General features: G+C 43.2%; 4 protein-coding genes across 11 annotated transcripts; 2 read left to right on the forward strand and 2 right to left on the reverse strand.

Moving 5' to 3' along the window:
* Window positions 1–8,189: 8,189 nt before the first annotated feature.
* On the reverse strand, window positions 8,190–50,298 carry LOC115135202 (glutamate dehydrogenase 1, mitochondrial). 3 transcript variants are annotated; one of them, XM_029669637.2, is made up of 13 exons: window positions 49,720–50,296; window positions 36,699–36,779; window positions 36,527–36,582; window positions 24,015–24,078; window positions 23,091–23,185; window positions 21,214–21,393; window positions 19,375–19,512; window positions 18,987–19,124; window positions 18,697–18,777; window positions 17,989–18,112; window positions 11,089–11,180; window positions 10,386–10,448; window positions 8,190–9,601 (listed from the first exon to the last, which is right to left on the reverse strand). In XM_029669637.2, the coding sequence occupies exons 1-13, from the start codon at window positions 50,237–50,239 to the stop codon at window positions 9,482–9,484; spliced, it is 1,752 nt and encodes a 583-aa protein (XP_029525497.2). In that variant the 5' UTR covers window positions 50,240–50,296; the 3' UTR covers window positions 8,190–9,481. The 3 variants fall into 3 exon arrangements, 2 of the variants coding, with proteins under 2 accessions (XP_029525497.2, XP_064879319.1); XM_065023247.1 differs by lacking the exon at window positions 49,720–50,296 and adding an exon at window positions 46,836–46,914; XR_010464832.1 differs by lacking the exons at window positions 8,190–9,601; window positions 10,386–10,448 and adding an exon at window positions 14,773–14,893 and having other exon boundaries at window positions 11,090–11,180; window positions 49,720–50,298.
* Window positions 50,005–59,297, forward strand: shld2 (shieldin complex subunit 2). Of its 2 annotated transcripts, none has more exons than XM_065023245.1 (10): window positions 50,005–50,093; window positions 53,346–53,448; window positions 53,863–55,192; window positions 55,442–55,549; window positions 56,290–56,484; window positions 56,741–56,887; window positions 57,038–57,244; window positions 58,121–58,358; window positions 58,691–58,806; window positions 58,914–59,297. In XM_065023245.1, exons 3-10 carry the CDS (start codon window positions 53,953–53,955, stop codon window positions 59,087–59,089), a joined length of 2,427 nt encoding a protein of 808 aa, XP_064879317.1. In that variant the 5' UTR covers window positions 50,005–50,093; window positions 53,346–53,448; window positions 53,863–53,952; the 3' UTR covers window positions 59,090–59,297. The 2 variants fall into 2 exon arrangements, with proteins under 2 accessions (XP_064879317.1, XP_064879318.1); XM_065023246.1 differs by having other exon boundaries at window positions 58,691–58,802; window positions 58,914–59,029.
* Window positions 59,298–59,529: 232 nt separating this feature from the next.
* On the forward strand, window positions 59,530–72,763 carry nfkb2 (nuclear factor of kappa light polypeptide gene enhancer in B-cells 2 (p49/p100)). 3 transcript variants are annotated; one of them, XM_065023241.1, is made up of 24 exons: window positions 59,530–59,783; window positions 60,715–60,784; window positions 63,600–63,642; window positions 63,748–63,823; window positions 64,173–64,213; window positions 64,652–64,750; window positions 65,121–65,275; window positions 65,458–65,570; window positions 65,763–65,921; window positions 66,128–66,232; window positions 66,324–66,406; window positions 66,585–66,723; window positions 66,876–66,992; window positions 67,103–67,306; window positions 67,414–67,555; window positions 67,660–67,774; window positions 67,971–68,178; window positions 70,214–70,383; window positions 70,509–70,611; window positions 70,921–71,132; window positions 71,277–71,358; window positions 71,447–71,613; window positions 71,764–71,875; window positions 72,073–72,763. In XM_065023241.1, exons 2-24 carry the CDS (start codon window positions 60,768–60,770, stop codon window positions 72,135–72,137), a joined length of 2,727 nt encoding a protein of 908 aa, XP_064879313.1. In that variant the 5' UTR covers window positions 59,530–59,783; window positions 60,715–60,767; the 3' UTR covers window positions 72,138–72,763. The 3 variants fall into 3 exon arrangements, with proteins under 3 accessions (XP_064879313.1, XP_064879314.1, XP_064879315.1); XM_065023242.1 differs by having other exon boundaries at window positions 71,450–71,613; XM_065023243.1 differs by lacking the exons at window positions 59,530–59,783; window positions 60,715–60,784 and adding an exon at window positions 63,311–63,510.
* A 5-nt stretch (window positions 72,764–72,768) lies between these two features.
* On the reverse strand, window positions 72,769–116,889 carry LOC115135201 (uncharacterized). Of its 3 annotated transcripts, none has more exons than XM_029669632.2 (17): window positions 116,704–116,889; window positions 103,342–105,880; window positions 103,134–103,245; window positions 100,074–100,611; window positions 99,399–99,857; window positions 90,809–91,000; window positions 86,477–86,557; window positions 86,252–86,364; window positions 85,966–86,024; window positions 85,634–85,723; window positions 79,990–80,033; window positions 77,365–77,543; window positions 77,108–77,178; window positions 76,858–77,015; window positions 76,209–76,353; window positions 75,731–75,874; window positions 72,769–75,417 (listed from the first exon to the last, which is right to left on the reverse strand). In XM_029669632.2, the coding sequence occupies exons 2-17, from the start codon at window positions 105,703–105,705 to the stop codon at window positions 75,106–75,108; spliced, it is 5,061 nt and encodes a 1,686-aa protein (XP_029525492.1). In that variant the 5' UTR covers window positions 105,706–105,880; window positions 116,704–116,889; the 3' UTR covers window positions 72,769–75,105. The 3 variants fall into 3 exon arrangements, with proteins under 3 accessions (XP_029525492.1, XP_029525495.1, XP_029525494.1); XM_029669635.2 differs by lacking the exon at window positions 116,704–116,889 and adding an exon at window positions 112,551–112,765; XM_029669634.2 differs by lacking the exon at window positions 116,704–116,889 and adding an exon at window positions 106,003–106,111.
* Window positions 116,890–121,896: the final 5,007 nt, after the last annotated feature.

Genomic DNA, 121,896 nt, shown 5'->3' on the forward strand with positions numbered 1-121,896 from the left:
CAGTTTTCAGCTGTGCTAACATAATTACAAAAGGGTTTTCTAATGATCAATTAGCCTTTTAAAATTATAGACTTGGATTAGCTAACACAACATGACATTGGAACACAGGAGTGATGGTTGCTGATAATGGGCATCTGTAACCCTAACCCTAACCCTATGGAGATATTCCATTCAAAAATCAGCCGTTTCCAGCTACAATAGTCATTTACAATGTTAACAATGTCTACACTGTATTTCTGATCAATTTGATGTTATTTTAATGGACAAAAAATGTCATTTTCTTTTTCAAAAACAAGGACATTTCTAAGTGACCCCAAACTTCTGAACGGTAGTGTATATACAGTTGAAGTCGGAAGTTTACATACACTGAGGTTGGAGGCATTAAAAAATGTCTTGTTAACAAACTATAGTTTTGGCAAGTCGGTTAGGACATCTATTTTGTGCATGACACAAGAAATTTTCCAAAAATTGTTTACAGACAGATTATTTCACTTATAATTAACTGAATCACAATTCCAATGGGTCAGAAGTTTACATACACTAAGTTGACTGTGCCTTTAAACAGTTTGGAAAATTCCAGAAAATGATGTCATGGCTTTAGAGGCTTCTTGACAGACTTTGAGTCAATTGGAGGTGAACCTGTGGATGTATTTCAAGGCCTACCTTCAAACTCAGTGCCTCTTTGCTTGACATCATGGGAAATTCTAAAGAAATCAGCCAAGACCTCAGAAAAAAATTGTAGACCTCCACAAGTCTGGTTTCATCCTTGGGAGCAATTGCCAAATGCCTGAAGGTACCACGTTCATCTGTACAAACAATAGTACGCAAGTATAAACACCATGGGACCACGCAGCCGTCATACCGCTCAGGAAGGAGATGCATTCTGTCTCCTAGAGATGAACGTACTTTGGTGAGAAAAGTGCAAATCAAGCCCAGAACAAGTGAAGATGCTGGAGGAAACAGGTACAAAAGTATCTATATCCACAGTAAACCGAGTCCTATATCAACATAAACTGAAAGACCATAAAAAAGCCAGACTACGGTTTGCAACTGCACATGAGGACAATGATCATACTTTTTAGAGAAATGTCCTCTGGTCTGATGAAACAAAAATGGCACTGTTTGGCCATAATGACCATCGTTATGTTTGGAGGGAAAAGGGGGATGCTTCTCCTCCACTACGCTGATCCTCAACTCCCCACAAGGGTGCGTGCTCAGCCCCCTCCTGTACTCCGTGGACATGCACGCCTCCAACTCAATCATCAAGTTTGCAGACGACACTAGGTCTGATTACCAACAATAACGAGACAGCCTACAGGGTGGAGGTGAGGGCCCTGGAAGATTGGCGCCAGGAAAATAACCTCTCCCTCAACGTCAACAAAATGAAGGAGCTGATCGTGGACTTCAGGAGACAGCAGAGGGAGCCAACCACTATCCACATCAACGGGCCGCAGTGGAGAAGGTGAAAAGCTTCAAGTTACTCTGCGTACACGTCACTGACAATCTGAAATGGTCCACCCACACAGACTGTGTGGTGAAGAAGGAGCAACCTCAGGAGGCTGAAGAAATTTGGCTTGGCCCCTAAAACCTCACATACTTTTACAGATGCACTATTGAGAGCATCCTGTCATGCTGTATCCCCGCCGGGTACGGCAACTGCACCGCCCACAACTGCAGGGCTCTCCAGAGGGTAGTGAGGTCTGCCCAACACATCACCAGGCGAACACTACCTGCCCTCCAGGACAGGTAGAACATCAACCACCCGAACCACGGCCTGTTCATTCCGCTATCATCCAGAAGGCTAGGTCAGTACAGGTGGGGCCGAGAGACTGAAAAACAGCTTCTATCCCAAGGCCATCAGACTGTTAAATAGCCATCACTAGCTGGCCTCCATCCAGTACCCTACCCTGAACTTAGTCCATGTCACTAGCCGGCTACGTTAGAGGCTGCTGCCCTATGTACATAGACATAGAATCACTGGTCACTTTAATAATGTAACACTGCTCACTTGAATAATGTTTACATACTGTTTTACTCATTTCATATATATACTGTATTTTAGTAAGTGCCACTAGTCCTAGTATTTATATATTTCTTAATTGCATTATTTTACTTTTAGATCTGTGTATTGTTGTGAATTGTTAGATATTACTGCACTGCTGGAGCTAGGAACACAAGCATTTCGCTACACTCACAATAACATCTGCTAAATATGTGTATTCGACCAATAAAATTAGATTTGTATCCAGGCCACCGCTTTTTGGCACCTCTCATCTCTGTGTCTGCGTGTGAGAGCAAGAGTATCATTATGGTGAGTCATCCGCTCTTTCAAGCATTCCTACTGAGGGAGGAGACAGAGCGGTGTTCCAACCTTTCCATTTCCAAGACCCACCCTCCCCAACATACACATTCACGGGCTACTCACTGCACTACTGTGATTTAGCTACCTAGCCACAAATACTATTTTATTCGGGGGAAAGGCAAGCAGTCAGGGAATTCACCATCAAAAGCAAGTTAAAAGCCCTCTGGTGCACTGGATAAAAGTAGTCAAGGAAAGATTGGACGAGTCATAAAAGTATATATACAGTGGGGAGAACAAGTATTTGATACACTACCCGATTTTGCAGGTTTTCCTACTTACAAAGCATGTAGAGGTCTGTAATTTAAAAAAAAATCATAGGTACACTTCAACTGTGAGAGACGGAATCTAAAACAAAAATCCAGAAAATCACATTGTATGATTTTTAAGTCATTAATTTGCATTTTATTACATGACATAAGTAATTGATACATCAGAAAAGCATAACTTAATATTTGTTCCAGAAACCTTTGTTTGCAATTACAGAGATCATAAGTTTCCTGTAGTTATTGACCAGGTTTGCACACACTGCAACAGGGATTTTGGCCCACTCCTCCATACAGACCTTCTCCAGATCCTTCAGGTTTCGAGGCTGTCGCTGGGCATTACGGACTTTCAGCTCCCTCCAAAGATTTTCTATTGGGTTCAGGTCTGGAGACTGGCTAGGCCACTCCAGGACCTTGAGATGCTTCTTACGGAGCTGCTCCTTAGTTGCCCTGGCTGTGTGTTTCGGGTGGTTGTCATGCTAGAAGACCCAGCCACGACCCATCTTCAATGCTCTTACTGAGGGAAGGAGGTTGTTGACCAAAATCTCGCGATACATGGCCCCATCCATCCTCCCCTCAATACGGTGTAGTCGTCCTGTCCCCTTTGCAGAAAAGCATCCCCAAAGAATGATGTTTCCACCTCCATGCTTCACGGTTGGAATGGTGTTCTTGGGGTTGTACTCATCCTTCTTCTTCCTCCAAACACGGAGAGTGGAGTTTAGACCAAAAAGCTCTATTTTTGTCTCATCAGACCACATGACCTTCTCCCATTCCTCCTCTGGATCATCCAGATGGTCATTGGCAAACTTCAGACGGGCCTGGACATGCGCTGGCTTGAGCAGGAGGACCTTGTGTGCGCTGCAGGATTTTAATCCATGACGGCGTAGTGTGTTACTAATGGTTTTCTTTGAGACTGTGGTCCCAGCTCTCTTCAGGTAATTGACCAGGTCCTGCCGTGTAGTTCTGGGCTGATCCCTTACCTTCCTCATGATCATTGATGCCCCACAAGGTGAGATCTTGCATGGAGGCCCAGACCGAGGGTGATTGACCATCATCTTGAACTTCTTCCATTTTCTAATAATTGCGCCAACAGTTGTTGCCTTCTCACCAAGCTGCTTGCCTATTGTCCTGTAGCCCATTCCAGCCTTGTGCAGGTCTACAATTTTATTTTCTTACACAGCTCTCTGGTCTTGGACATTGTGGAGAGGTTGGAGTCTGTTTGATTGAGTGTGTGGACAGGTGTCTTTTATACAGGTAATGAGTTCAAACAGGTGCAGTTAATACAGGTAATGAGTGGAGAACAGGAGGGATTCTTAAAGAAAAACTAACAGGTCTGTGAGAGCCGGAATTCTTACTGGTTGGTAGGTGATCAAATACTTATGTCATGCAATGAAATGCAAATTAATTACTTAAAAATCATACAATCTGATTTTCTGGATTTTTGTTTTAGATTCCGTCTCTCACAGTTGAAGTGTACCTATGATAAAAATTACAGAGCTCTAACATGCTTTGTAAGTAGGAAAACCTGAAAAATCGGCAGTGTATCAAATACTTGTTCTCCCCACTGTATATTTACATACAGTATGTAGGTAACTAGGTAAATACAGTACATCACCTATTCAGAATCAGATCCTCAAACCAGTGTAACCAGTCTAGCCAGCCCACCTCCCTACCATCCTGAGATACACCCTGACCTCTCTGGCCAATCAGCAGAGCCCTGAGAGGCATAGGATCAGGGACAGAAAGTGCCAAACTCTATAAGACTCCATGACCACCTTTGCCCCCACACACTACTTTGAAATATTCTCTCACGACACAACCTGCTCTAGGGACACTACTGACTACTGTTCAGAGACATGTCTTTCCTCAAAGGCATTTTGGGCAACTCAGCGGACAAATATGTCGACCAGGCAGTGGATACGGCAGGTGAGTCCTGAGGGGGAGATGGGGGTAAAGGGGGGAGCAGATGAGGTTGGGTGAGGAGGGGAAGAAGTGGGTGACTTTGTTTTACTTCTGTTCTGTATGGTTCTTTTGTGCAGTTTCACTGTCATACCTTGCATTAGCTGAAGTGAGGCTTGCAGCAGCTGCAAATGATTAAAGGCAGAAATATGCTTTTTTTTGTTGTGGCTCTGTCATACAAAATGTCGCATTTGAGGGCGGTTGCTACTTGGATAGACCTGACTTGTTTTTGTGTGTTGTTTTCCCACTGCCTTGTCCTGTGTGCTCAGATATGTGTATAAAAAGCAGTAACTCTCTTTGAAGCAGCTCAGTGTAATTCCTCTTTCAGCTGTAAATAATGATCTGGCCTTGTCTTTTAAAACCATCACTCCTCAAGCCTCTTTGTTACCCCGACCTATATACACTGAGTGTACAAAACATTACCAACACCTGTTCTTTCCATGACATAGACTCACCAGGTGAATCCAGGTGAAAGTTATGATCCCTTATTGATGTCACTTGTTAAATCCACTTCAATCAGTGTAGATGAAGGGGAGGAGACAGGTTAGAAAATGATAAAAGAAAAAAAATTGAGACATGGATTGTGTATGTGTGCCATTCAGCGGGTGAATGAACAAGGCAAAATATTGAAGTGCCTTTGAACGGGGTATGGTAGCCAGGCGCACTGGTTTGAGTGTGTCAAGAACACCCAGGCTGCTGGGTTTTTCATGCTCAACAGTTTCCCGTGTGTATTAAGAATGGTCCACCACCCAAAGGACATCCAGCCAACTTGACACAACTGTGGGAGGCATTGGAGTCAACATGGGCCAGCATCCCTGTGGAACACTTTCAACACCTTTTAGAGTCTGCTGAGAGCAAAAGGGTGTGCAACTCAATATTATGAAGGTGTTCCAAATGGTTTGTATGGTTTGTACAGTATGTAGCTACCTCAATTACCTCGTACCCCTGCACATCGACCCGGTCCTGGTACTCCATGTTATTTTAATCGTTAATGTTATTCACTGTGTATTTATTTGTCGTGTCACTTTATATTTTTATTTATCTTTAACTCTGCATTGTTGGAAAATAACCCATAAGTAGTTAGTCTAAGTTACACCTGTTGTTTCCGACGCATGTGACAAATACAATTTGATTTTTGTAAAGGTCAGCGCGCTTTAAAACAATCCGAGCCTCGCTTTTCAGCTTGTCATTTACTCAAATTAGATGAGAAATCATTTAAGATTTGACTGTAACTGGTACAGTACCTCAGGGCATTAACATCAATGTGTGCTGATTACACCAAAACACAGCACACGATGACACATGCAAATGCAATATATTGCACCTGTTTTTTAGGATTGTGTTGTAAACTAAGCCACTTATGCTCAATTTTGCTATCCATGGAACTAATTACGTGACGGTGTAATCACCTAGGCGTTTACAACATGTAGGCCTAAGAAGTGTTGGCTTGGAATGTTGTTGGACGATGCTGTCAGTTCAATATGCACAACTACACCCATAGACGGTAATCAGGAATTTGGCACATGGCACCAAATCAATAAAACACATATGTTGCTTTTTATGTCGTACACAGTTGCTTTCTCTGAAGTCTTCAAATACGATATCACACAGTTTGTAACTTTAAAACTTGGTAGGGGCAAATATAACACAGTCTCATTTTAGTTTCACGCGTCATTTGTTTCTGGTTAGTTTTCTAAACAGTGCATTTGGTGATGTTTTGCAGCTAAAGCTGCCAAAGTCAAGGTGAAGACTATGTTAGACTCTAAGAAGGATCCCAGCGGGGGAAGCAGTGGTAAAGAGAAGGTGAAGCCCACGGTTGGAGGAGATGATTCAAAGAAGAAGGAGTCCAGCAAGGATATCAGTGCAGGTATCGGCGGTATTGGAGGATTAATGGATGGCAACAAGGGCAAAGAGGAAGGAGGCTTTGGAAGTTTCTTATCTGACAAGGATGAGAAAAAGTCAAGTAGCGGAGGAGGTGACCAAGGTAAAGTTAATGTGGTTATAGTTGAATGTCCTACATAGTACAGTGAAGTACAAATTACATAGTATTATGAAGTAAAAACTTCATGTATTCTATTCAGGTGTGCCTTTAAAAAAAAGTCTGAGAACCTTTCCTGCTGTTTTTGTGTTGCTGCTGCTTAGAGACCAGAATAAATAACATCTGTATAATTTCGAACTATTAATTCTAATAATTAATTCTAATCAATTCTGCCTATCCCTCAGACCTGAACGACCTACTGGGAGACATTGCAGGAGAGATATCTGGCGAGAAAGATGGCAAATAGAAGGACAACAGCAACGCAGACCAAGTGCGATCATTTGGGAAGTCTCTTTGGCTGAGTCAGACTGAAGCAGTTTCTTTTTCTCAATGTAATCTTACTGGTCCTATCCCTCTCTCGCCTGTGTGTATTTTCCTCACTAGCAATCTCAATGATGTCCCTGCTCCCCAGGGGCATTTCTCTGATATACACATCGTCTATGCATGTCTCAGATCTGAATTGGACATAAGAGGAACTGGAGCTAGGGATGAGCCTATTCTGGTAACAGATCAATCAAACTGACATACCTCTGGATATAGCCTATGAAGAATATTATGACAACTCAATACTGTCACAATGCATTGTGTAATGTTAATGTTTTGTATTATATTTGAAAAGTAAATAAAAATGTTTATCCCAAAAGTATGTTGAATGCTCAGATGAGCAAGGATCAGACCCTTTTCAAAAAATGTTGGACTAAAATGACATACCAAAATCTAACTCGGGACCTGATAATCAATCTGACATACCTATGGTTATTGCCTATGAAGAATATTATTTTATTGACAACCCAATACTGTCACAATGCATTGTGTAATGTTAATGTTTTGTATTATATTTCAAAAGTAAATAAAACGTTTATTTATTTTTAAAGTTTTTACATTTCATTTTTTTATTACCTTTATTTCACTTGGCAAGTCAGTTAAGAACAAACTCTTATTTACAATGATGGCCTACCGGGGGTTAACTTGTTCAGGGGCAGAACGACAGATTTTTACCTTGTCAGCTCGGGGAATCGATCTGGAAATATTTTGTTTACTGGCCCAATGCTCTAACCACTAGGCTACCTGCCGCTTCAAATGCCTGTCTGAGCAAGGAACTGACCCATTTGACATACGCAAATCTAACGGACTGTAGCTCAGGACCTGAAGCAAGGATATGCATATTCTTTATACCATTTTAAGTTTGTGGAAATGTGAAATTAATGTTGGAGAATATAACACATTTGATCTGGTAAAAGATAATACAAACAAAACATGCGTTTAGAATTTTTTTTTCTTCCATCTTTGAAATGCAAGAGAAAGGCCATTAAAAATCACACAGGAGTTTATGTGCAATTTAGATTTTGGCCAACAGATAGCAGCAGTGTATGTGCAAAGTTTCAAACTGAGACAGCAGGGGTTCAAACTGTAGAACGCAGTTCCTACATTTGAATATAAAAATAGATTTTTATCAAACAAAACTATGCTACATTTGATCTCTGGGATCCTCAGGATGACAAATCAGAGCAAGATTACTGAATGTAAGTACATTATTTTACCTTCAGAGGTGAATGTATCAAACGAGTTGCCGAGATAAACGTTTATTGTGCACTCTCAAACAATAGCATGGCATTTTTCACTGCAATAGCTACAGTAAATTAGACACTTCAGTAAGATTAACAAGGATTTCAACTTTCTGCCCATATAAGACAAGTCTATGTCCTGGAAGGTTGGCTGTTACTTACGTCATTATAGTCACATTAGCACACGTTAACAACAACCGTCCCGGTATCGGAACACCCATCCCGTAGAGGTTGTAGTGTTGGATGAAATAGGTACAGTGGGGATTATGCAGCCAATAACTAGCTGTTGATATACAAAATAAACAGGATTTGCTTCCATGGAAAAATCTTTTACATACCCCACAGGGAATCATAGTTTGGTTTGAATCAACACAATCAATCGTTTTGTAGTTTAATGAATTCTTCAACGAAAAGGCTATACAAATGATGTTACATAGAATCCTAAAGCAGTCAAAGGCTGATATAAAGACAAAGAAAAATGTTTTTCCCACATATTTTCCCCTTCCATTGGCCCTAAGGATTCAGCACAAACACCACACCGACCTTGATCAAGTTCTGAGGCGAGACAAAGAATTAAACAAAGGCAAAAACGCGGAGAAAGACACTCAAACTGTGGCTGCCCAAGCAAACACCAGTAACAACAAAGAACAATCTTCTGGAATTGATCCTTTTTAGTGTCATGTCAACAGAGTAACATAATAAATCTGCTTACGAACACATTTTATCACCCTGAAGTGTAGACACTGCTTTATACTGTAAGTGGACTGACCTTAAATAGAAAAAACATTATGGTAACAGATAAAAATGATTAACCTACTCCACTTCAACACAGGAGAAATTAAGGCTTTTACGTGCGTCTCTGCTCTACATTCTGTTCACCAACTTCTTCAACTCTGTCAGTGAAGTAACAGTATGTCCGTAACAGACACCGAACAAGCACAGCACTAATTCAGAAAAGAACTAGCCCGTAAAAGCTGCAGACCAGAGTTTTTGGTGTTACCTGGCATAATAATATAGTAACAGCAATTCAATCGATGGAATGACTACAGGCAAAAAAATAACCATAGGCACAGTAGTTTCATAACAGCGGATTCAAAGCAAGCTAGAACATGTGGTCTCTAGATAATATGAGAATGCAAAAGAATGTGTATTGATTTGCTTGAAATACATATGCAAAGAGTAGAGCTAACGGTCATGTGTAAAATGTAAACGCGTGAACGTTATATAAAGATAAAGGCTGGGAGAGGCGGGGCCCTGGGTCTGCTCGGATGGACAGAGGCTGTGGAGGTGCCACCTATGTGAAGGTAAGACCAGCCTCGTTGTACACCTTGAAGACCTTCTCGATGGCGTTGACGTACGCTGCCGTCCTCAGGTCGAGGCCCAGGTTGTACTTGTTAGCTGTGCGCATGATTTGCTAAAAAGGGGAACAGAAAACAAAGAACATCAACTCAAATATATAAAATCTCCCTGTCCCTTCCAGGTATTCATTACTTGCCCCTCCCTTCGCCATTTGTTACATACAGCAATACACCTCTATTGTTCCATTTCCACAGGATAATAAAGCATCTGTGTGTAATTGTATAGAAATAACCCCCAGGGAAATATAACAAAGTAATAAACCAGCAGACTGTCAGGCAGTATGTCTGCACAGAGTATTACATTTCCTGGGATGCGGTACAGGAAACCCTGTATTATGCAGTTACTGTATCCTCAGTCAGACGTGACATTAAAGTCATCAGTGTTCGTTGGCTATACGGTGTGTTAATGGTAGAGGGTGGTCAGTCTGATTAGGAGCAGGTCATGGCCTGAATCCTCATGCTCTCTCTAGCGTCAGAGCTGGGGCTTAACGAATGAGACTAACAAAGCCCTGGCTTCTCCAGTTACCCATAGGCTCTGCTCGCACGCACAGCAAACCAGTGAGAGGGTGTGTGTGTACGCATATTCAAGAGGGATTCCTTTTATGAGCTGGCATTGGGAAAATAAAATGGTGGCGAGAGGGCTCATATTGCCTTTTCACTGCTTAGTGCTGTTTGAGTAATGAGATGTATAAAACTTCAACTTTCAAGACTTCATTACCCCTAATAAGATGCCTCAGGACATCAAGTTGGATTAAGACAGCATTTCCTTTCAACAAAACCTCTGGACCTGTGAGGAATAGTTTAGCACAGATAACCATGTTTAAGCAATCAGCCTCTTACCCTGGCAGACCTCTCCATGGTGTAGGCCAGTCCTGAGTGCACAATGTCCTTCTCTGAAGCGCCCTGGAAACAAACAAAAGAAAATACAATGAAAATAAGGCTCAGAGCGCACAGCTAGCCTACTAAACTATACCATTACTCATCTCTAGAGAAACGCAGCTCAACTTTGAAATCTCTCTCAACTTGGTTATAATGAAATTGCAGGACCAAAGCATTTATCTCCAGTCTGTCATTCAGTGAGCCTCATTTATCAACACTAAGGTAATGTGTTTGAATCTTTGAGACTAATGGACAAAACGGTGGCTGGGGAAAACAGCAAGCAGAGGACGTATCTGATTTTACAAGTCTGTCCTAAAGGAGCCTGTTTGACTGTGGCATCAGGGAGGGAGCGGGTTTTCCCAGGATAAATCCCCTCAGGGGATAGTCTGTCATCAGGATCAGGTTGCATTGTTTACTGGTGTCCCATACAAGGTTAATGCGTTCAATGGAGTTCACATTAGGTGAACAGGTGTAAAGACAAGAGTTATTTTCCTATGAAGCACACATTTATTTTTGCAAAAAAACTCCTGGACAACAAGAGTGTGTGTTTGTGAATACTGAGACAAACAATTCAAATGGAACACAATCAACAGCTGCTGTTGAATGTCTATAATACTGTATCTTAGGGGCATTGAAAGAATACGGGGAAAAGGGTTGTACTCACAGCGATCCTGGCCTGGAACTCAGAGGTAGGGACCACTGGGATTGCTCCCCCATGCTTCCCAAACTTCCTCTCCAGACTCTCCTGGACGGACACTGAGGGAGAACACAGACAGTTCATATGTATATGAATAGATTATATGTATTAGTCTATATGAATCCTCACTGAACAACAAAGTGAACTAAATTTAGATTAGTTTGTTCACTTGCATTAATAATCTGGTATACATTTTCACTTTTTGCCAACATTTTGGGGATTGGCAACGCACAGCTTTATCTATTCTGAGCCCTCTACCATGTCTCCAACATTACCCAATCTTGCCACTCATGGGACTGGGGAATGGATTCAGCTTCTGAAATATTCAGAAAACCTCCCATTCGGTCACAAGCATAACCCCAGCTCAAACCTCCCCTGCAATGTACTGAAAACACTAACCAACATAGGATGACATAATTGAATGCAAGATGACCAGCCAGATAGAGATCCAATGCTAATCCACTCATCATGAGTGACTCAATGTTATAAAGGGCTTTTGTGTGAAAATGCATGTGCACAATGTGAGACCGCCTCATTGACTGATGCTGCTGATAGACGGGAAAGAGAGAGAGGGTGAGCGAGAGTGTCAGACATGGCCTGCAGACAATCAGCAACCACCTCTTCCTGGAAACTCTGCATGTGACTGCCAATAATGTTGTATATCTCCAGGCACAGAGGGGTTGTGCCCAACACTGTACTGTTCTGTCTGTCTGTCTGTCTGTCTGTCTGTCTGTCTGTCTGTCTGTCTGCCTGCCTGCCTGCCTGCCTGCCGGCCTGCCTGCCTGTCTGAAATTTGCAAAAGGCAAAGAGACAGCCGCAACTAACCACACAGTATAAATATAATCCATAGATGGCAATTCTCATTCAAGTCAGCCATTGCTAGTGTACCCATGAGTTAAACAGTCAAATTGCCAGGGTTAGAGGTTCCAAAACCCTTCTATGGATTATATGTTTATGGCCACAACATATATAACTGGCACACATGCTGCCCAAATTGCGGCCTTCCCGAACATAGGCAACCGGTAACTGGCAAAATAAAAGGAAACCCTTGAGTAAATTAAGGATACAAAGTCTGTGTTATGGTGTGTGGTGTGCATTTTCCTGGCATGGTTTAGGTCCACTTGTAGAACCTATGCCAAGGCGCATTGAAGCTGTTCTGGCAGCTCGTGGTGGCCCAAAGCCCTTTTAAGACACTTTGTTGGCGCTTCCTTTATTTTGGCAGTTACCTGTATGAGTTTGATCAAATTTAATCCACTTATCTTTTTAGAAACAATTGATCCTCTGTGGCAAAATTATGCTCTGGTGTATTTTCAAGATTGAGAGCGGACTCGTGTGGTTGGATATATTTTTTTTTTAACTTGATGTTTTTGCCTTATTGATTATGCAGTTGTTTTTGCATTAATCAGTTACCCAATCAAGGCAGGGCCCCCCAGTTACCTACATGGGCCCTCTACCTCCCCTATCTGACAATTAGCAGAGGCAACAGGCTGTCTACACTCATTGAGAGCGGGCTCCTGAATCCTCCTGTGGTTGATACCTACTATACTCAGTACCTCCAGGCTCTGATCAGGCCCTACACCCAAACAAGGGCACTGCGTTCATCCACCTCTGGCCTGCTCGCCTCCCTACCACTGAGGAAGTACAGTTCCCGCGCAGCCCAGTCAAAACTGTTCGCTGCTCTGGCCCCCCAATGGTGGAACAAACTCCCTCACGACGCCAGGACAGCGGAGTCAATCACCACCTTCCGGAGACACCTGAAACCCCACCTCTTTCAGGAATACCTAGGATAGGATAAAGTAATCCTTCTCCCCCTTAAAAGATTTAGATGCACTATTGTAAAGTGGCTGTTCCACTGGATGTCTTAAGGTGAACGCACCAATTTGTAAGTCGCTCTGGATAAGAGCGTCTGCTAAATGACTTAAATGTAAATGTAAATGTTGATGGTTGCAGCAAAAATGACAAGTACAAATATATACTACATATCTAATATATACAGTATGTGTTTAAAAAAAAGAAATATTTACTTTTTTTGCTGCCTCTTTGGGCCCCCCACGGATCTGGGCCCAGGGGCTTCAGCCTCGGTAAACCCCTGCATTAAATCCGGTCCTGTGTCTGTGTTTTACAGGTTTCGAGAGAGAGTGGGCATGAGAGATGTTGGAAGTGATTGACCACAGTTTAACTCTTCTTCTGAGAGTTCTCCCTTTCGGTTTGCTCCACTTGCTTTTAGCTCCCTAAGTTGGTTTAGGTTTTTATTTTGATTAGCCTTTTCTTGGGCAAATTTAGATGGCATTCGTGTTGGGTGTCTTTTAGGACCCAGGCTTGTTGCTAGTCAACTTTCTGGGACAGCCCCATGAGTGTCTTTGAGAACCCCTCCTAAAACCCACCTGTTTAAGTTTTGTTTGTCAGCAATCTTTTTCTTTGTTATTTCCCTTTGTTGTGTGCAGCCAAACATCAAGAACCTGAACATGCCATTCGATTAAGAGAGATGGACCTGGAAGCACTCTGAATCCAGTCAGGCCATCTGGCACCCTCAACAGAGTTTGATCTTGGTCAGAACAGCCGGCTGGTACCGCCTTTTAACAAAAAAGAGGTGGATGTATATTTTACTCTATTTGAGCAGACTACTACACCGAGATATTTGGTCACGACTCTTCCAAAGTGTCCTTGGGGGAAAGGCTCAAAGTGTACGCCACTTTATCGCTTGACAAGAGTTCAGATGATGATACTGTTAATGCTGCTATCCTTTGGGCTTAAAAGCAGGTCCCAGAGGTATACAGACAACAGTTCTGTAAATTATGAAAGACAACACTTCATGAAAGGGTTGCAAGCCACATTTATGAGCACAAGGATATCTCGAGAAAGCTGAAGTTCTTGCAGATGAGTTTGTGTTGACACATAAAACTACCTTCAAACAAAGCACCCAGTTGTAATTCCTACACAAAAAGCTATCCAGATAAGTCACCTGCTACTGAGGAGGTTTCAGTCCTTTTCTACAGTGGCCAAAGATAAGGATCGGCAGAAAACAGGTTTTTCATATCCACCCGTTTGTCATTCATTGCCGTGAGAAAGGACACATTGTCTCTCAGTGGCCTAAGTTGAAACAGAAATTTGAGACAGAGAAAAAGCAGTTTCTTCTTGTGGGAGTCCTCCAGCCCATTAAGTCTCTGGTTGGGAATGGTGTATCTCCTAAACCACGATTTGGGATCAGATGTGCATGAACTCCGTTTCAGATGGGTTCGTGTCTCTGCAGAGTGGCGATACTTTTAAACAGCCGGTGAAGATACTGCGACACACTAGGGTGGCCCAATCCTTCATTATGCAGGGTGTTTTGCCTTTGTCTGATACTTCAGCAACTGGTTACAGTATGTTAGTCAAACAATTAACATCCAATCACATTAACCATTACTCTCTCACGGGAATTCCACTAACGGCCGCCCAAAAATGTATGTAGCCAAACATAGATGCTGCTCATTCCGTTTCCTCGAAAATTGATAAATTATTAATAAAAGTAAGCCCCCCCATCCATAGAGACACATACCAGCTGTACTGGTAGTACTGCTACTACAAGCAGTACTACATCTGTACTGTTTCACCACGCATCAGTGACATGGTACGAGATGTTTTGAAACAATTACTACTTCGCATACTTACAAGCCCGTGAATTCTATGCGTTACAGCTGGATGAGTCAACAGACGTGGCGGGCTTGGCACAGCTCCTGGTATATGTGTCCGTTACGTTTATGGGGGGGTCAATTAAGGAAGACATCCTCTTCTGCAAACCAGGATAACAGGAGAGGATATTTTTAAAGTACTGGACAGCTTTGTGACATCAAATGGACTTAGGCGGTGAAGATGTGTTGGTATCTGTACTGATGGCGCAAAAGCCATGACAGTGAGACATAGCAGTTGCTCCCAACGCCACTTGGGTACACTGCAGCATCCACTGAGAGGCTCTTGCTGCCAAGGGAATGCCTGACAGCTTGAAAGATGTTTTGGACACTACAGTGAAAATGGTTAACTTTGTTAAAACAAGGCCCTGAACTTGTGTATTTTCTGCACTATGCAATGATATGGGCAGTGACCATATAAGGCTTTTACAACATACAGAAGTGCACTGGTTTTCAAGTATTTAAACGTTTATTTTTATTTTTATTGAGAGACAAGCTTAAAGTTCTTTTTACTGACCCTAATTTTCACTTGTCTGACCGCTTGCATGATGACGGGTTTCTCACACGACTGGCCTATCTGGGTGATGTTTTTTCTCACCTGAATGATCTGAATCTAGGATTACAGGGACTCTCCGCAACTATACTCAATGTGCGGGACAAAATTGAGGCTATGATTAAGTTGGAGCTCTTCTCTGTCTGCATTAACAAGGACAACACACAGGTCTTTCCATCATTGTATGATATTTGTGTGCAAATGAACTCAAGCTTACGGACAATGTCAAACGTGATATAGAGAAGTACCGGAGTGAGCTGGGTGCGCAATTACGCAGGTACTTTCCCGAAACTGACGACAAACAACTGGATTCGTTATCCCTTTCATGCCCTGCCTCCAGTCCACTTACCGATATCTGAACAAGAGAGCCTCATCGTAATTGCAACAAGCGGTTTTGTGAAAATGTAATTTAAAACAGAAGCCACTGCCATATTTCTGGATTGGGATGCGCCCCGAGTATCCTGCCTTAGCAAATCGTGCTGTTAAGACCCTGATGCCCTTTGCAACCACCTACCTATGCGAGAGTGGATTCTCGGCCCTCACTAGCATGAAAACTAAATACAGGCACAGACTGCGTGGAAAAATATTTAAGAGACTCTCTCCAATACAACCCAACATTGCAGAGTTATGTGCATCCTTTCAAGCACACCCTTCTCATTAACCTATGTTGAGTTATTCACAATTTAATGAACAAGTAAGGTTTTATACATAAGATGGCTAAATAAAGCGCAAAATTATTGATTATTATTTGTACCCTGGTCCTATAAGAGCTCTTTGTCACTTCCCACAAGCTGGGATGTGACAAACACTCACTCATTCTTACGTTTAATAAATGTATTGCCTAGTGTGTGTGTGGCAGGCTTACAATGATGGCAAAAAACTACATTTGAGAGTGCGCTGACCCTGGTGCTAGAGGGGCTACGCAGCTGGAGGTTGAATGTTTGAAGGGGTGCGGGACTATAAAAAGTTAGGGAACCACTGTGTTAGTACAAAGCGTGAAGATGGGTTGCATGGAAGTTCTTTGTATAATGTGGAACTCAAGTCTGATCTTATTTCTGTTTCCGATGTCGTTTGAGTGAGGCCTAACCTACCGGTGAAGGGCGTCTCATTCATTTTGGGAAACGATTTGAATGGAGGGAAGGTTGTGACAAATCCTGTCGTTTTTAAGGAACTCAGTAGAGTAACCTGATGGGTTATCAGAAAAGTACCGTAGAGTGTTCCCAGCGTGTGCCGATAGATCCCACCATGGGCGATCTGTCTGAGAGTTGACCTCTCCTTTGAAAATCACAAAGGTGAGCGAATTTGTAGAACCACTGAAGGAAGATAGGGTTCCTACAGTTAACACTGACGTCTAGGAAGCAGCTGATTGCTGAACAGAGTAAAGATATTTCCCTCTACCCGCTGTTTCATCAAACACCAGAGGGGTTATTTGACAGAGATGGTGTTCTAATGTGGAAATGGTGTTCTTGGGCCACTTCTGGGCAGGACGAATGGCCCAGTGTATCTCAAATTGTCGTTCCAGTTGCACTTCGACAAGTGATACTGAGATTACCTCATGATGATAGTATGGCATGTCAACAAGACGTATGACCATATCTTGCGTAACTTCTATTGGCCTGGTCTGAAACAGGATGTCGTGTCTTACTGTAAATCCTAAACAGAACCAATCTGTACTGGTTGCAACTTTGCAGCCTATTCCTGCTTTTGACAAACCTTTCAGCAGGGTTCTGGTGGACTGTGTTGGTCCTTTGCCCAAAGCCAAGACTGGTAAGTAGTTTCTCTTAACCATAATGTGTGCTGCCAATCGTTTCTCTAAGGTCATTCCACTGAGGAAAATCACAGCTCCCAGTACTGTTTCACTGTGCCCTGGTGAAAATATTGTCAATGTTTGGACTTCCGCAGGTAGTGCAGTCGGACCAAGGAATGAAGACCTTTGACTTGAAATTCATTCCTTGCGGAAGTCCAAACATTGACAATATTTTCACCAGGGCACAGTTGGGTGTAATCCAATGCCCCCTCTAGTGCCTACCACCTAGAATCTCAACGTGCTCTTGAGAGATTTCAGACTTTGAAGTCTATGTTGAGAGCTTACTGCTATGAGTTTGAAGAAAATTGGGGTGAAGGGGTCTCTCGTGCTGTGTACAGCACGGGATGCTGTCGAGGAATCTCTCAGTTTTAGTCTGAATGAACTCGTGTTTGGACATCATATCAGAGGTCATTTGAGTTTGCTGAGTGAGTGAGATGCAGGGCGGCACTTTAAAACAAATCTGTTGGAGCACATTAGCATATTTTGATACAGATTACACCACGACTGTGAGTTTGTTGTGAGCAACATTGAGTTTGTCGTATGGGAACATAAGTGTGTGTGTACTCTGCAGTCAAAAAAATATTCAATGTGCAACATACTGCAAGTCACAGCCGTAAAATAAAAAAACGTGGTTAAGCAGCCAATGGTTTCTGAAATTTCAAATAGTCCTCATTCCCAGTAATGAATGTAATTAAGGATTTAAACACGAACTACAGTGATAAATACAACTTTAGCATAATACAAGATAAACAAAATCCATCTTTATGTGGCATAACAGAGAGTAGGCTGAACTAGCAGGGGTGAGTGCATCCCTACGGTTTGGGAGGTGTCGAACTTACTGAGCAGGTGGTAGTTGGAGTCCCTCTCATACTTGAAGGTCAGTCTACCGTAGCTGACATGGTTCAGGTTCTTCAGCCACTCAAAGTAGGAGACAGTCACTCCACCAGCGTTCAGGTACATGTCCTGAATAAACAAGAGATGGTGGGCTAGTTTGCAAACACTAACATTACAGCTATGCTGTAACATACAGGCAATCAAGAGCTGCGAAGTCAAAGAGTAAGTTACACGGAGACAGATAAAGCAACTATCTGCATAAAATTGCTTCTAAACAATAGTTTAAAATATGATTAATCTCCATTCAAAGAAATAGAGTCAGACTCTGGAGACCAGAGGTATACAATCCAACTAATCAATGTTCAGGAAATCCTGGTCTTCACTGTAGACTTAACAAGTCAGAATCTGGGCCCGTATCCACAAAGCGTCTGAGTAGGAGTGCTGATTTAGGATCACTTTTGCTTTTAAGTTCATAATGAATAAGAATGCAATTGTATGGACAGATCTAAGATCAGCACTCCGACGCCAAGATGCTTTGTGGATACGGGCCCTGGCCTACTTCTAGGCCAAAATGTTTAGATCTGGATCTGTGAAAACGGCCCTTAAAAATATCTAGGTCTCCAGGACCAACACAATCTAATGGAACCTGTTACAAGTTGCAAAAACTTAGAAAATAGGAATATGCAATCTGAAATCTGCATACAGCCTCTCACCGGAATCACCATGATATTCCTCGCCAGGAAGATCTTATCAGCGTCAGGGGTGGTGGGTCCATTGGCTCCTTCAGCAATGATCTGGAAAAACAAGACGATTTAAATACACTTTACATACCGAATTCAGCTTTCCACAAACACCTTTCTACTGTTAGTGAGGTTCAATAGAGGTCAGTGATGATTGGGTAAATTTTATATAACTTTAGCCTGCATTAATGTGGATTTACTGCACGTTACTCAGTGTGTAATAAGAGTTACTGCTGGTCTGGACATGATTGTTGAACTTTGACCTTGGCCTTGATTTTGTGGGCGTTATTCCTGGTCAGTTGCTTCTCGCTGGCGGCCGGGATCAGGATGTCACAGTCGGCCTCCAGGATGCTGCCTTCGTATGGTGTGGAGTTGGGGAAGCCCACGATGGTGCCGTGTTGCTGGTGAGAAGAACGAGAGAGAAAGAGAATGAGACATACAGTAGACAGTTACAGGACCAAAGTATATCCTTGGTCATGCACCTCAAATGGTAAGCCAACTTGGCTGTACGGCTGTGGAGGACTTTGGGTGTAGGAAGACTGTACGTCCCCTAGGTGGCACCCTTAGACCGTGCTTTCCACATTGGCATGAAACAGCCAGAGAGAGATCAACTTGTAGGTTAGTGACTGTAGCTATGAGTTGTGTACTAACCAGCTTGTAGTCCTCCAGCTCCTTTGGGTCGATGCCATTGGGGTTCCAGATGTTTCCATCCATCTCTCCAACACCAACACACTTGGCCCCGAAACGGTGTAGGTAACGCATGGAGTGCATGCCAACGTTACCAAAACCCTGGGAGAAGAGAAGGAAGAATGACATGTTTCAGAATAAAAATAAGAACATTGGTTGGAGTTGTTTTTACCCTGAGTGCCTTGTAAGTCACATATTGTTAAGCCTGTTCCGCTTGTATGTACCAAATGCACATTTATGTTTACGTTCTTGTTAATGAGTGTAATGTAGTGTCTTCTGGTCCAGTGGGTTTATGGATCACTTCTGATATTGATAACACATGGTGCAGCCTCCAATCAGTACAGCTTGTAATTAGCTGTAACACTGTGTTCTACTGTAGGAGGGAGGACAGTCCTCTATACATCAAAATTTAACAAGCTATGTCTGCTATTTAGTGATTATACCAACAGTGTGGCTGCCATCCTTTAGAGTAGTCTCTCATGTTGCTACTTCTAACCAAAAATAATGATAATATTTTTTATAAAATCATTTTTCCCTTCTTAATGCATTTGAGCCAATCAGTTGTGTTGTGACAAGGTAGAGGTGGAATACATAAGATTGCCCTATTTGGTAAAAGACCAAGTCCATATTGTGGCAAGAACAGCTCAAATAAGCAAAGAGAAACAACAGTCCATCATTACTTCAAGACATGAAGGTCAGTCTATTTGGAAAAGGTCAAGAACTTTGAAGAAACTTTCAAATGCAGTTGCAAAAACCATCAAGCGCTATGATGAATCTGGCTCTCATGAGGACCGCCACAGGAAATTAAGACCTAGAGTTACCTCAGCTGCAAAGGATACGTTCATTAGAGTTACCAGCCTCAGAAATTGCAGCCCAAAAACTGCTTCACAGAGTAAGTAACAGACACATCTCAACATCAACTGTTCAGAGGAGACTTCGTGAATCAGGCCTTCATGGTCGAAATTGCTGCAAAGAAACCACTACTAAAGAAACCAATATGAAAAAGAGACTTGCTTGAGCCAAGAAACATTAGACCAGTGGAAATCTGTCCTTTGGTCTGATGAGTACAAACAAGATTTTTGCTTCCAAACGCCATGTCTTTGTGAGACGCAGAGTAGGTGAACGGATGATCTCTGCATGCATGTTTCCCACCGTGACGCATGGAGGAGGTAAGTCACACATTCTGCAGCGATACGCCATCCCATCTGGTTTGCGCCTAGTGGGACTATCATTTGTTTTTCAACAGGACAATGACCCAAAACACACCTCCAGGATGTGTAAGGGATATTTGACCAATAATGAGAGTGATGGAGTGCTGCATCAGATGACCTGGCCTCCACAATCGCCCGACTTCAACCCAATCGAGATGGTTTGGAATGAGTTGGACTGCAGAGTGAAGGGAAAGCAGCCAACAAGTGCACAGCATATATGGGAACTCCTTCAAGAGCATTGTAAAAGCATTCCAGGTGAAGCTGGTTGAGAGAATGCCAAGAGTGTGCAAAGCTGTCAAGGCAAAGGGTGGCTACTTTAATGAATCTAAAATGTATATTTTGATTTGTTTAACACTTTAGTTACTACATGATTCAATGTGTAATTTCAGAGGTTTTATGTCTTCACAAATATTCTACAATGTAGAAAATAGTACAAATAAAGAAAAACCCTTTAATGAGTAAGTGTGTCCAAACTTTTGACTGGTACTGTACCTTTTACTATAATGCCACCCCATACACTGTAAAGTGCTTTGAGACCTGATGAAAGTAAATCAAATGCCATTCCTAATCATTAAATGCTGTGTCTGTGTACCTGGATGACAAAGGTCTTGTCGGTGAAGCCAGGGCTCAGGCCCAGCTGGCTCATGTAGGCCGCCTCGTTGATGAAGTTCTCAATGCCGTGGAATACTCCTCGCCCGGTGGCCGAGATCCTTCCGTGGATGCCACCCTGGCTGATGGGCTTACCAGTCACACAGGCATGAGCGTTGATGTCCTGGACACAGAGGAGAGGAACATGTGGATAGTGGTGGAGTTAGCAAGTTCACATAAGCCAATAAAAGGAGCAGACGGCCATTTTATTTGAAGTAGTTTTGCAACCTTGTAAGAGGCACACTGGATGGTGATCGACACATTTTGTGATGTACCAGAGACCAATCATCCGAGGGATAAAGAGAAGGCTCTAGCGAGACTCTTTACAATAATGACATCAATATATCCCAGAAACGAGTCTATTTGGAAGACTATGCCAAAAAGGTCCCAACATGAGGCCTACATGGACACAGCGTTGTCCTCAAACTGTGATAAGTTTTCATCCTAGACAGGACAACAGCATGTCTCTGTAGTTCTGATTTTAGACTGAGGCCAACCTCTATGACTAGGCTATAGGGTAGAAGTTCTAGTGTAAAGTTGAAATGCTTTATTTTTGTAGTGCTCCCTGACCGCCTCCCTGGCAATCAACAAAACATATAAGCGTCATACAGCAAGAGACAGTTAAACTTAATGGAATGTAGAGCTTTGTCTTTCAGTAGACTTGGAACAATATCCTAAGGACAGGAAAATAAGGGTCATATAAACGGCCAGCAGAAATTTGTGTAAAAACTCAAATCATCAAAAGGGATAAAGGAACAAAAACAAAAAAGTGACATACAGGAAATATTTACTCAGCAAAGTCAATAAGGATGGCTAGTGTACACACAGAATAATGACAACTTATCACTTGACCACTAGCTACTGTACACCGTTTTGCTTTGTGGTCATGTAACATAGTTGCTTGGTTATAAGGTTGATAAGACATGAACATATTTCTTGGTGATAAAATATACCAAGCAGAGGAAGAGCTGAGAAAGTTATCTATATTACATTTTCCTTCATTTAAGTGGTTTACGATAATTGTTCAAAGCTGTTTAGCTTAGTTGATAGGAAGTGCTGGGGGAAACACCATGTCTATTGTGGGAGAGGGCTGTCGTGGCAGAATCAGAATTCTTTAGGTAACATTAATAAATAAGATGTTTTATTCATTTTATAGCATGCTTATGTGGGAAAAAGTTACTTGGGCCCAGAGAGGAGAGAGGTCTGGTTAGTCTTATCTGTGAATGTGTCATGTGTAAACGTATCTTTTAAACCATGTGAAGGGATGATTGAGGGGGAACCAATTATCTCTTGGCTCCACAATATCCGTGTGCCAGTCACTCCCTACTTTTCCCATCGGGGAGAGGAGGATGGCAGTGTCTGGAACCATTCTATGTTCCCTCTGAGGTTGCCCTTATCTTGACCTAGAGGCTCACTCTCCTCTCTGTGAGCTAGTCCAGGATGGGTTGTATTTTGGATGTGAGTGTCTAAAATGACAATTGATATATACCATTGGATGAGGTAATGTCTTGGTACTATTTTGTACCAAGAACGAGATAAGAGCTTCGTTTAGGAGACCAAACTGAACGATAATTTATAGCCAATGCTGTCTGGCTACGTGTGTCTTTGCTATAAAGGATCTCAGTTGCAAATATGTAAGCACTCTCAGAGAATTCATTTATAGACACTGAATTGATCTGAGAGTCACAGGGTTGTGATGGAGCTCAAATAATTAAAGATGGACTTTATGATAACTCTGACTTGTGTGTGGTTTGCTCTCATGATTTGGTAATACAGGAAATTTCCACGACAGGGCAGTGAGTTCATAAGGGGAACACGTACATGGTGGCCCATGGTGTTGGCATAGGTGTCAGCAATCCAGGACATTTCCCTCTCTCCAGTGCTCATATCAGGGGCAGGGACATCAATGCCAGGCCCTGACAGGGGAAAGAAGAGAGGTTAAAGTGAACTTCTAGGATAACAAAAAATGCCTTCAGTAAAGAAGAAACGAACAATACACCAACAACAAACTCATACTGAAACGCATGTAGACCCATCTAAATATGTTGGTGTGAAACAGTAGTACTGTATTTAGATAGAGGCACTCATGGCCCACTTTGAAGCTATTGCAGTGTACTGTAGGTAGTCTAGTCACATGACGTGTAACCAAGACATGTCGCTATATAAACAGTCCCCTCGTCCCACTATAGAAGAATGTTCCTGGAATGCCTTTTAATAACTGGCTTCCTCTGAACTTCCTGATTTAGTGATCATGTGGACGACATTTACAGCTTTGAATAACAGAGACATAAAGAGTGCCATTCTTGACCTATTTAAACGCTGGACTTGTCAGGCTAGAAAACCCCTACGAAAGCCTGAAGTCAGGTCACGGGTACTTCATACTTTGAAAGCATCATCCTAAAATAACTCTTGAAACAAACGGAAGTCCTTGGGAATGATAGGTCACTGTTACAAAGAACGTGAAGTTAATGTCAACTGCTTATTTAATTCTGACATCCCTCAAAAATATTTGGTGTATTTTTTCCATCTTAGATTTTTTTCTGGTGTACAGTTTCCCCTCGTCAAGCCTTCTGTTTAACTCCTCTCTCATCATGGTTATTTATGTTTGTGCTGCGCCATGTGCTCATGAAACCCCCCTCCCCTCCCCCACTACAGGGGACCATGTATTCATGCGGACATACACATTACCGCCAGACATTTTCACCACCAGCCTTCAGTGTTCCACTGATCACAGACACGACTCACCAATAAAACCCTTTTTGGCCAGCTCAATGGTGAATCTTCTGGTGATTTTCTCCAGTTCATTGTCCTGCAGGCAGAGAAATAACAGTATGATAAATGGCATTGAATATTTCACTGGCAGTAAAGTCAGACCAAATAACCAATTGTGCTCTTTAACAGCACAAAAACATCCTGTTTGTGATAGAATAGGATTCTCAAATATTGAGATGCAACATCAGCTTCAGGTAGTTTAATACTAATGTCAAAGCTGGATTACTTGACTTTATTGAATGAAAACTGAAGGTGAAACACTCATCCACCTGGTTCAAGGACTATAAGTTTGGCTCAGGAGGATCAAGGGACACAAAAAAAACTCCTGCTCTTTCAGAGCCAGCAGCCAAGCAGATGGATAAGGGGTAAATGTCCCCGTCATGATGTTTACCAGCTGATGGCTCAGCAGTTCTCCCCCAGAGCAGAGCTGCCAATGCTTAATAACAACACAGGGCAGGTCAGTGCTGGGCTGGCTACAGGAAGTGGAGGGAGAGCCCACTGACTAACAGCTTCCTGTGCAGAGCTCTATGGAACACAATGGGGCTTTCAGGAATGGTGTGATCTTTAAATTTAGATAAGGTATTCAACATCTTAATAACGTGTGCTATATGCACTTAATTACATTCTTATTCGCAAATTTAAATAACTATTAAGTACAGGTCATGCATATTTTCTATTTTTGAGAAACATAGACAATAAAATAATTTTCTATGGCTCCTTCTTCCCTATCAGTAGTAATCTCGGCTAATTCAGGGGTCAAAGTTGAAGATAGAGATTCTCATCCTTGTTCCAATCACTGCTAAAACAAACACTCCAATGAATGGTCACATAATAGGACATCCTGCAGCCTTCCTACATGGCACACACTGGCTGAATCAACATTGTTTCAATGTAATTTGCCAACGTATTGTGACGCAGAATCAACGTGGAAAATACATTGGATTTGAAAAAAAGTCATCATCCAGTTGTTTTCTTCTAATTGCACCCAGCGTTTTAAACACTGAAATTAGGGTACAACTTCAACTTAAATACATCGACTTAACCTGACTTACAATCTAATTTCAACATAACCAGAAATATATGTTGAAATTCCACATAGAAATGTTCATCTTTTTAATCCTATATTCAATATATTATGGTTCATATTTGATTAGACATGTTATTTGACCTTGTTTCAATGTTGATAGAATGGTATGTTTGAATCAACGTAATTGTTTATCATGCTAGCAACCTAAGTGTTGTGGTATATTGAATTTAATGTGTAGCCACTAACAATTTCTGCCTGAACATTGAGGGACTCCTACTGATACATGATGGGGTAATGCACTTCAAAGAGAACTAGTTTACCATCCAGATGTCTATCTATGTACCCTGCTTAGCGTTGTAAACAACTGTGTTCGTTTCAGCTGAGCGATCATGTCAACACATTTAGACATTGACCAGCTTCCATACTCATTTGAGTCGACTACCTAAATAACATTGAAGAGTTGAAAGTAACTCACTTTTCTGACAAAAGCTTGTTTGTTAAAAGTACATTCTGAGTGAGGTTGGGTTTATCTTAGGGCTTGGAATTGTGACATTATCGTGATACTTCGGTACCAATACAAGATGTATGGCAATTCTCACGATTCTACAGTATATGTATTGATACTGAGATTGAATTGCGATTCGATGTTCCAAACATATTGCTCATCATATGTCTGCTGCAGAGGGACAAGAGAGAGCAATGAGAAAACTAGTTGATTAGTTATGGAAATAAGTGTTGAAAACAAAATTGGCTTCCTATTTAAAAAAGAAAAAGGAGAACAAGCTATGCAGATACAGCCAACTAGCACAGAAATATTGTGATAGTCAAAATTAATATTCCGATATGTAAATATGGATTTTTTTTTATTCCATCACTAGATTATGTAGGCTGCATTGACATTCGATTTGCCCAGAGAACACCATCATTTCAATGTGAAGCTAGGTGTACTATCATTCATCTAAGGTTGATTGGAAGTTAGACATAGTTACCACTAGCCCTATAAATAGCATGCCAAATAGATGATTAGACAACTTTTACCTTGCCCTTATTGATGTCTTTTAACATACATTATATACACCCGGTCTTTCCATGACAGACTGACCAGGTGAAAGCTACAGTATGATCCCCTATTGATGTCACTTGTTAAATCCACTTCAATCAGTGTAGATGAAAGGGAGGGGCGGGTTTAAGAAGGGTTTTTTAAGCCTCAAGACAATTGAGACATGTATTGTGCAAGTGTACCATTCAGAGGGTGAATGGGCAAGACAAAAGATTGAAGTGACTTTGAACAGGGTATGGTAGTAGGTTCAGGTGCACCGGTTTGTGTCAAGAACTGCAACGCTGCTGGGTTTTTCACATTCAACAGTTTCCAGTGTGTATCAAGAATGGTCCATCACCCAAAGGACATCCAGACAAATTGACAACTTTGGGAAGCAACGGACTCAACATGAGCCAGCATCCCTATGGAATGCTTTGGACACCTTAGAGTCCATGCCCTGGCGAAATTAGGCTATACTGAGGGCAAAGGGGAGGGTGCAACTCAATATTAGGAAGATGTTCGGTATACTCAGTGTATACAGTGCATTCGGAAAGTATTCAGACCCCTTGACTTACGTTACAGCCTTATTCTAAAATGTATTTTTTAAAATTCTTCCATCAATCTACACAAAATACCCCATAATGGTAAAGCGAAAACAGGTTTAGAATTTTTAGCACATTTATAAAAATGTAAAACAGAAATGTCTTATTTGTGACCCGATTCAGGAAACTAGGTGTATGTCGCAAAGTCACAAATTCACAAAAGAGCCGTTTGAACGTAAAAAAGTGTTTTTTGGCAGAAATGCCTTCTCGAACATGTGAACTTTCATGTGCCTTAATATCAAAACTTGTATGCCACCTGTAAATGCGAATAAAACGGTTTAGCCACAGAAAAAGACCACAACCTTCCCACTAGCCATGATTGGCTGAGATAATGAGTGTACTGGACATGCAGAGCGATGAGTTTGGATTGGTCTGCGGTGTAGCATCTTGTGTCTAAAATGAGCTGCTCGTTATGCGTAGATAATCCTTTCTATTGCTGTTTTCGAAAGATATAACATTAGCCATGGAGAACTGCAAATATGTTGCTAGTGCTAAACATTTCTGCCCTGAATTTATCAGGCGCTATCAACAAAGGTCAGCGGAAAAAAGTTGTGATGGACTACTTTGAGGACGATCGTGTCATGTCGACTCTCTCTGACTGAAAATGAATCAGACGATGAGGAAATCCCTGATTTAGGTAAAAATATTTTTAGTGATGTTCTCTCAGAATGCCATTTCGCATTGCTAGTTATAGCCTAATATTAGCTAGCTAACATTGAACCTACTTGGTTAAATTTAGCAAGCTATGACAATCAGGTTTGTATTTCTAGTTAAAGCTTGCTGTTAGCTAGCCAGCTGACGTTAGATGGCTGGCTAGCTATTAAGCATTACGTGTATGAACTGTGTGTAGTTAATGTTCTCAGAATGCCATTTCCCAACCATTGTATAATAATGCTAAAATATTTGTATCTGGAATTTGTCTTTCAGCTTCACCAGAACACGCCTGACTCTCCTGAACCAGTTATACAAGGAGAATGGTCTAATGCCTCCCATCAAAAACAGAGCTGGCCCAAGCAAGCACAGGTTACACCTGAAGCATGAGGACTTGCAGCGAGTGCTGAACTTCAACAACTACGCAGAGGATAATGCAATAGTATTACCAGGACACCACACAGGCCACAAACACTTTGGTGGAAAGCTGCTGTCATCCCATGTGACAAAAGCAGCAGCGTGGCATCTCTACAAGGAATCGATGACAACACTTGGAATGTAAAGCAAAAACACATCTTGATTATTTAATTGACCAACATTATTGGCACTACTTTTATTGAGCTTAAATTTTTTCTGTATTTTCCAGAGGTACGTGTAGTTAGGCTGTCTTCCTTCAGGAATGTGTGGAGAAAATTGCTGCCCCACATCTCAAGCACTAAGCCGAGGACAGACCTGTGCTGGCAGTGGCAGAAGAACAACTATCAGATCTTCAGATCTGTCAATCTGCCAGAAGCTGTTAAATCAGTCAAGCTGAAGAAGCAAGAGCAGCATCTCCTGCTTGTTCAGAGTGAGCGGTGACGAAGAGGCTATGGACATCACATGCCCTGCACCAAAGTCAAGGGCAGGACGGAATATAGATTCCCTTGTTCATGCGTGTGTCGGACAGACCAGTCATCAGCACTAGCTGCAGTGCCTCTATTCAAATGACTCTCTCCTAACACGTTGCTGCTACTATTTAAAAACATTTTTTTATCCTGCTGCTCAGCCACTTTACCAGTATGCATATAACTGCCTCGATCACGATCGTTATTGTTCTTGTACATACTGTATATTATTTTATTTATAATTGACACTACTTCTGATATTGCTACCATGCAAGTTACCATTTGGCTGTACCGTTTAGACCTTCTGTAGAGACCCATCCACTTATATATGTAAAATGAATATTGATATGAATATTTTGCTGTGTGGTCCCAACATGATTTTGTCACATACAGTACCACAACAATATCATGTGACCGTATCAAGTGTCCACCACATAAATATATGGCACATGCATCTGTTTATGTACTGTACATAGAGTGGGGCAAAAAAGTATTTAGTCAGCCACCAATTGTGCAAGTTCTACCACTTAAAAAGATGAGGCCTATAATTTTCATCATAGATACACTTCAACTAAAAGAAAATCCAGAAAATCTCCTATTCTCGCTATACACCAAGTCACTTGGCTCTGTCATAACCTCACATGGTCTCTCCTATCATTGCTATGCAGACGACACACAATTAATCTTCTCCTTTCCCCTTCTGATGACCAGGTGGCGAATCGCATCTCTGCATGTCTGGCAGACATATCAGTGTGGATGACGGATCACCACCTCAAGCTGAACCTCGGCAAGACGGAGCTGCTCTTCCTCCCGGGGAAGGACTGCCCGTTCCATGATCTCGCCATCACGGTTGACAACTCCATTGTGTCCTCCTCCCAGAGCGCTAAGAACCTTGGCGTGATCCTGGACAACACCCTGTCGTTCTCAACTAACATCAAGGCGGTGGCCCGTTCTTGTAGGTTCATGCTCTACAACATCCGCAGAGTACGACCCTGCCTCACACAGGAAGCAGCGCAGGTCCTAATCCAGGCACTTGTCATCTCCCGTCTGGATTACTGCAACTCGCTGTTGGCTGGGCTCCCTGCCTGTGCCATTAAACCCCTACAACTCATCCAGAACGCCGCAGCCCGTCTGGTGTTCAACCTTCCCAAGTTCTCTCACGTCACCCCGCTCCTCCGCTCTCTCCACTGGCTTCCAGTTGAAGCTCGCATCCGCTACAAGACCATGGTGCTTGCCTACGGAGCTGTGAGGGGAACGGCACCTCAGTACCTCCAGGCTCTGATCAGGCCCTACACCCAAACAAGGGCACTGCGTTCATCCACCTCTGGCCTGCTCGCCTCCCTACCACTGAGGAAGTACAGTTCCCGCGCAGCCCAGTCAAAACTGTTCGCTGCTCTGGCCCCCCAATGGTGGAACAAACTCCCTCACGACGCCAGGACAGCGGAGTCAATCACCACCTTCCGGAGACACCTGAAACCCCACCTCTTTCAGGAATACCTAGGATAGGATAAAGTAATCCTTCTCACCCCCCTTAAAAGATTTAGATGCACTATTGTAAAGTGGCTGTTCCACTGGATGTCTTAAGGTGAACGCACCAATTTGTAAGTCGCTCTGGATAAGAGCGTCTGCTAAATGACTTAAATGTAAATGTAAAATCACATTGTAGGATTTTTAATGAATTTATTTGCAAATTATGGTGGAAAATAAGTATTTGGTCAATAACAAAAGTTTATCTCAATACTTTGTTATATACCCTTTGTTGGCAATGACAGAGGTCAAACGTTTCTGTAAGTCTTCAAAGTTTTCACACACTGTTGCTGGTATTTTGGCCCATTCCTCCATGCAGATCTCCTATAGAGCAGTAATGTTTTGGGGCTGTTGCTGGGCAACACGGACTTTCAACTCCCTCCAAAGATTTTCTATGGGGTTGAGATCTGTAGACTGCCTAGGCCACTCCAGGACCTTGAAATGCTTCTTACGAAGCCACTCCTTCGTTGCCCAGGCGGTGTGTTTGGGATCATTGTCATGCTGAAAGACCCAGCCACGTTTCATCTTCCATGCCCTTGCTGATGGAAGGAGGTTTTCACTCAAAATCTCACGATACATGGCCCCATTCATTCTTTCTTTTACACGGATCAGTCGTCCTGGTCCCTTTGCAGAAAAACAGCCCAAAAGCATGATGTTTCTACCCCCACGCTTCACAGTAGGTATGGTGTTCTTTGGATGCAACTCAGCATTATTTGTCCTCCAAACACGACGAGTTGAGTTTTTACCAAAAAGTTATATTTTGGTTTCATCTGACCATATGACATTCTCCCAATCTTCTTCTGGATCATCAAAATGCTCTCTAGCAAACTTCAGACGGGCCTGGACATGTACTGGCTTAAGCAGGGAGACACGTCTGGCACTGCAGGATTTGAGTCCCTGGCGGCGTAGTGTGTTACTGATGGTAGGCTCTGTTACTTTGGTCCCAGCACTCTGCAGGTCATTCACTAGGTCCCCCTGTGTGGTCCTGGGATTTTTGCTCACCGTTCTTGTGATCATTTTGACCCCACGGGGTGAGATCTTGCGTGGAGCCCCAGATCGAGGGAGATTATCAGTGGTCTTGTATGTCTTCCATTTCCTAATAATTGCTCCCACAGTTGATTTCTTCAAACCAAGCTGCTTACCTATTGCAGATTCAGTCTTCCCAGCCTGGTGCAGGTCTACAATTTTGTTTGTGGTGTCCTTTGACAGCTCTTTGGTTTTGGCCATAGTGGAGTTTGGAGTGTGACTGAGGTTGTGGACAGGTGTCTTTTAAACTGATAACAAGTTCAAACAGGTGCCGTTAATACAGGTAACGAGTGGAGGACAGAGGAGCCTCTTAAAGAAGAAGTTACAGGTCTGTGAGAGCCAGAAATCTTGCTTGTTTGTAGGTGACCAAATACTTATTTTCCACCATAATTTGCAAATCAATTCATAAAAAATCCTACAATGTGATTTTCTGGATTTTTTTTCTTCTCATTTTATCTGTCATAGTTGAAGTGTACCCATGATGGAAATTACAGGCCTCTCTCATCTTTTTAAGTGGGAGAACTTGCACAATTGGTGGCTGACTAAATACTTTTTTGCCCCACTGTATGCACCTCACTCAGGTTTCAACTCAGGTTGCATGGCCTTATCACATAGTATTCCATACTTAAGTTAAGTGATGGTGTAACAGTATATAAAGTATGCTAATATACTGGTGTGAAGGAATTTGGGCAGTGGTGTAAGTACTTCAGTAAAAATACTTTAATGTACTACTTAAGTATCTGTACATTACTTTACTATTTATATTTTTGGCAACTTTTACTTCACTACATTCCAAAATAAAAGAATGTACTTTTTACTCCATACATTTTCCCTGACACCAAAAAGTACTCGTTATATTTTGAAAGGAAAATTGTCCAATTCACACACTTATCAAGAGAACATCCCTGGTCATCCATACTGCACTTCATCTGGCAGACTCACTAAACACAAATTCTTTGTTTGAAAAATGATGTTTGAGTGTGCCCCTGGCTATCTGTCAGTAAAAAAAAAAATTTTTTTAAATGGGCATCTGGTTTAATATAAGGAACTTGAAATGATTTATATTTTGACTTTTGATACTTAAGTACATTTGAGCAATTACATTAACTTGCGATACTTTAACCAAATACTTTGACTTTGACTCAAGTAGTATTTTCCTGGGTGACTTACCTTAATAGAAAATGACTGAAGTAAAAGTATCTTTACATTTACTCAAGTATGACAACTTTTTCCACCACTGGATGTGGCTGAGGTATTAGCATTTCTTTCACATTACCCATCAAATTAAACAAGTGTGTCTGGGAAATTGTCATCTAATCTTTATAAAATATTTTTATCATCTAGACACATTGTTTACCGGGAATCTTTCCTTGTTGTAGGCTACTACCACTTTTAGTCTAAATCTTTACTACACTACTCACTGTTTAGCACCTGACCTCACATGTGAATCCTGAAAGAGATGGGTGGGGCTGGCTTAAGAGGGTGTGAACAATGCTGAATGGGTTTAGACAAAGGAGAGCTCTCCAGTAGGTACCAAAACAGGCCCTTTTCTCAAAAGATTACAAATGTATCAACATTCAAAGCAGAATTACTTTCCCATTGTTCCTCAAACATGCAGTGTATGATATACCATTTTGTAGCTGTGTCTTTACTTTTTACCAACGTAAAAAAAATAACTATTTCAAATGTTGCTACATAAAACCGAATCCAGGTGGTGAGTCACATTTACTAAGTATTCAGACCTTTTGCTATGAAACTTGAAATTGAGCTCATGTGCATTCTGTTTCCATTTATCATCCTTGAGATGTTTCTACAACTTGATTGGAGTCCACCTGTGGTAAATTCAATTGATTGGACATGATTTGGAAAGGCAGGAACCTGTCTATAGAAAAGGTCCCACAGTTAACAGAAACAAGATTATCTGGTCTGATAAAACCAAGACTGAACACTTTGGCCTGAATGCCAGGCATCACGTCTGGAGGAAACCTGGCACCATCCCTACGGTGAAGCATGGTGGTGGCAGCATCATGCTGTGTGGAAGTATTTCAGATGCAGGGACTGGGAGACTAGTCAGGATCAAGGGAAAGATAAATGGAATAAACTACAGAGAGATCCTTGATGAAAACCTGCTCCAGAGCGCTCAGGACCTCAGACTGGGGCGAAGGGTCACCTTCCAACAGGACAACAACCATAAGCACACAACATGGACAACGCAGGAGTGGCGGACTTCAACCCGATCAAACATCTCTGGAAAGACCAAACCAAACACCAGATTCTTTCCGTATCTATGTGGAATTTTCAACACAATTTCTACGTATACATACAGTACCAGTCAAAAGTTGACACACCTACTCAAAGGTTACTCTTTAATTTGACTATTTTCCACATTGTAGAATAGTGAAGACATCAACACTGTGAAATAACACATATGGAATCATGTAGCAATCTAAAAAGTGTTAAATAAATCAAAATATATTTTATATTTGAGATTCTTCAAAGTAGCTACCCTTTGTCTTGAGTTAATCTGCAGCTGCCATGGTTACCCAGTATGTCTGGCTGAGCTACATATCTGATTGGCTGCCTTACATGAAAGGCAGTGCAACCAAGGAGCCAGGTGGCATGACAGAAGGGGTTTGACTGACTTTCAGTGAAACCAGTGACGCTAAACACACATGGAAACGCTCACTCACTGAATAGATGGGAAAATACACTGGATATGAGTAAGCCTACACATATGGAAACACATGTTTTATATAATGTACACTTATGCATAAATTAACATTCACTAATTGGACCCGGGTACTCGGATTCTCAGGCCCCTATTAATATAATTTGTCCTGTAAACAAATGTATAATAATTCCATTCTTAGCAGGGTTGGTGGGACTGATATACTACACTTTGCAATAAAAATAACACCAAAATGCTTATTAGCCACTACAATGTAGAATAATAATGAAGACATCAAAACTATGAAATAACATATATGAAATCATGTAGTAACCAAAAAAAGTGTTAAACAAATAAAAAACTATTTTATATTTGCGATCATCCATCCTTTGCCTTGATGACAGCTTTGCACACGCTTGGCATTCTCTCAACCAGCTTCACTTGGAATGCTTTTCCAACAGTCTTGAAGGATTTTCCACATATGCTGAGCACTTGGGTGCTTTTCCTTCACTCTGTGGTCCAAGTAATCTCAAACCATCTCAATTGGGTTGAGGTCTTGTGATTGTCAGGTCATTTTATGCAGCAGTCCATCGCTCTCCTTCTTTGCCAAATAGCCCTTACACAGCCTGGAGGTGTGTTAGGTTATGGTCCTGTTGAAAAACAATGATAGTCCCACTAAGCACAACCCAGATGGGATGGCATATCGCTGCAGAATTCTGTGGTAGCCATGCTGGTTAAGTGTGCCTTGAATTCTAAATAAATCCCAGACAGTGTCACCTGCAAAGCACCCCCACACCATCACACCTCCTTCTCCATGCTTCACAGTGGGAACCACACATGCTGAGATCATCCGTTCACCTGCTCTACGTCTCACAAAAACACGGCGGTTAGAAACAAAAATGTCAAATTCTGACTTTAAAGACCAAAAGTTAGATTTCCACTGGTCTAATGTCCATTGCTCGTGTTTCTTGGCCCAAGCAAGTCTATTTTTCTTATTGGTGCCCTTTAGTGGTTTCTTTGCAGCAATTCGACCATGAAGGCCTGATTCACGCAGTCTCCTCTGAGCAGCTGATGTTGAGATGTGTCTGTTACATGAACTCTGTAAAGCAGTTATTTGTGCAGCAATTTCTGAGGCTGGTAACTCTAATGAACTTATCCTCTGTATGACCAAAGAAAAAAGAAAAAAATTACTTGACCAACTTTATTCCACACACAGAGATGCATACAAAGCTCTCCCCCACCCTCCATTTGGCAAATCTGACCATAATTCTATCCTCCTGATTCCTGCTTAGAAGCAAAAATTAAAGCTGTGTATGGAAGTGGTAAGATGACACGGATGCTATGTTACAGGACTGTTTTACTAGCACAGACTGGAATATGTTCCGGGATTCATCCAATGGCATTGAGGAGTACACCACCTCAGTCATCGGCATCATCAATAAGTGCATCAACGACTTCGTCACCCCCAGTGACTGTACGTACATATCCCAACCAGAAGCCATGGTTTACAGGCAACATCCGCATCGAGCTAAAGGCTAGAGCTGCCGCTGTCAAGGAACGGGACACTAATCTGGACACGTATAAGAAATCCTGTTATGCCCTCAGACGAACCATCAAACAAGCAAAGCGTCAATTACAGGGTGTGGTTGAACAACTGGATCCTGGATTTCCTGACGGGCCGCCGCCGCCGCCAAAAAATTGTCAGAGACTCCAGTCGCCCAAGTCATAGCCGGTTTTCTCTACTATCACACAGCTAGCGGTGCCGGAGCGCCAAGTATAGGACCAAAAGGCTCCTCAACAGCTTCTACCCCCAAGCCATAAGACTGCTAAACAATTAATACAATCGCCACCGAACAATTTACATTGACACCCCTCCCCCCTCCCTTTTTGTACACTGATGCCACTCGCTGTTTATTATCTATGCATAGTCACGTCACCCCTACCTACTGTAGATGTACAAATGACCTCTAACGAATACCCCCGCACATTGACTCGGTACTCCCTGTATGTAGCCTCGTTAATGTTATTTTATTGTGTTACTTTTTATTTAGTTTATTTGGTAAATATTTTCATAACTCTTTCTTTAACTGCACTGTTGGCTAAAGGCTTGTAAGTAAGCATTTTCATGGTAAGGTCTACACTTACTTGTATTCAGCGCATGTGCCAAATAACTTTTTTATTTAAACTTACCAAATAAGGCTATCTTCTGTATACCACCCCTACCATGTCACAACACAACTGATTGGCTCAAACTCATTAAGGAAAGAAATTCCACAAATTAACAAGGCGACTTGCGTGTGAAGCTGGTTGAGAGAATGCCAATAGGTGTGCAAAGCTGTAATCAAGGCAAAGGGTGGCTACTTTGAAGAATCTCAAATATATTTTCATTTGTTTAACACTTTTGTGGTTACTACATGACTCCATGTGTTATTTCATAGTTTTGAGGTCTTCGCTATAGTGCTACAATGTAGAAAATAGTAAAAATAAAGAAAACTCCTGGAATGAGTAGGTGTATAAACTTTTGCCTGATAATGTAGATCTGATGATTAGGTTGAAATTAAATTGATGTAATAACCTGTTAGTCAGGTTAAGTCAATTAATTTAAGATAAAGTATTACCCTAATTTCAATGTTTACAAAGCAGGTTGAAATTAGATTAAAATTGGATTACTTTGTTCAAATCAAACGTATTTTCCACATTGATTCCATGTCAATGCGTTGAAACAAACAGTGTGTGCCCAATGGTTATTATCTATGCACTAGGGGTAAAATACATCACAATGGACGTAGTGAGATGAAAATGACATGCCTTGACAGCACCCGTATCACTGGTTTAGATTACTTGGTAATGTGAGCCTGTACGATAAGCTCTGAGTCACAGATAAACAAGTTCAAAATAAAGTAGAAACTGACCTTGTTGTCTATTGAGAAACAGCTTTGTACATAAAGGGAACACAACCTAAAGCTAATGAAAAGTGCCATGTGACTGCGAGAATGGGATGAAAGGACATCAACAATTTCTTAAGATACTCTGGTGTATCCCGAAACAAACTAATACCTACAGTGTAATTCTTTACGTTGATCTTCACTCCAGCTTTGGCTCCTCCAAATGGAACATCTGAAGGAATTTAAAATGGAAGGGGTTAGATCAGAAAAAACACACAACAGGCTATATAAACACGTCTGGAGGCCTGATGTCTCGAAGATAAAGGCTAGGTGTGTAAAAGCCCTTACCCACGACAGCACATTTGTATGTCATCAGCGAGGCCAGGGCTTTCACCTCATCGACCGACACCTCGGTGCTGTAGCGGATACCTGAAACATATAACATGGCAGAGTTAGTGGTGTGAAACCTGTGATATCAGACTTGGCTGAAAAAAGTCATGTTTTCCCATTTTCATTCTCTAGCTAGAGTAGGTGTGTATGAGAATATTAGGAAAATGGTATACCTGTACCTTATACATGATGAAAACAATAAGCCTATAAGTTGCTGTACAATAAAACAAGTGAAATGTGTACACTATCCACATTCTAAAACCTCCTCCTCCATTAACTTAATCTCCATTTCATACTTGGCCTCTGTAGTTATTGCAGGTAGTCAGTTTTAACCAAGATGGAGCCGACCTTGAGGGCTGCCTCTCTTCTAGTCCTTACAAGCATTTCGCTACACTCGCAAAAACATCTGATAACCACGTGTATAAAGACCAATAACATTTGATTTGATTACAGCATAAAATGGTTGCAGTTACCCAGTGTCAGTCACAGTAGGTAAAGTTTCCATTCGTAGGATAGCCGGAGGCAAAGTCATTAATAGCCGTCGGGTGATTGGTTGAGGATTATTGGGTGTGGGACATCATTCTGAGCCCTTTGCGGACAATTTCTCTCCCCCCGGCTCTAAAACCAGTAGTAACCACCAACTTCAATGACAGTGATCTTAAAATGAAAAGAAATCAAACATTCCTGCATCCCGTTTCAATCGGTGACGTCACTTGCTCTGAGACCTTGAAGTAGTGGTTCCCCTTGATCTGCAAGGGCCGTGGCTTTTGTGGAGCGATGGGTAACGAGGAATGGGCCTAGCCCTCACCCAGACGTGGTCCCAGACGAGGTCCCAGACGTGCTCAATGGGATTGAGATCTGGGCACTTCGCTGGCCATGGCAGAACACTGACATTCCTGTCTTGCAGGAAATCACACACAGAACGAGCAGTATGGCTGGTGGCATTGTCATGCTGTAGGGTCATGTCAGGATGAGCCTGCGGGAAGGGTACCACATGAGGGGAGGATGTCTTCCCTGTAACGCACAGTGTTGAGATTGCATGCAACAACAACAAGCTCAGTCCGATGCTGTGACACACCGCCCCAGACCATGACGGACCCTCCACCTCCAAATTGATCAATACAGGCCTCGGTGTAATGCTCATTCCATTTGACGATAAATGCTAATCTGACCATCACACCTGGTGAGACAAAACCGCGACTCGTCAGTGAAGAGCACTTTTTGCTGATGGAGGGATTGTGCGTTCCTGGTGTAACTCGGGCAGTTGTTGTTGCCATCCTGTACCTAAGGTGTGATGTTCGGATGTACCGATCCTGTGCAGGTGTTGTTACATGTGGTCTGCCACTGTGAGGACGATCAGCTGTCCGTCCTGTCTCCCTGTAGCGCTGTCTTAGGCGTCTCACAGTACGGACATTGCAAATTATTGCCCTGGCCACATCTGCAGTCCTCATGCCTCCTTGCAGCATGCCTAAGGCACGTTCACGCAGATGAGCAGGGACCTTGTGCATCTTTCTTTTTGTGTTTTTTAGAGTCAGTAGAAAGGCCTTTTTAGTGTCCTAAGTTTTCATAACTGTGACCTTAATTGCCTACCGTCTGTAAGCTGTTAGTGTCTTAACGACCGTTCCACAGGTGCATGTTCATTAATTGTTTATGGTTCATTGAACAAGCATGGGGAACAGTGTAAACCCTTTACAACAAAGATCTGTGAAGTTATTTGGATTTTTACGAATTATCTTTGAAAGACAGGGTCCAGAAAAAAAGGATGTTTCTTTTTTGCTGAGTTTATGTGCAACTTATTGTTAGTTTATCCATTGTCCGCCGCATTTAAGAGGATAACTAACTTAAATGACTGAAACGTAGCCACTACTAGCCAACGAATCGTGGACTTCCTGTTCTTTAACACATTTGGGTCACTTGCACATATCAAGCAACAGAGTTTGTAGAAAGGTAAAAATAACAATTAGTGGATTTGTTTTATGAATGATCAGACAGTGAAAATAAAATTGATTGGTAGCTAGCTGGTGAGGCTTTTATTTTTTTCACATTTAATTAAGCCGAAGCTGGGTTTCCTAAGTCGTTCTGTGCTTACTGCTAATGCCGGTGAGCAAGCTAAACAGAAGGCTTTGCAGTGCATCTGTATGATGTCACACAAGCAAGAAGGCTCAACAAATCACCAGATGTAACTCATGAATATTAATGACTTTGCATTAACACTTTTGAATGGGAATCCCAAGTAATTACTCCATGTGTCTGACATACATCACTTTATTTTTAGTCAATTTCACCATCGGCTTTGAATGGGGCAACCAGCTCACGCCTGGGTGGTGTTTAATAAACCGCTCTCACTCCTGAGACCGGGGGCCCCCCTCCACTCCTCTCCCCCACAATGAGGAAAAACATTGAGCTGGAAACTAAATGTGCTCCTTGCAGGACCGTCTTGTTCACTGACTCTTACCACTATACCAGGCAGGGGTACTCAAATAGTATTTGAGGTATGGGCACACAAATGTCCTGGGTGGCAAAGGTCCGGATGGATATTTTCATTCATCAACATAGTAATAAACCCCCACCTTGCAACCCCAAACTGTTCATACCCTCATTGGCAGAGAGACAAATGAGCAGGTTTAAAGCTCATTTCCTCCAATTATTTTTTTATTTTACCTTTAACTAGGCAAGTCAGTTAAGAACAAATTCTTATTTTCAATGACGGCCTAGGAACAGAGACGGCAGAACGACAGATTTGTACCTTGTCAGCTCAGGGATTTGAACTTGCAACCTTTCGGTTACTAATCCAATGCTCTAACCACTAGGCTACCCTGCCACCATGATTATACAATTACAGACATTTTGCTATGGAGCGATGGGAAAATGTTGCCGTTTCAAAGATAATTTCCTGCAATTCTACAAATTGTCCATGTCTTATGGATCTTCATATGATACCAGGAGTGAAATCACGACCAAATTCCCAAAAAGTGACTTTTTTTAATGGTCGGGACCCGTGGTCCGTAATGACCTCGTTTTGTGTCCGGATCAGGTCGGCAGTCCACCTATAGAGTATGGCTGCTCTACACACAGGACCTCAAACTTTCCACTTCTGAAGACACTGAAGCTTTTAATAGCTGCATAAAGTGCAGGGTATTTCTAATTAGTGCAACATGAGGCTGATGGTTCAAACTTGATGCAGAGAACTGGTTTTGGGAAGGTGTGCAATTCAACAGCAGACCTAACAGGATTGTGATTGAAAGAAGTGTAATTTATTTCCAGAGGGAGAGAATTGTTTGATTGTGACTAGCTTCATCACCAACACTCTTTTAAGAAATCAGATTTCATCCAGATTTCAACCATCTGCCATAGGTCTACTGTAAGTCAGCTGACATATGGACATGGCTCAGAATCGACTAACATAACAGAATTGAGGTTCAAATTAGAAAAGCCACCTCAAATATTCAGGGAAATGTCATGTCTTCCTGTACCAAACTCAGATCATCTTTGGACAGGGAGCCAAACAGAGAGATTCCAGTGCACCCATCAATACCAAGGCTCTGTGCCCAGAGATGTAATGCCAGAGAGTTTTCATTCCAATAACCGTGGCAGGTGCCAAAAATTATTCTAACACCGCCCCCGTCATCACCAGTGCCAGCATTTCTGTACTATGGCTGGCTACTGGGGAACATTTTATTTAACTAGGAAAGTCGGTTAAGAACAAATTCTTATTTACAATGATGGCCTAGCTAGCCTAACAAGACTCAAGGAACAACAGGGTCTCGGTTTCTGGATCCCTAATTCATGGCAAAAAGTTGAATACAGAGAAACTGGCTGACACCGTACATTTCACTGAGATGAGTGAGGCAAGCAGGCACTTAAGGTTCAAGAATTCATATCCTCATCACAGGTTAAATATAGTAGGGCTGCCTCTGTCGGGGGTCATGCCAGTCTATGACAGGAGCAGCACAACACAATAGTCTCTCACACACACCCCGCCGTTTTAGCCAATCCAGTAGCCACTGCAGCCTCCTCCCACGTAAAGGACTTATGCTCTCATCTCACACCACTACCTTATCCAGGTTTGGTTTTGACCAGCTCTGAGTTGGTCAGGTCGAGTTTAATAATTGTAAAACTGGCACAACCCCATTATCCTTCCTTTAAAACAAACTCCAGAGAGACAAATGAGAGAAGCTACAAGTCATTTGTTATTAAAAGTTCAGAACAAATCCTGAAGCTCCACGCCAAGCTTTATACAATTCAGCCTGGACAGAAATTGAGGAAGAGAGCTGTCTGCTCTCTGAAAATGGAGCATGCAGACTAGCATCACCTAGCAAGTTCAGCCCTAAGTGGTTCTTCATGTCATGCTTTGGTGATCTGCTAAATCGCATTTTATTATAAATAATCAATGATCAATATCCAGCCTAAATCCTAAAGCGCCAATGTTCACACAGCCATACAAGGCTCTGCCCAGTTGAATAAACAAGCCAACAACTGTACTGTCAGCATTCCTGTCCTGGGTGGAGTTCAAACTTCCATTCAACTGCACTAGATTTATTATTTTCCATTTTCAACCCTCTGAATCTGGAATTGTGATTCAGTCCATCTATTCTATTTCTATGGCTCAGTCATTTCTTGGCCCCTCGCGCGTAAATAATATGCTGACCTCAGTTCCAAACTTCCTATCAGGAGAGGCTATACAGACACGCCTGGTGCCCAAATTGATGACGCAGGTCGCGCAGCTCAGCGTCCAGTGTGGCTGGACGAATGGATTCAGTTCAGTCAGTCGAGCAGTTTCCAGTAAATTAGTTTATGCTGGCTAGCTGGCAACAGCACCATGCCGCTAGTTAAAAGTTGTTACGTGTTTATTTAGATGGGCGAGGGAGAATGAACTTGTAGTATTGGTCACCATGACATGCCAATTAGCTAACTTAACGACAAGACGGTACGAATGACCAGTACAACTATGTTGTACACGAGGTGGTTGCTCACGTGAGTTGCTTCCCACTGGGCAGCAGATCTTTACCACAGGCAGTGTTGCCATGTTCGCGATTTTCCTGGCAAATTGGGCTACTTTGAAAACGATGTCGCGGGTGAAAATGTATTGGTCACGGGTTTTTGGCGGTCGCCAAGGCGTTGATCTTAAAAATGTATATTTCACTGCTCCTTACTGTCAGGCAGTGAGACAGGCTGTTGCTGAGGGCCAGAGGGGTGTATGTGTGTTGAGAGAGCACTAGTTATTGGCTGAGTCACGTGAGCGGCAGGAGACGTTGACAACGTTTTACCAGTTGTAGGTAGGCTATTTAGATTATGTAGTAACCTATTTCCAAACCTTTTTCCATAAAACATGGAATACTCTAGAACTGATGCACGTCAATAAGTAATGGAGACAAAGCACTGGAAAACGACTTTGGGCGCATTACACAAATCTCCTGGTGGTTGTTTAAACTGCATTCTAATGTTGACTGCTTAAAGAAAAATGGTATAAAGCAAGGTGCTTTATGGATGCTCAGTTCTTGGGTCTTGGGTGCTGCCAGAGTGGAAATTTGGAAGTTATGGAACTCCCTTGCGTTTTGTTTATGGGGAAAAAGTCCTCAATGAACTCAAATTAGGCTAAATGTGGAGAATTATACATTTGCCTCTGTTGGCCATCAAGTAGCCCATTAAATGTATATGCCATTGTAGTAGGCTACCATTTGATACAATAAATGTTGAAATTACAATATCACTGGAGTCATTGCAAATCAATTTCATGGAAGACCCATGACCTGAGTCAAAGACCCAGCTTTCTGACACTGGGTCTAACATTGTGCTCCAAAATGCCTTTGTATTCTCCTGATTTCATGATGCCATGCACACGTTCAAGGGACCCGGTGCCAGCAAAGCAACCCCAAAATGTCACTGAACCGACTCCTTGTTTGACTGTAGGGAAGGTGTTATTTTTTTTGTTTACAGAAAACAAAATGAAGCCTTCAGAGATGGTGTGCTTTACCAAAAAAAAACCTCTTAATTTGGTTCAATCTGTGCACAGGACATTCTCCCAGAAAGTTTTTGGCATGTTCAGGTGCGTTTTGGCAAACTGCAGTCTGGCTTTCCTATGTCTTCCAGCAGTGGGGTCCTCCTGGGTCTCCTACCATATAACCCCCTTTCATTGAGTTGGCAAATGATGGTACGAGTTAAACATGTCATACCTTGTGTCTGAAAGTCAGCTTGAATCTGTGTGGCAGTCCTTCACTGCAATCTTTCATCAAGTTCTCTCATGGCCACGTCCAGGGAGGTTGGCTACAGTGGCATGGGCCTTTTAACTTGTTGATAACATTACGTACGGCGGAAAAAGGAACATCAAGGTCTCTGGAAATGGATTTGAGATTGGCTACAATATTGTCTGACATCAGATAATTCTCTGGTTTTCTTTCTTCTCTCCATGCTCATTGCGGTACACAAAGCAGGAGAAGGAGTCATTTTCTCTATTCAAACTGGTTGAATGTGATTAGTATGTTGCAGGTACCTGCAACTCCCCATAGGCGAGTTCAATTCCAACCATAAAGGAAAATCACCTGCTTGAAATCGAATTATTTCTAACTACTTCTAGAATGTGCCAATATTGTCTTGACCATTTTAGGATTTCTTTGTGGAATAAGCTAAGATTTGGTCAATTATTCTGATTTTGTTTAGTTCAACTGCACACCGAAGACATATGTGGACACCCAATTTTTTTAAATTTCAACTGTTTTCTGGAAGAAATGGTGCATTATTTGAAAAAAGTACAAGGTTGCCAATGTTTTGGGCCAAGACTGTAGAATAAGTTCGGATAGCCTACCATTTGTCCCATCTCATTTAATTGGACACACTTCACAGTAGTAAATAGATGAAAGTAATTTGCTCTATGCGATCCGATGCGCAGTTTAATGGTAGAACAGAAGTTTCACCTTTACCATTGACATTTGTAGTCTGAATTGTGTAATGTCAAATTTCTCAAGTAGACAATACTTTATTTATAAACATCGTAACCATTGCAGAATACTTTTCTCAGCTTTTCTGGCCATGGATGAGTTCATATTCCCAAAGTAGCCATTCAACAAATTATTTTGCATTGAAGTGTGTAGGTCTACCGTAGTTTACATTTTTTTCAGAGTAAACAATTATCATTTTGCCAACATCTCTCATTTATTGATGGCACTGGCTGCGCCAGGTCAGATCTGAATGCATAAGGATGTCCATTAAAATGTTCAAATGTCCTGTAAATTAAAATCTTCCCTGTCATGTTGTCTGATGCTAAATTTTCTTAAAAGAAACTCCAATGGCATATACTTTTTAATGGATTTTTGAATATTCACATGAAAATATGTCGCCAACTGAATGGAAACCTAGCTATAGACACCCTAAAGGCAAATGCAAAAGTCCAGTGTCACTTTGATTATGGCTGCACATCATGGTTCACCAGCTGGCCCAAACATCTAAAGAATAAGCTACATGCCAAACAAGCTGGTGAGAATTGTACCCCCTCCTACTCATCTGTTATGGTATATGTATTTTTGTAAAAATAAATAAATAGGGACTACAATGGAAATAAGTCCCCCGCTTTATTGTGCTTTCTTTTTATACTGACAAATAAAATGTAAAAAATCTATATATCCTAACTGTGCAGCGGCCAATTGATGAATGGAAAAATACATTACAAAACACCAAAAAGTTTAATGACATTCAGAGAATGTCAAGCCAAGCCTTTGATACTGGGTAAGCCTACAAGGCAGGGAGGGATGCATTTTCTGTTCATAGAGATTGACAGTCTTTTTATTGTGGTGTTGAAAACACAAACCATGATATTTAAGTGCCCAAAGTCAGTATGCATTGTTTATTGGTTGTGTGGTGGATTGGTACAGAAACCCGTTGGTGGAAAATTCCCAGCATATATTTAATATAATGACAAATATGGCATCAAAATGTTGAAAATCAGATTCCCCCCTAGCTGATCATTGTCTACAGCCGGCTCTGATCATAGTGTTATGAAACATGGTAGGGAGAGTGACCTTGTCTGTGGTGGTCGGCGAACCCTCAACCTTCTGGCCTGTAGTCCTGTGTGGCATCGACTGTGCCACAAAAGCATGCTGAAGTGGCAAAGTTGATATCCAGGGTCGCTACAGTTGGTCATAAAAATTATGAGTTAATTATATGAGGGGGGAGGGTATTCAATGTATTTTACAGTGAAAGGGGAGAGTCAGGTGAAAATATTTGGAATGTTTAGGAGGGGGGTGCATTTTTTTTATGACACCTTGAGTTGGACCAGCTCCTTAAATTTTGATCTGATGCTTAGGCCGCAGGTGTGTCCATATAGTGTCTCCCCTTCCAATCAGCTACCACCACAGTCAGAAGGGGTAATCCAGACACTTCACAGGGGCTATAAAGCTGAGGCATCCGTTTAGAATGTTTTCTCACCACCAAAATGTGACCGACCGGCTAGATTCGGTGTTATGTAGCAACATTTTAAATGCTGTTTTTTACATTGGATAAAAGTAGCAACTCAATTGTATATCATACACTACAGTTGAGGAACAATGGGAAAGTCATTCTGCTTTGAAAGTTGATAAACTTGTAACCTCACCTTTGAGAAAATGGCCCTTGATTGTTTTGGTACCTACTGGAGAGCACTTCTTAGTACTAATGTACTAAACAACCAAAGATATCAAGACTAAAGGTTGGCTTATAATATGGGTGTGTTTGTAAATGTAATCTTCTAAACAGCTTCCGAGGCTTCTAAACAGCTTCTACCCCCAAGCCATAAGACTCCTGAACATCTAATCAAATGGCTACCCAGAATATTTGCATTGACACCCCCCCACGCTGCTGCTACTCTGTTATTATCGATGCATAGTCACTTTAATAACTCTACCTACATGTACATATTACCTCAATACATTGACTCTGTACCGGTACCCCCTGTATATAGCTCCGCTATTATTTACTGCTGCTCTTTAAATATTTGTTATTCTTATCTCTTTTTTTGTATTTTCTTAAAACTGCATTGTTGGTTAAGGACTTGTAAGTAAGCATTTCACTGTAAGGTCTACCTACACCTGTTGTATTCGGCGCATGTGAAAAATAAAATGTGAGTGTGAGTGCCAGTGTGTGCTCTGGGCATTTGTAAACTCAGAGCACTGTCAGGTTGGCCATTCGTAAATTCAGAGCCGTTTCGCTCTCGGAGCATTCAGAGCACACACTGGACGTTCTGGACGAAATGTAGGGTTGAGTGTTCTGACCTAACAGCAGCAGTCAAGCACCCAAGCTAACTGGTTAACGTTGGCTAGCTACCTACAGACACGAATGAGAGAACATCTCACTGACCATTTTACTTGCCCTAGCAGAGCAGGTTAGGCTGATATGTTATCCAGAGCGTTGGTGACAGCAGCTGTGTTGCTGGTAATAATTTAATTACACTTTTTTGCCAACGTTTACTGACACTGGCCATATTCAACGGGTGTTGAGCGTTCGTAAATTCATCAGTTATTCTGCGAATTTAGGGAAAGCGAATTTAGGGAAAAGGAAAATATCTAGTCAGTTGTTCAACTGAAATGTGTCTTCCGTATTTAAGCCAACCCCTCTGCCTTGATCGACATCTTCGACGCAGGGGGAACAGTGGGTTACCTGCCTTGCTCAGGGGCAAAACAACAGATTTTTTACCTTGTCAGTTCGGGGATACGATCCAGCAAACTTTTGGTTACTGGCCCACAACGCTCTAACCACTAGGCAAGAGTTGTCACAGTGACATCAAACATTCTATCGAAATAGTTAATTGCATAGTGGAGTCTTGTTTAGACATGTAGCTAGCTAGCTAAACAATTAACCATAATCCCAACTCATAACGTTACTACCCTGCATGAATTTGAAGGTAGCTAACCAACCAGGTTCAATGTTAGCTAGCTAACATTAGGCCATAACTAGCAATGCGAATGTCTCTGAGATACGAATAATATTACTACACAGATCATACACGTAATGTTAGTTAACTAGCCAGCCAGCTAACGGTAGCTAACAGTACACTAACTTGAAGCGAATACAACTGACAAAATTAGAAACGTGTCAAATCTGAAAATGTAGCTAGCTAGACTCTCTTACCCGTTTGCTTCGCCCTCTCTGTCACAGATGTCACTGTTCCTACTAGTTTTAAGATGTAATCCGGAAACGGGTGTTTTATACAACAGCCTTCTGTGCGTTATCTTTGACTCAGTCTTGCATATTTGCAATCAAATGTCACAATCTTCTCCATCTTCTTAGCTATCTGACTCTAATTCCACTGATTTCAAAACTCATTCCTCCAGAAAGTGGAGAGCAACACTTATGCAGTTCTACTACGTGATATCTTTCAAAAAAGCCATGTTAGAAAGGATTACCTACACATTCTGATTACCTACACATTTTATTTTATTTATTTAAATTTTTATTTGTATTTACAGACGGCATACAAGTTTGTTATTAATGCACATGAAAGTTCACATGTTCCAGAAGGCATTTCTTAAAAAAAAAAACATTTTGATAAAAAAATAAATGTTTACGTTCAAATGGCGCTCTTGTGAAGTAGTGATGCATGACATACACCTAGTTTCCTGAAACGAGTCACAAATATGGTAGTGAGAGGAAGTCCAGTCGTGGGTAGTGGGAGGGAACACGGTGAAACTGTGCTGACATTCTGCAAATGTTCTCAACGATGAAACATCTGATCACAATACATTTTTCTGTTCTCAAAACTGAATCTGTTATGAACACAGTGCCCTACATTATAGACTTGATGCTTTGTCAGTTTTTTAAAAATTGCAATGTTTAGGAGTGCAAGGTCAAATTGAGTTTGTGCACATGCGCACTTCCGAGGCGGCGTTCCCTAACGGAAATATGCAAATATATTCTACAATGCGCCAATAGGATCTAGCTTGTGCTTCACCCACCTCCTTGCTTGTTCTGCCCACTGTGCTTCATATGCCCCCATTGAAAAACAACACAGATTAACTATTTGCTACCGCTCTCTGCTGAGAGGTTTAAAGTGTCCGTTTCCGGTTCAGGGATACAGTATTTTCAACCTACTTTCTGTTTCCCGTTTCCCTGGGTATCACACAGTTCGATGTGAGGGAAATGGAGTCGCTAGAGAAAGCAAGAACAAGATGGTTGCCAGGAGTAGTGCAGTAATATCATAAGGATACGTATACTTGAAAACAGGAGGAATGGAGAGAAAAAGAGAGGAGGTCTAAGAGAGAGGGAAGAAGAGGGTGAACTTGAGTCGGATAAAATTTTTGAAAAAAGGATGCTTTTAGAGATTTGTTTTAATAGAAATTGTAAGCAGAGGGAGCTGAAGACAGGAGAAGTATCGGAGGAAGTATCGGAGGTGATAGGTGTGGTGAAGTTATCGGAAACCAAGGTATGCGCCAAGGGTCAGAAAAAAGATGAGTCAGACAGTAGGAGTGAAGTTTATGGAAAAAGTGTACTCTTGACTTTTGGCTGATCCATTTTTGGTTTCATGGTGGGTGAAGAAAAGAGATGTGTAATGTGTAATCGGTGAGGGTAACCAGAAGTGGTCTAGTGATAATTGTTTGTGTTTCTGTTGGTCAGAGGGAGAAGGCGCTCGGAGTAAACAAATGGGAGCAAGAAAAGTGAATTGTTTTGCTCTCAAGAAAAGGGCACCAATGAAAGGAGTGATAACTGGGGTAGCAGTACATATAAAAGTTGACCAGCTAAGGGGAAAGATTCCTGGTGTATGTGATGCTCGTCGTTTGATGCAACACAGACAGGGTGGCGAGAGTGGGGAAACAGAAGAGTCATTGTCTGTTCTTAAAGTTAGGATATATAAGTTTTCCTGTACGAGCGTCTGTGCCGAATACATTAGGATGTTACAGGTGCCAAGCTTATGGGCATGTGGCAGCAGGGTGTAGGAGGGAGGGTCAAAGGTGTGAGAAGTGTGCAGAAGGGCATGAGACAAAGGAATGTGTAGTATTGGGGAAAGTAGTAGAATATGTATTAATTGTAGGGGTGCCCACGGATCTGGGGATCAGAAATGTAGTAGAGATATACCAGTACAGAGGGATAGGCCAAAAAGTGATACGTTTCAGTAAGATTGGATTTTTAGCATTCATAGCAATGGTTATCAACTGTACTGAAGGGATGAAATGGAAGACGCAGAAAATTGAGGTTGTGGTGGCAGCTGCAGAGAGATATTTAAGGGTGCGAGACTTAGTTAGAGTTACAGGGTGTGTTAAGTGGTGATGTCCCATCCTTTCAGAATGGCTTGAGGTAGGAATAAATACATTGCATTAGTGGAGTAGGGTGGTGTTCATTTTGAAATTAGTGAGTAGTGTTAGATGGTAGGGTACTTATATATATATTTTAAAAAATCAAGCAAAGTACAAGGGAGTTGTACTCCAGTCTAGGTGGCGGTAATGCAACAAATTGGATGCCAACCGCCGTTAAACCTCATAGAAGAAGACAAAAGAAGATAGGCCCCTGCAACCTCAGATTGTAATTTGCCCGGTGACTGACGAAAGACCTTTTGTGCATCAGCTTTCGTTTTATAGTTTGATTTATTACATCATCATTGTACATGGAGTACTAGCAACAGAATACGGTTGTACGTGTGTCATAACTTATCTAGCTGGCTTGGTGATGGATAGCTAAGATACCTAGTTAGTAATTAAGCCAATGCATATTACATTAAGGTGGTAACGTTAAGGTAAGTCAGCTATGTGGATTTGCTAGGCCCCCCCCCCCGGGGGGGGGCATGATTTAACTGTCAAAGTAGTTAGCAGGACATGGAAACCAGCCGCTTCCTCACACAAAGTAGTTTTAAAAGTCAATATTAGCGAGCTAGCATCGAAAAATACGTAGCTTAGGAAAGTTTGAAAATATTTGAACCATCTGTACAGGAGTTGACAGGCTGGCGAACATGCTAGTTACAGTGTCAGCTTTAGCACTTTATGACCCACGCCCCTTCACTGTCATTTCACTTTCCCCGCTTTACCTCCTTTACAGGGGGTCCTGTGTTGGCTGTGCTGGGCACGATACCCCTCAATCACCTCCCATTCGCCGTTGTCTCGCTTGATGGGGAACGATACACTCAGTATATGGTTGCAGGGCTTGATAATCTTGAGAATTCCGCGAACTCTGTGTCTCTTCTGCACTGGCGTCTCCTTGTTCTTGAGGTCCTCCACCAGTTTATCCTCAACGATATTAGCACCGCGGTCAAAGAATCCCTCCACCATTTTAAAGAAGTTGGGGTCATCTGCATCTTTCTCTCCCACGACCTCGCTGTAGTGGCGCACCCTCATCAACGACGCGGTAACTGGAAGAGCCGACTCAACACATCCCGAGGCCAGAGCACTGCTTGCACCACGAGTAAGTAATTCTCCGAAATATCTGTACATTTTTAACTGAGGTAGCGGGTTAGTAACGAATGATATTAAAAAAAAAGTGAAGGCAAACCAAAAACTTATAACAAGACAACTTCTTGTCCTGTTTCGAATTGATTTTACAGCAGTCATGCGTCCCCTTTCTTGTTTTAAAGGCAGGCGTGTTTGTGTGGATTCCCACCTCACTGGGGAGGGTTCCACTTGAACGCGCATGCAAATTAATGCGCGCCTCCGCGTTTTCAGCAGGACGCAACGTTCAGATATAAATGTGGGATATTCATAAGGAATCACATCAGGCTAGTCTAGTCATAGCATTTATATCTGCAACGTTCCACAATGTTTTCGTACTGAACATGGCCTGGTTGTTTTGACATTGATTCAAGCAAAATGTCAAAAACGTGTGTGTAATCCTGCACAGTGAATGATGTGGTAGAGAGTTAATTTGTATTTGTAGAATATCAATTCATGAGTTGGAGAGGGGTATGTTCAAGGGTGTGGGGTATACAGGAAGTACTGAATTATGGAAAATAAATGGATTGAGATACACATTTTGGGTCTTCAAAATTGATATCTTGAACTGCAGCACCCTTAGATTGCTCCCAAACCCCCCTCAAAAGTTCTCTGTCACTTTGAAAGACGGCAGGTTCACCCATGGGAAGGGAGTAACGTTAGAGAGCACTGAAGAAAATATATTCCATATGCTCAGTACATTTAGTTATTTTGCATCACAGAGGGAAGGAGACTTGCAGTTGTAGAAACCATCAAAGTCATACACCACGACATCCCAATTTTTAGGAATGAACACCAAGGCAGACAGTGTCCCTTAGTAAGTAAAACGCTGCACATTGGTGTGTTTTATGGGTGTCTCCCTGACGTCATAGGTTGGCAGGGAAGAAGGGTGTCGTGTCACATCTGTGCCAGTGACGCCCAATCTGACGTCTAGATGTAGATCTAGCACCCCAAGCATTTGTCGTCAGGCGACGTCTTTTTACGGTCCGCACCATATTTGGCCAAAACATAGCCATTCAGATTTGGTCCAGACCAGCCTTGATTTAGTCCAAACATGGACGTCTATGATCGGTTGGTCTGGAAAGGACCAAATCTGAACCAATCATAGACATCTATGTTTCACAAGTTTTGACAGTAGAGCACAGCAGATAACAGTACATTTGACATTTTAGTAATTTAGCAGATGCTCTTATCCAGAGCGACGTACAGTAGTGAGTGCATATATTTTCATACTGGTCCCCCCCATGGGAATCGAACCCACAACCATGACATTGCAAGCGCTGTGCTCTACCAACTGAACTACAACTGAGCTACACAGTACATTACAGTACACCAGGGATGGGCAACTTTGATGGAGGTTGGGGCCACAAAAAATCTGAATTCAACCTTAGTGGCTCGGGGTCAGTATACGCACATCCAAACCCACACATGCAGGTCAGAACCCTCTTGAAAGCAGACTAATTTCATGCAATTCTACTTGTTTTTCCATGGGGTGGAGAGAAAAATGTGCAGTTTTAACAGCTAATTTCCTGCAATTCTACATATTTTGCCATAGGCTGGAGAAAGATGTTTGCAGTTTTTAATATCATATTTTAGTGAGAGTGACTAACAAAATCAATGGGGGCCCCCCAGTCGGTAATTCGACCATGATTACTACAAATTGAGATAATCTAGCGGCAAGTTAATTTACCAATCTAAAACATTATACCTGACATGGGCTAATTCAGTGACTGACAGGACGAGAGAAATAGTGCTGATGCACAACCAAATTTCAAAATGGCACCTTGTGTATTCTATTATTTTAACTCTCAACAGTAAGTTCCTAAAAATGTTTTTGAGGAAATTGAACCGCGGGCCCATCCTTGTAGTGCACAGTACAGTAAGGAAATGTACAGTACAATAGAGCACACTAGAGTAAAGTGTACTGTATTGTAGTCTACTCTAATGAATTAAACTACTGTACCGTACTGTACTCTACTGAATAAAACTCGACTGTCCTGTACCATATAGAACTGTACTATACTGTACTCTGTTTTTACTGTGCTCTACTGTACTGTGATATTCGAATTTGTGAAAAATAGCCTAGACATCAATGATTCGTTCAGTTTTGGATCTGGTCCGCACCGACCAAATGTTTACATGTTTGGGGGCGGAGCTCCTTAGAATAATACCCAGCATGCTTTGCAAATGTTTAAAAAAAATATATGTCCTGAGAACATTCATTCAGCAGATGCTCTTATCTAGTGTGATTTATAGGACTGACTTCAATGCATTCAACTAAGGTAGATTAACAACAACCTATCACATTCATAGCAAAAAATAAATAAATAAAACCTTTATTCTGTATGTTGGACCACTTTGAATATCATTGTTGCCAGTTTTAAAGCTTTTGAAAAAGTTAACATAAGTGCATGTGATACAGTACATGGGTGCAATACTACATTTTGGGCAATTCTCCTATTAAGAGTTGTGAAATTATTATTGTGATATAATGCTTATTTATTTGAGAATTGTGTAGCAGTTGAAATTTGGCCATAGAATCAATGACTGAAAAATATGTATTTTCAATGTCTGTAAATGAGAACTTTTCATATTCTGGGAAAGACAGGCAGACAGGTAGAATGTTCAACGTCCGGAAAATTTGTTTTTGTACTTTTTTGTTTCATTCAGCACCTAATTTCAATGTCCGGAATATACATATTTTTGACATCCGTATAAGACATCTGGAAATAGGATGTCTTCTAACCTTTCATTCAGCACCTGAAATGCACGTGATGTCAACGTCTGGAAAAGACATCTAAAAGAGGTCTTTCCACCTCATTTTGCTTACTGGGCAGTGTGTCAAAGGGTTTGCTTACACATGTCTAAAAGGCATAGCACTGGCTGATGCAACCTGATATCAAATAGGTTGGAGCTGTTTCAGTTTGTAATTCCTTACTACCACCACACTGAACCCTTGCTGTGGACTCTACCCTGAGTAAACAGATAAGATCACCCCTAGTGCTGGACACACACACGCACACACACAGACACAGAGTCCGGTCCACCATGCATTCTTAAATAAGAAATCTAGCAATGACCAACCACAACTATGCTAATAGAGCCTCAAAACGTTCTACAGCTGCACCAACTCTGGCAGTGTCTGTGGTAAAAGCACACTCACAATATTGACAATCAGAAGGCCTTACACCCTCTCCTCACTCCCATCTTCTCTTGTCTCTCACCACAGTGTTCTGTAGTTCAAGGGCTGCGATCAACCTTGATGTGGTTTCAAAGCGGACAGTTCTGGTGGATCATTGGCCCACGTGTTCACAACACCCATCGTCTGGTTGGTGAGTTCTAGGAGTTACTCAAACACATGGCCTTTTTTGGCTTTTCCAAAGAAACATCACATTCCAGGAACATGTGTATTTAACAGAGTCTGTGACTAATGACCTCTGTTATTGTTGCCAGCTGTGGCGCTGTATACCTCTGCTGCACTAAAATCCCTGTACTGAGTGTGGAGGGGGGGTTTGACCGTGGGGGGGGGGGGGGGTTCTACCATGTTTTTCAAATCACCATTACTCTTTCTGCTGACTCGTGTGAGGTTTGCTTGACGAAACAAATCTATTTGTCCTCCCAAGCAATAGCTAAACATCCTTCTTTGTCCTTTTTGAAATGTGCCCTGTTTAAAGAGAGGAAGTCAAATTCCACTGAGGTACAGTATTCAAAGTATTCAACCCTTCAAAGTATTCAATTCTTCACAGGAGTATTTTCTGTTCCGAGGAAAGGATTGCATCGCAGTGTCTATGGAACCCAAGAGATTCTGACATGTAGCTTTAAGTGAAAACAGCAGCATGACAGACAAACCCAAAATTCATGTGTTCATGGGTGCCCCTCCCCTCACACCTGTGTCTGATGTTGATGAGGGAAAGTCTGGTCAGTGGAGGACCATGGAGCTCTGCTGGCAGGGGGGCAGACTGAGGGCCAGGGAAGATGAGGGTGTGATCCATGGAAGTGACGGTCGAGGTGAGGTTGACGCTTCATCAGAGCCCGGAGAGCTGCCCAGTACCAGCAAGCACGGTACCAGTCTCCAAGGTCCTGAGACCCAAACCGGGTTCCCCTTACAGAGAGAACCAGGCTGTAAAGAGACAACCCAGGCTGGCCTGGCCCCTTTGGCGAGCTCAACTCCCCAGAATGAGCAAACAGTCATTAATGATGAGGACATGTGTTCTGAATCAGTGAAGGAGTATCTGGACAGCTGCTTCCCTGCCGGGCAGCCTGACCCAGGGCCTGAGTCTGCCCCTGAGAGAGCAGGCATCCAGTCAGATCCAGCCCCTGCTCAGTCTGTGTCTGTGGAGACGGAGTACCTCAGTGCATGGACAGTCAGTCAGGCCCTGCTCCTGAGAGGAAGACTGGGGGGACAACCAGAAACCAGCCCTGTGAAAACCAGACTTCCACAAACGCCACCTAAATCCACGCCATCCACTTTCACCAGCTCCCCAGAGCTGTACAGCCCAGCCACCCCCACTCAGTCCCCCAGAGAGCGGGGCCAAGGAGGGACCCAGCAGGGCTCCATGGAGCTCTTCTATGAGCCCCTGCTGAGCCAGAGGCAGGAGGAAGGAGGGGTGATACTGGAGGCCACTGCTGATGGGATGCTCTGCTCTCAGGGTAACCCAATGGGGAACAAAGAAGTGGGTGTAGTCTCCAAAAGCCCTCTCCCATCACCTAGATCCCCTGTAAATACCTCACCGGCACCCCCAGCCCCTAAAAGGAGTAAAGTCTCCCCCACAATAGGCAGAACTGATAAGTCATCAGACCAGACTACAGGGAAGGGTTGTGTTACTTCCCAAGCCCACACCACCCTGGCTAGATGTGGCACCCAGGGAGTGCGTTACTCCATCTTAGTGGCCGTGGTGCACCCGTGTCATCTGAAGGAGATCAGAGTGAGGTCCGGGGCGTCTGCTGGCTCCTGTATCCCCCTGGCCTCTGTGGTGGTTACTGACCAATCAGAAGTGGAGATGAAGGTGGTCCTGTGGAGGAGGGCAGCATTCTGGGCCCTGACTGTGTATTCTGGAGATGTGCTGCTCATCACTGGTAGGTATAAACTACCCAGTTACTTGTATTACTTTGTTATAAATCTTTTATAGATAAAATAGTGCTGTTATCTCTTGCAGTTGCAAGTACTCACTTTTGTCCAGTTTATGTACTACAGTAACAACAATCAAGGGTGCAAGGAAGTTCCTTGCATTTGCTCCTTATATTTGTACTTGCTACCAATAGACTATCAATTGTATATATGATACAGGAGTAACAGCTACTGTACCTGTTGTGTTATCATGACAGGTGTGATGGTGAATGAGGACAAGTGGAGAGGAGAGACGGTTCTGCAGTCGTCGTACAGCAGCAAGCTCCTCAACCTGGGCCAAGTCACTGGCAGCAGCTCACCTCTAGGTGGGGCTGTTTAGACAGGAAACACCACATCATTCACAAGCCATTTGTAAACCACTGTGTCTTAATTGTGGTGACATATTTATAAATGAATTACTATGAATCGAATATCATGCCAAAGCCATATGGATACAATAAACTGTGGAAGTAGAGGAGTAGAATCAGCCAACTATTCCAACCTGGGCACCTGTAGGCCTTGTCCCCGTTGGGGCAGCAGGTAGCCTAGTTAGAGCATTGGGCCAGTAACAGAAAAGTTGCTGGATCGAATCCCTGAGCTGACAAGGTAAAAACCTGTCGTTCTGCCCCTGAACACTGTACCCTGGTAGGCTGTCATTGTAAATAAGAATTTGTTCTTAACTGACTTGCCAAGTTAAATATATATATATTTTTTAATCTGGTGACTAGACAGGGAATTTCGCACGTTCCTGTCAATTTATCTTGCGGCACATTTATCACCCCTCCCTAGAAGTTCTAGAAGTTCTAATCACACTTTCACAGTTGTCTTGATTTATGGTGTAGATTCACTTACTCACTTTTGCTCTCTGCTCTTGGCATAGTGTGACCATTTGAATAGCTTCCTGATGTCTTGTTTTTTATTGAACACTCGTTTCAGAGGGTGTTGATCTTCACATGATGCCAGTGTTTGTGAAAGCCCCTTGCACATGTTCATCTCTGACTGTTGAGTCCTTAAAAAGCCCACGTTACATCTAGAGGGGATTGACAAATGTTTCTGTGTTCTGCAGTCCCACAGAATGTGAATGGCCGGACACTGAGGTCTCTGTGTGGTTACCTGCGTGAGAAGCGTCCCCTGCTGGTGTCCCTCCCTCCTCGCGTCCCTCAGGATCCTAACACCATCGCCCACGCCCGTCTCAGGACCCTGAGACCTGACACACTGGTGCATGCCCTGCTTCGAATCACACACACTGAGATGATCACAGGTAATACGCCTCAGACTAGGAGATTACATCATGTAAACACACACTATATTTTTCACACACACAACATAGCATTGTCACATGCACCGAGATCGCCACAGCTGTCACTCAGACAGGTATGCGCACACTTCTGAATGTATCCCTTTTGTCTGCTATGCATTTTGTTTGACTTTGATATGGAAGGTGGTTGTATGGACATCGATCAATACATGAGTGTTGACAGCAACAGCCTGTGTGTCTGACTCTGTGTGTAACCCAGGGTGGCGAGCCGAGGCAGAGGGCACGTCCAGGGTAGGAGGAGTACTGAAGGCTGTGCTGACTGTAGAGCAGGGGGATGGACAGCAGGGGGCAGTGGTGCTCTGGGGAGCTGCCTTGACCTGGCTGCAGCGTATCAACAGGAACAAAGGTAAAGTCAGAACAAGTGAGAATGAGTTACTAACTTTGCTAAACATTTAGCCAAGTGCTAGCAATCATTCTACTTGTATGCGTTACATAATCTAACCAGCTATTTAGATCTTGCTGCATGAGTGAGCTGCTGCCCCCTGCTCCTGTGCAGATGCAGTGTGGGTTTTCCGTTTGCTCCTGGTAAGAGAGAGTATGACGACAGGCCTGCTGGAGCTGCACTCCACCCCCTGGGGCTCCTGTGAGCCTCTCTTCCCTGACGACATGCGGGCGCTGGAGTTCTACCGGCCAGGCCCTGCCAAACATACCAGCACCAGCTTGGAGATAGACCTGCACACTCTCCTGTCCCAGAAGTACACTGGTAAGCCGCTACATCAGTGTTTGTTTGACAAATAGTGGGTTGGGACCTACGCATGACTCATGGCCATTGCAATTCCTACTGGGTCGCAACATGGGTTTTGACCAGGAACATTACTTTGTTTATTTGTAGGGTCACAGGAAAATACAATTGGATTTTGGTTGGTCAAGCCACAAAAATGTTACACTTGAGAAATCGAAAAATAGTGGTTCTGTCATGTAGTACAGCAGTTTTGTAAATGCATTTTTGTATTGAAAAGTAGCAGGTTCAGCACTAAATTGCTGTTCTCACAAGCCATTGAGAAGTTGCTGACCATTTGTATTTATATATATATATATATAATTCCAATGTCTGCATTTAAAAAAAAATGTATGCCCATCTACCAATTGGTGCCTTTTTAGTTTTGTACAATTGTTTTCAAAATTCAAACAACCACGATGTGCCAACGACCAACAATGGATACTTTTTTTTAACGACAAAAACAACAAGACAGTAATGCTAAACAAAAGACATCCAGGAGAACAATATTCAACACTGCAAGGCCAACTGTGTGCCACTATTTACCTGTGTAACAACCTGTGTGTGTGTGTGTGTGCTGCCTGCAAGCGCTTGTGTGCCACTATTTACCTGTGTAACAACCTGTGTGTGTGTGTGTGCTGCCTGCAAGCGCTTGTGTGCCACTATTTACCTGTGTAACAACCTGTGTGTGTGTGTGTGTGTGTGTGTGTGTGTGTGTGTGTGTGTGTGTGTGTGTGTGTGTGTGTGTGTGTGTGCTGCCTGCAAGCGCTTGTGTGGCATCAGCCTCAGGCAGATGTAATGTTTCTCTTTTGTTTTTACTTATATTTGACTTTTATCATTTGTTGCTTTTTGTCCTCTAAGGTGATGTGGAACTGAGAGTTCACGTCACAGCGTTCCAGTTTCAAGGCAGCCCCTCCCAGAATGCACTGCAGCGGATGGACAGCGACACGCATCTGGAGAGTATCCTGGACACAGTGTCAGGTGACATCACGTTCACAGGTTGTGGGCGCTGCGCTGCCGAGCTGGACACCGATGACAACGGGATCTACTGTCCCTGCTACCCCTGCCTCCCCCATACTGGAGTACGACGCTATTACAGGTCCTACAACCACAACACCAACATTACAAGCATTTACATTGCATTAAGGTATACAGAGAGACCTTAATAATGCTTCCCTCACTGACTCGCATTATCTTCGTGGAAGTGTCCATTTCTCAGACGTACCAAACACACTCATTCCAAATGGAAATGGAATTGGCCGGTAATTAAGTCAAGCAGCCTGAATAGCTCTCATTTTCTAAAAGAGGTGATTATATCAACCGCAAATGGCTCTTTCAAGCTCAAATACTAGCTTTACACTATGATAGTGCCATCTGACTGTTTGGCTTGTGTTTTGGTTTAGTAAAGTGACTTTCCCCACTTAACTCCAGGCCAGTAATACTGACAGTGAAGAATGGGGAAAGCCAGGTGTGTGTGCAGGTGCCACCTGTCCTGCTGCAGAAGATGCTGCTCGACACTCCTCCTGACAAGCTGAGCAAGACGGTCGGTAAGAGGATGTGTTTTCCCACCGCCAAACCCATGCCTCTTATCTTTTGGTCACTCATCCACCTGCAGTTTGTGACACTGACATTATTATGTCTCTTTCTCCCACAGCTCCAGGGTCAGATGTGAGGTTAGTCCAGGTAGTGGCTGAGAGGATTTATTCCTTGCTGTCCATTCCCAGACGCACCTTCCTCCTTACCGTCCGTAGCCACTTCCTGTGTGACGAGAACAGTGTCCCCACTGCCCAGGACTTTCTACTGCTGGATTTTCATGACCCCAAATCATAACATGTCTCGGCTCACTTGAATCAACTCCAAATGTCACATGAATGTATTTGTACTACCCTACCACAGTCATCACAGATCTTTCAGGTATGTTTAGGCCTCCCTGAAAGTACAATGTTGATATGTAAAATGGTGTCATGTTTGTATGAATTTGTTGGAATATTAATCATTTTTCCTTGTGAAATAAAAATATATATTTTCAGTGTACAAATATTGCAGTATAGTACCATATACATTTTGTTTCTGTCCACATCACATTTTATTACTAAAATATACAAACATCCATTACATCCTTGCTTGAACCTCTCATCTTTGCGGTCCAGATCATTTTATTGCTGTTGCAATGAGGGCGGGAGTTTGTCGAAAGGGCACTTCCCACAACCAATTGGTAGCTCGAGTTTGACACGTGTCTGCGGAATTCCCCCAGCTCTCCGGGGCTTTCCAGCTGGCTTGATAGACGGTAGACAAGAGAGGCAGCCTATCATAACAGATGGCTAAATATGAGAAAATCGACAGTTTAATAGATGGGGAAATACATGGAACAAATCCCGGATTTGAGCCGACAGTGAAGTGAACACTCTGTACTTTTGAGGTACGCCCTGACATTTCATCATCGGTTTGATCAACTTCAGCAGCAAGCAGTCGTGCTGCCCAGTTCTCTCCTTAGAGGTGGATCAAGTTCAGAGGAGTTGTAAAGGTAAGGGATTTTATGAACAGTGGTTGCATGTATGTTGTAGTCTTCCGTGTTATACGTAATCCAGGACAGACTCCTTTGACAAGCCTATATATACCCTATATCTTGCTGGAAAGTTGTGGCTTTTTCATTATAAATGATGGTTTGAAGTTATGAAACAACTTTAACGGTCTAATGCCTTCATAAACCCTTGGCTATATATGCATCAGAAAACATTCATAAACAAATCTGATTTTAAAAGGATGATAGTTACATTGAAATGGGACCGCGCCAGACGTAAGAACATGCTTTTATACTATATGTAGTATGAATTTGTTTACAAATGATGGCCGAAGCATATTTGTTGTGCTCAATGAACGCACAGCCATAAATTGTTGACTGGCTGTGAGGTGATGATAGGTCTACAGCTAAAGCCTAGGCATCAGCAGACTAAGTTATTTCATTAATAAATATGTAACAAGAAGATTATGTACAAATTGGACCAACCAAATAAAGCTCTCATTATGCAAGATAGTTACTGATTGTCTATGCTTACTGACTGTATTGTCTATGCTTACTGACTGTATTGTCTATGCTTACTGACTGTATTGTCTATGCTTACTGACTGTATGTACATTCATTCTAATTTGTTCAACATTGTTTCATGGGGAAAAGTGGGTTGTGGGTTTGGCCCCATCTCAGCAACCAGGGCCTGGAAATTCCCGTATTAGTCTGCTGCTGTACTATTTGGATATGAACACACAAACTTGCTGTGGTGAGCCACTATAATGGTGGTTTGAGGGGCAAACGGTGGGATTATGTTGTTAATAGGAAATAAGGGAACGGAAAAGGGAGATACCTAGTCCGTTGTTCAACTGAAATGTGTCTTCCGCATTTAACCCAACCCCTCTGAATTAGAAATACCCAATGGACTAATAACAGTTTCCTATTGCAGGGAGCTGACAGTGAGCCTGAAGTATCATCATCTATGATCCACTGACAGGCATCATGTCTGAAGCACTAAGGTACGTACTGCTGTTGTGATTGTTGTGCTGCTTTGTTGAGGGGTCTCTCTGCAGTCTTTTGACAGTTGATTGTCCTCTACAGTTGATCGAGGTCAATTTGAACAGACTGGAACTATGGATCAGGGTGAAGAGTGGGGTCTGTTGTAAAGGAATGAACCAGTAAATGGTTGTGCTTGTTTTAGTGTTGCGTAACGTTCTGCTGTTCTTTAGCTGGCACGCTTTGATAGCTCAGGTGGAGTAGGCCTATAGCGCGAGAGGAAGACTTGAGTAAAATGGCAGCTGTGTTGATGGTGCTACTTCTGAAAGGTGGAGGCTCATTCTGTCGCTGGAGGTGGTGCTGTTTGCCAACTTGATCTAATTGTTGTCTCTGCCATATTAATCTGTGCATACACAAGTACACGTTCTCGAGTGTTCTGATATGTCCACACATCGTTCTCTTGTGCCACTCGGAATCTAATCTATAAAACAAAGGCCTCCGTTTTGTTTCGTGTTGTCACAATACCGGTAGTGCAGTACTGTGACACCAGCTTTTCATTTGCAAAAAAAGAACCGAAGCCGATTTCACTCTATGGTCCTTTTAGTTACCCTTTACTCGTGTGAATGAGCCTATATGGACAGGGCTAAATGAAATATGTCTTACAGAATAAATAGGAAAAGCATATGCATAAGCCTGGTAGCAGTTGAAAGGGAACCGTTTGGAGATTATGGGGAAATGATTAGACCAAAGTTGAGGACAGAACGGTTCACCTGACACAAGACTGAATCCAAACATTTACACTGTTGATTTGATGTGTGCTGTACCGGTACTTTGAGCCGCATTTGTTGATAACAAAATCTGAAGGTACTGGATACGTTCAGTAACATGATAAGAATATTCCTGGAAAATGTGGGGTAGATGCAACATCAGACCAAAAAATGACAAGGGTTTCAGTGAGAGGACTAACGGGTGTCTCCCAGTGGCCACACCTCCCCAAAGTGTACACGGTTCCTAAGTCATTTCAATGCACTTTTATGACTCAATAGAGTCTTCAGCTGTAAGGTGGGTTTTTTTGGACCCTCCCACACCTCACCTGAGGAACTACAGCAAACAGACTTGTAGTTGTTTTGAACACAGCCCTGTTAACATACTGTTGTTGTTGTTACGCAAATCCAAAAACAGCCCATTATAAATCACAATCTGGGCCACATAAACATTGACAATGTAGAACATGAGCTTTATGATATGGAAATGTGTTTTAGTACGCATTTGGACGGGCGTTTGGCTTGCTTGTATGACATCAAAGCGTTATTTACTATAATCCTCAGTGTCTCTTTCAAAATGTAGCATTTCCCTCACTCAGACAAACAAAAAAAATCACAATTAGTGGGAGGGAGGGGGGCAACTTCTTGTCACATTCAGTGCTCAAGTTCAGAACGTCTGTCAGTGAAAACCCATAACAGCGCTGTGAAGCACAGAGTCTGAACTCTGACATTTATAGCATGTTACTGTAACAGCCACGGCATTCCACCAGTGTGAAGGGCTACAACCTACTTCAGCAAAATTAACAAATGTGACTCTGTGTCAACATACGGCTGTTTCTTTACAACATTCGGAGTCCGCTTCATGTTTTGTTATGTTTTCTTCCTTAATTCCTAGTATCACGGATACTGGTGTTTGGACACCCCTGGTTTAGATGACAGATGTCACTGCTAACATTCTTCAAACCGCAGACTTCCTTTCAATTCAGCATCATGACACTGTCTCACAGAGGCGTGACATTTTGCGTGAAGCATCCTGCTCATCTGTATAAAAAGCACCTGGGCCAACCCTGCTTACTCTTAAACCTACTGCATGAACATGGCCCAGTCAGAGCGGAAGCCACTGACAATGACCTTAGAACCTGCCCCCCCCCATCTCAAGACAAAGAAAGGAGGCTGTTTTACAACATGTTCATCTGGATATGGAGGGCACAGGAGATACGTAGTCATTATTCTAGAATAGGAGGCTGTTGTCAGGGTTTTTCCCTATTGTTCAGAGTAGAAAAACAGGTTCGGGCATTTGTAGTCTCACTTTGAAGGGTTAGGCTAACCTCAGTTCACATCAAGTCAGAACTTATTCAAATAGCCGTATTGCAGAAAGACACTTTTCAGTTGAATGCATTCAGTTGTACAACTGACTAGACATCCTCCTTTCCTTTAGTTCAGTTGGATTTCTTTGGAACTTTTCTCTGTCAACTTAGAAGGGTAGCTGCTGAAAGAAAACCTTCCGAATGCAAAATGGAGAGGAAGAAGGTTGGATGTTATTTTAAAGATTATAGAGAAAGAAATAAAGGCTCTTTATAAAAAATAAAAAACACCAGGCTTTTGTATCTGGTGTACTGAGTCAGTCTGAAATCAGCGGCAGCGCTGAGCTGGTATTCTGGGGGATTTCCTCTGTTTTTTTTTCCTTCCTCACTTCCAGGAAGTGATATGCGTGAGTAAAAGAGGGAGGGGGAAAGTAAGAAAAGAACAGAACACTGCAACACCCTTCCTTGTTCAATTACTATAAAGTGTGAGTGTATGAGATTGAACGTTATCTCCATTTTTGTTGTTGTTGTTACATCTCATATCTTTCACTTGAATTTTTGTTTTTTAAAATCTCGATGAGAGGGAAAAGAGGGGACTTAGTGAGTCAAGTGACTTTTTCGCATTGAGTAGTATTGAAGTAAACAACTTCCTGTCTGTGTACATCTCTACAGAACTGAGAGGTATGGAGACTTGTTATTTATGATCAGAAAAGAGTCGACGTTTTGTCTTGAAACGATTTGGTCATTTGTATTTCACCCTTGTGTTTCAGAATGGATGAAGCTCAGTACAGCATGAAAATGATTGAAAATGAGGTAATGTTTTTGCTTGATTTGTCACTATGTCCGTTATATTATGTTAGAATGAAATACATTTTTGAAAGATATGCAAATAAAAATGTAATCATGTAATCTCCCCAGCTGATGATGAACTTATCGACTTATGAGTTCATGCCACCTGTGGAGGTCAAGAGTGAGCCCTACGTACCCGAGACAGGTGAGTTTGTACCTTGTGTACACGTTGTACCACGTGGATACAGCATACTCAAGTTGTACTGTAGTAATATTATTTGGTATGATGTGAATATGGCACGTACGTCACTCAAGTAGAAGGGATCTCACTGACACATGTTTAAATGTCTTTCAAAACCGCACATACCGTATGTAGTGCATAGTAATTATATCGTACACAATGAACCATGCACATGTATGTAATGCAAATATGCTGCCTATATATATTTTTTTAAATCTTTGGATTCTCTACCCTGGATTTCTGAAGGGATGTGAGTCTTGATTTGTAGTCTCCATCTTCCAGTGACAGTGACCCTGTGTTTCTTTGTTAACAGTTCATGGACCCTACATTCAAATACTTGAGGAGCCCAAACAGGTGAGCTCAGCGAGTTGCTCTTAAACAGTGGAATGACGTCTTCCCTTTTGCTCTACTGTTTCTGTTCAAAGTAATTGCATAAGACTTGAACACCAATTTCGAAACTATCAAATTCACAGAGTTCTTCCCGCCTTTCATTGCGAAACTATGACATTCACATAATCAGTTTATTCACACCAACCATATTCCTATAGGTACTTTATATCTTGCTCCTGCTCTCAACTCTCCCAAAGAAGGTGCCCTTTGAACTAGAATGGAATGTAGAAATCAAGATACCAATGTCAGGCTTGTCCCTCACTCCCGTCTTTGCTTTATGGGATTAGAATATGACGCTGGGTTGGAAAGTCCAGGATTTAGGAAGTGACTCTTTGTTACAGTAAGTGCAGGCACTGATGTTGGGGGAATTATCTCTTGACCTCCTTGTTCGCCTGTCTGCAGAGAGGCTTCAGATTCCGCTATGAGTGTGAGGGTCCGTCCCACGGTGGGCTCCCAGGGGCCTCCAGCGAGAGGAACAGGAGAACCTATCCCACTGTCAAGGTCAGCTACTGTACTGTAGTACACACTGTTGGATACTTGGCTGTCTGTTTATCTGTTTTTTTTAATAGCTTCACTGTCTGCCTGCTTTTCACCATGCGTCTTAACTCAATGGAGCCCAATACACGTTCGAATGGGTATACGCGATATATTGACATTGCGTTATTGTTTGAGACACACGTTGTGAATAAAAACCATTGTTACAGTAATTTAACTGTAAAGTTGTGCTTCTCCACTGAATCATCTTGCTTTGTACGTTGTTAGTGTATCTGTGTAATGGTGTATTGAGGTGATGTCCAGCCTCATAGGACATGAACATAGTTACCTTTAGTCAATAACGGTCTGTCTTAACTCCCTGTCTGCGTCTCTCCAGGTGTCTAACTATGTGGGGATAGCCAGGGTAGAGGTGCAGCTGGTGACCCACTCTGACCCCCCCCAGGTCCACGCTCACAGTCTGGTGGGGAGGCACTGCTGCACGGAAAGTGGAAAATGCAGTGTGGATGTGGGCCCCAATGAACTCACAGCACAGTGAGTACAGATTGGTTGTCTATCTAGTTTTCCACCTTTGCCGGCTCGGGGATTTGAACCAGCGACCTTTCGATTACTAGCCTAACGCTCTTAACCACAGGGCTACCTGCTGTAACTTGACTGGTGAATGTAAACATCTCTCAAACTACCCGTTTCTCATTCGATTTCTCTCTCCTCTGTAGGTTCAGTAACCTGGGCATCCTCCATGTCACAAAGAAAGGGGTGGGGGAAGTGTTGTTCAAGAGACTGAGAGACGAGAAGAGGAGACAAAGGGGGCAGCACTACCATTTTACTGGTAAGAGCCTACTTTTACTGTCCTTTCAAATGAGGAATCTACTCTGAGGGTGGAATCCTAACTTGAGATATACTACGTGCAACCCACAACTTTGTGCAAATCTCATCGCATGGTTTACATGTTAGTGCATAGAAATCAATGTGATTGTGAAAACTGCGACAAAGACACCCTCTCTCTGTCTCTCTCTCACAGATGCAGAGGAACAAGCCATATTGAGAGAAGCCAACGAGCTGGGCAGGATCATGGACCTGAACATAGTGAGGTTAAAGTTCACGGCCTACCTCCAGGACAGTAACGGAGGGTTCTCTAGGGCCCTGAAGCCAGTGGTCTCCAATCCCATCTTTGACAGCAGTGAGTAGAAACTCTTTCTGTGTTCTTCAATCCTGGTCCTAGGAACCTATAGGCTTTTGTTTCAGACCAGTACTATCATATCTGATTTTAAATGAATAAACTAATCATCAAGACCTTGATTAGTTGAATATCTTGTGTTAGTGCTGAAAAATGTACATGTATTACTATTGTCAGTAGTGAACACATGATTATATTTATCCACCCAGAGTCACCCAACGCCTCCAACCTGAAAATCTCCCGTATGGATAAGACCTCTGGGTCTGTGCTGGGAGGGGATGAGATCTTCCTACTGTGTGACAAAGTACAAAAAGGTGAGGGGGCAGTTCAGCCCGCACTCATTTTACAATAGTTTGTCTGGAAACAATTTACACAATTTCACACATGTTTTGTTCTACTTTTCAGATGATATTGAGATCCGCTTCTATGAGGAGGATGGAAGCTGGGAGGCCTTTGGTGACTTCTCTCCAACTGATGTCCACAAGCAGGTACAGAGTCCGTACTCAGTGTGAAGTGAGAGAGTGTGTCGGGGGGGGATTTTGTGTGAGTAATAAGTATTCTTGTGAATACCAAGCACATTATTTGGCAAACGTTGACTCCACACCATGTATGATCTTACTCAAACCCCTCTCATTGATGTCACTGTTTGGGCCCCTACCTGTGCAGTATGCCATCGTGTTTAAGACACCCCCGTACCACAGCACAGAGATCGATCGTTCAGTCACTGTGTTCCTCCAGTTGAAAAGGAAGAAAGTGGGAGACTGCAGCGACCCCAAGCAGTTCACCTACGTTCCTCAAATTCAAGGTGAGTTAGTCTGATACTCACAATCCCTTCTGCGAGAGAGAACAATGGAGTCCAGAGCCGAAGATCCCATTGGATTGAATCAAACCTTTTTAACTCTCTCTTCCCCTCTCTCTTTGTCTCTCTCCATCTCTCCTCTGCGTGTGTAACTTTAGATAAAGAGGAGGTTCAGCGTAAGAAGCAGAAGCCCCTCCCCTATAATGACCCATGGAGAGGGCCTTTGGGAGGGGCTGGGGGGGCAGGGAGAGGTGCTGGAGGACCAGGAGGAGCAGGTGAGGAACCTAGATCTACATACTTGAACTCTTTTCTGTCTGCCCTTCATCTCGTTGATATCAGATTAAATGTTGGCCTCCTCACTAAATCATTTCTCTCCTATCCACAGGATTCCAGTTTAACCAGCAGATGAATGGATCAGGGTGGATGGGGGGTGGATTCACTTGTTTTGGGGGTGGTGGAGCCCAGATGACAGGCACCACTGCCCAGGCTGAGGGTACCCAGCAGCAAGCTGGAGGGACGGCCGGACAGACGCCAGGACAATTGCCAGGACAGACAGCCTCACCACTACAACAGCAGCTCTTCCAGATTGGTAAGCCACATTATAGCAGTGCTGGGGCAACTAGAGTTAGCTAGCTACATGTTGGAGAAATTGTCATAAGTTGTGTTATGCTAATAAGACTATCCTGTTGTTTCCAGCTGCTACTCTCCAGAGCAGGGCCTCTCGGATGACCAAGCAGACAGCTGGGGCTCTCCTACAGTACTGCACCACTGGGGACGTCCGGGTCCTTCTGGCAATGCAGAGACACCTATGTGGGGTCCAGGATGAAAACGGAGACACGTGAGTCGAACTCTGCCTCTACAGCTCTGCCTCTTTATACTGTACATGCAGTGTGTTTTGTATTGAGTTTGCTTTGCTCACTTTTGTGTTCTGTCTCCCCACAGGCCTTTGCACCTGGCCATCATTCACCAGCAGTCAGCTGTGATCCAGCAGCTGGTTCATACACTCCTCGCCATCCAGCAACGCAAAGTCCTCGACAAGCTCAACCACCTCAGCCAGGTATTGACCCTTCTGCCACTCACCAGGGCTGGATTGAACTTTAGAAGATGGACTATAGAATATTTGCACACAGACATCTTTTTTTTTGGGGCGGGAACTAGAATACGTTTTAGGTCTATCTAGTAGTACAGTTAGGGGTGGTTTAGTGTTGAAGAGATTCATTCTTCCTGACTGTGTCCGCCATCTCTCTCTCAAGACTCCTCTCCATCTGGCGGTGATCACCAGGCAGGTGAAGGTGGTGGATGTTCTCCTGAGGGCCGGGGCTGACCCCACCCTGCTGGACCGGGACGGCCGGACCCCCCTGCACCTGGCAGCGCTGGCCGGGGACGACGTCACACTCAGGGTCCTTTTGGGGCACCTAGGAGAACGTTACAACCACCTGGTCAACATGGCCGACTATCATGGTGAGTTGGGATGGTGGAAAGAAGGGGGTAATCTGAGTTTATTCCGCCCATGAGACTTGAGCATGATAATTAGACCATGTGAATTACCAACTAAGCAATGGTGGTTGCTGCTTACTCTCAATAAATCAAATCAAATGTTATTTGTCACATACACATGGTTAGATGTTAATGCGAGTGTAGCGAAATGCTTGTGCTTCTAGTTCCGACAATGCAGTAATAACCAACAACTAACAATTCCAAAACTGTATTATACACAGTGTAAGGGGATAAAGAATATGTACATAAAGATATATGAATGAGTGATGGTACAGAGCAGCATAGGCAAGATACAGTAGATGGTATCGAGTACAGTATATACATATGAGATGAGTATGTAAACAAAGTGGCATAGTTAGTGGCTAGTGATACATGTATTACATAAGGATGCAGTAGATGATATAGAGTACAGTATATACGTATACGTATGAGATGAATAATGTAGGGTATGTAAACATATTAGGTAGCATTGTTTAAAGTGGCTAGTGATATATTTTACATTTCCCATCAATTCCCATTATTAAAGTGGCTGGAGTTGAGTCAGTGTGTTGGCAGCAGCCACTCAATGTTAGTGGTAGCTGTTTAACAGTCTGATGGCCTTGAGATAGAAGCTGTTTTTCTGTCTCTCGGTCCCAGCTTTGATGCACCTGTACTGACCTCGCCTTCTGGGTGATAGCGGGGTGAACAGGCAGTGGCTCGGGTGGTTGTTGTCCTTGATGATCTTTATGGCCTTCCTGTAACATCGGGTGGTGTAGGTGTCCTGGTGGGCAGGTAGTTTGCCCCCGGTGATGCGTTGTGCAGACCTCACTACCCTCTGGAGAGCCTTACGGTTGTGGGCAGAGCAGTTGCCGTACCAGGCGGTGATACAGCCCGCCAGGATGCTCTCGGTTATGAGGTTGAAGAGGCGCTGCTGCGCCTTCTTCACGATGCTGTCTGTGTGGGTGGACCAATTCAGTTTGTCTGTGATGTGTATGCCAAGGAACTTAAAACTTGCTACCCTCTCCACTACTGTTCCATCGATGTGGATAGGGGAGTCCACAATCATCTCCTTAGTTTTGTTGACGTTGAGTGTGAGGTTATTTTCCTGACACCACACTCCGAGGGCCCTCACCTCCTCCCTGTAGGCCGTCTCGTCGTTGTTGGTAATCAAGCCTACCACTGTTGTGTCGTCCGCAAACTTGATGATTGAGTTGGAAGCGTGCATGGCCACGCAGTCGTGGGTGAACAGGGAGTACAGGAGAGGGCTCAGAACGCACCCTTGTGGGGTCCGTGTTGAGGATCAGCGGGGTGGAGATGTTGTTGCCTACCCTCACCACCTGGGGGCGGCCCGTCAGGAAGTCCAGTACCCAGTTGCACAGGGCGGGGTCGAGACCCAGGGTCTCGAGCTTGATGACGAGCTTGGAGGGTACTATGGTGTTGAATGCCGAGCTGTAGTCGATGAACAGCATTCTCACATAGGTATTCCTCTTGTCCAGATGGGTTAGGGCAGTGTGCAGTGTGGTTGAGATTGCATCGTATGTGGACCTATTTGGGTGGTAAGCAAATTGGAGTGGGTCTAGGGTGTCAGGTAGGGTGGAGGTGATATGGTCCTTGACTAGTCTCTCAAAGCACTTCATGATGACGGAAGTGAGTGCTAAGGGGCGGTAGTCGTTTAGCTCAGTTACCTTAGCGTTCTTGGGAACAGGAACAATGGTGGCCCTCTTGAAGCATGTGGGAACAGCAGACTGGTATAGGGATTGATTGAATATGTCCGTAAACTCAGTATTCCTTCAATTAACTTAAGGATGGGATTCAATCCAGTGTGTTATAACGCCTTGACATTTAAAGGTAATTTCCAATTGAGCCGGCATATGCAGCGTCCCTGCAGAACGTGGGAACAATGCCTTTTAAAAAGACGCCTTGTCTACAGGCGCGGTCAGATTGAATCCCGGCCTAAGACTCACTAGGTGCTTATTACTGTAGTAGACGGTATTAATCTCTTTAATTCCCTCCTTCTCAGGTCTCCATCCTCTCCACCTGGCTGTTCGCAAGGGAGGAGAGCGCTGTCTACGTCTGCTGGTGGGGAGCGGGGCTAAGATCAACGACCCCGAGCGGGGGAGTGGATGCTCCGCCCTCCACCTGGCTGTTAGAGAGAACCTCTTGAAAGTGGCCTGCACTCTGATCACAGAGGTACCTTACTTGACGCCCAGTGCGCACACACCTTAATGAAGCTACTCATCTACTATTCTTACTCTGTGGCGTCTCCGTTTCTCTCTTATCTAACCTGTGGTGTCCCCTTCTCTCCTGTCCTACAGCTGAAAGCAGATGTAAACATGTGTACGTTTGGGGGGAACACTCCTCTCCATCTGGCCGCCAGTCAGGGCTCCCCCACTCTCTGCTCCATGCTCATTGCTGCAGGTGAGATACATACCCCCTACCAACCATCCAATGCATGACATAAACAGTGTTTTTACCTCAGTCAGTTACATAGGGACTGGACTACAAAACGAGATTGAAGTGTGTGAGCAGTCATTTATTGTGCATATATAGCCTCGCTACTGTTATTTTACTGCTGCTCTTTAACTACTTTAACACTTTAACTGCATTGGTTAAGGGCTTGTAAGTAAGCATTTCACTCAATTTGATCACCATGTTTTTTTGCTTTGGAAAAGTGTCCGTTAAGTGAATAGAACGCAAATAGAACACTAACGACTTTCCTCTCCTCAGGAGCCGATAAGAATCTGGAGAATGATGAGCCGCTCTTCTTCAGCTCCTCTTCCTCAGATGAGGAGCAAGAGGATGGACCAATAAGAGATTTCAGTGAGTTACAGATCCAACAGCAACCAACCATCCCACCACCGTTGGAGAAAGAACAAGTCAACCCTCGTAAGAGACCAGCAACAGGACATACACCCTTTGACCTTACTAAATGTCAAAAGGTGAGAGTGATTCGTCTTATCAACCCGACATTTGTGTGGAAAAAGTGATTAAAAACAGAACATGCTGTAGTGTTTGTGGTGTGGATAGATTGGCATTAACCTCAGTCCAGCCTTTGAACTTGCATAAATCGTCCCCTGCTACAGGTGAGAGACCTTCTAGACACCAGACAGAGACCCAAGTCCAGCCAACACTCAAGTAAAAAGCCTAAACCGAACAGCATGGACGGTAAGAGAATGGTCATGCCACCATTTTGACTCGGGAACATTACCTGAGCTCTATCTAGTAATCTAACCACTGTTCCCATTCCCCTCAGCAGAAAGTGAGCAGCTAGACAGTGAGACGCTCCATAAACTGTGTGAGCTCCTCAGTCTGGGCGATGTGCCCTGGAGACAGCTGGCAGAGAAACTCAACATGCTCTCCCTGGCACACCTGTACCAGGAGAGTCCCTCTCCCTGCTACAAACTGCTGGAGAATTACAAGGTGAGCAGGGGGGGCTGTGTGTGTGTGTGTGTGTGTGTCTAGCAAGGGGCTACGTATTAAGTAAGTAGGCTGTTAGAATAGCATGACTGTGCTTGAAGAGAATAAAGCTGATGGTGCCCGAGTGAGCCGACAGTATCTCTCTCTGTGTAGTTGGGTGGCGGTCCAGTGGAAGGACTGGTGGAGGCTCTGCAGTCTCTGGGTCTGACTGAAGGAGTGCGACTGCTGAGACGGGCTGAGCTGAGAGAGGACAAACAGAACACAGGTACCAGAGCGACCACTATAATAGTCAAACAATCCAGCATACACATTATCAGTCTCTCTATCATGTACTTATGCCATACTGTATGTAGAGGTTCCTTCCCAAAAACAGTAGAATTGATCCTAATTCAATGTTATTTACTCTGTTCATGCCTAATATATGAAATGAGACATAAAAACCATCCTCACTCTGCCATTCAGATCAGACAGTGGACAGCGGCTTTGGGAGTCAGCCAATGGATGAGCCAGCCTTGGCCAACCAGTGAGCACCAGGAAGGGTGAGGGGTAGGACCAGCTCGGTGGGTGTGAGGTTTCAGTCCAGCATTTCATCTGGGAGATATAACAAACCCTGTTCAGCACACCCTATGGGGAAACCAATTGAGAATTGGATGTCATTCCAGAGCTTTTGCTGATGAATGCAGAATTCTCTCTGCCATGACTGCAACGTTGACAACTCACATTGTTGGGCATCCAGATAATGTTCTTGTACGTTATTTTTCTTATGCAGACAGAGAGCCGAAGGCAACGAACTAAGGACAACTCGGTCTCAATATGTACAATAATTATAACAGTGGCCTCATCTCCTTACATTATTCCTGATGGTGAAAGTTGACAAAAGATAGGCTGGTCTTTAATGGTCCATTGACACCTTCCTCAAAGTATAAATAAGAATTTCTCAAATATGCAATGTCAAATTGTTGAATGGAATTATGAATTAATTTCACACATATTTATTGGCTGGCAGTCTTACTAATACTGTGTATTAATTTGGTTTAACATTCACCAAATAATTGTACAGCCATATTGCAGGTGTGAAACGTTTGCGAGTGTATTTGCCATGTAACGTTAACTATATCTTGTCGTTGAATTAAATGAATTTCTCTCCTGACAACGGGGTCTTTTCAAAATGTGTTTATTTTTGTCAACTATTCCTTAAAAGATAAACCATTTAGTATATTTGACTGAGAGCAAAATCTTAATGTGTTATTGACAATATGCAGAGTTAATCAAGAAAAATGTATAGAAATAAGTTGCACGTTTTAGCATCTCTATGGGAAGTGAGTCCAGTAGAAACATGTACAGAAATAGCAGTCTACGTTTTTGACAGTGACAAATACTCAAGACCAAGTTAACTGGTAAGCAAAAAAAAGAAAGATATTAGACTTCAACACTAGTCCCTAACCCAAAGTGCAGAATGGTGTGATAACCCCTGTGTTCGATCACATTAGAAGCCCTACTCAAAAAGGTCCGTGACGCTACTTTAGTTTAGGTCTACTGTTGATTTATTGTCCCTCACGTATTCACAGTGGGAGCAAGACACACCCAAAAAGTGATTGTGGCATTCTGCATGACTGAACAAATCATGCCTCACCCTGTCATGGTCCCCATAGAATTACAATGACAGCCAATGTTGCTGGTTTGAACCCGCTGAGCTAAAGCCTAGGTAACAGTTCAAGACGCAAACGTCTTCAGGCAAGGGTACTCATCACAGAACCATCTCCGCCATGAGGTTATTCTGTCTAATTCAACAACATAACACAATCTCATAGTGTTGGTGGTGGGAACCTCCGCCCATGGAATCATCTATTTCACCGTGGTCATATTTTAACGTGTGGGAAAGTAAAGCAGTAAGACTTCACTCTGGCGGCGTTTAAGCAGACTTATATTTTTGAATGGGTCTTTTGGTCAATCAGATCAGATCTGATGTGATTGGTCAAAAGACCAATTGGTGGGAAAAGATCAGAATTTGACTGCCCGTGTGTAAATGCAGCCTCTGAGTCCATGACACCCAGATAAACTCGGTATTATCCAGTCAAGTCAATCTTACCACCTAGGACCAACGTTTCCCCATTTGAACTGCCCCCTTTGGTGGCTATATTGTGGCATTACTGCACCAGTTTACAGACAACACTGCCAGCCTGAGAAGAAAATGGCTATGCCACGCCATAACATTCTATATAGTTTTACTTATGTTACATTCTTTTATACAATATATTGGGTGTGGTAGACGGTGCCTCATTACAATTCATAATACTGAATTTAACTCAACATTCTACCAACATTTGAATTCATTTGTCATCACTGATCTGACACTTTCAAAACGAGTGTTTGACATACAGCTGAGATGTACTGTAAACTAAGCTCTGTCATGTTTCATTTTCAGTTGTACAAATGCAAAACACCACGTGAATAACGTAAGAGTGTTTTTAAAAAGGATTGTCTTTTGATGTCAGAGTGAAGCATGTCCTCGAAGACGGAGTCATCAAGCTCCTGATATGCATGCAGTTCTCTTCAAAAGTTCATTCAACGGACAGATAGCCAGCCTGTGTGATCAATCTACTTCATCAACCCATTAGTATGACAAATCCCTCGGTGCCGTAGCTGATGTGTGTAAAAGGTCTTTAGAAATCATTAGACCCAGCAGAGCTACACAGTTACTCAAACCGGGCCTGGTTCTGGATCAGTGCAGTTTGTCACCAGAAAAGTCATTAGAATAACAAAATCATAGCAAAGACTTTGAAAACAAAACTAATATGTGCATGCAGCATCATAAAATGATGTCCAGTAACCTTCTATATTCGTTCCAATTGATCATGTCTCATGAAGAATACAGTGTTTCTTCCAGTTTCCTCCAAATGCATCGTGGGTGGGTTGAGGTCCTGGCACTCTGGTCGGTAGGGGTCCTGACATGGGCACGGGGTCCGTTTAGTCTCCATGGGAACAGTGAGATGAGCTGATGCAGCTCTGTCTCGGTCCCTCCTAGATGGTCACCGAGAGGTGGGCTGGGCGGTAATGACATACAGTAGATGGAATGGATCGATACTGAACCTTCGTGGAGGGAAAACAACCTACACCTCTTAAAAACCCCAGATCTAATGACTGATTTAACGTAATATTCCGATCTCTGTCAACAAGAAATTGGTCCAAAAGCATAATCAAATTAAATGAATGTGGATATTACAGTAATGTAGGACCACGCAGAAGTTAGTCATTTGTATAGTAAAATGGGAGACTGAGTATCCACTTTACTGTATAATTAGCCCTGGTGCATCCAGTGTCTGTGGTTTCTCGGGATAGAAGCATGCAACAGGTCTATCCCCCATTATCTTTCTCCTCCCCACCATTTTCCAGTCATGGAGACCGGGCACACCAGTGGTCCCTGTGTATCGATCGACACGGATAGTCCAATCGTTTAAACCACCCTGTCCACCCCAACACCCTCTTGTGTCCCTCTCACTGTTTGACAGCCTGTCTGTAGCTGTGTCTCTGGGGCTCAGAGCGCTTGGTCTTGCTGCTCCCCCTGGTGCCGGAACTACTGCTGCTGCCCCCCCCCTTGGCACTGCTGGCCTGGCTGCTGCTGCTTCCCCCCTCCCTGGTACTGCTGGCCTGGCTGCTGCTGCTGTGCTCCTCCCGCAGAGTGGGGCTGGAGTGGGCCCTCTGGAGACCCCCATCGTCAAAGAGGCGTGACTCGAACAGAGACAGATCCTCTTCCCCACTCCGGATCTTAGACCTCAGTAGCATTGCGTACGTCCCATAGCGAGTTTTCTGTGCCAGAGAGAACACTTGATGTCAAACAGGATTCGGCATTGCTGAGATCAGAGCCATTGTTTGGCAGTAAAGTTTGGCAATCTGTTCTGGATTCTGGCACCAAGCAAAAGCAATCAAGTTTCCATTCTGGCTGAACCTGGAATGGAATTGTCTTGAAACATTTGGCAGCCATTAAAATTCTGACTATCAAACAAACTCAGTCTGCCAAACTCAGCTCGACTATGGCTCTGGCTGCAACTATTCAGTTGTGACAACTATCAATCCCTGTCACTCGATTTAACCAGACAACAACTATCAATCCCTCCCTCACCTCAAACTCCAGGTACTCCTCACGTTGCTTGTGCTCTTCCAGATCACGAACTTTGGCCTTTTTGTCTGGAATCACAGCAGTTAGCTCGATCAGCTCAGAGGAGATGGTCCGGAAACGTGTCTCATGAGATTTCACTTGTTCCTCCTGTCAGTGCACAAGGCAAAGGAGGACCATGAACATAAGGCTACACCAAAGTCAGTTACTCACACAGAATTCTGATCAACATAGAAGCCTACTTACGCATTCGAGTTAGTTTTAAAAACAGAGAAGTTCTATTTACAACACACAAAAAAAGTATACAGGAGTCTGTCTTTAGTAGACAAGTTCCTACAATTTTGGGGGTTGATCTCTACAGTACAGATACTGGATGGCATGAGTGGGATTGGGCTGGGAACTAGTACTTGGAAGGACAGAGAGACACAGAGACACAGAGAGAGAGAGAGAATGGGTCATGATGTGAGTGGAGGCCTCTGTGTACCTGAGACAGTTTGGTGTTGGAGCCTGGCAGCAGCGGGCGGCTGAATTTCTTCTGGGAGCCGATGGCAGCAGGGAAGGGTGGCGCTGAGAACATGGCTGAGACCACGTTGATACGGGTGATCCACGACTGCATCTGCTCTGCATTACTGAGATGGAGGACAACAGAGTTCAAATCTGGATACTGGCTATCAGAATAAAGGCCACAAATGATCAGCCCCAGAACACACGTAGACAGGCTCAGGGTCAGTTATCAATTGAAGAAGTGTGACACTTATTTTCAATTAGGATTTGTTTTATTAACTTCCTAAATGGAAATTGAATTCATCCCAACACTGAAAGTGTAGATCTAGAACATCACAGACAACTGTGTCCTCCAGGGACACAGAAGCATCATGATCCTCTACCTGAGCCTGGGGCTGTATGAGAGGGGCACTGCCCACTCTATACTCAATCACTACTGTTTTGGGGGCACTTAGCACAGCTTTAGTACAGAACAACCTTGTAGAAGGCAGAAAGAATAACGACCAAGGCACAAAATTGGGTCAGATAATTCCATACGATTAAGAATGTAGTTAAAGAGGTGGACTTGGAGATAAGAAATGGGTGGAGAGGGTAGGGATGAGGAGTGGGTGGAGGATGAGGAGTCTCACGGTGCTTGGAAGAGGAACACTCTCCAGTCTGCAGTGCGCAGGTAGAACACGTTGGGCCTCTTGCTGTAGTCTGCTGCCCTCATGGCCAGAGAGTGATGGATGGACACAGCGTTCTTCAGATCCTCTTCAGACAGCTGCTTATCTGGACGGTACTCTCCCTACGGACCAATCAGAGAGCGGAATGCTATCACACACGTCCAATCAGAGACTGGGATATAAGGATGGTTGGGAGGGGTGTGGTTTGGTGTACCTTCTGCAGGTAAAGGACCAATCCCTTCAGCATGACATAAAACGTCTTCCATCCTCTCTTACCTCGAGGGGCTGAAAAACAGATAATGGAAACAAAGAAAATATCCACTCAGTATTTGCTGCTCCAAAGTGTGATTTTTAATCAAACTTAAAAATAGTACAGCAATGTTTAGATTGACACGGTCAGATTTATCAGTGAAGTGGAACAGATTATGGTTAACAGGTGAATGGTGACAGGGGAGGGTAAAGAGAACCTACTTCTCTTGCCATCAGAGTCTGCATGGACCTTCCGCACCAGGAAACCATTCTTATAGATCAGGGCGTCAGGATTCTGGGCCACGCCTAGACCACTGCCGATTCGCTTCATGGTGTGAGAGGCGGAGTCAGTGCGCAAATCGGCCAACTCTGAAAAGGACTTGCGCAACTCCTCCTCGTCGCTATGGAGAGGACACAATTCAAATACAAAAAGTTACGTCCCTAATCAACAAAACCTGCTCGTCTCAAACTGTTTTAAGTCGTGTCCTCCAGTTCAGATCCAGTAGAAATTAATGAACGCTCAGTCCTAATAGCTTGGAGGTGAGAAGGCCATGTCTTTATCCACTCAGCATGCCACGCTTGTGAGAGCCTCTGGATTTCCGGGCCACTGGCTGTCTGTCACCCACGCTGAGAGGTCACATCCCATGATGCTCCCGCCGAGCAGCTTGGTTGCATCTTACTGGCCAATCACAGAGAAAGGTTCACCAAGTTTCTAACAACTGAAACCCTGCTCAAAAACCCTGCGCCTGAACACTGACAGAACTCACTTTGACAAGCATGAACGCTATGTCGAACATCTCATCCACTCACTTATCATTCAGATATCTATAATTCATTTCTTACATAAAAAAATGGTTTTGCTGCAAGAGGAACAATCCTGATCGGTATGAGTGGTGAGTGACTCACTGTCTGTTAGATAACAGTATCCTGGCATCTCTTTGACTGACTGTGATGCCCTTTTCCCGTGAACTGAGGGGTCCGAGTGTTCGATGAGGCTATAAGAGAGAATCCTACAGTACTGACATTTGGGGAGGATGGTGTCTCCCCGCCCACTGAAGACACTGACTGAATGCAGATCTGTACACCAGTGGAACCTTGCAGCTGCTCCCATAAACATTCATTAATGTATGAGCTTGAAATTGCTGTTAGTCAGAGGGGGAGTGCTGCTGCGTCACACTGTCCTGACTGTACTGTCCATCTCCTCCGTCTCTCTGCGAGACACACTCAGATGTGTACATAAAGGCGCACGCACACACGCGTCAATCTTTGAGATGAAATCATCCACGGTCACAGAAGCCACACATCTGTGGACACAAACCAGAAACATGAACACAAACCACACATGCATGTGCATGCGGTTCAGTCGAACACTCTTCGGTGTGACACATCCCAGGACCCATGGGGGGGATCGGTGTCTTAAAGGAACTGTCGCTCACCTCCGCTCTCTATCCATTTTTCTTTCACCATACCTCCTCAAAACCATAGCCTGCAGGTATCATGCATTATGATGCAGTTATAATGCATTGTAAGACTTGTCATAAGCATGTGTGACCCACTTATAACGTCTTATATAATTATATTTGAGCCAGTTGCAATATTAAATGCATAAAGATAACACAATAGGCCTTTTTGTTTGACAAAGGTTTATAAAATGCTTATAAACAAGTTATAAATTATACCCGCAGGTCAAATTTTAAGTGTTACAAAATTGCATCAATTTATCTTTTCAAAAAAAGACAGAAACGAACCACTTGTGTTGCAGCTGCTAATACATGTAGGTATATTCTGAACAGTGAACCGACCAGTCAGCACATACTGTACATCACAGCTCTCATCTGTTGCTAAGTAACTGCTGACCTCTCTGAATCCACAAGAGCAAGTAGTGGAGAAGAGAGGTTCAGAGGGAGAAAAACAGGGGGGCAAAAGTGAAATACAGAGCAGGAAAGAGGTCAGGGGAGAAAGGGGAGGCTACAGGCAGAAAAACGAGGATAGAGAGGGAGGCACATGGTGAGCGTTGGGATGTTGGGACCGGGAAGATTAAAGCAGAGTGGTGCAGAGTGAAAGGGAATGTGAGAGAAGATGCTGCTCCCACTGCTCTCCTTCAGAGGCTGACTGAACCCCTAAAACTGTGTGTGCTGTATGTGTTTGCACTTTAGAATCAGAGTCAGACATTGACCTGTAATTACGAAAGAGGAAAGTAGGGACGTGTATCCATGGCAACAACATCTGGAGAGCTTATGTCTTAAATTAGGGGCTCAGGGCATCACAAAAGACTAGGTCCAGAATAGCAACCCTTGGTGCACACACAGCCTGGCAAATGCTACAGGGGCACAGTTGGTAGTTGATTCTGTAGGTGGGAAATTGTTTGTAGACTGATTTCAAAGTAGATTTGGGGCTAATTACAATTCAAAACATCTATACGCTGAGAGACTTTTTCAATCCAACACATTTTGTGACATTGAGAAAATGAATCCAACTACGATATGAATTCAGGAAACCTTAACAGCAGTTAATTGAATAAGGCAAGTGCACAAATAAAGTCAGACATACGTGTACAGTAACAGTCAAAAGTTTGGACACCGACTCATTCAATAGTGAAGAAATCAAAACTTTGAAATAACACACATGGAATCATCTAAAAATAGATTTTGATTTGTTTAACGCTTTCTTGGTTACTACATGATTCCATGTGTGTTATTTCATAGTTTTGATGTCTTCACTATTATTCTTCAATGTAGAAAAGAGTCCAAATAAAAGAAAAACCCTGAACAGAGTAGGTGTGACTGGTACTGTATGCCCATACTTTCATGAGAACAAAAACATCCTTCTTATGCAAAGATCACTTACATGGTCCACTGGAGCTTCTCGTTTCTAATGGAGTTGTACAAGGCCTAGAGAAAAAGACAAGACATAACAAACGTCACACATATGAAAAACGTTTGTGTGTGTGTGTGTGTGTGGAATGTCTAATGAGTGTGGAGGGACCCTTGGTCATCCTGCTACTTGTGCGACAACAATCATTAGATGCCCTGAATAAAGCAGTTCACATTGATCATATTAGTCACACTGATCGAAACACAAGCCTGCTGCTTCGACCAAAGCAAACCACACAAAATGTACCCTGCATTTTCCAAGCTGTGCCTTCTTCTTGCGGGCCTGTGGGTGGTTCTGTCCATCCTGGGACCTTCCCAGCAGGTCAGGGAAGGACAAGGGTTTGAGGGAACGAGAGCGAGGGGCGCGGGGGTAGCGGAAGGGGTCCATCACTCGGAAGTCCCGGCGAACACGCACAGAGCAAAGAGAGCGGGAGCGATTCCGCCCATCAGAGTGGATGCTGTTTACACCAATCATGATAATGCACCAACAGGAGCAGTCTAGAGGAGAAGAGACGGTGGAGGGATGGATAAAGCCAGATAATCCCGGATCTCTCCTGTTGATCAAAGGCTCCACAGATTCTGTATATGGCCTCTTTCAAAGCTTAACACCAAAATGTAGAGATTCAGTTAAAAGGTAAAAAAACGAGAGAATGACAAAAGAGGTGACTCTCAGAGAGGCAGACAGTCACTGTCACTGGTGACTGACAACAGGGGTTGCGGTCTGACGAATTGCGCTTCACTGGACGTTTGAGGAAACCACTGATGGAGGTTAACATGGGCCTCAAGCCCTCCGAAGGGACTTCAGTTCCTGCATAATGGATCCATATGCATTCATTATGCATGTATGGAGAAACAGTGGTGTGCAACTGCCACTTGCTGTGGCACCATTCTGCGTCAAGTCTATGAAGGTGTAAGTCTTTTTGGAAGGATGTCAAGCAGTTGCCAACATGCTATTCAAGAGCTGGTACATACATACATGCATACAGCTCCACCATACACTCCGTAACAACTAATGACACAAGAGAGTCACAAAAAAAAACACAAAAAAAACACGTAAACAACAACCCAGTTAACGAGGCCGAATGATGACTAGACGATCATAGCAACCATAAGACAGCAATGAGCAAGCAACGGAGTTCACCCACACATACATACACTACCAACACACACCAAACCAGATCGAGCGGGTGGAGGGAAAGGACTCCACCCACTCACTCACAGGCAAGCTGTCGAAGAGAACCCTCAAACTGACGCCACCGCACATCCTACTGGAACTAACAACATGTATCCACGGCTTGACGATACAGATGCTGGAGACAGACTACCCTGTTGCTCTCTAATAAATGAAAGGCTTTTGGCTTGATGAGGGACTGAACAGGTCCCCTCGCTCTCTCCCTCTTTGTTCTCTCCGTTCCTGGATCCTCTCCTCTTTACTGGTTTGTCTTCAAACTTGTAAATGGTTCTCACACATCCACTTATTTCTCCTTCGTATGCGTCAATCTCTTATTTCCCTCCGAAAAGCCCTCTATGAGAGTCGGGAGAGAAAATTGCATCTGTGCTTCGCACTCCTTTCATCTCCCTCTTTTCAATAACTGTTGTTCTATTTCCCTGTGTGCTTCAGATGAAAAAAACAGACTGAATCACAGTGACAAAAGAAAGCGGATGATGAGGACAGAGAGCTTGCTCTCTCTCGCTCTCTCTCTCTATGCGCATTTCTCTCCGGCTGAGCAGCAAATCCCGGTCCATGTTTCTGTTCAGATCCCTCCCTCCTTTTAGTGTCAATCATTTGCCTCCATATCACTGTTTTCTTAATAAAATGCAGGTCTTTTTCACACTCCATTTCCACCAGTCTAACATTGTAAAAGAAAGGAATGTGCAGTCCAGGGACAAGTATGAAAACAATGGTGCCTTTCTAATACAGTAATTAATAGTCTTTGGAAGAAATCTACCTTCCAGATAATGCTACTATTTTGTGGGCTGAAATATAGGCTATACAAAAAGGACAGAAAATGATCACCTTCGGGATGAGCAATGTATAGAACATAATGTAAAACCATTAAACAGAACCTCCTTGCGAAACACACAACACACACACACACAAAATAATCAGAACTCCTGATTGAGAGCTAACATTTCCAGGTCACTGAGGAAAAGAATCCTCTGGAAGGTAGCCTGTCAGAAAAAGATCTCTCACAGTCTGGTCAGCCGACTGGGATGGTAGGGGGTTGACATGCATACAGAGGTGCTATTCCATCCAGCCCCAAATGAAAAGGAGAAGCGGTCTTATCAGAGGATGACGGGAGCTAAAACACAAAGGACTAAATCATGTTGACAGGGCTTTACTTCTTATCCGTACACAGTTTTCATTTCGCTCTGCATCAAATTGACTTGAAAGCTTTGGATAGGATACCTAGCCTAGAGGGTAAGGTGGAGCCATTGCCATACTGCTTATACCGATCCAATCTTTTCAGATCTATATAACTGCATACAAGGTAGGGGCAGTGGTTGTTTTGGGATTGGGCAGATTCATTTGAAATAAACTGCCCTAAAATGTATCTGATCAATCTATCCCATTGAAGTGGATATTCTGTTTCCCACTATTGGGTCGGGACATATTTTAAAATGAAATTGATTGACCCACTATGATCCACTGTACTGTGCAGCTGTCTTCATCAACCTGGCCAAGGCTTTCCACTCTGTCAATCACCGTATTCTTATCGGCAGACTCGACAGCCTTGGTTTCTCTAATGACTGCCTCGCCTGGTTCACTAACTACTTCTCAGACAGAGTTTAGTGTGTCAAATCGGAGGGCCTGTTGTCCGGACCTCTGGCAGTCTCTATGGGGGTGCAATAGGGTTCAATTCTCGGGCCGACTCTTTTCTCTGTATATATTGATGTCGCTCTTCCTGTGGGTTATTCTTTGATCCACCTCTACGCAGACAACACCATTCTGTATACATCTGGCCCTTCTTAGGACACTGTGCTAACAAACCTCCAAACGAGCTTCAACGCCATACAACACTCCTTCCGTGGCCTCCGACTGCTCTTAAAATGCTAGTTAAACGAAATGCATGCTCTTCAACCGATAACTGCCCGACTAGCATCACTACTTTGGACGGTTCGGACTTAGAATATGTGGACAACTACAAATACCTAGGTGTCTGGTTAGACTGTAAACTCTCCTTCCAGACTCACATTAAGCATCTCAAAAGTTAAATCTAGAAAGCCTCCTTCACTCATGCTGCCAAACATACCCTTGTAAAACTGACTATCCTACCGATCTTTGACTTGGGCAATGTAATTTACAAAATAGCCTCCAACACTCTACTCAGCAAATTGGATGTAGTCTATCACAGTGCTATCCGCTTTGTCACCAAAGCCCCATATAGTACCCACCACTGCGACCTGTATACTCCCGTTGGCAGGTCCTAGCTACATATGCGTTGCCAAATCCACTGGCTCCAGGTCATCTAAGTCTTTGCTAGGTAAAGCTCCGCCTTTTCTCAGCTCACTGGTCACCATAGCAACACCCACCTGTAGCACATGCTCCAGCAGGTATATTTCTCTGGTCATCCCCAAAGCCAACACCTTCTTTGGCCACCTGTCAGCTGTCAGAGCAGCTTACTGATTGCTGCAGCTGTACACAGCCCATCTGTAAATAGCCCATCCAACCAACTACCTACCTCATCCCCATATGTTTTTGTTTTTCTGCTCTTTGGCACACCAGTATTTCTACTTGCACATTCTCATCTTCACATATCACTCCAGTGGGAATTGCTAAATTGTAATTACTTCGCCACTATTGGTCTATTTATTGCCTTACCTCCTTACTTCATTTGCACACACTGTATACAGATTTTTCTATTGTGTTATTGACTGTAGGTTTGTTTATCCCATGTGTAACTCTGTTGTTTTTGTCGCACTGCTTTGCTTCATCTTGGCCAGGTCGCAGTTGTAAATGAGAACATGTTCTCAACCGGCCTACATGGTTAAATAAAGGTGAAATAAAATAAATCTCTATTCACAAAGTGAGCTCAATGAACACAGACTCATTATGTCAATACACTCACTGTTTATGTTTCCTATGACAGTAACTGAACAGTGTGACATGCTGATTGTAGGAAGCAAAGTGAACCTCTCCACTGTAGTGAGTTGTGTTAATATGCGCCACAGCAACAGAGAACTATGCCCTTGACACCCAGAGAAAAAAGTGGAAATCTACACTTCTTTTTTTTTACATTTGAGTCATTTAGCAGACACTCTTATCCAGAGCAACTTAGTGGTGAGTGAATATATTTTCATACACCACACTGTCTGCATTAGCATACCCTGCATAATCGCCGCCCAACAGACACATTAACATCACTCACACTGTACACAAAATACTGACAAGGTTATGAAAAGAGAGGATATGGAGAATAATATGGAAGAAAGAGAGACAGAGAAAGGGAGGAAGCAGCGAGTGAGAAAGACAGAGTGATTTGTAACGCCTGTCTGATAATACCGTGACAAAACGCTCATCACAGCAGGCGGCACCATGTGACAGCCGAATTCCCATTTACTGAGAGGCCTGTCCTCCCTCTCACCCGTCACCAGTAATTTACCATATGAGCCCTGCCCCATTGACTAATGTACTGTAGCAGCCTCCTCTCTCTGCACCAATAGAACAGACAAACAGAAGGTGGATTGCTGAGCCTTCCCTAATATTTCATCATTGTGATATCTCAGCTGTGATAGGAATAGTTAACAGAGACTCTAAGGAGTAACAAAGCTTGGTCATCTCTGTGGGCAGCTGGGATGAGCTCCCACAGAGGTAGGTGGAAAAGAAAGGTAGGAACGCAACACATATCACAGACAGCGAGCAAAGGGGCCATTAGGGAGAGAGAAAAATATATACTTCATACATGAAATGGAGAAACGAGGGAAGAACAGAAGCAGGCAGATGGAAAATGTTCTGCCATGCGGTGATATGATTTGTAACAGAATGAGTAAGAGAAACTGAAAAACACAGGAAGGAGGGAGGGAGGGAGGGAGATGAAAACGAGGGAGTAGGAGGTGATGCTGCTCACAGGAGCGAGGCAGAGAGTGAGAGGGTGGAAGGTAGAACATGTTGACTCGCTCTCTCGGATCTTCACAACATGGTGCTGTTAACAACAGCTCAGAGGTGGTCAACAGATCACATTAAAATCCTTTATAATAGACAGAAAGCCCTTTCCACTACAACAGGGAGAAACTACGTAATGCTGGATCTCGTACGTAAAAGAACACATCGGAGGGTGAGAAACATTACGTCTCTGACAGCTTTCAGGCCATGCAGCTCTCGATATCGTCTGAGCAGGCTTGCCAGTCAGTGGCGTAAGTTACTCTGATGTCAACCAACAAATCGGGGGGGAGAAAAAACAAAGTTCTCAACAGACTGACTGAAACCAGATCATGGATATCAAGAGATCATGTGGTCAAATTGAGGTCCTGCAGCTAAACCAAGGATCCCACTGTGTGCACGTGTGTGTGTGCACGTGTGTGTGTGTGTGTGCAAGTGTGTGTGTGCGCACACGCGCCTGGTTCCACACATCTAGCTATATTAGTTTCTACTGTATATTTTAACTAATTCAACAGACCTTGAGCAGTTCTCTAGGAAAATCTTTTCCATCATTTAGTCCTTCCAAGTTGCTGATGAACTGCAGAATGGACATCTTTTTGCCAATATTCTGAGGAAGGAAAAAATAATCACCTTTACTCACATTGTCTGCTTAAGGACCCCTCGAAGGACAACTTTAGGTCTGTGTTGATGTTTTATAGCGTATAGGTTACATATCTATAAGCTATAACCAGGGCCCAGTGGTCTTCCTGCTCAAGCCAATGGTCTATATTTTCAACCAGAAAACTTCCAACTCTTTACCAACAGTCCCTCCACAGCTCTCTAGCCCCTGGCTCACCCACAGTTACTCACGTGGCCATGCAGGTCTGTATTGAGCAGCATCAGGGCACAGGTCAGAGTGTGGACACTGTCTGGAACAGGGAGAAAGAGCGAGAGATGTTTCAGTGTGTTCTAATGCAATATCAGCGTAAGAGTGCCCCACAGTGGCACACAGTATATGGATAATATGTGTTCTTTAATAACCTTAAAACTGTAACAACTTGAACAAAATAGTGTGTGGACATATGTACACATATATACACACACAAAAATACATTTACACGTGCGTGCGCACACACACACATTCAACCGGTCTAACCTTCAGAAGGTATTGCATTTGGGTTGCATTGTAGATATCTCCTAGAGAAGTGGGCCAGCACTCGCTCCCTCTCTTGTGTCTCTCCCATGAGGGCAAACTCCCTCAGGAAGGCTCTGTGGAACACATATAGCATTGTGAGTGTTCACTATTCAATGAAAGAACAAATAAATAAATCACTTGGACATTATGCTACATATTCTGACCATTTCCACTGAAAGATCTCACCGTATTGCCTGGTCAATAGTAAGGCCTGAGAAGTTGAAGTAACTGAGATATTCCTCTGCCACCATCCGACTAAACTCATTACTGCAGAATGACAAGATACAGACAATTAGACCGGTCAAACCAAAGATATCAAAAGTATTTTACTGTAACTACAGTTGAAGTCGGAAGTTTACATACACCTTAGCCAAATACATTTTAACACCGTTTTTCACAATTCCTGACATTTAATCCTACAAAAAAAATCCCGGTCTTAGGTCAGTTAGGATCACCACTTAATTTTAATGATGTGAAATGTCAGAATAGAGAATTATTTATCATAGCTTTTATTTCTTTCATCACATTCCCAGTCGGTCAGAAGTTTACATACACTCAATTAGTATTTGGAAGCTTGCCTTTACACTTTTTTACTTGGGTCAAACATTTCAGGTAGCCTTCCACAAGCTTCCCACAATAAGTTGGGTGAATTTTGGCCCATTCCTCCTGACAGAGCTGGTGTAACCGAGTCAGGTTTGTAGGCCTCCTTGCTCGCACACAATTTCAGTTCTGCCCACACATTTTCTATGGGATTGAGGTCAGGGCTTTGTAATGGCCACTCCAATACCTTGACTTTGTTGTCCTTAAGCCATTTTGCCACAACTTTGGAAGTATGCTTGGGGTCATTGTCCATTTGGAAGACCCATTTGCGACCAAGCTTCAACTTCCTGACTGATGTCTTGAGATGTTGCTTCAATATATCCACATAATTTTCCATCCTCATGATGCCATCTATTTTGTGAAGTGCATCAGTCCCTCCTGCAGCAAAGCACCCCTACAACATGATGCTGCCACCCCCGTGCTTCACAGTTGGGATGGGGTTCTTCGGCTTACAAGCCTCCCCCTTTCCTCCAAACATAACGATGGTCATTATGGCCAAACAGTTCCATTATTGTTTCATCAGACCAGAGGACATTTCTCCAAAAAGTACGCTCTTTGTCCCCATGTGCAGTTGCAAACCGTTGTCTGATTATTTTATGGCAGTTTTGAGGCATTGGCTTCTTCCGTGCTGAGTGGCCTTTAAAGGTTGTCGATATAGGATTAGTTTTACTGTGGATATAGATACTTTTGTACCTGTTTCCTCCAGCATCTTCACAAGGTCCTTTGCTATTGTTCTGCGATTGATTTTCTCACCAAAGTACGTTCATCTCTAGGAGACAGAACGCGTCTCCTTCCTGAGCGGTATGACAGCTGCATGGTCCCATGGTGTTATACTTGCGTACTATTGTTTGTACAGATGAACATGGTACCTTCAGGTGTTTGGAAATGAGTCCCAAGGATGAACCAGACTTGGAGGTCTACAATGTTAAGAGGTCTTTGCTGGTTTCTTTTGATTTTTACATGATGTCAAGCAAAGAGGCACTGTGTTTGAAGGTAGGCCTTGAAATACATCCACAGGTACACATCCAATTGACTCAAATTATGTAAATTAGAAGCCATGAAGCCATAGAATCATTAGAAGCCATGACATCATTTTCTGGAATTTTCCAAGCTGTTTAAAAAGGCACAGTCAACTTATTGTATGTAAACCTCTCACCCACTGGAATTGTGATACAGTGAATCATAAGTGAAATAATCTGTCTGTAAACAATAGTTGGAAAAACTACTTGTGTTATGCACAAAGTAGATGTCCTAACCGACTTGCCAAAACTATAGTTTGTTAACAAGAAATTTGTGGAGTGGTTGAAAAACGAGTTTTAATGACTTCAACCTCAGTGTATGTAAACTTCCGACTTCAACTGTATATATTGTATTAAGCAACACACACACACACACACACACACACACACACACACACACACACACACACACAAAATGGTGGAAAAGGTACCCAATTGTCATACTTGAGTAAAATAAATAAAAAGATAACTTATTAGAAAATTACTCAAGTGAAAGTCACCCAGTAAAATAGTACTTGAGTAAAAGTATTTGGTTTTAAATATACTTCTGTATCAAAAGTAAATAATTTCAAATTCCTAAGCAAACCAGACGGCAGAATTCTTGTTTTTATTTATTTATCGATAGTCAGGGGGACACACCAACAATTTGCAAATGACGCATGTGTGTTTAGTGAGTCCGCCATATCAGAGGCAGTAGGGATGACCCGGGTTGTTCTCTTGATAAGTGCGTGAATTAGACCAATTTTCTGTCCTGCTAAGCATTCGAAATGTACCGAGTACTTTTTGATGTCAAGCAAGTGTTCCCGCTAATATTTTTCAGCACGGAGCAAATTTCAGGTCTGCTGAGCGCAAACTTGAACCTTGTGAAACGTCTGTGCAACTTCCGGCGTGCGTTTACTGTGAACACAGACTGTACCTGCTTTAATTTACTGTTTAACAGCGGCCAAGTAGGCTACTGTGGCCTACCATTTAAAAAACTATGGAGAAAATGTATCACATAACATTTTAATATGGAAATAGTTGTTTCATCATTCAGTCTACAGTAGCAGCCAATATGTGGTGTTCAATGTCGGCCTACATTGACATTAACCGGTTTATCCACTTGTCCTTCAGACAAGGAGGTGACTAAACATTTTGTCATCTTGTTTGATGCAAGAAACCACTTTATAAAATGCATTATTATTCCCATTCCATTATTACAGAGAATAAGACTAAATGTGCACACAAGGCTACATGCAATCCAGTTCACAGTGAATGACACAAATCCATATATGGAAATGAGTGATTTGCCTACAGGCCTTACTGCAGCTCTGATTGGTTATGGCGCACCAGTCTGTAGAGTAGGGCCTCGAGTCGTAAATAGAATCCTGCTCCGATGCAGTCTGCCAACAACAAAATCTCTTGCACAACAAAATATTTTGCGTAGTTAGTCTTGTTTTCATGTATTTTATATTGAAAGTGTATTGATCTGGAGACTGGCTAGGCCACTCCAGGACCTTGAAATGCTTCTTACGAAGCCACTCCTTCGTTGCCCTGGCGGCGTGTTTGGGATCATTGTCATGCTGAAAGACCCAGCCACGTTTCATCTTCAATGCCCTTGCTGATGGAAGGAGGTTTTCACTCAAAATCTCACGATACATGGCCCCATTCATTCTTTCCTTTACACGGATCAGTCGTCCTGGTCCCTTTGCAGAAAAACAGCTCCAAAACATGATGTTTCCACCCCCATGCTTCACAGTAGGTATGGTGTTCTTTGGATGCAATTCAGCATTCTTTGTCCTCCAAACACGACCAGTTGAGTTTACCAAAAAGTTATATTTTGGTTTCATCTGACATTCTCCCAATCTTCTTCTGGATCATCTAAATGCTCTCTAGCAAACTTCAGACGGGCCTGGACATGTACTGGCTTAAGCAGGGCGACACGTCTGGCACTGCAGGATTTGAGTCCCTGGCGGCGTAGTGTGTTACTGATGGTAGGCTTTGTTACTTTGGTCCCAGCTCTCTGCAGGTCATTCACTAGGTCCCCCCGTGTGGTTCTGGGATTTTTGCTCACCGTTCTTGTGATCATTTTGACCCCACGGGGTGAGATCTTGCGTGGAGCCCCAGATCGAGGGAGATTATCAGTGGTCTTGTATGTCTTCCATTTCCTAATAATTGCTCCCACAGTTGATTTCTTCAAACCAAGCTGCTTACCTATTGCAGATGCAGTCTTCCCGGCCTGGTGCAGGTCTACAATTTTGTTTCTGGTGTCCTTTGACAGCTCTTTGGTCTTGGCCATAGTGGAGTTTGGAGTGTGACTGTGAGGTTGTGGACAGGTGTCTTTTATACTGATAACATGTTCAAACAGGTGCCATTAATACAGGACAGAGGAGAGAGGACAGAGGAGCCTCTTAAAGAAGAAGTTACAGGTCTGTGAGAGCCAGAAATCTTGCTTGTTTGTAGGCGAACAAATACTTATGTTCCACCATAATTAGCAAATAAATTCATTAAAAATCCTACAATGTGATTTTCTGGATATTTTTCTCATTTTGTCTGTCATAGTTGAAGTGTACCTATGATGAAAATGACAGGCCTCTCATCTTTTTAAGTGGGAGAACTTGCAGTTGGTGGCTGACTAAATACTTTTTAGCCCCACTTCTATTCTACTGTATTTCAGTCAGCAGCACTCCGACATTACTCGTCCTAATAGTTACATATTTCTTAATTCCATTCTTTTAGGTGTGTGTATTGTTAGATACTACTGCCCTGTTAAGAGCTAGGAACACAAGCATTTTGCTCCACCCGCAATAACATCTGCTAAATATGTGACCAATTAAATTTTATTTTAAAGTATTTTCACACCACTGCGTACACACACACACACACACACACACACACTGTAGTATTCCAGTAAACTCACTTCTTGCTGAGGTGCCTGGCCACATCAGACTTCCTGAAGCCATCCAGGTTGAACAGGCGTTTGGCCAGGCGCTTGGCAGCCTGCAGGTCAGCCTTGTTGCCGTTGGACAGGGACTCGGTGCTGCCCAGGGCCAAGTGCTCGCCCACGTCCTGCTGCGGGAACAGGTCTGGAGCCCGGTGGCCTGGCTTCTCCCTGACAGATGACAAGAGGAGAGGAGGGATGACTCACATGAGGCTGTTCTAGCCCCATTATAAAACCGGTAGCTAGGTAACAAATCGATTATACGGGACAGGTTTGGGTCTTTCTCAAATTCTGTATTACCTTTTGCCAACTGTATAATAATAAAACTGTCGGTGCCAAACTGTCTTGGCACATAGTAAAGAAGACGGTTGGCACTGGCAGGTGCCATATTTATAAATCAGTTGACTAGCAGGTGCCAAGGTTATTGTCATGGGAAGTGGGCACACAGCCCTTCCATACTTGGCAGGATATATCCAATTGTAACAGAACCACTATTCCAAGCATGTAGCTGTACTATAACCATACAAGCCTTTCAACTTCCATCTATTTTAACATGCAGTACACCGAGATGAACTCTGTATTAAATCCATGGTCTCCAAGGGAAACACCCGGCGATTTTCTCCATTGCTCCGCGTTGCTTTCACTCATAACACACAGCTGGATTTGTTTATTTCCAGCCCCTCCAGCTTCAGGCTCTTATTAATAGTATAGTATAGTATTAGCATGTCTATTCACAGTAGTATCTAAACAGTCCCACAGGACTCTCTCCATTTTTGAACATCATCAAAAGGGTTCTGTGCATGAATGTTCTTCTGCAGCTCATAACATGCGTGGATTGCAAATGATTATACCCAACTACACTGTTATTAATCAAATGGTTAATGGTTTTTAATCAAAAGTTAGCAGAAAATGTCAGTGCTTTTCGTTGTGTCTGAAAGGATGATCTATTGCACTTCTGAAATGTAAAACGGGCTGGAGAATTTCTAGAACAAAGATCATGCACAGTGCTTAACTAATAAGCTCTTCCCTAGTGGAGAATCTGTATGCAATGATATGAGTCATGTATGGAACGGATAAATCACCATGTCAATTCATTCTTCAAATTTGAAATACTCTAAAAAAGAGAGAGATTCAAAAAGGTTAAACATCTACAAACTACACCCACGATAATCACAAAGCAAATTGACTAAAGTTAGACTTATGTCTCTGCAGACATTTGAGAAAATACAGAATCAGAGCTCATTTAAGAGCTTGGATGGAACTGTCAGCATGTCCTTCCTACAACAACATGGTAGAGAGTTGCAGCCATTCGTCGCAGAAATGCCATTGCATATACAGTGGGTGAATCCCCATCTAGATAAGATGAAGTAATCTGCCCTACCGAATTAACAGAATGGTCCTTTGATTAGTAGTCCACTTTGCTTTAAACCAAGAGAGTTCCTCCTCAAACGCATGACTCCTTTCAGACCTTCACAGCAAGGTAGCAACCCATCTCAGGATATAGAACACCCCTGTTTATTGGTTGCGTTTGGTTTATCCCACCGGCCCTTTGGGTCACCCCCTCTGACAGAATGGTCCACCACAAAGGAGGTGGGTGGGGAGATAAGTAACAGGGGGCTGAGTTTGTTTATTCTTAAAACAATGGGTTTATGATCCACTCCTCCACAGAAAAGGGAGAGAGAAAGACTCCCAGACTTATTTTCCAGGGTGTGGTGAGGGAGACTGTTCTTTTGGGACGCTAGCAGGAGTGGCCGGTGGATATTTCATTCAACAGCGTCCATGGAGCTCTATAGAAAAGTCTCAACATTTAAAACCAGACCTCCAGCCTTTATATTGCCAGGTTATGTCCTTAACTTTACAGTCGAATGTAAAGTTGGTTGTAAAAGTTATACACATGGTCTCTATCGCAAACCGACATCTTATGTCCCCAAAACAGCAGTCTCATAAACTGGTTGTGCTGCATCATGAGAACAGTCAACACACACACTACACAGATGCTGAGAAAGTGCTCAGTCTTGCCTTTGTTGACAAGGGCTGACAACATATCACCACTGAGAAGAAACCATCCAACTAAGACAGACAGACAAAGCTCCAGGTGAAGCTATGGCATCTAAAAAGGTAACCAAAGTAAGCTGAACAATGAGAGTTACATGTTCTCTGATATATTTGCTCTTTGACTCAGGCTATGCTATAGACCAGAGCAGCAACAGGAGTGAGGAGTGTATGTGGCTACTGAATAAGTTAGTATTCGTCCACGCATGTTACAACATACACACCCCCCCCAACAGGCACTGAGAGTTGTTTGTGGAAGTTATTAGGCCTACTTGAAGGAATCACATTGCTTCCCCTGTTAGGAAATATCTTAGAGCTTTTATCCCAGTTCCCATCTGTGCTATGAATTATTAACTGTTTTAGCTCTTGCTGTACAGATAGTTCAGAGCCAAAGCACCCTGGAAAATCAGATGAGTCACGTCAAGGGGTTTCACTCAGCACATTTCTAAATAAACCAAAAATATATACCCTAATCAAGAATTCAATTTCGCATTCTACACAGAGCAAGAATCTAGGCGCTACAGTTTATATAAAGAGGCAATAAACAGGAATCTATGTTGCTGATTCAGTTGACGAGTCTCAGGTCAGGAAATGGCAAAATAGCTGAAATTATTGGACAAATAACACCACATGGTCCATGGACAACGTAACATTCTAGAACTTCTTTGGTTCTAGGTTATTATAGTAACTGAAGAACCCCCCCCCCTCCTAGGTGAAGCCAAGTCTGCTAGCTGATCACTGTAGGTGAGCCTCTGTCGTGGGGACCAGAGCCAATAGGTTTAATCACGCCATCAATAACACCATGAAGTTCCACATAGCTCCTCGGAACACACACAGTCACGCTCACCCTGTACATCAATGTAATGAACATCACCCATTTCTTACCAGACACTGTATAACACTGTCCAGCCAGCTAGGAGTCACAGAAACACAGATAATCAGCTCACATTGACTTCATAACATTAGACCATTCGTAACAAAAGGTTCAAACACATAGTCAACCTCTGCTGTCCATAACACTGTCGAGGTCCACACACCTCTGACAGACAGACAGATGTAGGTATGGTACAGTGGGGAACTCACCGGTAGATGGCTGGATAGGGGGCATACAGGTACCCGTCTTCCAAAGCCCCGCCCCCCCAGCAGAGCAAATAGCGTGCCATGTTGTCCCCAGAGCCCTGCCCCCTTCACACCCAACCACGGCACTCTGCGGTGAGGTAACCCTGCCAGTCAACAGTCTATCCCACTGACCACATGGAATCTCCAGCCACACGCCCGACACTGCTCTCAGCCTGAGCCTAGCAGAGCCTCATGGTGCATTTCACAACATCTTATCTTCCATTTCCCCTCCTTGGTGTCTGGATACTCGCTCTGCCTTATTTGGCGCCCTAATCTGTTGCTGTCCTCCCCTGCTGTCCAGTCTCTCTTTAACTCTCTCGCTGGCTCGGTCAGTTCCTCCCTCTCCGGCTCCCTTTAGCAAAGATGGTGGATAAATGAAGATAGAAACTCTGTGGCCTGAGTGAACTAAACCACCACAGAGTTTCATACTGTACTGTCTTTGCTTAGTCCATTTAAAAAAAAAACATTTTAAGGTCAGTTCCGGTCTACTTAACTGGGTGTGAATGAAATAGCAGCTGGGTCTGGTCTCCTTAGTACATTGAATTTCATTGAACCAGAAAAAAACAAAAACAGAGTGGGGTGTCTAGCTTCCTCTTCCGTCTCTGCCTGTAGCTCTCAATCTGAAGTATCCAAGCCTGTGTGGACACAGTATGTAGTAATAATTTGGCAGGATCTTTGTTGAGTTACTCGGTCACTCTCAGTCTTTCACTGCCTGGTCTCTCGGTCAGTATCCATCGTGTGCCTCTCTCTGCGGATGGCTCATCAGCTGGGCTATTTTCCACTGCTGGAGAAAGCATGCATTTCCTCTCGCCATGGCTGCAATCCCACCTCCTTTCCCCTCGCTCTTCTCTTCCTCTCTTTGTCTCCCCTTACCTCCCCTCCCACTTTCTATGTTTCTAACCTATTTTCTGATTTCACATCTGTCAGCTCCTATCACTCTAAACAAATACACATGTAGCCCATCGGATTTAAATCCCAGTACAGTTTCAGTAAAAACTCAAGTGTGTCCGTGTTGCAGTAAAGCCAAACAAACGGAAATGAAAGATAATCAAAGTAGCATACAATGACATCATACAGGCCGATGATAACAGATCTATTCCTTTACTAATAAATCTATTTAATGTCTACCAAAGAACAGACTATGGTTTTCCTAATTCATATTTTAAAGTAATTGTTGGCATGGCTTCTGGCACATTAAGTAAAGAATCTATCCAAAGATAAGACTCCTTCCAGACCACTCAGTCCAACAAGTCTGGCTCTATAACAATGGGCCTCTTGTTGTCTTGTGGATCAAAAGCCAACTGAAGTGAACTTGATTTTCTCAAAGTCAACTTGTAACACTGGACACATCTTTAAATGAGCTTTCGATTCAAATCAAAGTGCCTTTTGTAGTTTGATCAAAAGACTTTGGAGTTCATGGTGGGACTTGAAAAAGGAGTTGTGTCAATGGCCCCTGCTGCAGTTAATACTGTAGCCTCCTGTGACTTAATAGTCCAAAAGAGTGCTCAACCTCACACCCAACTGGCTCTTTTCTATTTTAAAACCCTGAAATCACATGGTCCAGGAAGTTAATCTACAGCTGCCATGGTTACCCAGTATGTCTGGCTGAGCTACATATCTGATTGGCTGCCTTACATGAAAGGCGGTGCAACCAAGGAGCCAGGTGGCATGGCAGAAGGGGTTTGACTGACTTTCAGTGAAACCAGTGACGCTAAACACACATGGAAACGCTCACTCACTGAATAGATGGGAAAATACACTGGATATGAGTAAGCCTACACATATGGAAACGCATGTTTTATATAATGTACACTTATGCATAAATTAACATTCACTAATTGGACCCGGGTACTCGGATTCTCAGGCCCCTATTAATATAATTTGTCCTGTAAACAAATGTATAATAATTCCATTCTTAGCAGGGTTGGTGGGACTGATATACTACACCTTGCAATAAAAAATAACACCAACATGCTTATTAGCCACTACATAGAATAATAATGAAGACATCAAAAGTAGGAAATAACACATGAAATCATGTAGTAACCAAAAAAAGTGTTAAATCAAAATATATGTTATATTTGCGATTCTTCAAATAGCCACCCTTTGCCTTGATAGCTTTGCACACGCTTGGCATTCTCTCAACCAGCTTCACTTGGAATGCTTTTCCAACAGTCTTGAAGGATTTTCCACATATGCTGAGCACTTGTTGGCTACTTTTCCTTCACTCTGCGTTCCAACTCCTCCAAAACCATCTCAATTTGGTTAAGGTCAGGGGATTGTGGAGGCCAGGTCATCTGATGCAGCACTCCATCACTCTCCTTCTTGGTAAAATAGCCCTTACATAGCCTGGAGGGGTGTTAGGTTATTGTCCTGTTGAAAAACAAAAGATAGTGGGACTAAGCCAAAACCAGATGGGATATCGCTGCAAAATGCTGCTTTAGCGTACCTTGAATTCTAAATAAATCTCAGTGTCACCTGCAAAGCTCCCCTACACCATAACACCTCCTCCTCCTCCATGCTTTACGGTGGGAAATACACATGTGGAGATCATCCGTTCACCCACACAGCGTCTCACAAAGACAGTAGTTGGAACCAAAAATCTCCAAGAGACCAAAGGACACATTTCCACCAGTCTAAATGTCCATTGCTTGTGTTTCTTGGCCCAAGCAAGTCTCTTATTATTATTGGTGTCCTTTAGTGGTGGTTTCATTGCAGAAATTCAACCATAAAGGCCTGATTCACACAATCTCTTCTGAACAGTTGATGTTGAGATGTCTGTTACTTGAACTCTGTGAAGCATTTATTTGGCCTGCAGTTTCTGAGGCTGGTAACTCTAATGAACTTATCCTCTGCAGAAGAGGTAACTCAGGGTCTTCCATTCCTGTGGCGGTCCTCATGAGAGCCAGTTTAATCAAAGCGCTTGATGGTTTTTGCGACTGCATTTGAAAACTTTCAAAGTTCTTGAAATGTTCCGTATTGACTGACCTTCATGTCTTGAAGTAATGACGGACTGATGTTTCTCTTTGCTTATTTGAGCTGTTCTTGCCATAATATGGACTTGGTCTTTTACCAAATAGGGCTATCTTCTGTATACCACACCTACCATGTCACAATACAGCTGATTGGCTCAAACACATTAAAGAAAGAAATTCCACAAATTAACTTAAAGATTAAAGAAGGCACAGCTGTTAATTGAAATGCATTCCAGGTGATTACGTCATGAAGCTGGTTGAGAGAATGCCAAGAATGCAAAAAGCTGTCACCAAGGCAAAGGGTGGCTATTTGAAGAATCTCAAATGTATTTTGATTTGTTTACTACATGCTTCTATGGGTGTTATTTCATAGTTTGTCTTCACTATTATTCTTCAATGTAGAAAATAGTTTTAAAAAATAAAGAAAAACCCTTGAATGAGTAGGTGTGTTCAAACTTTTGACCGATAGTGTACCTTAACCAGAGGTATCATACTGCTGAGCCCAAATCATTGGACATCAAACCACAACACACTCAATCCAATACCATGTAGCAGACAGTGCTGTACTGGTAATAAATACTTTCTGGATAAACATTCATGAAAAGAAACGATGGCTCTCTGGCCCCATCTAGTGGTACAACTAAATCTCTGCGGTTGAGTTCCATAACCATATAAAGTACTACATTTTCGTCATTTAGCAGACACTCTTATCCAGAGTGACTTACAGAAGCAATTAGGGTTAACCGCCTTTCTCAAGGGCACGGACAGACTTTTCACCTAGTTGACTCAGGGATTCGAAACAGCGACCTTTTGGTTACTGGCCCAATGTTCTTAACCGCGAGGCTAACTGCTGCACTCTAAATTAGGGAGTACCCAGAGGGTCCTTTTAAACACATATTTCGGAGAGATATCCTAATATAATAGGAATTGGAACTCTTGAGAATTGAGACACCTAGGACTCACGACCTGCTCAGAGGACCTCAGCTCAGACTCCCCTGGGGGTAAATGTGATGGGGAAATGCATGGCACAGTTAAAAGACAGACTGTGAGAAGGAGGCAATTTAGTCTTATTTGCGCTCTAGCATCAGGTCTTCCGAGCGTCTGGAGCGTCTCTACGTGGTTCATTTGGTCAGGTCAGCCAGATGCTGATCAAAACGGCTATATACAAAAACAGACACTATCTGTCAATAATGGAATTGCCAGACCAAACCATATGTCACACATGCATAGATCACAGGCTCTAAACTCCAAATAATTAGGAACAACCATTCAAGGGACAACACATGAGATTTTAGTGACAGTCCTTTTGTAGGTCATCTACGAGCAGTAAAGACATGTATAACCATTATGAAACAGCATAATAGGATACTATATCTTATAATAGGATCTTCATATAGCAAAATACATAGAGCTCCAAAAGTATTGGGACAGTGCCAATTTTGATGTTGTTTTGGCTCTGTACTCCAGCACTTTGGATTTGAAATGGCTATGAGGTTAAAGCGCATGCTGGCGGCTATCATTTGAGGGTATTTTCATCCAGATCGGGTGAACCATGAGAAATATCACGCTTTTGACTCTACAACTTTGCTGGATGCATTTTGCTCTCTGTTTTGGTTGCGTTTCAGATTATTTTGTGCCCAATAGAAATGAATGGGAAATATCATGCTAAACTCTCACCATTACAATAACAGGGAGAGGTTAGCGGTTTTCTGGAGGCATGATATTTGTGCGTCTAACTTTCTCAGTCATCATAATTCACGATTCATCCAGGATTATCCATAATCATGGTAGCATCCACATTAATGTAGAAGTGTTTAGAAACATGTTCTATACTTATTTACAATAAAAGTTACTCCAAATTGACAGAAAACATTACTTACCATTCATTTCTATTGTGCACAAAATCATCTGAAACACAACCAAAACAAACAGCAAATGCATCCAACACATTTGTAGAGTCACAAGCTTGATGTAGTCATTGCACGTTATGAATATGGAACCAAATACTGAAGTTTTTACCAGACATAAGTGAATTTGTACAATATACTTGATGGGGGGGGGGGGGACTATGTACAAAAAGCACTGTAATTTCTAAACGGTTCAGCTGATATGGATAAAAATACCCTCAAATTAAAGCGGACAGTCATTGTCATTGTATCCCCTCAAATCCAAAGGCCTGGAGTTCAGAGCCAAAACAACAAAAATGGAGCTCACTGCAGGTGTTGCCACCACCAAACACACAAATGCACTCAAGACATATCACAGCTAAACAATCTCGAGGTTGGTGAAGGGATTGTGACTTTGCGCGTGCATGTTACCACTTTCTACTGCACAGACATGGCAAAGTTGCTGATACAAAACGGTCTAAATTAAGTATACCTTGACGTCCATGCTTTCATTTGGACTGTTTGTCTGTCACTCACCGAATGAGAGGAAAGTTTAAGTTAGTTTTCATTGAGACTTTCTCCAACCAGGACTTCCCTCCTGAAGTAGAATCCTCAGAGTAGCTGCTGAGCCCGTCTCCTGTGGGGGCCAGGGTGTTCTCAGACCGGACAGGGACAGACACCCTGGGAGGCTCTGGATGGGCCAGGGGGGCAAAACTCAGCTCCGTGATGTGACGCGCACTCTCACATATCTGGCTCTGGATCTCAGGGGTGAGGGTGGGAAGGTCAAAGGTGAAAACGTGCGGGCCGCTGGAGGTCAAGAGGTCAACGCTGTCCAGGCTGCTGTAAGAGGTGCCCTTAGCCCGGTGAGACTCCACAATGCTCTCAAAGTGGTGGCTGAAGGAGTCAAGGCCATCCGCAGAGGTCCTGCGAGGGCTGGTCAATGAGATGGGGGACTTGAGTGCTGAATGGGAATCTGATATGTAGTCCAACGGACGACTACAGGGGAAAAAAACATGTACATCTTAACATGAGATACTCCTTGACATAGGTTTTCTACAGGTTTTCTACAAGTTCAACAGATCTGTACATTGTTTCAATCAATACATTTTAGTTTCGATTTGAGGTAGGCACAGGTACTGTAGGTATGAGGTGTTAAACTCATCTCTATATTTGCTTTCAAGGTATGGTGTGTTTGAACAGTGGATGGCTCACCCCTTCATCAGCAGACTGTACGTCTGATTATCCTCATGGGTGGCATGTTGTCTCTTCTTATCCCCCTGCATTCTCACACTGGCCCAGCTCACCATCTCCTCCTCTAGCTCCTCCACCTCTCCGTCAGTGTGGACTATGGTACTGGCGCTAGAGGCCGAGGTGGCCAGCACGCTGCGATTACTCCCAAAGGCAGAGTCCACTTCCACCTCTTCCTGTTCTCTCTCTCTCTCTGCCTGGGCCTCAGCCTCAGCTAACATTACCTCATCCAGGTCTGTTTCCCTATAGCATTTCAGGGGCACCGCATCTAAGTCCGTCTCAGAGTACTTGATGGTTTTCCGGATGATGCCCGTCTTGGGTGAGATGCCAACCACAGCGACTGGGGGCGGAGTCACCAGGTCCACCTCCACCTGCTGGACGTTGTGATAGGATAAACTCTCTCCCTCATCGTCCAGCCCCCTCCAGTGATTTGTGGGCTTCAGGGGCAGGGAGGAGGGAGGGGTAGGCTTGGGAGACTCGCTGGAAGTGCCCCTAGGGGGGGCTGTAGAGTAGGATATCGAAAAAGACAAATTGTAAAAGTGTGCATGAATATTGTTTACCAAGATATCTTGCACTTAGTCAAATGGCATGTTCTAAAAACCATGCACAAATAATCATAAATGTATTGTTCTAAAGACCTGAAGTAAATGTATAGATTGTATTCCATTATGATGGTACATTGTATTGAGAGGACTGACTACTCTATGCACGTTAGTTTGCAATTTTGTCATTGAAAAACTGCAGCTTCCAGCCATAACGCCAGGTTTGGCAATTTACCTGTTTAACATCAGCTCACTTGCGCTGAGGTGGGAGGGGTGGCAATATTTGAGGTGTGTCCTTAACAGGCGCAAAAGTGACAATTTCATGCAGCGCTTAATGGGCAGTTTTAAGACCCACAAAAAGCAGGTCTTAGCGGTAAACGCAGCTGATAATGGCTTGGCTTTGGAGAGGAAGAACAGCCTATCCAGCCTTGACGCACATTACCCATGGAAGGAGAGATATGCCTTTTGTGCCAGTGAATCTCGTATTTCGAAACGGTATGATCCCCCCATTTCGATTAAAAACCAAGCATAGCCTCCCCTCTTAATCAAGGCCGGTTTAGCAGTATCTCATAGGTGCATCTTTTAATACTGTCCATTAGCCAAAAGTAGCCCATGAATAAAGAGATTTTAAATGGTCTACTGAGACTTGCTTTGAAATATTATTATTCACATGCCTGTATTTCACTTTTTCAAGTAAAATGTTGTTTGTTTAAAAAATAAACGTTTTTTAATCCAATGAAACGAAAAACTCACCGAAAGATTCACCGTCCATGGGTTTATGGTGAGAACGTACATGGCTTGAATGTATTGTGATTTCTCCTGCTATTTCTGGAGAAGTGCAAATATGATCTGTCAGATGGTTCCATGATGTTTATAAAACATGACATTTGCGAGCTGTATAACGGTGAGTGGACATGCCTCCTTTCTCTTTATATTGGATCTTTATCCAGCTCCTGTGAAAAGTTTGGATGTGCGTAAAACTCTACATAGTCGAAGTTGCCTTGTCTGTATTATAAGCCGACGGGGAGGAATTATGGTGCCTGTAACTGCATTTAGACATTACCTATTTAAAACAAAATTGTTGCTTCGTTAGCCTAGCGAATTCAATCTTGATTATAGACTACGCTTGGCATGTCCATTCTGCATTTTACAGTAGGCCTAGCCCCTATATTAGTATTAATGCTATAGCCGATGTTTAGCAATGCATTTCCATATTGAAGCAATGAATCTAGAACAACATGGGTTGCAAACATGTTCAACATATTTAGCAAATATGGTTCAGGCTATTTAATGAACAAGGCTATAATGGAGTAGATGACAACGCAATAGATAAGAGACCAAAAATATACAACTTGAAGCAATCACATATTTAGCCATGGAGCACATCATGTTTGGCTAATGAAGGGCCAAGCCTCGACGCACCCAGAACTTGTTTATTCATCAAAACACAGCCCTTTCGCACCACTGCCAGTTACTGCGCCCATAATTCCGGTTGTGAAAATAGCTAAAAGATTTGACACCCCCAAAACTATAATGCTACCGCCAGCACTAAGATTTACCATTGCGTTAGGTTTGTTAAAATAGAGCCCTCAATATTTTTGTCCCACTAAGTAAAATGACCTGTTCTAAAGACCATGGAAATGTAATAAAATGACTTGTTCTAAATGTATAGATTGTTATTATAACAGTACAGTTTATTGTGAAGACATTCACTGTTTTGAGGCCTATAACACACGGTCTGTGATGAGTACTGTAATTGAATAGTGAATGGTAGAAGATGAGTGATAGAGATGAAGAGAAGGGATAAAGAAAACATAAATTAAACACAAGGGGATAGATTCTCTAAGGTCTAAATTGAATTAACAGGAAAGTACACATTAAATGAAAGACGTGTAGACTGAACCAGGGGTCGGCAACATAATTTGTGGCCCCCCAAAGTTTTTAGTAAAAAATGTAAATGTTTGAATGATTTTCATTTTTGGTCAAGTTTAAATTTAGGAAATCAGTTCCTAAGTATTACCACAAATTTAAAAAATTATATGTGACCGTGTCAATATAATCCAGGTATGTAATGATATAGTATTTTCAAATACAATCTCTTTTTGGTCTCAGTTGTGGTCAATTTGCAGTGTACAAATTAATATAATTATAATTATTAATATAATTATGTTCCAGCCCTAAACCTATTTGCCTACCCCTGCTCTAAATTATCAATAAAGCTGTAACCTTTTGGGTAAACAAAGAAAATGTTTGTGTTGCAAGAGAAGGAAGCGAGTCAGTCAGAGTTTAAAAAGGACAGCGCTAATGCCAGGCCATGATGGCTCTATAGCCAAATCTAGCCAAAGCTAATTGGATTACAGGAATATTGTGCAGCTAGCTGCTTGTTCACAAGGAGGGGCTGACGAACTAGGAAGTCTAAACTAGAGGAGGAGGAGGAGGAGTAAGACAGTGATTAGAGCTCTTTCAGGACAGGACCGCCCACCTTTAGAATCGTGGCAGTCCTCTGTGGGCTGTCCGAACAGGAACTCCCATTTGGCATGGGCAATCCTCTGGGAGTGCAAGGACGGGCCCAGCACAGAGTAGTGGCTGTCTGACTACAACAGGTGAAAGACAGGGAGAATGGTTGAGTAGATGATAAAGTACAATGTACACTTGTAAACAGTCTTTCTTACAATCTCTCACTCCCCCACCTGCATCCCAGAAGCAGTGTCTTCAGTGTCATTGCTCTTCTGGCTGGACTGGCTGGATGTCTCTGGTGAGAGACAGTCCCTCTCTGGCTGACTGTTTTCCTCTAGACTGCCTGTCACTCCACTGGAGCTTTGGGAAGACCCCAGCAAGCCGCTATGGTCCTGGGTCTCCCCCCCGTTTACCCCATGTTTATCCCCCAACACAGCTGCTTCATCCCTCCCCTGTTGCATCAGCTCTTCCTTGGTCACCACACACAATCCATCACCATCAGCAGTCTGATCCTCCCTATTGGACTCGTCTTGGTCCGTGACGGACACGTTCTCCCTCCACTGCTGCATCCTGGAGGTCCAGCTGTCTGGTGGCTCCATGTCAAGGCCTATAACCAGGCGCCTGCTGCTCTCCGGGCTGTCCCTTGGATCCCCTCTGTCAAAGAGGGTGTCGTACTGTCTCCTATACAGGCCAGGGGAGCCCCGGTCTCCCATGTACTGTGGGGGTTGGTGGCGGTGCAGGGTGGGGCTGTCTTTCGCCACCAGCTCAGCTCTCTGCAGCCGAGGGTCTATGATAGGGGTCTGGGACGCCACCACTGGGTGCAGCATAGCTGGCATAGTAGGGGAGATGCCCTTCTGCTGTAGGAGGGGGGAGGCTTGCCTCGAGCCTTGGCCTGGTCTGGACTCTCTGGAGTGGCATCCAACACTAGGAGACTCCTCGTCTGTCCACCTGTGGTCCTGGAGGTGGGTGTTACTGTTATCTTCAGGGTGGGGCTGCGCTGGAGAACCCGTGCCCTGGAGGGTGGTATAGGGTTGAGACTTCCTAGAGAGGTAGCCAGGCCTGGGGCTCTCTGACTTAGCCGAGTCAGTCTGGAACGGGGTGGGGGAGGGAGTCCTCCTGTCCATGAGGATGGTGGGAAGCTTGGTAACTTCCTCTGCCAGCTTACGGGCCATGTCAGGGCTAGAGTCCTGGGAGATACTTCTCCTGCCACTGGTCTGGTTCAATCCCTCTCCCAGCTTGCCTCCATTTGACTGATCTGACAGTTTGGAGTTGACTTTGTTGGGTAAGCAGTGGCTATCGTTAGGAGTGTAGCTGCTGGTTTGGCTGCTAGTCCTCTGGTTGCAAGAGGCCGAGGTGCTGGTAGACATGCTTGCTGGTATGTCATGCTGGATCGCAGTGGGCCTCCCTGTAGGTAAAGGCGGGCGGAACTTGGAGGACAAGCTGGGGCTCTCGTCCCCCAGGCCTGGCCTGTGGTTATGGACACCATAGTGGTGGCGAACACTGGAGGGGGACATGGTGTATTTGTAGTAGGACTGCCTGGCTTGAACGAAGAGCTGGTCAGAAGCTGGGCTTCTGGTGAGGCCATTTAAACTGCGGCTCCTGTCTGGATTGACGGGCAGTGTTTTGGTACCCTGAGGCAGGACTGGGGACCCTACCCAGGACTTGCAGTGGAGCTGCTGCTGGTAATGCCGTGGAAAGCTGGGGCTCTGGTCTGGGCTGTAGGTTGCCAGTCTGCGCCTCAGTTCCGGGGAGCCAAATTCCTCCATGGCCCTGTAGGTGGCTTCTCTGGCTACAGTGTCCAGAGTGGACCTGCGGAGACAGGGGGAGCCCTTGGGGGACAGTTTGGGGCTGGAGCTACCGGAGGGCTTCCAGCTGTCTGACCACACAGGGTCACTAAGCCTCTTCCTGAGGCGGGCAGGCAGATACCCCTCCTCCATTCCTCTACTGAAGGGGTTCTCAGGTATACTTTGGCACAAAGCACTGCAGGGGCTGTCCACAGACTTAATGCTGGCTTTCTCTATGTAGCTAAAGCTGACCACAGAGCGTTTGCCCTCATGCCCCACACCAGAGCTATCGTAGAACCTGCACCCACTGGTTGGAGTGGAGGGGGCAGTTATTATCCCAGAGCAGGCAGGGGATAGGGGCACCCTCCCTTGGTAGTGCTCAATGTCTGAGGAGCGGGGGCGCACCAGAGTTCCATGCTGCGGACCATCGGGTGCAGGCTGGAGAGTGGAGAGCAGTTGACCAGTCCCCTCGTAAGGCAGACTCTGCCTGTGGTGGATGGGCGGTCCCGAGTTGTCCGGTAGGTCCAGCTGGAAACTGACAGAGTGTCTCGAGGAGGACTTGGAGGGGGTGAGGCTGGGAGTGCTGCCCCCAACATTATGCACCACTCCAGGGGACATGGAGGTTGGGCTGGGGGTGGAGGTGCAGGTACAGGTGGAGTGGCTGGGGGTGTGCTGGGACTGAGGTAGGATGTCCGGCTCTTGGAGCACTAGTGGGCGAATCCCCTCCACACCACCCCCCAACTCCTTCCCTTCTTCCTCCGGGACAGACCTCACCTCCACATACAGGTGCAGGATCTTGCCAGACTGAGACATGGTCCCCACACTGGCCTCAGTGCAGGCCTCTGTCTCTTTCTTGTTGTTAGTCTCCTAAGCTTCCTTTCTAACCCAAAATGAATCAAAAAAATGGGTTCATTTGGTGAGGGTCAGTAAGCTGGAAGATGATTGACAGGTCTCGTCGCCATGCTGCTCTGCTCATCTTCTTTTCAGGCTGTCAAAGAGAAAGAGAGAAAGGACACAATGGGAACATGTTCTTTTAAAAAGGACAATAAAACAAACTTAGACAAAATTATATCAAAGACTGTTACTGAATTCAGAATCCATCTTTGTAACCTGAGGTGATGCTGTCATGCCATTGTCTACCAGTCACGCCATGACATCACAGTCTAGGGATGCGTTCCCCTGACCCCCTGGGCAGGTGACTGTAAGCGAAACAAATATCGATAATAGCTTTACTCCCAGTCATTCTGACTGAGGTTCAAGGTTGTGAACTTGTGCTTCTGAAATGTAAAACCTATACATTTAGGCCTACTCACAAAACACTATAGTATACTATGGGACTGTACTGTAATATTAAAGAAATCTACTGAACAAAATACTCAGAGCAAATTTTCCGTAACATGTAGGTAGGTAGGACTGAGGTCTGATTCAACAGTTCAGAGCGTCTGCTCTTTTTTTAATAACTTGTAGGGAACACAATATACAGCCCATACTCCCCCAAAAAACGTGTCCTGCAGGCTCTAGTTTTGTCCAATCCTGATTATTGTTCAGTCGTGTGGTCAAGTGCTGCAAGGAAAGACCAAGTTAAGCTGCAGCTGGTCCAGAACAGAGCGGCACGTCTTGCTCTTCATTGTAATCAGAGGGCTGATATAAATACTATGCATGACAGTCTATCTTGGCTAGGAGTTGAGCAGAGACTGACTGCATCATTTCTTATTTTTAAAAGAAACAATAGTGTGTTGAAAATTACAAATAGTTTGCATAGTCAACTTACACACAGCTCCGACACAAACATACTTACCCCACCAGGGGTCTTTTCACAGTCCCCATATCCAGAACAAATTCAAGAAAGCGTACAGTATTACATAGAGCCATTATTGCATGGAACTCCCTTCCATCGCATATTGCTCAAATGAACAGCAAACCTGGTTTAAAAAAAACAGATAAAGAAACACCTCACGGTACAAAGCCTCTCCCCTACTTGACCTAGATAGTTGGTGTGTTGGTATTGATATGTAGACCTTTCTTAAATTGATGTAGTTCTGTCCTTCATGATTAACGTTCTGTATTATGTCATGTTTCATGTTGTATGGACCCCAGGAAGAGGAGCTGCTGCTTTCGAAACAGCTAATGGGGATCTTAATAAAATAGCAAATATATGGTCTATACTTGCAATGTAGGTCTCTGACTTATGGGTGGCACAAATTGGGATTTGGGGACAGGAAATGGCAGGGTACTGTACAGTACATGCTAATTAAACACTATAATTATTACTGTAGTGTTTTTAAAACTGAAGTGTTTTTGCTAACATTACTGTAGTATTGACTTTGTTTTTGTAGTATTTTACAGTAGACTATAACATTAACATAAGTACAACACATGATTGAGGTATTTAAAATTTTTTTAAAAAGTTGAACCTTTAACTAGACAAGTCAGCTTGAAGGTCAACGTGAAGGTATACTACAGTGTGTAGTATAGTATTGTAAAGATCACTACAGAATTCTATAGTTAGTACTATAGTAAACTGTCATATTTTTTGGGGTGGATATGGACATATCCAGAAATAGTATCATAGGTGATGACGGTAAACAGTTGGTTATGATACAGTACAGGTCTTGTTTGGGTGGTTGTATCTTTATAGACTCCATTAATGTGTCTGATTGCTTGTTGGCCAAAGGCCTGTTAGCTTTGATTAATCCAACAGAGCTCTATTTTCACAGGTGAAGGATCCTTGAACTTGAAGGCTCAGAATGAAGCAGAACAAGCGAGAACAGCAGGCAGACTCCTTTTACCCAAAACATTCCACATTCCAAGTGTTTTGTTAACAATCCAAATCTGTAGTCTGTCAAGTTCACACTCACCACGTCCTCAATCTAGAATAGCAAGTGTAAAATTCCCTCAGTTTGTTTGAGTACACAGATACCAGAGAGAAGAAACTAATTCTGATATCGAAATAGATATAATATCTGGTGAAATTCTAAAGTGGCTCTAACAGGGTCAACCTCTCAATATTTTCCTTTGTGCACTATCAGAGGTCATGGGCCCACCTTCTGAGGAACTTGTTCACTCTGTTGTCTCTACCTTAGTCACGGCAGGATAGTCATTACCCTACAAATCATGAGGAGCAGGAAGACCCCAACCATTGCCACTGCTAGCACACTGCTCTAATATTAGTTCCTACCGGACACAATGTTTGGCAGACCAAACTCTTCGGTCCTTTAAAAACCTGCTGTATGTAAAATATTGCGCGCTATCGTTTGAAAAATAAATAAAATGTGACTCTGGATGACAACATAATGATGTTTGTTTCCAACATTAGGGCTGTTTATCTAAAGAAGTCAAATCCGCTTTGTGTTTTGTTTCCTTGCCACGATACTATGTATCGCAATATTGGTATCGTCCTGGCCCTAGTTGTCAGTCTGATCCTCACACACCACATGTACAGACACTCAGACACCGGTGATCAGTGTAGCAGGTAGAGAGAAATATCATTTAACCTCTCCCACTGCTGTTCCTTAGAAAGTCTCTCTCCTCCTTTGATTCATTGACACTATACCAGTAAAACAGTAGTTACCAAGGCCAGACAAAGGTAACTAAGACAACTAAGTAATGAATAAGTCTCATTTAGTTTGAAAGGATCATGCTTTTTTGTCTGGAAATCAACAATCTCCCATTTCAGCAAGACCTAAAAGTATATCTTCCATCTTTATGTAGGCCTTGAAATAGCCAATGATCCAAATCATCTCAGACCCTAAACACACATGCATGCACACACACAGCAGGTGATAACTATCTGGGGGGGGGGGGGCAGTCTCACACATGCCTCACACACCCACAGCTGCACACTTACACCAGGGGCGTAGGCTCACCCAATCTCACCCAATTTGTTTTTGTTGTTGCTGCTCTTCACTTGTCAGTGTTCCAAATGGGACATTATTTGTATTTTTACTTAGACATGCAAACACCATCAGATATAATAGCAAGCAGTGCACTGGGTTAGTCAGATTTGATTAAATATAACAGAACAGATTAACTGTAATGACATTCACTGTCACAGGATGGGTTGCCAAAAAGAACTAACAAAGCAACACCTCCAATAAGCCACAAATATGACTGCATTGAGGCATGTCACTGTGCTTCTATGGCTATATGAACCATGCCACTGCCCATTTCATTTGTTCATTTAGCGAACAAGACAGCGCATACTACTATGGCCGACGGTGTAAAACACATTTCACTGCACCTAACATTTTTTTTTCTGTGCCTTTATCAGTCAACACACCTATATTTTAGCTTGAATTAGATTTAAATGCTACATTTTCTCTCAGCCTCATGGCAGAATGTGTAAAATAGCATGAAATGAGCTATAAAACTGCATTTCCCTCTCTGCCTCATGCAAAGTGTGTAGAATTACAGGAAATTGTATTTAAAACAGCAACATTTTTTCAGCCTTGTGGCAAAATATATATATACTATACATATACAACTATACATATACATATACTAAATATACTATACAACTGCACATTTTTATTTTTGCCCCATGGCTAAATGTGTAAAATTGCAGGAAGTTAGCTGCAAGTGTACACATTTTTTTGTACACAGATGCACATTGACACAAACACATGCTCAGAGGTATTCTGAGGCATCTGTGATAAATGCATTTGGTGATTGTGAACCTGTTGAATTGATTGCAGTTATTTGACGACGGTCTTGCTAATCATAATACCCAGCACCATTTATCCTCATATTTTGTGCCATTGAGGTTCCTGAGCCTCCCTTTGCAGTTTCACTTTGAGCCATGTACAACATTGCTGTTTGAGAACACAATACATACAGTTGGTCACCACAGCTATCCCTACACACTGGCCAATCAAGGCGAGTAAGGTTGTGTGAACGAACACAGAACGAACACATGGAGAGGCAATGAAGAGTCGAGTCACAGGACAAATTGCAAGTTAACACGATCTGTGAATGCCAAGGTAACTGACAACCTGAAATGGACACCTATTTGTTTAATAGAACCACTGGGTCATATGCCCACCAACCTGAAAAAGTTAAGTCCAAATAACTTCTGTCTGGCTGGCCCAAGACGTTTTGTTGTTCCTATGCATCTAACAACTAATGCTACTTCCACTACTAAATCTGTAGTGTGGTTATTTCTTAATCAATTTACACAACAAGGTTAACTCACCGTACTTGAGACAGGGGCCAGGGCCTGTGCTTACGTTATTGGATACGTCTGGCAGGAGTCAGACATAGTTAGTTGGGCCCGTACGAAGTGGAATAAATCCAGAGGACAACAACCAGACTGCTGGACATCATTACAGCCAGGAGACGGTACTAACATTTCATTTCATCGCTTTAAAAAAAAAAAAGTCTGAACCATTTCCTTTCATCCAATTCAAACCCCAATTATCACGCATATCCATCTCCCCTGATGACCAGAAAGAATAACTTATTATTATTTTTTTTTTAATGACTCCCTCCTAAAAAGGAAAACCTAAAAATAAATAATGTCTGTTTCAACAGTTTCTACTGTTCTGCCTTATTATTATTTGACCATGCTGGTCGTTTATGAACATTTGAACATCTTGGCCATGTTGTTATAATCTCCACCCGGCACAGCCAGAAGAGGACTGGCCACCACATAGCCTGGTTCCTCTCTAGGTTTCTTCCTAGGTTTCGGCCTTTCTAGGGAGTTTTTCCTAGCCACCGTGCTTCTACATCTCCATTGCTTGTTGTTTGGGGTTTTAGGCTGGGTTTCTGTACAGCACTTTGAGATATCAGCTGATGTACGAAGGGCTATATAAATAAATTGGATTTGTCTGTTTTTCACAGACTAGAAACCAAGTTTACAATTTAAAAATACATCTGTCAATTCTGGTCAATTAGAAAACCGTTAACATAAAGTATTTCTAAAACCAAGAGACCAATAGACATTTATATTAATATCGCACAGCCACATGTTGAACAAGGCACACTGATTACAACCTCATAACACTTGAGGATCAACATGTTCTTTCTCTCACACTCGCTCATATCAAAAACACACACGATGGGACACACTTACACCCTGATGAGCAGGGTACTTAGGCCTACTTTTTCTCTACTCAGACTAATAGGATTCCCTACCCCCCCCATTTTTGTTCATCCTACAGACACACACTATACACACAGTCCCACACACACACTGTACACATAGCAACTGCTATCCCCGAGTTGCAGCAGCACAGTCTGGGTCTGCCTCCCTCTTTCTCCTCGTCTCCCTTTCTCCTCTTTGCCACCTCTAGACTCACAGTGGCTGTCCGCTTTGCCAGCTCATCCATACTGGATTTAGGCCTCCCTCCTCCTCCCCCCTCCAGACCTGCCTAAGTCCAATAGAGTGCCATCTTCCACCTCCTGCCACTCATGGTGCTTTGTCCCTCCCTTTAGGAAGAGTGCTCGACCAATCAGATCCCTTGATCCAGTGCTGTCTTAACGGCCCAATGGCTACTGGTGTAAAGTAGTCTGTTTAGCACTAACAGATGGTGAAGGACCATGCAGCTTATAGTTGCTGGGGCGGTAACAAGGTCAGAGGGGACTGGGGCCCTTCTCTTATTCAGAGGATAAAAACTAATTTAGCTAATTTGAGTCATAGGGGCTAACAGTTGTGAACCTCTGAGGAAAAACAAGAATAAGCCAATTTGAGGCATCACCTACACACTCTCACGCTTGGACAGTTTCTCTTTCCTCTGATAACACTACTAGCAGTCTCTCTAGGTATCAACACTGACAGGCTGTCTGTAGCATGTCTACTGTACCTCACTAGGAGGTTCTAGACTTGGAAATGGTGTGTAATCAATTCTGTCAATCAAGTCTGATGACAGATAAATAGCAGAGCAGAGACCATGTAAGTTATTTTCTCATTGCCTCAGAAGTGACAGCTTAACAAATGGCACACCCACTGTATTGTGTGTGTGTCCCCCCCCCCCCACTCTATTTCCTCTGTGGTTTGGCTACAGTTAGGAGTGAATTTCCACAGCTTCCCCAGTCAATCTCCTCCTGGATGGTGTCCGATCCGTCCAGACAAGAATGAGGGGAAAGGTCTGTGTCTGCTTTTCCTCCCCGGGATTTGCCTTTCCAGACAGAGAGCTTAACCCGACAGACAATGCGCTCGGAAAACAAGCTTTACAAATGGTGATCTTCAAGTTTCAAGTTAATGTCACGTGCTCAAGTACAGTCAAATGCCTTTCGTTCAAAGCTCTAAACCCAATAATGCAGTAATCAATGTAGTAATATAAATAACATAAGGTAGAACAAAACCACAAAAGAAATTGAAATAAGAACACGAGAAGTAAGCTATATACATGGTCGCTCGCTGTGAGCTATAAGCGGTTGCTGTAAATGGTCTTGTGGCTTCGCAGAAGTTAATGAGTGAATGGTTTGACTTCAATGGGCTTATGCTAAGGGGGAATCAAAGTCTCCTCAGACCCAAACACAATGTCAGATTTCAAAACAAGGGAGCAGGAATGGAGCCTATAAACAGCTGAGACTAATTCACTTAAGACAGATTCAATTTCATGTCACAAGACTGTCCATAAAATGTTTACCCAACAGCAGCTGAGCATATAAGCAGATCACTTCAATGTACAGTATGGAAAAATCAACCCCTTACTCACCAAGATTGTAATCGTCCGCAGTCAATAGTTGAACGCCCTACTCTTAATTACAGTCACATCCACTGACCATGCAGAGTCAGCAGTGGTTTTATCTGGGGACAGTTTAAAAGCCCCATCATCATAGCTCAGATTCTGAAAAAAACTCATCACTGAGGGAATGCCCCCGCATTGTCTTCAGTCCAGCTATAGGACATCAGAAAGTTGTGGCCCTGAAATCCCACTTTATGCACTGGCAGACACATCGATGTCTCATATCCTTAACCAAGTGCCTTACACAGTCAGATCAATCTTGGCTGGAGAATGGCGCAATGCACTACATCTGTTGGCACAATCTATTCTCTGGCTGCAGTGGGGAGCCTGGGGACATGGGGAAAATAATACTTTTTTAGAGTACATTCTCTAGGTGACAATTCAACTTTGAATCCTCCAACAAATATCATCCAGTTGTTCTTGGATTTCAGCAGAAATGTGGTTCCTACAACACACACTATAATGAAGCAATAGCAGGGTTAAAGAAAACAGGTATGTCATGGACCAATAAGGACTGCTAAAATATCATGGCCTCAGCATTAAAGCTGAGTAGAATTGATGAGGTAAGATGTAGGAAGGACAGAGTGTGTGTGTGTGTGTGAGAGAGAGAGACCCAGAAGTATCATGCAACAGCCATACTGACAGAGTAGCACCTAGGACAACCCACTGGGCACAAACTGGTTGAATCAATGTTGTTTCAATGTAATTTGTCATCGTAGTGTGATGTGGAATCTATGTAGAAAATACATTGGATTTGAAAAAAGTCATCAACTGTTGTTTTGAAGAGGAAATATGTCGTCATCGTCATCCTGGTAAACAAATTTCAACATTTGTATAAAATATGTTGAATTTGTACCTTTAAAAACATCAGATCTTCAACATTATATATATATATTTTTTAAAGCTTTAGGTTGGGCAGCACCTAATACTGGAGAATTGGTCTATCTACTACTGCTAACCATTGGTCTCCGATCCAGGGTTTTAACCAAGCCCTGCCATGCTTCGCTATTATATCTGTCACTGACCATTACCAATGTGCTATCGTGAGAATGATTTTGTAAGTGGAGATCTCTCAACACTAAATAAATTCCCTGTTGCCTTCTAAGTAATTCCATATAGTTGGTTTAACATAGCAAATCAAATCAAATGTGAACATACTTTATCACCGATATATCATCAATGCTGCTATTTAGGCCTTTATAGGATTTATAAAGTCATCAACAGCCAGTGTTGAAATTCAAACCTGTAATGAACTAAAAATAGACAATACAATAAGCCTATGGTTTCAAGCTCTGGTTGATTTAAATTGTAATTATCTTTAGTGATATTGAATTGTGTAGGACTAAATCAAATCAAACTTAATTTAAAGTACATTTAAAGATTGATTTGACTTAGTCCTAGTCTAACTTCGATTTTTGGCTGAGAAGTGAATCCAACATATCAATTAATAATTTGTAGACAAACTGGAATCCAAGCCAGACTAAGTCAGTGGCACCGATGGAACAATCCAAGCAGAAGATAAATCTCTCTCAAATGTTGATATTTGATAGCGTTGACAAACAAAACCAATACAATATGACTTTTGTACAATAAATAGCCTAAGACTATTTTAGAAAAGGTATGTACAGTTGAAGTCAGAAGTTTTACGTACAGAGGTTGGAGTCATTAAAACTCATTTTTCAACCACTCCACAAATTTCTTGTTAACAAACTATAGTTTTGGCAAGTCGTTAGGACATCTACTTTGTGCATGACACAAGTCATTTTTCCAACAATTGTTTACAGACAGATTATTTCACTTATTATTCACTGTATCACAATTCCAGTGGGTCAGAGGTCTACATACACTAAATTGACTGAGCCTTTAAACAGCTTGGAAAAATCCAGAAAGTTATGTCATGGCTTTAGAAGCTTCTGAGTCAATTGGAGGTGTACCTGTGGATGTATTTCAAGGCCTACCTTCAAGCTCAGTGCCTCTTTGCTTGACATCATGGGAAAATCAAAAGAAAACCAGCCAAGACCTCAGGAAACAAATTGTAGACTTCCACTTGTCTGGTTCATCCTTGGGAGCAATTTCCAAATGCCTGAAGGTACCACGTTTATCTATACAAACAATAGTACGCAAGTATAAACACCATGGGACCACGCAACCGTCATACCGCTCAGGAAGGAGATGCGGTCTGTCTCATACAGATTAACGTACTTTGGTAAGAAAAGTGCATATCAATCACAGAACAGCAAAGGACCTTGTGAAGATGCTGGAGGAAACAGGTAGAAAAGTATTGCATTGTCGGAACTAGAAGCACAAGCATTTCGCTACACTCGCACTAACATCTGCTAACCATGTGTACGTGACAAATAAAATTTGATTTAATTTGAAGTATCTATATCCACAGTGAAACGAGTCCTATATCGACATAACCTGAAAGGCCGCTCAGCGAAGAAGCCACTGCTCAAAAAACGCAGATATATTGAAGCAACATCTCAAGACATCAGTCAGGAAGTTAAAGCTTGGTCGCAAATGGCTCTTCCAAATGGACAACGACTCCAAGCATACTTCCAAAGTCGTGGCAAAATGGCTTAAGGACAACAAAGTCAAGGTATTGGAGTGGCCATCACAAAGCCCTGACCTAACATTTGTGGGCAGAACTGAAGAAGCGCGTGTGAGCAAGGAGGCCTACAACCCTGACTCAGTTACACCAGCTCTGTCATGGACCAAAATTCACCCAACTTATTGTGGGAAGCTTGTGGAAGGCTACCCAAAAGTTAAACAATTGAAAGGCAATGCTACCAAATGCTACCTCAGACAGGGAATTTTTACTAGGATTAAATGTCAGGAACTGTGAAAAACTGAGTTTAAATGTATTTTGCTAAGGTGTATGTAAACTTCCGACTTCAAATGTAACATTTAACCTTAAAATGAGTAACACATCCATGGCCACATTGAGGTTACTGTAACTATCCATTTCTTCTTGTGTAATCATATAAAGCACGGTCATTGTGAAGATCTCCAAGACCTGCAATGCTGTAATAACCTGTGCAGAATCTTGAACGGCATTGATCACTTGCACCATGTACTTTTAATGTAATCTCAACTGCAATCCAGGTCATTTGGTTCTGCTATTATATGAAACACAGTGAAAACACATGCATCATTTGTATAAATCAACAAAATATCCGACATTGTATTCCCATTTGAACTTTGTTGTGCCGGTTGAGATGGTTGAGAGCATAGTGATATAACACATTGAAAATTCAACTAACTTTTGGCTGTCTTTTTGAGTGGGTAAAAATAGGTTGTAATCTCATTGATCAACATCAACTAAATATGACCCAATTATCCATGTTGAAATGACGTGGTGTGCCCAGTGGGAAGGGACTGCAGTCAGTGAAGTGCTGTTTATAGAAACACTGTCATCTGATAGGCTGGAGGAAAGGGAATAGGCCAACTGCCTCTGCACTTCAAAAGGCTTGTCAGACACAGCGATTAGATATATGATATGATATATTCAAATCCATTTTTTTTGTCGTTTGTGGACAGCAATGATACCAGGTTCCAACATAGGCTACTAGTTAAAGGCAACAGCTTGACATGGAAGAATGATTGTAAATGACTGTCTGGTCGACATATCTGAAACTAAGGAAGATTGCTATGTTCAGTCTTGTAATTCCCTATGGTTGTCGAATGCATTTATTGAAATAATACTAGGGTAGGGATCAGGTGTTTGATTACCAAACCTAAGTCTGTATTGCCTAAGACTTGCGCAACAAATAACAGATCACTGGAAAGGTGTCATATTTCAAGATAGGCCTGCAATGGGAATACCGTAATGTAAATAGTTTACAGGTGAGCTCTGGACATTAAAAATCTGTCCCAAACAACTAGTACCTGTCTGATTGTCACTCTGCTCTGCGACAGACCTGTAAAGTGATGTTGTTTGGTGAACTGAAGCAGATGGAAATGATATGCTTCAACACAAAAGCCATCTTCAAACAGAAAACAATAGGCTATAGCTGGAACAATTCCTGGAGAGATCGTTTCATTCATTAATGAAGAGTAACATTGCCAGCATACAAGCCGCACTGCAACTTGTCACGGTTCATGAAGGAAGATAGTCACTTACCCCTGCCATTACAAATGCTAATGTTATAAGAAGCTGCAGAATCCTGATAGACCCGCGTAGCCGTGTGTACGTTCGCTGCCGTTTATCACCTGTTTCCGCATTGAGAAGGCTGACGTTTTAACCTTGGTTGAAAAGGAGCTTTCCATTCACTGCTAAATGGTTCTGAAACTGACAGCTCCTCTGATCCACCTTTGCTCCTGACGAGGAACAACACGCGCACTTTCTCCTAATGCGAGCGTGCTAGAGCTCTTCTTTCCCAGAGCGCATGCTATTTATGCTTCCTTGAAGGAGAGATTACAATACATTTCAAACGGATTTGAAATCTGTATAATCTAACAGACGGACCAGATAGCACCCAAGGCTGTAATACCGTATTTTTTTTTAAATAGCATAGTGGGTAAACTAGTATTTGGAAACAATGTGGACATTAGGCTGCTGTCTCTTTACCCAACTTGGCTCCAACTGTTTGTTACAATAAGTTTGCTGTTTCCCAATAGTTTATATAAAATAATTTTAAAAAGGCTATTTGCAAATTACTGTCCAACATCTGGGTCATGGTTGAAATCCAGAGAGATTGTTCCAATATCATTATCCCGAAATGGTTGGATTTAACATGAACTCTTATTCTCCCTAAGTGGGCATTTGCTCCCAAAAGCACGCCAAAACGTAGGCTGCTAGATCTCTAAAAAAAACTATTTTCCCTTACGAAAAATGTATCAGCCGCTACAAAAATGTCAATGAATTACAATCCATATAATAATTCACATTTCCTATTACTGCAGGATTATTTTCCTGTTCTGGGAGACTGGCCCAAATGAAGATACTACATCTGTAAAAGAAGGCCAAAAGAATGTGTTGGGGATCATGTGTATAATCCCTATACCAAGGCATGCAGGGGGGTGGTCAGCCCTACATCCTGTAGGACGCCGTGTATGAATGCGTGGCGTCCTATGTAGGGCTAGCTGCTGGACGACAGCACATACACACAACTCTGTCTCTCTAAGTTACAATTGATTTAGAAATGTATTACGTTTGTCAAGCTAACTACTGTTTCAGAAATTACATTTCCTCCGGGATATGTAGACCTTGGTTGAGTTTAGACACAGAAATAGAAAAGGTAGGATAAACAGCAGTAATCATAGAGGGCAGGAGGCATGCTTAAGATTCCACACTCTTCAGGAATGTGGTCCTATGCAGCAGGCACATCAGAAAATAAACACAACACTATTGGCACACGTCCACACAAAACAATGAATACATCAGAACGGCTCAACTGACATAGAAACAGAAACAAATACAACAGAGCATGATTTACCTGCAACATGTTGCCATGGCTACCTGGGATGAGTCATCCACTCTGTCAACATACTAGTAATAATCCCATGCTAATATTCACAGCTATTGCTCAGCGAATAAACCCTCTATAGCAGTCCAGACATTGCAGAGCCCAAGTGTAATGTAAGCATCCCTCAAGCAATTCCCTGCCATTCGTTCAAAGCTATGATGACGCTGCATTACGTTTTGGACATGCTATGAGAGAGGATTGTGAGCTGAGGGGGCTGGGTGGAAACAACCTCACTCACTTATTAAATCTCTCGCTGTGACCCCTGTTCTACTGTCTCATCACTACACACTTACCACACGCGTGTTGTTGTTCCTCTGAGTTCGGCTGAAGGAAAATAGCAGTGAATCATGATACACTATATATACAAAAGTATGTGGACACCCCTTCAAATGAGTGGATTTGGTTATTTCAGCCACACCCGTTGCTGACAGGTGTGTAAAATCAAGCACACCGCCATGCAATCTCCATAGACAAACATTGGCAGTAGAATGGCCTTACTGAACAGCTCAGTGACCTTCAACGTGGCACCATTATAGGGTGCCACATTTCCAACAAGTCAATTTTTCAAATTTCTGCCCTGCTACAGCTGCCCCGGTCAACTCTAAGTGCTGTTATTGTGACGTGGAAACGTCTATTAGCATCAACGGCTCAGCTGCGAAGTGGTAGGCCACACAAGCTCACAGAGCGGGACCGCTGAGTGCTGAAGCACGTAGGGGGGTAAAAATCGCCTGTACTCGGTTGCAACACTCATTGCCAATTTACAAACTGCCTCATGATGCAATGTCAGCATAAGAACTGTTCGTCGGGAGCTTCATGAAATGGGTTTCCATGGCCAAGCAGCCGCACACAAGTCTAAGATCACCATGAACAAAACCAAGAGTTGGCTGGAGTGGTGTAAAGCTCGCCGCCATTGGACTCTGGAACAGTGGAAACGCATTCTCTGGAGTGATGAAGCACGCTTCACCATCTGGCAGTCCGACAGACGAATCTGGGTTTGGCGGATGCCAGGAGAATGCTACCTACCCGAATGCATAGTGCCAACTGTGAAGTTTGGTGGAGGAGGAATAATGGTCTGGGGCTGTTTTTCATGATTTGGGCAAGACCCCTTAGTTCCAGTGAAGGGAAATCTTTAAATCAAATGTATTTATATAGCCCTTCGTACATCAGCTGATATCTCAAAGTGCTGTACAGAAACCCAGCCTAAACCCCCAAACAGCAAGCAATGCAGGTGTAGAAGCACAGTGGCTAGGAAAAACTCCCTAGAAAGGCCAAAACCTAGGAAGAAACCTAGAGAGGAACCAGGCTATGTGGGGTGGCCAGTCCTCTTCTGGCTGTGCCGGGTGGAGATTATAACAGAACATGGCCAAGATGTTAAAATGTTCATAAATGACCAGCATGGTCGAATAATAATAAGGCAGAACAGTTGAAACGGGAGCAGCAGCACGGTCAGGTGGACTGGGGACAGCAAGGAGTCATCATGGCAGGTAGTCCTGGGGCATGGTCCTAGGGCTCAGGTCCTTCGAGAGAGAGAAAGAAAGAGAGAATTAGAGAGAGCATATGTGGGGTGGCCAGTCCTCTTCTGGCTGTGCCGGGTGGAGATTATAACAGAACATGGCCAAGATGTTCAAATGTTCATAAATGACCAGCATGGTTCAATAATAATAAGGCAGAACAGTTGAAACTGGAGCAGCAGCACGGCCAGGTGGACTGGGGACAGCAAGGAGTCATCATGTCAGGTAGTCCTGGGGCATGGTCCTAGGGCTCAGGTCCTCCGAGAGAGAGAAAGAAAGAGAGAATGAGAGAATTAGAGAACGCACACTTAGATTCACACAGGACACCGAATAGGACAGGAGAAGTACTCCAGATATAACAAACTGACCCCAGCCCCCCGACACATAAACTACTGCAGCATAAATACTTGAGGCTGAGACAGGAGGGGTCAGGAGACACTGTGGCCCCATCCGAGGACACCCCCGGACAGGGCCAAACAGGAAGGATATAACCCCACCCACTTTGCCAAAGCACAGCCCCCTACACCACCCGATGTTACAGGAAGGCCATAAAGATCATCAAGGACATCAACCACCCGAACCACTGCCTGTTCACCCCGCTATCATCCAGAAGGCGAGGTCAGTACAGGTGCATCAAAGCTGGGACCGAGAGACTGAAAAACAGCTTCTATCTCAAGGCCATCAGACTGTTAAACAGCCACCACTAACATTGAGTGGCTGCTGCCAACACACTGTCATTGACACTGACCCAACTCCAGCCACTTTAATAATGGGAATTGATGGGAAATGATGTAAATATATCACTAGCCACTTTAAACAATGCTACCTTATATAATGTTACTTACCCTACATTATTCATCTCATATGCATATGTATATACTGTACTCTAGATCATCGACTGCATCCTTATGTCACTAGCCACTTTAACTATGCCACTTTGTTTACTTTGTCCACATACTCATCTCATATGTATATACTGTACTCGATACCATCTACTGTATGCTGCTCTGTACCATCACTCATTCATATATCCTTATGTACATATTCCTTATCCCCTTACACTGTGTATAAGACAGTAGTTTTGGAATTGTTAGTTAGATTACTTGTTGGTTATCACTGCATTGTCGGAACTAGAAGCACAAGCATTTCGCTACGCTCGCATTAACATCTGCTAACCATGTGTATGTGACAAATAAAATTTGATTTGATTTGATTTGGGATATCTTCAACCACCAACTTACCATCCTGAGACAAGGCTGAGTATAGCCCACAAAGATCTCCGCCATGGCACAACCCAAGGGGGGGGGGGGAAACCCAGACAGGATGACCACATCAGTGAATTAACCCACTCAGGTGACGCACCCCTTCCAGGGACGGCATGAGAGATCCCCAGTAAGCCAGTGACTCAGCCCCTGTAATAGGGTTAGAGGCAGAGAATCCCAGTGGAAATTTTTACCCTACATTATACAATGACTTTGTAGTCAAATCTTGTGATTCCAACTTTGTGGCAACAGTTTGGGGAAGGCCCTTTCCTGTTTCAGCATGACAATGCCCCCGAACACAAAGCGAGGTCCATACAGAACTGGTTTGACGAGATTGGTGTGGAAAAACTTGACTGGCATGCAAAGAGCCCTGACCTCAACACCATCGAACCCCTTTGGGATGAATTGGAACGCCGACTGCGAGCCAGGCCTAATCGCCCAACATCAGTGTCAAACCTCACTAATGCTCTTGTGGCTGAATGGAAGCTAGTCCCCGCAGCAATATTCCAACATCTAGTGGAAAGCCTTCCTAGAAGAGTGGAGGCTGTTATAGCAGCAAAGGGGGGGACCAAGTCCATATTAATGCCCATGATTTTGGAATGAGATTTTTGGCAAACAGATGTCCACATACTTTTGGTCATGTGGTGTATGAAAAAGTGCAAGGCCCCTCATAACTCATGGTTTTCCAAACACACCTTATCATATAAAACCTACTAAGTCCTGTCCAAAGCCTCCCTCCTTTCTCTCTATCCTGCCATCTGTGCAAGAACTGGTGTGTAGTTTGCTGTGGCCTGTCAAAAGTTTAGTGCTTGGAGAGGGAAACCACCCACGTATTGGTCTCCCTGAACAAACCACCTACACATCAGCCCTGTTTGAACAGTGGTAATGTATATGGTGGGTTCTGCTGCACACCGAGGTGATTCTCATCCAGCCCACAAGCCCAGCAGCTTGGCATGTTGCCTAGAAATCCCATTGTAGGGAGCCCATTCCAGCCTTTAAATGTGGACTATTTTTCATCCGCTCTCCTAAAACAGATTATCTAAATGCTGTATGTATCCAACAACTGTACATGAAC

Source organism: Oncorhynchus nerka, linkage group LG10, assembly GCF_034236695.1.
Source record: "Oncorhynchus nerka isolate Pitt River linkage group LG10, Oner_Uvic_2.0, whole genome shotgun sequence".
Lineage (NCBI taxonomy): Eukaryota > Metazoa > Chordata > Actinopteri > Salmoniformes > Salmonidae > Oncorhynchus > Oncorhynchus nerka.

Excerpts from the sequence above, each read along its gene's own strand:
- LOC115135202 (XM_029669637.2), bottom strand. The coding sequence starts at position 50,239 with ATGACTGCTGTAAAATCAATTCGAAACAGGACAAGAAGTTGTCTTGTT. Across the intron at positions 19,513-21,213 it reads ACAAGACCTTTGTCATCCAG|GGTTTTGGTAACGTTGGCAT; the intron begins GTACACAGACAC and ends CTCTTCTCCCAG. Across the intron at positions 11,181-17,988 it reads CTCCAACTACCACCTGCTCA|TGTCCGTCCAGGAGAGTCTG; the intron begins GTAAGTTCGACA and ends GTTCTCCCTCAG.
- nfkb2 (XM_065023241.1), top strand. Across the intron at positions 64,214-64,651 it reads TACTTGAGGAGCCCAAACAG|AGAGGCTTCAGATTCCGCTA; the intron begins GTGAGCTCAGCG and ends GCCTGTCTGCAG. Across the intron at positions 71,876-72,072 it reads AGAGGACAAACAGAACACAG|ATCAGACAGTGGACAGCGGC; the intron begins GTACCAGAGCGA and ends TCTGCCATTCAG.
- LOC115135201 (XM_029669632.2), bottom strand. The coding sequence starts at position 105,705 with ATGTCTCAGTCTGGCAAGATCCTGCACCTGTATGTGGAGGTGAGGTCT. Across the intron at positions 80,034-85,633 it reads TTCCTAGAGAACTGCTCAAG|GCCTTGTACAACTCCATTAG; the intron begins GTCTGTTGAATT and ends CTTTTTCTCTAG. Across the intron at positions 77,544-79,989 it reads GAGAAGCTCCAGTGGACCAT|CGACGAGGAGGAGTTGCGCA; the intron begins GTAAGTGATCTT and ends TCCTCTCCATAG.
- shld2 (XM_065023245.1), top strand. The coding sequence starts at position 53,953 with ATGACAGACAAACCCAAAATTCATGTGTTCATGGGTGCCCCTCCCCTC. Across the intron at positions 56,888-57,037 it reads GCGTATCAACAGGAACAAAG|ATGCAGTGTGGGTTTTCCGT; the intron begins GTAAAGTCAGAA and ends GCTCCTGTGCAG. Across the intron at positions 57,245-58,120 it reads CCTGTCCCAGAAGTACACTG|GTGATGTGGAACTGAGAGTT; the intron begins GTAAGCCGCTAC and ends TTGTCCTCTAAG.